This window comes from Malaya genurostris, chromosome 2 (assembly GCF_030247185.1).
Source record: "Malaya genurostris strain Urasoe2022 chromosome 2, Malgen_1.1, whole genome shotgun sequence".
Lineage (NCBI taxonomy): Eukaryota > Metazoa > Arthropoda > Insecta > Diptera > Culicidae > Malaya > Malaya genurostris.
This window is the reverse complement of record NC_080571.1, coordinates 193425166-193549190: the sequence shown is the minus strand read 5'-3', so window position 1 is coordinate 193549190 and position 124025 is coordinate 193425166. Positions and strand designations below refer to the sequence as shown.

Genomic DNA, 124025 nt, shown 5'->3' with positions numbered 1-124025 from the left:
TTCTCAGAGCTCACACCGATTTTCAATCGCTCCAATAATTCACACTTATACTTATATTACCGAAATCGGTAATATCCTGTTCTCTGGCGTATAATAATGGAGTAAGTCAACAGTAACCAAGCGACACCATCATCATCAGCATAGGCGAACATGCTTCTGAAGTGTGCTCGTGTTCATCTTTTTTATCCTGAGTATGCAAGTGCAACATCCAGCGGCAGGACATCTTTTTCATTCGCAGAATCTTGCTAAAACTATGCTATGTTTGCTCAGTACTAATCATTATGGCACTTTCTGATCATCCAGTACAATTTCCTTTAAGTTTGACATTGATTGTAATCACTGAGCGACTTTTGAGCCTCGAAAATAAATTGGATTGCAAAAAGAAGCGGGCTATTTAAAACTGGTTGATAAAATCTTCTAATTAGCACATCTTGTTAGTTGATAATCAAAAAATTCATTTCTGTTCCTGATTCCGCAAATAAAAGTTAAAAATCCCAAAATGGAAATTACTTTACTTCGATTTCGGGAGGGGCCCGGGCCCCTTCGGCCTCCCCTCTGGGTACGTGCCTGGATGCGGATCAATTTTTCGGTTTTTTTTAAAAGAATTTTCTTTTATTTGCTGTTAAAAAATTTCCGAGAAAATTCATAAATTTGCACATATTTTATTTGTTACTCCGGAACCGAAAGTCGGATCAAATTGAAATTCAGGAACTTCGTATGGGTGCATAAGGCTTTTCATTTGAATCTAATGAAAATCGGTTTAGCCATCTCTGAGAAACCTGTGTAATTATTTATTTCATTTTTTATCCTTGTAATTCCGGAACTGGAAGTCGGATCGGGATAAAATTTAATGGCAGTCTATGGGACCATAAGAACTTTCATTTGAATCTGTGTTGATGAAAACCGTTTCAGCCATCTCTGAGAAAATTGAGTGACATTATTTGTCACATAAACACATACATACACACAGACATTTTGTGATCTCGACGAACTGAGTCGAACGGTATATGATACTCGGCCCTCCGGGCCTCGGTTGTAAAGTAAATCGGTTTTCACAGCGATTGCATAGCCTTCCTATATGAGAAAGGCAAAAACAATTCTAAAAAAATTGTAGAACATCTTGAAATTTCAACAAGTTACATTTGCTATTTGGGTAATTTAGGGAAGGACTTATTTCTCTTGAGAAGTGACAAACGATGTACCTTCACTATTTTCATCAGAGTCAGATTAATTTAAATCTAGATTTGAATAACGGTTTTCTGTTTTGAGAGAGGAGACATCAATGACAGTTTTAATCATTTCTACATCTGTGCGCTAAGACCGTGCTTCTATAGAAATTTTCATTTTGTCTTTGCGCACATATGCAGCGCATGCTGTGAGATCATAAGAATACATAAACACTATAAACACACTTTTCAATGTCTTTATCGCAAAGACTATCCTCATGGGGCCCTTCACATCTGATACATACAATCTTGTTACTGTGTTACTGTTTGCCCGAATTTTTTGCAGTGTGTGCAATTCATAACAAGTGGAACAAAATGACGAACAGGAAGACGAACTTTATAGATGTAGACATGGTTAGGTAACGCGGACCTGCGGATGAATGTCACTCGAAACTAATCTGATGAATGATAGGTCTTGTTCCCCTCTTTAAAAGATATTGAGTACAATAAAGGTTGTAATATTACTCGAAAAAATGCATAATTTCCTATCAGAATCGTATACAGTGTTCAGTCAAACCAGACCCTGTCAGCTTGGAGCGAAATCAATCTTCAGTTCAGCAACGCCATCGCACGACATCATATTCAACATATCATGTCAATTGTATGGGTGCGCAGTGCTGCTATTTTAGCGCGTACGAATTTAACATATCTCTCCCCTATTTCGATGTACGAGATTCGATGCGGACATGTTCGCAAAAAAGGATGAAAGGATGTTGCCAATGATTTGTTCGGAAAATGTGAAAGTTGGATATGTTGTTAATATCATGTCTTTGGTCAAATGTAATTTACTCAATACATTGTTTCGATGTAATAACGTGTGATGTATTTGCAATATTGCTCGAAAACAGAATATTATTGCATTTGATGTTCAGTTCGTCTAAAATATTTTCACATCAATTTATAATCACATCGAGATTGTTACAATTCTGTTTTTACTGTGTACCTAATTTGGGTGATGGATTCCAACAAAGGTCAATGTTTCGGACTTAGTGACAAAACGAAGTAGAAGTCCAGAACTTTTCATGAGTAGCAGCTGGACGAGGACAATGAAAGCTTAAGACTACAATGAGCGATTCTAGTAAATTTTATAATTTGTATTCATTTTCGGATAAACACAAATCCGACCTTCTCTACTATGCATGTATAAAAAAATCTATACGCAGCTAAAATAAATTTACAAATATAGAAAAAATGAATAAAAATTAAAATATCAGAAAAATACTTATTTTTATGCAAAACTAGATGCAGATTTGGACCATAATTACTCTTGAATCGAATTAATAAAGCTAAAGCGTTTTAGTGAGGTTATAAAATTTCCAGCTTCTGAACTTTATCTAACATGTGTATTGTGAACATAACCAAACGGCATTTTTCTGCTAGCTCAATATATATATATATATATATATATATATATATATATATATATATATATATATATATATATATATATATATATATATATATATATATTTATATATATATGTATATATATATATATATATATATATATATATATATATATATATATATATATATATATATATATATATATATATATATATATATATATATATATATATATATATATATATATATATATATATATATATATATATATATATATATATATATATATATATATATATATATATATATATATATATATATATATATATATATATATATACAACAGAATAGTCGTCGGGGGATTGGTATAGCGTGATGCTTTTCACGCAGCGATTCCCAACCCCGCACATAGGGTCTGAAGATTTTTTCTGGCCCGAAGAGGCGAATGGCCTTGTTGTTAAAACCGCTATAATCAAAACAAAAAAAATAATCGAATCGCATGCAGTCGATGTGCAAAGCTACTCAAAATTAGTATGATTCTACTCATTTTCAGAAAATTAGAACAAACCTAAACATATTTAAAGAACAAATTGGCTGGTTTTTTGGAGATTTGTGCCTAATTATTCAAATTTTGCTTCTTGAACTAAAAAAAATACTGAAATTAAGAGTAGAAGTTGATGAAGATCATTCATGGTAACTAGTGGTAATTACTCATTTTTTTACGTTTTCATATATCATTTGAAAATGAGAAATATAGTACTGAGATCTAGAGAAATTGTTATTTAGCGAGTACTTTGGGAAGTATATCAAGCCATTTGCAACACTTTGGAATGTTTAAACAGTAGACAGCCAACCAAACTGTGTACGGTCGGCTGAAGCTCAATTTATATTACTTTTCTTCGTTGTATAATTTATTTCTTTTCCCCTTTTTTAAACTACTTTAAGTTTAGACGATAGTTTCTCCAAAATTTGGAATCCAAGAATGTTAATACATTGAAATAATAAAGAACTCGGGCCATTGTGATATATGGTAAAGTACTATTAGGTTTTACAAAAACATGAGATAACCTCACAAGATTGAATGAACATCATTTGACAGCTAGCTGTGGTTTGTGTAAATGTTCATTCTAATTTGAATACGTGTTATTAGAAATGTAAACAAACCACCAATGAATGTCAAATATGAACTTGTAAAACCTAATAGAATGACTACGAATTATCGTTTTCGGTGTATGTATAATGTTGCGTTATTATTTCATAATGAATATAGATAGTTAAACCAACTTCTCCTGATATACATTGATATTACTAATAATACTGATGTTAAAACACATTTTCGTTACATAGTATTTACAAGTTATCTGATCAAGTTTAGTCGTTGGATTGTAAAACATTTAGAAAATTGAGTTGCGCAGCATTTTTGAAATAGTTTGCGTGATGGTTCAGCTATCAAAAATTCTTCAAAACAAATATGTTTGAGAAAACATTGTTTTTTTTTATAGCGATTTTTTCTCGTTTGATTGATCTATATCGTTCTTTTGTTATTTCATGCATAAATTTTACAAGCACAGCTAAAATTTTGATGTAACCATACATTTAATAATACGGATTTGTACAGGTAGGAAAAAGCAAGTTTATTATTTGTATATAATCCATTAACTGCAAATCTAAAAAAACTGATGTTGGTTTACTATACTTCCTCCTAGAATTCAAGGTGGTGTCTGTATCTAAAGTCTTCTCTAATCCTTGATCATTCTATAATAATAGTTTCATAGTTATTCTCCTAAAACACTCATACTAAGACAAGTTTTCGCACTGGCAAATAAATAATCTTTCGGCACATTCCTGCACTCATTTACACTAATTCGTTACGTTGCATTCGTCTATTCCAAAGCCTCGAATCGGAAAATCATCCAATGAAGAACAAGTAGGTATGCAAGAATTTTGAGTCGAATTGCAATTTTGGACTAAAACTACAATTATTTACACGTGTATTCTTCTATATGTCTCGTACATATATCGCACTTCACCTGGCAGCACCATTGAAATTTACAGTTACAGCGCTCTTTGACCACTATTTTTTTCGTATTGTACCCTCTACCGCAGCAGAGTATGGCGCATCCATCTAGGCCAGATGAGGTTTTATTACATACACGACCATGAGTACCTGTAGATAGATAAACAAAAATGTTGTGTTAGTAAAGCACAATAATCGAATCCATCGTTACAGAAATAGAAATTTAGTTCTTTGAAATGTTTTTAACCCTGTTGTGTTGGTCTAAAACTTCTCAAACTTCATCTTTATGCGATTCATGGAAAGTAATATCAATATAAGAAGAAATAATCGACGTTGCGCATTTAACCCTTAGATATTGATAAGTGTTTAAGATACTAGTTGAATCAATCACTTTAGAATGCGATTTTTTATGAGAACCGTGGTTCAAAACAAGACAAAACAGGGGCTCATAAGCCAATCTTAGTACCGATGACAGAATGACTGCATGCATGGATGCATGCGCCTTGGGTAAAGGATGATTTGCCGTCTTTATACATACTAACTCTGTAACCGAAATATCGCTCTGCCCCAAAATGTTGCACTCGGGTCATTGCCTTAAAGATACTGTGCAATTTCAGTCAGATCCGACCTCTGGTTAAGAAATTACAACTTGTTTATAAATTGAAAAGGGTATGGTAGTTCAGTCACGTACCCAAAGAGGGCCCACACGAAATAAAAAAAAAATGATATGAAGCGAACAGTGTCAAAACTAATATAATTTATTTTAAAACCGGGGCGAAATAAACGATAAAAATAATAAATTTGTACTGGATGACCGGAAAGAGAAAGTGCACGAGCTTGCCATAGTTGGGCAAGATTCTGCAGAAGAGAAATATATGCTGCTGCTGAACCCCGCACATATTATTTTATAACTAAAAAGACGAACACAAGCGCTTTTCGAGTACATGTTTGGCAGGATTTATTATTAAGCGCCAGAGAACAGAATGATTATCCGACAACGGACTGAAGTCGTACTTCGAAGCGGTACGAGTGCCTGGAAGGAAGGCTCAATGGGTCGGAAAGATCATGATGCCGATTTTCTGGGATAGTATACCTCAGTGCTAGTATTAGCAAGCATCAATAAAGCGATTAAAGACCGAAATTGTTATGAAAGGGCCTTACATGAAGACCATGAGCATCGTTACCATGATTAAAATCTTTGGCTTACTCGTACTATTATCTGTTCCCAAACCTGAAGTCATCTCTGAGAAATCGATGTGAGTTTCTTTTTGAAATTTTCGACCCCTACTTTCGGAACCTGAAACCGAAACAAGTATAGCCAAAGTAAGTTTGTATGGCCATCAACTAATATGACCTACAAATTTAGAAGATGTTTTCTGTTCTCCACGAATCAAAGGAAAGGGAGCTATCTCGGCCCACTTCCCAAAATCTATCACATCATCAAAAGTCTTGTGGATTGTAATGCCCTAGAAATGGACGTTTAGAAGGTCTTAGACATGTGCGACAGAAACGTTAAGAAATGTAATATAATAACCTCCTCTCGGTTACAGTTACAAATTTTATTTAAATACTCAATGATGATATCTTCAGTAGACAAGTTAAAAGTGTCTGTTGAAAACGCCGGTAGAAGGCGCACTGAAAATAATCAGTAACATTTTTTTTATCTGAAGGCCCTCCCGAAACGAAATCCTGGGTACGTACCTGTTGGTAGTTTCTACCCAAAGAAAGTTTATGATTTTATTCAAGATTGAAAGATTTTGGTCGGGACAGAAGGCATAGAAAATGGGTATCGAGCGGCTACCTTCTCTCAGAGTTGTGGCACATCCAGAGTGCTAGGTATGTGACATTTCATTTCATGTACTTTCGCATATCAAGCAAAGAGCTAGTGAATTCACCTTAAATTCAAATTCACTATTCATGCTTAATTCAACTAAACTTAAAAATACTTTTTGGATTCGATATGATATGTTTTGCTATTGAATACAACCGGTCTAAGGAGCGTTTTGTATATGGTTAATTTCGTGCGGTGGTTCGATCACAGTGCCCAAAGTACGCACGATTTCCTGTCAAAATACGCCTATGAATTTCTTTGCTCGTATCATTTTCGGCGGTCACCAGTGAGCTCAAAAACACGAGAAAGTCTTTTTCTATGAGAAAGGCAAATTTGAAATTTTTTTTCTAACATTCCTTTTTAAAAATAGTTTTATAATCCCCCTTCCTCATCGTAGGCAAATGTTGAGTTTTACGAAACATGTAAAATATGCTGCGAGAAAATTTGAAAGAGAAAAGTTCATATTTCAGTTGGGCAACGTCTCGAAGCATTACGCCAAAAAGACCAAGTCTTTAGTCTTACTATATCAAACCACAAGATCTGCAGAACAGAAATAACCTGGTGGTAACCGCACTAAAGCGCCTGTAACAGGTTTTGAAGGCCAATTAAAAACCAATTAGGTTGACGGTAGCCCCATTCATCTTTACACCAGTTGTCATCGCATATGCTCGAACTATAAGTTAGAGTAATATCTGCTGTTTCTGTGCGATTAGTTGATTCTAAGGACGAGATGAAAATAGCTGCATTCGCTTCGAGTTTTTGCGTGGATATAACAGTAGAGTCTTTTTTTTCTGTAGTTTTTTTGCTGCCGAATTATGATAAAATCGAACACGATATAACAAACTCATTTATATACTGTCTAGTTGAGTTCCTTTAAATTAATATATAGTTTGAATCAAAATATTCAGTGACAAATATAGGGGAAGGTGTTCGGTTGCCGGCACCCCACCGTAACTTTTGACAGAAAGCAGATAGCGCCAATCCGACAAATGTCATGTGTGTGTAATAGCTGTGCCGAATTGTTCTTCCTGTGCCGAATTGCGAAGGAAACAGTCACTTGTGCTTTTTGATGCGTTCAAAATAACTTTTAATTACGTGAATATCAACACAAAAGTTTTTTCTGATATTTTTTAGAGTATCATGAATTGAAGAGCATCAATCGGAAATGTGAGTGGATTGAATATTTATGAGGTGAAAAAGATCTATTTCGTGATTTAATGCAGGATGCCATCAAAATTTTCGCAGCTGAAGATTTTTTTTTATCATTTTTGAAATGTCTACCAATTTCGGTTACCGGCACCCCAAGCTGTTCGGTTACCGCTACCCCATTTTTTTTCGACAAATCATGACAAATTGTCAGTGATACTCAGGCTGCTGTCGAGACAAACATCTAGCTGCTCATACAGCAGATGCCACCATCCAAATATTCGACCAAGAGAGCCAAGGCGAAGTCACAATCAGGCAATGAAGGCTTTTGTGAAAAACGCTTCCAAAATGAATAAATTCTGTTTTTTCTTTGAATAGCTGCAGTCTTTACTTATATTTTTCCATTTTTAGCGAAATTTCTTGGGGTGCCGGTAACCGAACACCTTTTATAAAATGGCCAAAATTTATGGCTTGACTAAATTGATAACAATTTTTTTTCAATCAAATCAACTTAGTCTCTTAATCAGTTGTTAGCCAGGGACTTTACCTTTCCATTGATGTATAGATGTCCGCACAATGTGCACTAAGTTAGAAGTTATAAGCTAAAAGAAAAGGGTGCCGGTAATCGAACACTCTCCCTTTAAAATCTTGATACAGTTACAAGATGTACATGAGTAAACTCGTAATGGTAGGGGAAGATATTTGGTTGCCGGCACCCCACCGTAACTTTTGACAGAAAGCAGATAGCGTCATTTCGACAAATGTCATGTGTGTGTGTAATAGCAGCATGTTCTTTTTTGTCTAATACCAAAGCAAACAGACGTTTGTACTATTTGCTGCGCTCAAAACAAATTTTAATTGCGTGAAAATCAACACAAAAGTTTTTTATGACTTTTTATAGTTTCATAAATTGAAAAACATCAATCGAAAAGGTGAGTGGATTGAATATTTATGAGGTGAAATCGATTTATTTCGTAATTTATTACTACATGTTATAAAAATTTTCGCATCCAAAGTTTTTTTTGTCATTTTTAAAATGTCTACCAACTTCTGTTACCGGCACCCCAAGGTGTTCGGTTACCGGCACCCCATTTTATCGACAAATCGCGGAAAATGGTCAGTGATATACATAGATTCCAAGTCTGCAAATTTGTCTGTAAATTATCAAATTTCTTAATTAACATGTAAAGCGAAAGGGTCTAAAGACTATCTACAGACTTTTGAAACTTGAAAACTTTGGTTCTCTGGTTCTGTTAGCCATGGCGACTTCAAACAAATTGTCCAAGTCAAGGAAAATGAACTTTAATGCAATTAAACGTTGCTTAGTGGATAAGAAACCAATAAATTCGACTGCAGCAACGTATCTAATCCCGCGAAGCCGGTGGAAGACCGACCAAATCAACACAAAAGGCGCCACCATCCAAATCATCGCAAAGAGAGCCAATGCGCAATTATCATTAAACAATGAAGACTTTGGTCCAAAACGCCTCCGAAAGCAACAAATTTCGTTTATTCTTTGAATAGTTGCAGTCTTTACTTAAAAAGCTTGCTTCATTTAGAATTGGAACAAAGACAATTGCCTGTATTTCAATTATTTATTATTGTATTCAAGATCTTTTTTTATACAAATGTAGCGTTTTCTTCATACTTTTAAGAAAAAATACGGATAAAATTATTCGTCACGGTTTTGAAGGAATTCTCGAATTTTTCCTGTAACACGGCTCAGTAGGCGGCGCACACCTTCTTCGTCCATCGTTTTAGCTATCTTATTCCACCAGGTCGTCATCTGATTGATGTCTTTGACAACGTTTCCCTTTGCCTTGAGTCTCCTCTTCATGATTGCCCAGTATTTCTCAATAGGGCGGAGCTGGGGGCAGTTGAGTGAGTTAAGGTTTTTCGTAACAAACTGGACCACTTTCTCTGCATACCATTCTTAAACGGCTTTGCTGTAATGACAGCTTGCCAAATCTAGCCAAAACATTACAGGATGGTCGTGGGATCGGATGAACGGCAAAATTCGTTTTTGGAGACACTCTTTTTGGTATAGTTCCGATGTAATTGTCTTATTTGTAACGAAAACTTTCGTTTTTTTGCCGCAGCTGCAAATGCCCGGCCAAATCATAAATTTTCTTGCAAATTTGTCGGCAAAAACAAATTTAAATTTGGCTGGAACATCCCCCCGAGCCGTTGCCAAGTAAAATTTTTGACCTAGGATTTGACCGAAGTCAGCCTTGACACAGGTTTCATCGTCCATCAGAAGACACCCGTTGAACTTGGTCAGCACCTGGTCATATAGTTTCCGAGCACGAATTTTGACCACACTATTCTGTTTCATGGTCCGATTTGGCTGTTTGCTAGCTCGATACGACTTGATTCCTTCCCGGAGTCGAGTTCTCCTCACGGTACTATGGGCAGCACCGAATTTTCTGGCCAAATCACGGTCCGACAGATTAGGATTCCTCTTAATCGTCTTCAAAATCTTACCACGCAATTTCCGGTCGTCAGTTCGACTCCGACGATCGGCTTGAAGCTTCCGAATCGTCGTCAATGTTTTCTTATACCGTTTGATAACGCGCCATACGGTATTTCTGGGCAATTTCAGCTGTTTAGCTAGCCTAGATGCAGACCACAATGGATTTTCCAAATAACTGTGCACAATTTGTTTTCCTTCTTTCGGCTTCCATGTTGATTGTTTACAAAGTACAGTCGATTTTCGGAATGTCAAAAATCATACGTGAAGCTGACAAAATTCCCGACACGTGGGCGCCAAGAGCTTCCAAATCCGTCCACCAGGAGCGCCACAATATGAGCAAAAGTTTGTTCCAATTCTAAATGAAGCAAGCTTTATTTAACCATTTTTAGCGAAATTTCTTGGGGTGCCGGTAACTGAACACCGTTTTTGAAATGGCATAAAATTTATCACTTTACTAAATTGATAATAAAATTTTTTTCAATCGATTGAATCAACTTAAATTTTTATTCAGTTGTTAGCTAGGGACATTAGCTTTTCATTGATGTACATATGTCCGCACAATGTGCACTTAGTCAGAAGTTATCAGCTTAAAAGAAAAGGGTGCCGGTAACCGAACACTCTCCCCTACTCATTGTCAAACTTTGACTTATCAATTATTCTTTTTTTATCTGTTCTATATTCGTGCAAGTAAAATAGATAGATAATAGAACAAATCAATTGTCATCAAAGTTTGATTATGAAAATTTTTATGATATGATCTACTTACCGGGCCATTTCAGCTGTCTATTATTCCGACACCAATCGGGACTCTCGTCTAAATATACTAGATCCAGTGGTGTGGGAAGTTTGTATCTAGGATCTTTCACTTGCAATCTTCCACGTTTGTTGATTTTGACTTGAGTGGCCTCATCATACTTTTCTCTAAGAAAATCACCTGTTGAATGAAATTTTATAATTTGTACTACCGTTAGATAAGGTTGTTAAAAAAAAAACAAAAAGGTATTGTCTATCTTCGAGTTGTTATTTGGTTTCGGTTTGTTAAAGGATATCATCTGAGTAAGTATCAACTCAATCAGTGAAACTAATAATAATTAAAACTGACTTATGCAAAACGATGTGTTTTCCATTATTTTCCTAAATGAGTTATTAAAAGTTTAAGGCTTGCAGCCACTACGTAGTGTATTTCGGTTTTTACTCCGTATTGTTTCCCGCATGCTTCGAATAGCTTTGAAATCTGTTTGTCTAAATAAATTACGTTAATTAGAAATATTACGTTTTGGAGGGATCAAATTTTTATGGGTTTATTGATTCAATAAGTGATTTTTTCCAAAACCCAAGCTTGTTCAAATTGTTAGTTCGTTATGGTACAATTGTTTGAACGCTCGAATAAAAATGATTTACGTGATTGTTGTGGGTCCAATTTGAGACATAAAAAATACTTGAAGCTGAAATCAAAAATTTTTCTTCGATTTTGTATAGTATATTTACATAATACTTACCAATTTCTCTAACCGAAGTTAACTGCTGCCAACATGTAATTAAACTACATGAACCGGATACTCCATGGCATTTGCATATGATGCGTGATTTTTTTATTACTGCCTAAAATATAATTGGACACTTAGACACATGTAACGTAGAAAACAGAGAGGAGAAATGTCAACATAAAATATATAGGGTGATTTTTTAAGAGCTTGAGAACTTTTTTAAACAATAAAACGCATAAAATTTGCAAAATCTCATCGGTTCTTTATTTTAAACGTTAGATTGGTACATGACATTTACTTTTTGAAGATAATTTCATTTAAATGTTGACCGCGGCTGCGTCTTAGGTGGTCCATTCGGAAAGTCCAATTTTGGGCAACTTTTTCGAGCATTTCGGCCGGAATAGCCCGAATTTCTTCGGAAATGTTGTCTTCCAAAGCTGGAATAGTTACTGGCTTATTTCTGTAGACTTTAGACTTGACGTAGCCCCACAAAAATAGTCTAAAGGCGTCAAATCGCATGATCTTGGTGGCCAACTTACCGGTCCATTTCTTGAGATGAATTGTTCTCCGAAGTTTTCCCTCAAAATGGCCATAGAATCGCGAGCTGTGTGGCATGTAGCGCCATCTTGTTGAAACCACATGTCAACCAAGTTCAGTTCTTCCATTTTTGGCAACAAAAAGTTTGTTAGCATCGAACGATAGCGATCGCCATTCACTGTAACGTTGCGTCCAACAGCATCTTTGAAAAAATACGGTCCAATGATTCCACCAGCGTACAAACCACACCAAACAGTGCATTTTTCGGGATGCATGGGCAGTTCTTGAACGGCTTCTGGTTGCTCTTCACTCCAAATGCGGCAATTTTGCTTATTTACGTAGCCATTCAACCAGAAATGAGCCTCATCGCTGAACAGAATTTGTCGATAAAAAAGCGGATTTTCCGAATGGACCACCTAAGACGCAGCCGCGGTCAACATTTAAATGAAATTATCTTCAAAAAGTAAATGTCATGTACCAATCTAACGTTTAAAATAAAGAACCGATGAGATTTTGCAAATTTTATGCGTTTTATTGTTTAAAAAAGTTCTCAAGCTCTTAAAAAATCACCCTGTATATAATAGATGGTAAAAAATGATTGTTTACGAAGAAATTAGCAAATGATTAACTCACCCTTCGTCCAGCTTCATTGTTATGCAAATTCATTAATGCTCGTGCCTTGGCTGATGCACTAAATTTCACTCCATTGAGGGTTTTTTCCGGTTTTTTGAACATTTTTTTCAGTTTGTCATAGATATTGAAATGCTTTAGGTTAAATACTTCCGAGTTACTTATCTCCTTATTGATTTTTTCCTGCAATTGCATATAAATGATTTTGTGAAAATATTTCTCAAATTTTTTTTTATTGAAGGTAACAATAAGACTAGCAATTGCTGGGGAACGGGTATAGCGTGATGGGTAAGTCGATGCCTTTCACGCTGCTCACCTTAGTTCTATTCCCAACCCCGCACATAGGGTCAGGCCCGAAGAGGTGAATGACAACAATGTTAAAACCTCTATAATCGAAAAAAATAAGACTTTCCAGATAAATATCAATTTTTTGAATATACCATTCGACTAAGTTCGTCGAGTACACAAAAAGTCGCACCTACTTTTTAAAAAGAATGGCTTAACCGATTTTCGCAAATTTATGCATTGTCTTCTGGTCTCAAACAAAGTTCTTGAATTTTATCCCGATCCGACTTTCGGTTCCGGAACTGTGCACAAAAAATAATTACACTTACAACTGATTACCATGAACTAAAATTCCAATAAAAGGTATTTGAGTCTCACCAAAAATTCCTGAATTTTATTGTAATCCAACTTCCGATTCCGGATTACATGGTAATACATGTAAAAATTTCTATTTCAAATTATTCACTCACTTTTCTGAGAGATGGCTGGAACGATTTTCAAAAACTTCTAATATAAATGAAAGATCCGTACAAAACTTCAGAATTTCATCCGGATCCGATTTTCAGGAGTTACAGGATGAAGAGTATTGAAAATTTTGAATAGTTATATAGAGCGGTGATGCAAAACATAGAATTTTATTTCAAATGGGGCTTAAATCAATTCCAATCGATTGGCTAAACAAACTGACTTGGTTTGGGTTCCCGGGTTCCGGTTTCGAAAGCAACGGAAACAGTGGTTACCAACTCTAAAGTGGAATTCACTCACTTTTTAATGCGATGCCTTGACCAATTTTCAAAAAACTTCTGAATCCAACATCTGGTTTCAGAATTACAAGGTGAGGAGTATTAAAGCTTTCGAACCGTCATATAAAGCGCAATGATACGCAATGGAAAACATGACACCGTTTTAAAGAACGATGTACACAGTGTGAACTCTCGGTTTTAAATACACAACCAAGTCAATCTGCACGAATCACACATGAGTACGAGTTTTCAACCGTGTTGAAGAAACCAAAAGCACGGCGAATATACGAATGTCTGTAACCGGAGTATGATTTTGGTTGAATACGTAGCAAGAGTTGAAACAAATCATAACCACTTTACAGGAAGTGTGACCGAAAGGATGAAAGAATTTCAATGGATTGAAGTTCCATTGAAAAGTCATGCATCGACATTTCATGTGACGCGATGTATGTGAAATTTTTCCAGCTGGTGGTGTAGTAATATTTTAAATGAAAACAGTAAATAGCTTTATTAAAATAATAATAAAAATCCAACCACAAAGCATAGTTAATGCTGCTGATTTAAGAAATGAAATTTAAGATCCTATTTAGCTTGAATTTCATATATAAAAGTAACAGGAATACAGAATTTCGCTTGGTTCGTTTGATTTAGTTTAATTGATTCAATCGAAATTGCTAAATGTAAGATATGAATCAACCAACTGAAATTGAAACAAAGTCTTTGTCTCTACAATCAATATTCAGAATGAAATATTTTTTCACTGAATTTTTTTTCTGTGGGTTTGGAAAAGGGAACAAATTTGTTAAAACTAGTCGATTCAAATAAATATCTTATTATCCCATTGAATGCTACTGACTTTTTTCCGATCCGAAATTACAGTACGGTGAAAGTTAAAATGTCAAAATGAGTCTAAATGATCTAATATTTTTCTGCTATATGTCTTGCTAATTGATGGCTCTAAAAACTCTAAACAATGATTATGACGGTCTCCGGGTTTCGGCCCAATGACAGAAAAACAAAATACTTAGTTCACAAAATTGTAGCCATACCTGTAGTTCATTCATTTCCTTTGGGTCCAGATTAGAGCTGGAAATTTCTTTGGCTATTTTATCTTGAAGTTTCTGCAGGTCCTCAGGTCGAAACAGCGTGTCAGTTCCATTTAAAACGTTTTCACTCGTATCGTTTAGTGTTTCCAGCAGACGTTCGACAATTTTTGGATACTTTGCTGGTATTGATACCAAACCTCTAGTGCCACGTTTCCTTTCCTTTTCTTTGATGTCGATGAATGTTTGCGAAAACCTGTGAGTTACGAGAAAATTGAAACATTGGTAGCATTAATTTTTTCACTATAGTCACAGAGAACAGACATCTAAGTTCATATCAACTTTTCAAAAGACCTGTCTAAAGTATACAGTACATATAAAGTAAATATAAATTTACTTAAATGCCTGCTCTCTCTGCTATAGCACAGAGAACAGACATCCAAGCTAGTACAAACTTAATTAAAAAATCTGTGTCAAGCATTCAAGTGAAAATTCGTTAAAAATCACCGTTGTGTACGATGCACGCATGAATTACCATTCTATACAAGCTCGAACGCAAGAGTCCATAAGCAATTGCTGGACTGTTTGAAGTGACTCTATAGGTGAATTGCTAGGTGAATATGTAGTTTCAATTTAAATATGATTTTAAGGGTTGCTTGGCAAAGTGATCATCAAATAGCAATTCGCCTATAGAGGCACTTTGAATAGCCTAGCATATGGGATCTTGTGTTCGAGCGTGCATACAATGATAGTTCATGCGTGCAACATCGCACACAACGAATTTTTACTTGTATGTTTACACAAGTTAAAAAAAGTTTTTATAAGATTGGGTGTCTGTTCTATGTGTTTAGATCTGAAAGTAGCACCACAACATTGAGAATTGATTATAGCATATTGATTCCAATAAAATTGTTGGTATATTGTTCTTAGATCTTAAAAAGACATTTGGTTCACTAGGCCATAAAATACTAGAACGATACGGGATTAAAGAGGTTGCTAACGACATTCTCAAAAGTTATTTGTTCAACTGGAAAGAGATCGTATCTCTCGGTTATGCTTGTAGTTTATATCGTTCAATCAGTGTGGGGCTAGTTCATTCGTATTAATTGATTGTGAGTATTTGGCAACTTTTACAGCTTTGTTGTAGTGTTTTTTTATGATTTACACATTCAGTAGAGCAAAACTTCGCATAACCCTTTGGAAATATGTCAAATGTATTGAAAATAATCAATTTGCAGAATTTATCCGATAATTAAAACTGCTCAGTTCCTTCTGCCATTATTTTTTTAAACTAAAATTCTGGACCAGAATACAGGAACTGGAACTAAATTCAAGAACAAAATTCGAGATCTGGGACAGGCTCAAAATAGAGTTTTTTTTTTTTTTTTATTTAAAAGACATCTTTATTCAGGCCTATTTGCGTACAAGCTTTACGTGGCCGATTGAGCCGATTTTTTAAATAAAAAATTCTTTGTATTCGATCTCGTTGTCACCCTTTTTCTAGGGGGAGAGGAGCTTCCATTTCCCTCCTGCGAGGATTGAGGGGCACTTTGTTCGTGGCTCGTCTCGTCGTCCATTGACGCATCGGTGGCATTGTTGATTTCCGTCTTCTTTTCGTTTTCCTTGTTATTCGCAGTCTTGATCTCGTTGCTAGTTACTGTAGAAGCGCCTTGTTGTACATTGGTTGCAGTTGCTGTTTGGTTAGATGGTGAAGGTGATTTTGAAACAGGAGCACTGCACTCACTAGTTTCCGTTGTTGAGCGGTTGTCCTTGTTTTTGTTTGTTTTGTTTGTTTTCGTAGTTTCAGTGCAAGGTTTGCCGTAGTGTGCAGGTTGTTCACAAAACTGACATGTAACCAGTTGATTTTCATACGTAATCAGCGATTTACACGGATGTTTCCCGTCTTGATTAAAAATGATGTAAGATGGAATTGCTTTACGTAGTTGCATACGTACCACTCGCACGCCATTCCGGATACCCGGAAAAAAATTCCGCCATACTTCCCTTTCGATGGAAAGAACTTCACCGTACTGCGACATACCTTCCCGAACATACTCTTCGGTGCACTGCGGGGGAAGGTCATGCACGCGTACTTGTATGGCATTGTCCACCATGTGCACAGGAATTTTGTATTTAATGTTGTCACACTCAACGCTGTGCACCTCGTTGTTAACCGAAGCGAATGCAATTGCATCGCTTTCACGTTTAAACATAATGTACACACAGTTAGACGCCTTGTTGAATTGAATCTCAGTTACATTATTAGCGTCTAGATGCATTCGTTCTTTAAGTAAGATTTCAATTTCATTTGCTGCTGGTCTAACTTTGCAACGCTTGAAATCTATGCAAATTGAATTTGGCCTTGTTGGCCAAGTTTCAGGCTTTGTTAAATCGTATTTGACCATTCCGTACACTCTATTGTTCACTGCACTGTATTGTCTTTGTTTCTTTTGCTTCGACCGCAAACGATTTTCGACTGCGTTGGCTGAGATGCGAGCACGAACTGATCAAAATAGAGTTGTAAAATACTGGTTCGGAACTAGTGAATTCAGTTCCTAGATCCAGTTTCAGAATCCAAGTTCCGAATTTAGTTCCAGCATGCTTCTGAACTCTGGAATAAATTTCTAAAACTGAATTTATAAAATTGAATCCTGAAACTGAATTCAAGCATTTACTTATGAAACTAAATTTGGGAATTAAGATCTGGTTTAGTTCCAAAATTGAGGTTCGGAGTTGAGATCTAACATTTAGTTCCAGAACACGGATTTAAAATTCGTATCCTGGATTTTGTTCCAGAATTCTGAAGATAAAATCCTAAATCAGAAATTGGTATTCGAATTCCGAACATAAATTAAGGAACTAATTTCAGTTCCAAAATGTAATCAAGAAACCAGTTTAAATTCTAGAATAAGGATTCAGTTCTAATTTTATATTCTGAATAAGTTATCTTAAACTGAATTCTGAAACTTAATTCTAAACTTGAAAATAAGTTCGGTGGACCAGAATCCAGATTCTGAATTCAGTTCCAGAAACCAAACCAAAACTCAGTTCCAGATCCAGTATACAGAAGCTAAATTTTGATTACTGTCGTTGATGCTGCTGGCTGAGGAAGCAACTGTTCGCCATGACCGCCGTCAGTCTAAAATACAAGATAAAATGATCGATTTTCGACCATTGTTCACCTTTTATATTCGTCCTGTTGAATATCTGAACTGATATGTGCCCGACTTTCTCAAAACCGAATTCTGAGTGAAAAAAAGGAAGCGTGATGAGTTTTCCTCCTTGATTCCAACAATATGAGAAAACTTAATATTTCAGTTATTTATGGTTAACTCACACTATTGGAAATCTTTATCATAAATTGTGATTATATGTTATATGAATTATGTTGTTTCGATTAGTACAACTCGAGATATTCACGATTAAGTTCTATTCATTCTTCAGGGTGGATTTTTAAATGGCACCCTATAGTAAAGTAAGAAGTATTCATTTTATTCCATATCTTCGTTCAATAGTAATATAAAAAGTGTTTAGTCATGTATTAAAATTGAACACTTGAATATTTTAACAAGGCGAAGAATGTGTATGGAATAACAATTATGGTCATGGAATAACAATTTTCAACCTTGATACAAAAAATTAATTCAAACCAACGTTTGAAGTCGAAGATAATTGAAAATATCATTTAGTGTATCAACCTTAGATATATTATGTTATATTACTATGTTATTTGCCGCGATTCATACTGTATTTTGTGTCGTATGCTTTTAATAAACACATATTTGTCAATTTAGTTATTCACTCAACAAATCAATTATCTTATTAATTCAATCTTTGATAAGTGCCACTATTACGCTCAATTACAACTCAAAAAGACTTTTGTCAGCTCCAATAAACAAAGCAAAGTCAATGTCTTGTTACCATGTGCCTTATTAACATTGAGAAATAAAAAAATGTCTCGGCATTACACTACTTTTGTGGAAATTTTCCATTCTGTTTCAGCAGACTTCGCAACCGTTTCTTAGCGTACAGAATCATTGCATGGCTAATACAACGATCCTATTGACACTAAGAATCCTTCCAGGTCGGGGCTCGATCATACAGCAACAGGCTTGTAAACCAGTGATCTATGAATTAAACCGCCAAACCTGGACCAAATAAAGAAAAGAACAAAAATTACGAATAGAAATAGTGTCACTTGTCGGCTACGTCACTTTCATGAGAATATATTTGGAACAACAAGTGTTTATCATGAGCATCGTGAACTTACCTAATATCTAAGACCCCACAGTAGCTATCCGATAAGCCAAAGTTGATCGAAGTTCGTTGAAACGTATTCAAGAAAGTCAAGCGGAGAGAAAATTTTTTGATAGGTAGACTTCGTCGGGCTGTGTTGAAAAGTGCATAACACTAAGAGTAGTCGGGGCTCCAATCGGTCGTAGAAATTCTATATCCTTTCTATAGAAAGATATAGATAGATTTTCTATCAACCTTGACCCACCCTATTGTTTACATTTACAAGCGATGATAGTAGTTATTGATTTCCAAATTTTATTTTTATAATTTCAGTGTATTTTAAGGAACTACTGAATTTTCTCAACTTCGATATTTAAAGCTATCAAAGTTTAACTATTCAATGAAACTACGAAATATTCCGCGGCGAATAATTACAAATGTTGGGTAATATAGATTTTCTAATTATTTTACAATCAATGAAAACAGAGCAGTGGGAAATCAAGAAACGCCAAAGATATCATGTTGTTTTGATATATACCATATTAACTCGTACACAGAAAGAAATTATGAATTTTACAGGTGACATAATTCTTCAAACGATACAATTCATAACTACTGAACTTCTCAAATGACACAATTTTCCATTCGTAAAGAAATTTACTGGCTCCGAATGTAATTTGCACTCGGCTAGCAAGTGAGACTGTATGAATTTATATGCACGATTTACCAGCCAAGCAGATATGTGCTTCTGTGACTCAGCCGACTAACTGGTGTGCTTTGTGATCTAATGTTTTTCGGTTCAAGTCGCGTTGTTGATGTCGATCTTTTGACTTTTTTCCTTTCGTTTTAAAGCCATGTAATTTTCAAATCACACAATTTTACATATTCTTGAATATAAATTTGTGTGAAATATGACGCTCCATTTATGTGCATCTGATAAGATGGAAAATCACAAGAATTTTTCGAACTGTGTATTTTTTTCTCTTTCATTGCTATTTATTCAACTTTCCAATTTTACTACATAATAATAACAACTGTAAAATGGTTTATCGATAGCGAAAAACTGTGCATAGATACACAAGACTTATGTTAGTTCGCTTATGATCAAGTCTGAAATATTTGAGATGTGATGCTGACTCAAGGCAATAGAACAAAATATTAATATATATTTCGTCAGTCATATTCCCCAGATATTAAAAACATCTTTAAACGTAATTTATGTACCCCCGTCTGGGAAAGTTTGCTCTTGGAATTACACTTGTGTAAACGAAACCGATCCGATGAACTCGACGAGGTGGGAGGGTATTTATTTTTGGCGAAGTTGCACTCGACAACGTCAAAGCTTTTTTTTTCGTTTTGTAACGTAGCCATATTGTCGCGAAGGATTTTCTTTTTCTAAAAGACAAAGAAAAGGCATTGGCGGTTAGATCAACACACTTCAACAAATATGACACCAATGATCCTAATTCCCGCATTTCGGAAAGAGCACTGTGCCATGTATAGTGCTTCTGTTCGTATGGTCGCTTTATGCGCCACCCAACATAGGATTATACGATGTAGGTAAGCATAGGGAACGTGGAATGAATCGAAATTTGTGCTGCATGTTTGATATTGCATGGCTGTTAGTGAAGGGATAGGGAAAAAACAAATACAGCGCATCCTTCAGGGGACGCATTATTCGCACACAAATTTGTGCCTTATGACAGCATTATATGAGCATATCATAAAAACCATAAGTGTTTTCGACGTGAAGTGTCATCTAGGATGGGAAATTATTGCGCCTCTTCAACATCACCAGTATTCGTAAACTAAGCAGTTGCTGGTGGCGTGAAATTTTGATTTGTTATGCATTACAAAATCGTTGCTGAAAATTCCGATAATATAAATTATAACAAACTAAAAAATGTGTTGTAGCGTTCAACTTCACTACTTACTTGTATCCAAACTCCATATCATCACCGCATCCTCCCCAGGTCCAATCTTCGTGTAACTGTGACGGGCGGGAGCTTCGAGAGCATCCACATGATGCCAATTGTCCATCTCGACAGGCACGAGCAATAAAGCTGGCAGCTGCAGCTGCTGCCAACGCATGAACAAATGCCATTTCTGGTGAACCTGCAATCAAGAAATTTTAAGATTTTAATAAAACATGCTTTGTGATATTTTCAGCCAGCATGACAGTTTGAATTCTTCAATTTTGTTAATTTTATATGTTTTAACTGTGTAACTCAAGCAGTCTCTGTTTTTGTACTATTCTTATTCTGATATAATCGTTGTAAATTTATTACATCTAAATTAAATATGTTCCTACAACAAAAAACATACGGATCTTACATGGGGATTGTCCAGATGACGTGAGTATTTATCGATGGTGGCTGTATTCGTTTGTTCCTGTGGGTCAGCAAACTTTAGTGCAGTTAACATCCCCATACCGCGCTTTCGTAATCTGCGACTATCCAGCGAACGAATGTATGTAACTTTTAGGTTTGTTATCCACTCGCTACTAATTTATATCGTTTATTTATACCCGGCTTTTTTCCTTTCTCATATATGTGAAAACCAATTTTTGAACCGAGGCCCGGAGGGTCGAGTGTCATATACCATTCGACTCAGTTCGTCGAGCACGCAAAATGTCTGTATATGTGTATGTATGTATCTAACATTTTATTTGACTCACTTTTCTCGGAGATGACTGAACCGATTTTCCGGTTCCGGAATAACAGGGTAATAAGCGCAAAAAAAAATGAAAATAAGTGAACTTTTCTCAGAGATGGCTGAACCGGTTCTCACAACCTAAGATTCAAATGAAAGGTACAATCGTCTCACACACAGTTCCTGAATTTTATTTTGATCCGACTTCCGGTTCCGGAATTACAAGGTGATCAGTGAAAATATTCTTACTTCAAATTACTTCTTCACTTTTCTCAGAGATGGCGTGACCGATTTCAACAATTTAGGTTCAAATGAAAAGGTCTCATGGTCTCATAAAAAAGATACAAATTTCATCCGGATTCGACTTACTTCCAGTTCCGGAATTACGGGAATACGAGTTTTTTTAAGCAACTTCTTGGCACTACTGTCTTCAGTTCGTTTTTTCGAATGCACGTTGAAAAGGCCTTTATTACCCATATCGGGTTTCGTAGATTCGTGAGACAACACGACAACAACGACAATGAATTAACGTTTATACAAATAAAACCGGAAAAAGCACGTCCGAACGTAAAAACCGGGAAAAGCACGTTCGAACGTAACGGTGTTGGTGGATATATTTATAGATTCCTAGATTTGTGCGAATGTTCATACTACCTAGAACGATGTGATATTTTTTTGAATAACGCGAACCCCACCTAAGCCGACTGAAGCAGAACTGCTACTGAACTAAATGTGAGGTGTTATACAACGATCAACACCGTCGGCCATGAACGAGGAATGAAGAGGATGACATTATTATGGCTTGCTGTGATTGGTTCGTGAAAACATAGATCTATTCTAATCAATTTTTCAATGGTATTCTAATGAAATACTGAAACGATGTTGCCATACATGCTTATGTTAAATGTTACCGAATCGATTGGTAGTTAAATTATATAAATCCATCAACAAATTACTGAGTTATAAGCGTTCAAACTTATTACAGGAAGAGGTTGAGCGGCTAAATTTGTATTTTGAATTGAAACATGGCTCCTTATAGTCAAGAGTAAGGCATTTTTAATGCAAAAGAAAAATTGAATCTGTATTTGAAACAGCGAATATATGTGTAGAAGATACGATTCAAAAATCAGCCCGTAAAACCATTTCCAAACCACTTAATTGCAATTATTTTGTATTTGTTTTTATGAAAGCACATCATTTTACTTTTGAATTAGAATGAAAAATTCAGTCCTTGAAAACGGAGTACTGGTTATGTTCCATTGAGGTTGTTAACATTTAACAGCTTATGATAGGTTGGCCATCATTTACATTTGATTTGGATATTTTACGGTTGATTGATTTTCGAAACCGAGATGATTATTTAGTTTATTACGTTTAATAAGTGCATACTATGAATTGTTTTCATGAATTACAATTACAATGGTTGGTTAAACAACATATGGACTGTACTCGCAAAAAATTTTTTAATCCATCTAGTGGTGTAATGATACCTTTCTCATATCTCTCATATTCTCATACATAAATGTGTGGTATTTTTCAAAAAATTTTCTTTGATTCTTGAAAAACAAAATAGTTTGTCCATAAACTAGTTTAACCTATAAAATGAAACAGTTCTCAAATCGGTTAGGTTATCTCTGAGAAAACGAAGTGACGCTATTGCAGATACTTCCGAAACCGAAATCAGGGAACCGGTATAATCGAAGTTGGTTCGAGAAAAGTGAGTAAGATCCATTTTATTGAGTATATTGCTACAATCTCTGGTCGTTAATCAAAAACCGGGAACCAGGATAACCGAAATCGGGTTGTTTTTGCTGTCTACACGGGTAGAGCTACGATTTCACAACTTATTTTTCTAAGTCATGATTTCGTGGAAAGAGTGTATTCTCATGTTATGATAATACACCATGATTAAATGTTTTCGCATCATGACAGATTTCGCTGAAATTTAAGCATTTTGCATTAAAGGGTATAACTTCAGGCGTATTTTTGTTTATTTGCAGCATAAAATCAAACGTCATTTTTTATGAAAAGATTTTGAAAGAAATAAAATTATTTGCATTAATATGTTTTACAATTCATCACATTATCACTAGATTCAGATGGTTCAAAGTGATATCCGAGAAGAAAATTGGAGTTACGCGTTTCTAATGAAATACGCTCTGCAAGTAGCGCGAGAGTCATGATTTCTTGGAAATATAATATTGTTTGTGTCATGTTTTTTTTATTAATGAGCACGTGTACTAATGATGATTACCGATTGGATTAGATTTGCCAGTTGTGAAATTTTCTTACGTTTTAGTTTCGCCGCTTCAAGTGACGGTACAACATTTCTCACATACTTTATCCTATAATCAGGCGCGTATACAGGGGGGTGTTTTAGGGGTTCAAACCCCCTCCGAAACTCAAAAAAGTATGATATTATGTAAACTCTTTTTTTCAAATAAGTAAAAAATAAAATGAATAATTTTCAACAAACGACTCCACAATAAAAAAATTTCAAATAATTATATAAAAAGTTCCATTTGTATGGAAATTGATCAACATGTTCTGAAACACCCCCCGAAATTTTTTTCTGGGTACGCGCCTGCCTATAATCCTTAAACCGGAAGTCGGATCCGGATGAAATTCAGAGATTCCTTATAGGAACACAAAACCTTTCATTTGACAAAATCGCGTTAGCCATTTCCGAGAAAACTTAGTGAGATTATTTAACACATACACAGACATTGCTCAACTCGACGAACTGAGTCCGATGGAATATGACACTAGGAAAAACAATGTCCTGGGAGTACATTCCTTTTGTGGATGTTAACCTACTGTTTCAACAGACTTCGTAGCCTATTCTTAGCATATAGAACCCATTGCATGGCTGGTACTATAAGTAGGATCATTAGGCGCGCTATGTAGTGAACCGCCAACCCGGACAAATTTTTATTACAGTTCAATCAATTGTCACACAATTTAATTTTTTATGAGCAAGTTAACTAGAGTCTTATAAAATCGATTTTTATTAGCTACAGCTTTTAATTCTCGTGTGCAAATTTGAAGAAAATCGAACACGTGGTTCAAGAAGCCGTAGAATCAGACTCAAGTGAGTTAATTCCAATTGATCAAAGCAGCCCTGCTATAGAACTTCATTTCGTAATGGGCGACATATATTATATATATATATATATATATATATATATATATATATATATATATATATATATATATATATATATATATATTTATTTATATATATGTATATATATATATATATATATATATATATATATATATATATATATATATATATATATATATATATATATATATATATATATATATATATATATATATATATATATATATATATATATATATATATATATATATATATATATATATATATATATATATATATATAACTGATTTACGATCTGTCAGAGTTTCGTAATATTTGCAAGAATCATTAGGGTGACCATTTCCTTTCTAGGGTGGATCAAAAAATCGATTATTTTCGTTTTTATTCGAAAAATACAATTTTTTGAATCATAACTTTTGAATCACTCGACTGATTCTGTTAATTTTTAGATATGCTGTCAATAAATGCCTATAGTTTTTATGAAAAATATGCGAATATTGTAAAGTTGATGTTTTGTGTGTGAAAAAGTCAATTGTATAACTTTTGAACGGTTTTTTTGGTTTGCGACCATTGAGCACTATGTCATTTTATACTTTTTCTGGAAGCTGAAACTTTTTTACATAACATATCTATAAATTGACGATATATGTTTTGTTTTGTTTTTGAGTTATAATTCTTGCAAATTTCACGTTTTCGGAGTTTCCGTGTTTTCTCGATTTTCTTTAAAAACGATGTTATTGATAGAAATATAACTTTTGGACCTCTCGATCATTTCCGCTCATATCTGGATATGGCAAAATGACAATGACAAAATAAAACAATACGGGTCTAATATTTTTCGATGGAGAACGATTCTTCCAAATATTATGAAATTCTGCGAGACCGTATATCAGTTTCTCATGGAATTGCTGTATATATATATGGGTATACTACTCATCGTACCCACCTCTTTCACCAACCCTACTGTAAGCTATGCCGCAATATGTATGAGCCAACAGAAAGTATGTAATATTAAAGAAGTCTAGGTAGTGTTTTGAAAAGGTTAGTCAAATTTATAAAATTTACTGATGGTTGTACACGAAACCAATCGAGAGCTTTGGCATTCATAATTTGTATTTTTCAACCATAACGCAAAGACATGAAGCAAAATGTGTACGAAAAACAGGAGAAAACAAACGGAAAAGAATTGAAAAAATTAGCTTCGGTTCGTTAAAAAGCAAAAATGTGAAAATTTAAAATCGAATACAAACGCATGAAAGGTTGAGCGGTGAGGACAAAGGATCTATGAAGAAGGAGGTTCCATCTATTTGAAAGACTCATTTTTCATGACGATCGGTCGTGTTAAATATGGTTTAATTTTCTAGAAACGATATGTTGCACGTATGGTTGGATAATGAGCTACCTTCTAGGTGGCATACCATCGCAAACAGTGTGGAGAGCAATAATAAAGCATAATTTATGGCACATTCAAACTAAAAGGGATTGCACCGCTACATCAAAGAAAAATATTTTGTTGGAATGCCGCCGTCGATTGTGGCGCGGTAGTATTTTTTCTGTAGCTTGTGGCATTTTCTCCTTGTTCACACATAATCATGTTTGACCACAGATCAGAGCCAGGTTGTGTGAACCAAGCCGGTGTGGACGGCGGCATTGAATTAATCGTTTTCAATTATGCAAATTAGTTGCAGAAGAAGTCTTCTTCGCGTTGATCATGTTATGCTAATTATGCTCGACTTTTACCGTACTCCTGTGGTAGCAGGATGTTGCATGGTAGAATTGTCATTCTCTTTGTCAATATATCAATTATATATGTTTCGATTCAGATTTCATCTGCTAGACGGTTAACAAAGTACTTTTCACGATTCAAGAGTCTGTCATCCAGTTCCGAAAGTCTCAGTAATAGTTGAAAAATGTTTTTTCTCAGAGATGGTTCGATCTATTTTCATAGACTCATGATAGTTCGTCTGCATTGTCTTGCCTTGTGCGTCTTGAACTAAATAACTTACGGTATATTCTTATAACTCATGTACAACTCTCTCATACAACGAATTGTTCACCATGGTGCAATTGTTGAAAGTCAATTGTTACGTAGGGACGTAGTTTCATTCACTGATTTAATTTGATGTCAGTAAAAATAGAAAAAAAGAGAATGTTTTAATCAGGGTAAAATTGAAAAAAATAAAATAAAAACTAATTTTTGAATAATTATTATCTAGGATATTTCACAATGACTGCCACAGAAGCATTTTATGAACTAATCATTACTTTTGTGTCTTTTGATGTGGAACACCCATCACGTATCTTTTAAAGGGGTTTACTAGTTTGGTCAATTATGATTAGTGATATTAGAACACCTATTGGTTAAAAATATGTCGAATCTATATTCGAATTGTTAAAAGATCATAATTTTCATTACAGAAGATTAAAATTTTAATAAATCAGTGACTTACTGCATCTGCTTTAATTTCAAAACGCTGTACTGACTTACAAGCTTTCCTTATCAGATTGACCGTATTGAGGGAAAAAGACACGTCTGTGGGAAAACAACGCTCTTCTTAGCCATTCAGAACAACGATACTGCAAGGGTATACGAATCTATAAATACAAGTGAGAGCTTCAGTTTCACGTGGGATACGTTAGTGTAAGGGTCATGTGTGTTGTTTATTTATCCCCGGTTTTAACCTAATTATGGTCCTTCGCGGGGTTTGTAAATACAAGTTCATTTAAGATTCAGCATTGGAAGGATTTAAAAAAGTCATCGTTTCTATCACTCGTCCGATACATGTCAAATGCAAAACAAGACGAACTGTGTCTTTTTTTTCGTATATTCAATGTTTCTCAAAGGTTCGAATTAAGCTTGAAGTAATCCCTCATCTTCCTTGAAGTAATCCCTCTCCGATTCTACTTCATGGTTCCACGACAGCGCTCATAATTTTTCGTAAAAGCAAGCTAGTAAACCATCTAGATAACCACTTGACATATTGGGATGAATCTTCCACATATGATTATTACACTCTGAACTAGTTTGACACAAAATTTTATCAATTGTAGCCCATGCCATAAAAAGTTATATCCAAAAAAAATGTCCCTTTTTCCAAGTGCAGTATTTATTTACACGAAAACTATGAGTTTTGTATTGAGAATAAGAATCTATCCTCCTCGGTGAACGACCGAAGAGATTGTAGCCGGAGTAAAATATACAATAATCTAATATCTAATAAGAATCTGTCGACGGTGCCAAGGTTGGATAATTTCACATCAATTTTCAAAATTTGATGAATGTCTTACTGCCAAAAACAGAGCCCAGACATTACATTCCTTTTGTGGAATTTGGCCTTTCTGTTTCAACAAACTTCGCAGCCGAATCATAGCATACACATTCATTGTATGCCTAGTACTACGATCCAATTGACACTAAGAATCTTTCCATGTCGGGACTCGAACATACGACAGCTGGTTTGTAAGATCTGCGCCCTATGCATTGAACCGCTAACCCGGGCTTATGTCTAGTTTCGTGAGGTTGATGAAAAAGCGACTTGAGAATGGTATTAAACATTTGGGGACCCCCAAGTGGCGCAGCCTAGGATTCGCTAGAATCCCAGACCCGGGTAGTTAAGCCACTGGTTCCAAGAACTTTCCGCAAATTTCAAGAACTCTCTGCTGACAAAGTGGTCTTTTAGGTGCATGGAAGTTTCATTGGATTGGTAAAGTAAAACTATCAATAAAGTCCCCCCACTCCTTCCATGCAAAGCATTTTAACAGTGAATGTAGCCAGAGCAGCTAATTGTATTTTTAAAACGGATAACATCGTTCATAAAAATCATAAACAGTAGCGGATCAAGATTGCGAACTTATATTGAAGCATGCAAAACACAAAAATAGGTGCGAAACATAATACTAAAAATGATCCTTGTTATTGACACTGTTGGCACATTACACAACACATGCAAATATACAAATGATATCAACTAATTTAATGAGCTATAACCTAAACAATATATAACATAGGTTGAAAGGTCAATTTACCCAGTGATTGTATAGCCTCTGTATACAGGAAACACAAAAGGAGGCAAAAGTATATGAGCAAATCAAGTCACACGAGAGTGTTGAGATTTAAACCAAGCATAACATTCAACATTCACAACGATTTCAGTAATTTTATATGATTCAGTAAGACCAGTTTTGATGGTGCTACGGACACGATGGTCGTACAGTTTCTGTTTGCTAGATACTATCGTAACTGATTTTAAAGGGTGAGCTATCAATTAATGGTATCCCAGCAGACACATTGTGTAATTTAAATGTCTTTCGGCATCATTAAACAATTATAGTCCACCATTGTACAAATATCATGTACTGTCATGCAACGGGATGTAAAAAATTGAGCTTTTAATTACATTTTTTAAGGTAAAAGTAAATAATGTCGTTTTAAACTTCCTCATGTCTCGTCTTCGATTAGTCCGTGCATTCGCAGTTCAAACTGCCGCTGCCGCATTGAAGTTCAATTTTAATGACAAAGCAGACGAAAAGTAAGATCTATCTAAGTAAACTTCTTTTTCTTCTTATTTTTTTTTGTTTGGTTGGAAAGGTTACAATGACCATATGTTACATCGGTTTCGTTTATAGTCACATGGACTTTACTGTTTTGGTTTGGTCTCACGGTGTCTTACCGCCGAACTTATTACATCACGAAAAAAATTCCTGTTGTCATATTGTTGTTTCAGTTTATAAAGTAGCCATAAGAATTACATTTTTATTTACTTTATCATGGATGTTGTTTATAGTTTTTCTTTTTTTTTTTTTTTCATAAATACGTTTATTTCTTAAGGCAGTTTACATAAGTTTTTCTTCGCCGTAGCATCACTTTTACATAATATTCTTATCCTAATTTAATTCTAACATAGTCACAACGTTTTAAATTTATTAAAACATATTCTCTTATAGCTTAAATATCATCTTAGGTAACTCGTCATTAATTATGAAATCTACTCGGAAATATTATTTGAACCAAACGATTACCTTCTATAAATTATAAAATAAGCTGTTTTTTTTTGACATTTTGTTGATAATTTCATAAACTGTTTCGAGTTTGTTTGTATCATTACATAATTTTTATTCTAATTTAGCTATTGGATGAACTCATGGACGCAGCTGGGATCAGAGCTAAGTCTTAAAAGGGGCCTTTATTAAATTGAAACTCCAATTTTCTTTATGAAATGATAAATAAGTTTCATGTATGAAAGGTCACGACAAGCAAGAATGTCTCGAACTGGGATATTGGATAGTCTACCTTGGGTACGCAAAGAATTTATTAGTTGAGATCTGACATCACGATACTCCACGCATGTCCAAACGACATGATCAATATCCCGATAACCTTCTCCGCAAGCACAATGATTAGTCTCGGAGAGCCCAATTCGAAGGAGATGTGCATCTAACGTGTAGTGATTGGACATGAGTCTGGACATCACACGAATGAAATCCCTACTCACATCCAGTCCCCTGAACCATGCCTTTGTCGATATATTCGGAATAATTGAGTGCATCCACCGACCCAGATCATCTCTATCCCAAGAAGCTTGCCAGCTGGCAAGTGTTCTTTGGCGAGACGAGCTATAGAATTCGTTGAAAGCAATCGGTCGCTCATAAATTTCACCCTCAATAGCACCACGTTTGGCTAAAATATCGGCTCTTTCATTGCCAGGAATGGAGCAATGAGCCGGGACCCAGACTATAGTGATTAGATAATTATTGTTCAATATGTCGTTCAGGCACTGTTTTATTTTGCCCAGGAAAAACGGTTCAGTCTTGCCAGTCATGTTTGAGCGAATGGCTTCAATTGCACTCAGACTATCTGTGAAGAGGAAATAATGGTTTGGAGATAATGTGACGATTACACTCAAACTATAATGAACTGCTGCTAGCTCTGCTATATAAACAGATGCAGGTTCTTGAAGCCTAAATGAGGCCGAAACATTATTGTTGAACATACCAAACCCTGTCGCTTCTTCAATTCGCGATCCGTCCGTGTAAAACATTTTCTCAGAGTCAATATGCCTGAACTTACTTGAAAATATTTTTGGGATTTCCGTCGAGCGTAGGTGATCCGGGATTCCACGCACTTCGCGCTGCATGGATGTGTCGAAAAATAAAGTTGAGTCAGGGACATTTAGGAGGCTGACATGGATAGGAATATATCTTGAAGGGTTGATTTCCTGTGACATATGGTTAAAATATACTGTCATGAATTTTGTTTGAGATCGAAGCTCGACTAGTCGTTCGAAATTATTAATTACCATGGGATTCAGCACCTCACATCTTATTAGCAGGCGTGATGAAAGCTCCCAAAATCGATCTTTTAATGGAAGAACTCCCGCCAGAACTTCAAGACTCATTGAATGTGTTGAATGCATGCAGCCTAAGGCAATTCGCAAACAACGGTACTGAATTCGCTCAAGTTTGATAATATGAGAGTTTGCAGCGGAACGAAAACAAACGCATCCATATTCCATCACTGAAAGTATCGTTGTTTGATACAATTTTATTAGATCTTGCGGATGAGCACCCCACCAAGATCCTGTTATTGTTCGAAGAAAATTTACTCTTTGTTGGCATTTCGTTATCAGATACCTAATGTGTCCTCCCCACGTGCATTTGGAATCGAACCACACCCCGAGGTATTTAAAAGTTAAAACCTGTTGGGTCATTCTTCCCATCATATGGAGCTGAAGCTGCGCGGGATCATGCTTTCTTGAAAAGACGACTAACTCTGTTTTCTCCGCAGAGAATTCGATACCAAGATGAACAGCCCAAACGGACAAGTTATCTAAGGTATCTTGCAATGGTTTATGCAGATCAATAGCTTTGGGTCCAGTAACTGAAACCACGCCATCATCTGCCAATTGTCTTAGTGTACATGGGGTTACAAGACAGCTGTCAATGTCATTCACGTAAAAATTATAAAGGAGCGGACTGAGGCATGAGCCTTGCGGTAGACCCATGTAGCTAATTCTGAATGTTGTCAAATCGCCATATGAAAAATACATGCGTTTCTCTGACAAAAGGTTGTGCAAATAATTATTTATAACCGCTGGGAGTCCATGTTGGTGGAGCTTGTCTGAAAGAACATCAATGGAAAGTGAATCAAATGCTCCTTTAATGTCTAAAAATACAGATGCCATTTGTTGCTTTTGAGCGAAGGCAATTTGGATGTCAGACGAAAGTAATGCAAGGCAATCATTCGTCCCTTTATTTCTACGGAAGCCAAACTGAGTATCTGACAACAAACCGTTCGTCTCGACCCAAGTGTCGAGACGTCGTAGAATAATTTTTTCGAACAATTTTCTGATGCAGGACAACATCGCAATGGGTCTATATGAGTTGTGATTGGAAGCTGGTTTCCCCGGCTTTTGAATGGCGATAACTTTCACTTGTCTCCAGTCAGGTGGAACAATATTTTGCTCAAGAAACTTGTTGAACAATTCCAACAAACGTCTTTTTGCGAGGTCGGGCAGATTCTTCACCAAGTTGAATTTAATTCTGTCCAACCCAGGAGCGTTATTGTTACAAGACAAGAGTGCTATAGAAAATTCCATCATTGAAAATGGGTTATTAATAAAACCATTATTTGGAGGAGATTCCCTTATAATGCTCTGCGTAGGAACAGAATCTGGGCAAACTTTCCTAGCAAAGTCAAATATCCATCGGTTCGAGTATTCATCACTCTCATTGCCCACGTTACGATTCCTCATTCGTCTGGCCGTATTCCAAAGAGTGCTCGTTGAGGTTTCTCTTGACAAACCTTCGACAAAATGTCTCCAATAGCTACATTTTTTGGCTCGAAGTATGCTCTTGTACTTGGTTTCTAAAGCCATAAGTTTTTCAAAATTCTGAGGAGTTCCTCCTCCCCGTTTAAGAAACGTCTTGCAAGCATTTTGTTTTGCGAGTTTAGCCTCTGAGCACTCTTTGTCCCACCAGGGGTTGGGAGGCCTTCTGTTAGTCGTTGGCCCAGGAAAGCGTTTAGTTTGGGATTGTTCTGCTGCCTCCAGAATCGAACAAATGAGGAAGTCATATTCTTCAAGTGGAGGGAGCTCTTCCATTGAATTCAAAATACTAGAGATACTACTTTGGTATTTAACCCAGTCGATATTTTTTGTCAAATCATATGGAATACTAGCTGAAGTAGCAATGCAATTGCTATTGCTAATTGAGATGATGATTGGTAAATGATCGCTACCGTGTAAATCAGGCAATATTTTCCAGGTGCAATCTAGTCGAATTGATGTTGAGCAAAGAGATAGATCTAATGCACTTGGGCGTGCAGGAGGTCTTGGGATCCGTGTCATGCTACCCATATTTAATACCGTCATGCTAAAATTGTCACAAATGTTTTGTATTAAAGATGATCTGCTATCATTGTAAACGGAACCCCATATCATTCCGTGCGAATTTAAATCCCCCAGAATCAATCGTGGAGCAGGAAGGGCTTCAACCATTTCATTAAGCTGTCGCTGTCCAACTTGTGCTTTTGGAGGAATATAAACCGAAGCTATGCAAATATCTTTGCCTTTAATGTTTATTTGGCAAGCAATAACTTCTATACTAGAAGTTGAAGGGATGTTTAATCTATAAAAGGAATAGCATTTCTTAATTCCCAAAAGCACTCCACCATACGGAGAGTCTCTATCGAGACGTATAATGTTAAAATCATTAAAATTTAAAGCTATGTTTGAAGTAAGCCATGTTTCGCATAAAGCAAATACATCACATTTTTGGCTATGCAATAAAATTTTAAATGAATCAAGTTTTGGCATGATACTTCGACAATTCCACTGCAGGACAGTGATTGTATCATTTGCGGCGGGTGATAAATTATCCATCAAAAGATACAAAACCTGAGACAATTGGCCATTGAGCTGATAACTGCTTCAAAAAATTTCTAGCTATTGGAAGGAATGCCATTATGAGGGTCTTTAAGGGTTCAGATATATTGAATGCTGAGAAAATCCATTCAACAATTTCCGAAAACTTCAGTAATCCTGTTGGTGGCTGTGAAATAGAGCCCACAGGATTATTACCTTTTTCTGTGCTAGATCCTGGATTGGCTTGTGAATTTGACAAACCAGGAGGCACAGTCTTTGGTTTTGACTTTTTTTGTTTAACACGGGGATCTTTTTTTGAAGATGAAATTTTAGGTGTCTTTTTTGGTAATTTGGAAGAAGACTTCTTTCTCTTAACTGACCCTTGGGTAGTGATAAACGAATTACCTTCACTATTTTCGTCAGAGTCAGAGTCCTCTGGTTCCTCTAGATTTGAAAACCCGTTTTCGGTTTCCAAAGGGGGGACATCAATGACCGTTTTAAGCATTTCTGCATATGTGCGCTTAGACCGTGCTTTTAAAGAAAGCTTAATTTTGTCTTTGTGTACTTTAAATGCAGTGCATACTGAAATATCCTCATGAGGACTTTCTCCACAATAAATACATTTTTCAATATCCTTGTTGCAATCATTATCTTTATGAGGCCCTTCACACTTAATACATTTTGGTTTATTACTACAGTAAGTAGCTGTGTGGCCGAATTTTTTGCAGTTCGTACAATTCATTACATTTGGAACAAAAAGCCGAACAGGGAGGCGAATTTTATCGACATAGACATGGGACGGCAACGCAGACCCGGCAAATGTCACTCGAAACGAGTCTGATGGGCGATAAACTTTCTTTCCCTCTTCATGAACTACTGAGTACAGTTGTTTGCACTCCAGTATTTTCACACCCTCAAGCATAGAGTTCTTGAAACGACCAACACCATGCTTGAGTAAATCATCTACCGAAAGACTCGCTTCGGTAACAACACCGTCAATTTCGACATCTTTGGAGGGTATGTAAACTTTATACTCTTTATTGAAATGTTCCGAAGAGACAATATCATTCGCGTGTTTCAAATTATTTACCACAACACGAATTTTATCGTTATTTACTTTTATGATCTCTTTGATTGAAGAGTATCGTGATGTCAAACCTTTATTAATTTGTAAAATGTTTAATGGCTTTGATATACGTCTAAAAAAGACTATCCAAGGCCCAGAAGAGCTCTCCTCATATTTTTTCGTTCGTGGGGGTATCGGATTCATGCTAGGATTTACGTCCATGGATTCATCCATCACATTAAAATTTTTAATCAAACTTTAAATAAAAAATGAAACCAACACTACACAGTACTCAATCAAAAGGAAAAGAAAAAACTTCTACCTTGAAATTGTTGTCTATCTCCGTTGCACTGCCGTGTAGGTTCTCGTTGCTCTAGATGTTCTTGTTGGCTGCTGATTGTTGGATGTGATGCTACTGCTACCTGACATCCAGCACCACTCGATTTCCGATTTACTTTTGTTTTCGCCAGCTGTAACCAGCGCAGGTCACCGGTGTATACCTGCGTGTTGTATGGCAGTGGAAAGACCGAGTTGTCTTGTCTCCTTCTTCCTTGTGCTCCGCACCGATATGCTTCTGCACCGAAGTGCCTTCGCACCGGTGTGCCTTTGCACTCTCCTGCTTCTATGTGCCTTTGCACTCTCCTTCTACGATGTGCCTTTGCACTCTCCTGCTCAGCACTTGTGGCTGTATATTGAGGCCTGGGTAGAGCTTGGGAAACGCCTTTTGTTGTTTCCTTCACCAGCTTGGCCCAGCACTAGGGCTCTCTTATGCAGCACGACTATACGTTTTAACGGCTGCTGCCAACAGGTCTCTACCTGTAGTTCAACCGTTGTCGTATTTAACGCGTGTAAACTAACCAGCGTTGTTAAACTGTACGCTTCTATACACAACCTTCTCGGTTGAACGGCTATTACTGAATGATAGTTTTTCTTTGGTCGCTTAAAGAATACAAATATGTGAAACGTACCGTACTGCTCACAAATTATTATCATGTCCGTCTTTATGACTTCAAATATTCGAAACATAGCATCTAAATAAGTTTTTGGTAATAGTTTCAGGGGATAGGATAGTTTTCTCTTAAAAAAAAATGTCCGTCGGGAAATGAACACTCGAGGTTTTCTCTATTCAACCTTCGATCAAATATGGTCGGGGATCTAGAGATAGCTTCTATCTGTGTGTGTTTGTGTGTGTGTGTGTGTGTGTGTGTGTGTGTGTGTGTGTGTGTGTGTGTGTGTGTGTGTGTGTGTGTGTGTGTGTGTGTGTGTGTGTGTGTGTGTGTGTGTGGTTGTGTGTGTGGGTGTGGGTGTGTGTGTATGTTATACGTGTGCGTGTGTATGTCAAATAATCGCAAAAAAATTTCTAAACTGGTCTCAAAACTACACAAATCGATAGCGATATTATCAGTAGGCAACTAAACAAACCGATTTCGGCTATCCTGGTTCCCGGTCTCTGGTTCCGGAAACACCTAAAATAGTGGTCATATATTCCAAAATGGATCTCACTCACTTTTCTCAGCGATGGTTTGACCGATTTCCACAATTGAAAAGTCTCATGGTCCTATACGGAATTCCTGAATTTCATCCGGATCCGACTTCCGGTTCCGGAGTTATAGGGCACAGTGTGTTCAATATTGTACACTGTCACTTAAACCGGCGAAACAAAACCGTTAAAAGTTTTCTAAACTGGACTCAAAACCGTTATTCCCAATCTTAGGATCAAATGAATTGTCTTATGGTCCTACCAAAAATTACGTCATATTTTCAGATACAACAGAAATTTTAATCGTCGTTTAGAGTACCATGGCAGAAATCATATAAAATCTTCAAAATTTAAATAAAAACTAGTAAACTTTTTACGTCATGTTAGTTGGTGGCCGAACGAACCGACGACGATTATACCGGTTCTCGGGTTCCGGTGCTGGAAGTACATATAATATTGAACCCACTTCGTTTTCTAATGGATGGCCTAACCGATCAGAGAACTGTTTCATTCTCTCTTTTATACTAGTTAATACACAAACAATCCATTGGTTTCTTTCGAAAATCGAAGAGAAACATTTTGAATAGAACATAACATAATTATATATGAGAATCAAAGGATTCTACAAAAACCTTTCTTTGATTAGTGAATAAGGAAAAAAAATTTGTTTCGATATACACACGCATAGCCTTTTAAAATTTCAACAGTTTTTCTATAAATCCTTCGTTTTTGAATTTTCGCTATAAAATAACGGTTTAAAATGTTAAACACATCTCACCCTCTTGTTCCGGAGCCGGAAGTGAGATCCGAACCAAAGTCGAAAATAGTCTATTTTTTTATTGACCCTTTTATTCGAGCCTAAGTTTGAGAAAATCGACCCAGCTTTTTCTGAGAAAATGAAGAGAGTTCCGTTTTTGAGTTTTCGACCACTACCTCATGTAATGCCGGAACCGGAAGCTGGGAACCGGTATAGCTGGAATCGGTTCTTTTGGCCAGCAACTAACATAACCTATAAATTGAATAATAATAAGTTTTGGAGTAAACTTAGAAGGTCGGTCTGAAGAAATTAGGGTAATTTCCGGTTTGGAGCATACAAGAACTTTCTCGCTACTTCCGGAACCAGAAACGATGATCCGGTATACCAACGTATCAACGTATTCGGTCATCAACTTACCATACCTGCGTAATTATATGCTATTTGAATGTATTTGGATTGATTTTTCCGTGTCATGTACACGCAATTTTTATACTTATCAGCCTGTAATTCCGGAACAGGCACCTGTATCCTGATGAAATTCGGTAGGGTTATATAGGATTGTTAGACCTTTCATTAGGATTGTGAAAATTAGATGAGCGGTCTCTGAGAGAATCGAGTGCAACCGGAAGTCGGATCCAGATTTAATTCAATAGCAAGCTATGAAACTATAGAGCCTTTAAGTTGAAGAAAATCGGTTCAGCGGTCTCTGAGAAAATTGAATGCATTTTTTCTTCATTTTTTTGTACATTTGTTCCGGTAAAATTCAACAGCAACCGATGGGCCCAAGAGACCTTTCATTTAAATCTAACTTTGTGAAAATAGGTTCAGCCATCTCCGAATAATCGAATGCACATTTTTGTTACATACACACACAGACACACACTTAGATATTTTGCGTACTCGACGAACTGAGTGGAATGGTATTTGACACTCGGACCTCCGGTTTAAATGTCGGTTTTCACAGTGATTGCATAACCTTTCTATATAAGAAAGGAAAAAATTCTTTTACTTAACCTCAGGTGAAATTTCTACAATTGTAAATAATAAATTATTTGTTCTTCGAAAAGTTATCATCCTAGGCCAACCCTATAGAAGAAATCGATTAGATTTCTTAGAATTTCGTTTTATCATATTCCAATGAAATATTGATGCGCTGTGACGAAGAAAATCCTTATCCAATTAACTAGCAGGTACACAGTCTGATGCACAAAGCAGTTTTAATAATTTAACGAGAATTGTTGCGCTTGACTTTGTAATCAGCCGCAGCATCATCATTTCATCATTTCTTCGGTTTCTCCCACATCCCTCTCAATACGATCCCTGTTTAGTTGGGTTTGTCTTGGGAGACTTACTGTTCTGTACACAATGCTATTGGAAAAAATGAACCCTCAAAAGAGCTTTCATGAGCTTCATTTTTGATACCCATTCTTTTCATAAAATTTTAAATATCACTGGGAGCAGCAGAGAGACAGAAAACTTGTACTTCTCTTTCTTCTTTTCATCGGCCTAATTCATTAAAGTTATATAATTTAATTCCGAGCGTACCGTACATGCGATCAATATCGTCATTATTATAGTTACAATCCAAAGATATCATAAAATATTAGTTATAATGTAATCATTTTATAATTTCATAATTGGACCTTCATGTTGTTATTTTATAATTTATCGTAATCTGTAAATACTTTTTTAATTGACCAAAGTGTAAGCACTTACGGTTGATATGCATCAATATGGTACACGGAGTTGAATATTTCTCTGGTGTTTATAGCATAAGAGAGTACACTGAATTGAGTTTGTTAGCGTTTGGCTGGTTTATAATGTTAATCGCTGGATAACATCAATAATGTTATTACCAACGATATTAAACATTGGACATTAGTCATTTGGATAATTTGTATGTGAAGAAAGTGACAGCAATATTTTGATAACCACCTTAAAATAAAAAACTTCTCACGTAAAAACTATTTTCAAACAAAAAAAAAATCGTACTCAATATACTGCACCAGTACCCATTTGTGGAAGCATGACAAAAGCGGTTGTAAATCCCTAATTTGTTCCGGACGTATGGTAGACATTATGAAAATATATAACAACGATGACGACGTCATGCGGATCTGAGGGATTTATATTTTCTTTTACAATCGGTTAGAGCCCTCATGCCAACAAATTTATTCAAATTTTTTTCACCTTACCCTTGTATATTCTAGGAATACGATTGTTACAATTCCCGATGGTTATTACTATGACGTTTTCAGTTGTTTTTCGTTTAGGTTGTAAAAAATTTCCTCATAATCAATACGAAAAGAATTTAGTTTTGTGGTAGAAAAAATGATTATGCGATTCGATGTAAAATAAAAATGAAAATCTATTTTTTGTCCATATATTTGATATTTACGAGAAAGCTACTGTCGGAGCCTATAAAATTATGTATGATGTAAAATCATTATGAATGAAATTTTTCGTCCTTTGGTAAGTAAGGTTTTCATAAATTGCATCGTATGCAGGAATAGATAATCTATAAAAGGTAAATTTATTCTGCTTCCGTGTCCCAGTCGAGTAACTTACAACCAGGGGCTGCATTATGAAACCCAAAACAAAGGATTTTTTTTACTATCTCATGTACGAAAAATTCGATTCGAGTGGGTTCATTAAATTACAAGCCTTGTAATTTTTAAACCGTGTGGAGAATTTTGTCATATTTGAAGAATGCCTTTTGTGACTGCTGATTCAATAAAATTTTATAGGTATCTTTCAAACTATGTAGTACTGGTAAGTTAAGTTTTGTAACGATCTCGTTTTTGATGAAATAGTACTACATATTTTTGAATATAAATGGTCTCCAATGCTTCATGCTTGAAAGAAATCTGTGAAATTCTCTTAAATCAGCTGTATACCATCATATATCATTTAACGTGCGATTTTGAAATTATTTGGCTTGAAATTCAATGCAATAAAAGAAGTGTTTTGAATATGTTGTTTATTGCAATATGAATTAAATTTAAATTGTGAAGATTTAAGCGACGGTGACTTTTCAGCTTTGTTAAATACATAAAATGGTAATTTGGTAACATGTAATTGAGGCAATAAAAAGTTTTCATTCCGTTAATCGACTGAACCACCAAGGCTCATATCTGCTTGATAGACAAGGGGTAAAATTACTATATGGCAAATTTACTGGAAACAAAAATAACAACCAAAAATTAATATGTAATTAAATATTCGGAGTTTTTAATTACATTGAGTGGAAAATTGTCTTTAATACATATATCCGTCTCCATTATTTAATTGAGTATAGAAGTTTTGTTATTATTATTTTTCAATATTTTTACTGTGCAATATTTTTTCTATGCATTTTGTTACATATGAAGTCACGAGATTTTTCCGATCTATGTAATACTAATATTCAGCTTTCGTCATCCTGTTTTCCAAAATATGATCAACTATCGACAAAAACGAACAGTTAATGTTCTTGATAAATAATTCCTGAATGCGTCCTGTTTTATGCAAGGTTACATCTACATTTTTATCTTATAGTTACTTTTATGACGCAATTAGTATGATTTGATCATATGCATACGATTTTTAATCTTTTTAGCAAAAATTTAGATGCTCATGAGGTCATCCGTCCATCACATACCCTTTCCGAATCTATACCTCTTTGTTGTCACTCATTGCTTTTGTAAATTATACAAACTAATTTAACCGGTCGCAATTCGTTTTTTCGGCGCAAATAAACTGAATTGATTTTCTGAGTCAGCATCCGTTCATGCTATGCCGACGTTTCCAGCTGTGTAATATGATTGAATGGCTAATATTCAGCATACATAGCAGTAGTTGAGTAGACAAATAGGCCCTAGCGGGGAATCAGAATTTGTGTTTTATTCCCTGATCTCGTTTTTTGTATGAAATAGTCACGCTTATGAACTTGAACAGATTTCATATATGGGGGAAATTGAGAAGCGATGAGAACAACGAGCGGCAAAGCATAAAAGAGAAACTTGCTACAACCTAACACATTTTAGTGACGTGTCGAATCAGATGCAAGTGAATATATTACCTTCGAAGAGAAGGGTAACTAGTGAGCTGCAGATAGACTATAGAGAACAACATATAGCCGGTTCTGTATGCATATATAGGTTAAGCAAAATTGCGCCAATAACGAAGAAAAAACCAAACTCAATTATAAACAGGAGAAATATACTCACAATCATCGTAAAGTGGAATCTATAACATGTACACAAAGCACGCCAAGTCGGACATCACGAAAGTACTATTTACATTACTGTATACACCTGTAAAGTACATCGGCGTAGAATGAAATGCAATCATGTTGATAATACATTACATAATTGCACAGTGATTAACGATTTGGGATGAAGATTGCACATGACGCTCTCAAGTCGCCATACAGAAGCAAAGCAAAGTAAAGTATTGGAATTACATTCCTTTTGTGGAATTTGGCATTTCTGTTTCAACAGAGTTCGCGCAGCCGATACGTTAAGGTGTACAGAATCATTGAATGACTAGTACTACAATCCTACTGATACTAAGAACCCTTCCGGGTCAGGACTCGAACATACGACGACAACTGGCTTGTAAGACCAGCGCCCTATGAATTGATTCGCCAATCCAAGTCACCCCACAGATTTATTCAATTTAGGATTACCTTCTCAATTTCGAATTAACTTGCACGACAAGAAGCCAGCTAAGTCAAAGTACCACATTTTGAGGCGGAATTTTTAAAATAATCCGCAGAGGAACCATGCATGTACACTAGAGATGGTCGGGTATAGAAATTCTTATACCCGAACCCGACCCGTACCCGAGTGATCAGCAAAAAAAATTACCCGTACCCGATTAAAAATTTAAAACATTACCCGTACCCGACCCGTATCCGATCAATAATAAAAAAAAATTACCCGTACCCGACCCGTACCCGATAAAAAATAAAAAATTTTACCCGTACCCGACCCGTACCCGATTAAAAATTACCTGTACCCGTACCCGACCCGAATGAGTAGTAAAAAGTTTACCAAAATTCAGGATGGAAAAAATAAAGTGTTTTAGATAGTGAGCTAGATAGAGCGTATCAGGCTCTAGTTTGTAAGTAAAATACATTAAAATGCTTGTTTACATTTGTACATATAAAAACACTGTGAAGCATGAATAGATTTCCAATGTCTTTGGTACTTTATACTCATTTACAAATGTCAACAAAAGGGAGTAATATCTACTCAAATTTTTCGAGAAGCTTATTGATCCAAAATGTCGTAATACCCGTTGTATTCAATTTTGGGTAAGTACGAATACTTTGTAGGTACACGTGAAAATATGGGAGATATTCACAAAAGAGAAAGTAAACAAAGAGAAACTCTCATTGGTTTATGTGCCCTTATGAAATGTTGACATCGAACTGACAATATAGCTCAACTTCCCACATTATCGAAATGACGGAATGAGCAATGAAATCTTACTCGACTGCATGATTTTTTAGTGCTCGATCGGTTCAGTGCTAGAATTTTCGCCTGAGTTGACTGCTCGATCAACCTGATTGACAGTGACATTTTAAATGTCATTGAATATTCGCTCATTTTATGAATGTGTTAGTGTGAAATTTATGCGACTTAAGCCATTTCACTACACTCCAGCTAGAGGAATGGATGATGCTGACTAAGGTAGGCCGTTTTGTTAATTTCCAGCGAATTTCAATAGTTTATGTTGGGATTCTGAGAAGAACTGGTTATTTACTAGTTCTGTATATCCGAAAAACATGAAGATTTAAACTTGTATATTCAGTTATATGTTTTCGTTTAAAAATAAACTGAAAATCAGCACGAAAACGTGCAAAATCAGAAAAGAAGCAGAAGAAGACGAATTGACAATTCAGTCCGCATCTTCTCACTCAATTCCGAATGATTTCCGAATCAACCGGTTGTAGGCGAACCGGTTCATTCGGAATCGGTTGTTGCACTGGAGTTGGAATTGATTCGGAATCCATTATGATTTCCACATGAAATTCCGAATGAAAATTTCTCGCCGATTCGGAATTGATTCGGAATCCATTCGGATCTGATAATGTGGGTTGCTGTGCCATCAATCGGTGTCATTTCAAGTGAGGTGACACCACCCAAAAGTGAAGAATAAGAAGAACTTCTATGCAGATTTTCTGAAATAAATGTTCATGTTTTTATGGGTAGAATCCTAATGATTTATATGTAAATTTTGAAAATCTCCAACCAATATTTAAAATAACAGTTTTCTGGTATCTGAATGTGATATGAGTACTACACTACATTTTATATATTAATCAAATAATTTTTACTGGATTGTGCATTAAACAGCTTTAAAATGGCAGTCCATTAAAACCTACGTGAAAAGTAGGGTCTGACCGCAACATCTTAGAGCTAAGGCAGTGTGTCTTATTAAATATGTTATAAAAAAGTAGGGTGGAAAATATTCACATAACTTTTCACGTAACTATGATTGATCGTTTTTTTAAATGAAAAACAAAATGCTTTTTTCTGGAAAAAGATGCCAGTTTTCAGGTCTGGTTCTAGGCGCGAATGTCAAAACCCCTTGAATCAAATTGTTTATTTTTCGGAACAACTGTTTTGCAATAAAAAATTCTCGTCAACGTGTAAACATATTTATGTGAAGTACAAATGGTCGGGTAATCGATCAGAAAAATAAATTTACCCGTACCCGAGTGAGTAGTAAATTTTTTTGCCCGACCCGACCCGTACCCGAGTAAGCAGAAATTTTTTTTACCCGTACCCGACCCGTACCCGATTGAAAATAAAAATTTTTACCCGTACCCGACTAAAAACCCGTCGGGTACGGGTACGGGTCGGGTTTCGGGTAAAATACCCGATACCCGACCATCTCTAATGTACACGACAATTGCAAGACTATTGCTACGATCATATTGGTAACATTTGCTTTCTAGAACAGCGTCTAGAAACAAAAGCGATCAATAATAAAAATTTTCTTGAACTGCAAACAACTACCGAGCAGTTCTGTAAACCAGATGAAATCATCTAACGAGTGGTTCGGCAATTTTTTTGTTGTTGTTTTCTGTTTTTTTTTGGTAAATTTATGGATTTAAATAAATTTTCGGAGTAACTAAGTTTTCAAATTACGAGTGCGTTTTTCGGGTTTGGATATTTTTCACAGTTCGTTCTTTTTCAGAAAATTGGAATTCTTAGTTTTGTTGATTTTTTCCCTCGGTCCTTAAGAAAACACCTTTAAGCACTGCTCACAAATTTTCATAGTATTTTCGCTGCATTGCAAATCAACTCATTATAAATTAGCTTATTGATAACGCCATAATATGACAATATTTATAACTTTTTAAAACATTTCTACGTACATCTGTCCGAGCTTTAACAATTTTGCTGCTATATTCTATATTTCTAACGGAGCCTTGAAGACCCATAGTGTCATATACCATTCGTCTAAGCTCGGTGAGATCTGAAAATATCTATTTGTGTATGCATGTGTGCGTGTGTGTATGTACGTGCCCTTTTCACTTTAACTGATCATCAAGCTAGGACCATTGATGAAGTGCAAAGATCAAATGGCTGTCACTTCTGGTTCTGGAAATGTAACGGCATAAGTAACATAACCGACAAACCACGTTGTTTTTTACCGCCTAATTATCTCAGAGAGGATTGAACCGATTTGAACACGTTTAGGCTCGTTTGGAAGCTACTATTAAGCCATTAATAATGTTCGAAAAACAAATGGTTGTCACTCCCGGTTCCGGAGATATAATGGTATAATTGACGTAACCGAAAAAAGCAGGCGCGTAGCCAGAGAAAATTTTCGGGGGGGGTTTTAGAACATGGTGATGAATCAACACATGTACAATTTATATCACAATGTTTCCCATGGGTAATAATTTTTTGGTTTGGGGGGGGGGGGGGTTTGAACCCCTAAAACCCCCCCTGTATACGCGCCTGGAAAAAAGCATTCTTTCACACCGTTCAATTTTCTCAGAGATGGCAGAACCGAGTTCAGATTCGTTTGAAATATACAAGCAGAACAAGTTCAGATTCGTTTGAAATATACTATTGAATTGTGGATCAAGTTCGAAATTTAAATGGTTGTCACTTTCGGTTCCGTAGATATAATAGTATTAGTGACGTAACCCACAAACCGCACATTTGGCATGGGCTGAATTTTCTCGAAGATAACTAAACGAATTTCGATAAGCTTAGGCTTATTTGAAAGCAAACAATTTTGATCTAATTCCGAATGGTTAAGGCGAACATGTCCCTTTAGAGAGTATATGTGACGTAACCGTCAAATCCCGGTAGATCTTAAAGCACCAAAATTTCTGGGAAATGAAGGAATCGATTTCGAATGAATTAGACTCTATTGAAAGCTACTATTAGGTTTTTTGATATGCTCACAAAACTAATGGCAAATGATAGAATCTTGTAAATATTTCGATGAGACCTTTTCAATGGTAGGAAAAAGGTATCATCCCATCTCTAGGTGGATTAAGAAGGGATCTTAAATTATCTAAATGAATTTAACCTAGAATAATTCTCATTAAACGAAATCCTCTACTTAATTAATGTCACCTAACGCATTAACTTGCTACTTATGGAATGTAATATAAAAATATAAAACATTAAAATCTTGAAAACGAAAACGTCGAATTGTATAATACAATGAAAACTATGTATAACAGGTCCGTGCGCAGGGGGAGGGGGAGGAGGTTTGGAGGTTTTAACCCCTCCATGAAAGATTGTTCAACAGTAAGTTCCATAAACAATAGAGTACTTTTTAAGTAGAAGTGCAAATAACTTGACCTTTCATTTAAAAGTTTTGCATCTTTCTCCTTCCCTTGAATCCCCATCCCTCTTGAACCCTCCCTGGAACCTCCTCCCCCCTTGAATGATTCCTGCGCACAGGAATTATTGGAATAGATTGACTATATCTGTCTGAAACTAAGCCCGTCCAAACCATATTGTGAATAAAATATTTTTCAACTTGATTAATTAACCATCTAACATGAAAAATTGTTATGCAAATAATACATACATGATATAATGAAAAAGAGAAATGCACTTTGTTGGTTACATCGCTCATATGATTATTTCTCCGTGACGAAGAGTGACTGCATGAACCGTTGGAACTTTCGAATGAGCTCAAGTTTGTCGAAATCGGTTGAGATATTTATGAGAAAATTGAGTAGATAGTTGAATGTGAGGCTTGCTAGTTATTTCTCTTACATGATTTTATCTTTGGAACCGAAAGTAATGGACTGATAACGGTTATCGAGCTTAAGGTTGTCGAAATCGGTGCAGTTCGTCGGTTTCGTTCCTTATACCATTATATTTTAAGAGCCGGAAGTGTTCGTCATTTGTAATTCGATTCGGAAATTGTGGTTTATCGGTTACGTCACTTCTATGATTATATCTCAGGAAACAAGAGTGTCTATCATTTGCCCTTCGTACTCAATGATTCATTAGAACCTTGGATTGTCGAAATCGGTGCATTCTCGCACATAGAAAGGTGCATTCTTGCTCCTACATACACAGATATTTTCCGATCTCGTCCAACTGAGTGTAGTGGAACATAACACTAGTTGTCTCTGATGATCTTATCAAACATCGATTACTCCTGCAATTACATATTCTTTCTATAGAGTAAGCCAGAAAATATAATAATTAAAGTATTCTCGTCCAATATGATCACAGTTAGTTTATTGCATTCAACTATTTACATTTTTTAAACTTGCCTTCTTGGACTTACAAGCCAACTTAGTTATAAGAGCATCAATTTGTTACTTTGTAATATAAGCGTAGATTATAACGCTTATGAATAGCTTTAGAATACACGGAAGAGTTATTCAAGCACAAAAGCATTCTACTACTAATATTATATTCGTATAAGTACTCCAGCAATGATTTTGTATAATCCCAGCATAAACGCTTATTCCAGTTTCAACATAATTCTCGTAACGATGACTTTCCAATTTGGGGAGTCGATACTACTTCCGTTTGATCATTTTACTCTGATGCGCACTTCAGTGAACAACCAAGCAATCGGCATTTAATTGAAACGATAATATTTTTGGCTGTTTGCATCTGAATCTGTTTCTCGGGATTAATTTATAATCGGTTTACGTTATGACAGATCCCTCTTATATCATGCTTATACATATAACAATAAACGTAGAGCATGAAACTGCATTTATCCTTACTTTCTACCGTTCGGTGTGACCCGTTTTGACTGTTTGTGTTCAGAGACTGAGTTGTTCATGGCTGTTGCGTTTCATCCATGCAATATACGGTTAGATACGAAGATTTCATCGCTGTGACCGATTACAAAGCAGGCGAATAAAGTTCGAAGGCAACCAGTCACCCCACTATACATTTTGACGAAGGGTTCGAGATTTGTTCCAAAGACACATTTGCTTTAGGAAGAGAAATGCAACCCGGTTAAGTCCTACCCTATGTATTGAAGAATGATAATGACAATCCGTCATAACTGAGGAAATCATTCATGCATTTAAAAATGTTCATTTGACGGTTGAATGACTGTGAAAGTATGAGAGTTTTTTTTGTTACATTATATTTTTGTAATAAGAAAGAATGATCAGATAATAGGATGAGCGATATCGAATTTCTTCCACAGCACTAAATTTTATCTAGGCTGAAGGTAGACGTTGTTAATATAGGCATTCATAATTCAAAAAGTAATCGATAGAATTCTACACACTTAAAACCATTTCTTGAGCACGGCATAATAAAATGCCGAAACTGATCAGCAACACGTAAATTTTCTGATTGGTCAGTAATCAATACGCATGTTTCTGAACTTCGTTAAATGCATTCACTGATATTTCGGTAAAATGCTTCACTTTGCCGAAATTTGGCATAAATGCTTGCTGAATGTATCAGTAAACAACAGATATGCCGACATCAGCTGAGATGTTTGCCGAGATTTCGGAATATGCTCTAGCTGTTGCCGAGATTCAGCACAACAGCTGTCATTTATTGCCGCGTAACATTTTCGCTTCGCATTGCGCGATTATTTTCTGATGAAATTCTCTATCAAAGTAAGTTTATTTGAACAATACCGTATATGCATCATTAAATATTGAAAATTTTTGTAAACCAGAAATCAATATATTTATTTTCATATTTCCAGCTCAACTCAAGGCATCCGGAAACGCCGCTGATGGTAGTGATCCCTGAGGAATTTTGCGAAAGAGACCGCTCATTAGTTTGGAGAGATGTAATAATTCCCATAGGACCGGAAATACTGTCTGCATTTAAAACTCTTTGTATGGTTTTTACAGTATTCAGTATCAAATGTGAGTCTTCCGACAATTTTTTTTTAAATTTTTTTGTATGCTACATGCTGGCAACAAATTTGTAAGCCTCCTTTAAATGTTAATTAAATGAATTTTTGATCCTAAATGGCGTGTTTATAATGTTGAGAAATCACAAACAAAATTAATCGACTTGATTTTTAATTACGGATGATTCGGTAATTTATTTTTTCATTTTTTTCGTTTTATTTTATTGCCGAATATTCAGTGAACGTTTCACTGAGCAAACAGTAAACCTCATCGGCAATACTTGACGTTTGTCAAATTTAAGGGTGCCGAGACGCTCAGTAATTTTATTTTTGCCGAGATGATTGCTGATTACTCGGATTTGCGAAACAATGGAAGTAAAAAAAAAAATAACAGTAGCATTTTATTCAAGGTTGAAAATTTAGACAATATTTACTTTGAGTTAGCTTTTGCGATGAGATGTTATTTTATCTTCACGGCAAAAATTTAAACACCTTTAAAGCCCAAACATAATATAAAAAACCTGTTTTAATCCACCTGATGGTGTAATGATGCCTTTCTCATATTACTTATAACATCTAAATATTATTGCGGAATTCGTAAAAAACTTTTCATTGAAGTTCGGGCTTAATCTAATAAACTCTACAAATCCTGTTTACCCTGTAGTTCCGGAACCGGAAGTAGTATCCACAACAAATTTAGGAATGCCGTATGAAACTGTAAGACTTTTCCTGTGAAATTCGATTTGGCCATCTTAAAGAAAACTGAGTGAGATCATTTTTGCAGTTTTCAATCACCATTTTCAATTCTTCCGAAACCAGATGTACGACATAGAACAAAGCACACATAGTTCGTTTTGTGTCTTCTTCTTCCACCGTACCACCACGTACCGATGTTGTATATAATGACAATTATACTTGGCGATTTGAAAACTTTGACATTCATCGCCCTGTAACTGCGGAACCGGAGGTCGGATGCAGATGGAATTTCACTGTAGCTTTAAAGATAATATGAGCTTTAATTGAAATTAAGATTTGTGAAAATCGGTTAAAGCATCGCAGAGAAATCGAAAAAACATTATTATTCTAGTTTTCCTTCACTACTTTCCGTGGTTCCGGAACCGGAAAAGGGCGGACCAGTAGTGCCGAATTAAGTTTTTATGCCCACAAACTAACAAACTCTGCAAACTAGAAGAATTTATTAGATAGTTTTATGGTATTAGAACCTGTTTTTGACCATCGTTCGGGAAAAAATACGAATGAAATTGGTAATTTTCCACTTCTCACGCTGTAGTTCCGGAGCCGAAAGTCGGATACAGATAAAATGTTTTACGAATTTTTAGGAAACTATAAAACCTTTTATTTGAAACTTAGTTTGGGAAAATCGGTTGAGTTGTTTTAGAGATTATTGAGTGTAAACTTTTTCTCAAAATTTCACATATTACCATGTAACTCCGAATCGGAATTGAAATTCAATAGCAGACTATGGGACTATAAGACCTTCTATTTGAATCTTATGGCGTTTTTCATTGAGAAACACTGGTGGCGTGGATTGCTCTGGTTTTGCACTTTCGAGCAGAAATCGCAATGAAACACCGTCAGAATGTTGCATTTCTGCTCGAAAGTCATTATATAAACATTTCTATTCGTGAGGTAATTGATCAATATGTCCTGAAACACCCTACAAAAAAATCTGGATACGCGCCTCCCAAGTAGCAAATTAAACTTATTGAAATTTCAAGAGGTTCTACAATTGTTTTAGTATTGTTTTTTTATGTTAGATAAGGTTAGAAAGATTTTCAAATATATTAAAATCGGTTGTGCAACTTATCATTGTTAAGTTTTACAATACTACCCAAAAAATCACTATAGAACAATTTAAGGTACATCTGACACAATTGTGCAGCACATCACCAACTTACCCACGTTGAACTAGCAGTTATAGACCCTCAGCAAAAATTTTCACATCGTCATGTAAAAACGAAGTAACTAAAACAATTATTCAACTTATCAAAAAAATATAAAATGACTGTCATAATTGTATCCGACTTAATATAAAAAAAATACTGAAATTATGCTGTCCGCATGGTAAATTATGGTAAGCCGAATTGAAAACCTTGCAGTAAAAACAATTTTGCAACCGAGTCCGCATAGTCTTGGTTGCCTCATGAAATATTAGGTCAGTGTATGCAGATTTCTTCATTTTTTGAAACACAATTCGAAACTTGAAAATAAGTTGTACCAGATTTATCTGCTTGAAATGAACGCAAAACTTGCCGACATGAGAATATTATCATAAAAGTTCCAGAAATACAGCATTACATATGCAATCAAAACAAAAAACAATGAGATAATTTGTATCCGGTTTTTATCTCGCGAAAAAAATGAACAGACCTGACATCACTTTTTAAAGATATTGAAAGAAAAGTTTAGTTCATCATAGTTACTCTCCTAGTTATATATTATCGCTTGAGCAACTTGTTTTTGCAACTAAAGCACACCTACAGTGCGTATCACAAGAGTCGGGTTCACTAAGATGAATGTCTAAATTATATTGTTGTTTAAGTCAACTAGTTTTATAAAAATAAAAACAAAAATTTCTCTTTTTAATATTTACACGTTTATATTTTCTTTTATTTAGGTGAAATAAATCATTACGTTGGGTGAACCATTTTCTTTTCAACACACTGTTATCCTCGATGCCACATTGAAAAATATTGAAGAAAAATTCATTCCAAGATTTTTCAGATTAATTGAAACATCAATATGATTAAAATCGTCTGAAAAGTTGTATGAATGTTTAATAACTTTCTTATACTTATACATATTTGATAGTTTTCTTATACATACACTATTCCGATCATATTCATTGAAAAGAATAGATTGTTATTCTCATAGAAATTGATGTGCAATCATCAAAACACGTACATTCAAAGGCGCTTGAAAATTTCAGGCGTACGAAGACATGTTTCACCATAAAAATGCAGTTCGTTGTCGATTTTCTATTTACTAGAACATGAAAGATCAATTCTAAAATATGTAGTATTACCATTTATTTATGTGCAGAATATTTTTAAAGTTCTATGTTTGTGTTACGAGCAGTTGTTTTGAAAATCAAATCTGAAACTTATTCATTATAGATTATGTTTGCTATTTTTTTGTAAACATCAATTCAATTCTTGTTTACATTACATAGTAGTTTCACGAGTTTCACAATCGTTTTTTAGCTGATTTAATTGTAGCATTTGTAATGGGATCGATGCATGAGTTTTTGTATCAGTTGCACAATAATTGTGAATAAATGTTCCCAACAACGGAAGAACTTAAAGATATGTTGCACAACAAAGAAAAATTGCGCTTTTTCCATACCACAACAGTTACTAGAATAGTAATATAAACTAATTTGATAAATTGCACTATCAGTAGAAAAATACAGGACAGCAACTTAACGTGCTACTTGGGCTGTGTGAGAGTACACAACATACCGGACTTCGCAGCAATTCTTGATCTTGATCTAGAAAGTATACTCTATTCAAATCAAAATAACGATCAATTTATATTCTATGAACGTTCAAGGTTACCTTCTTGTTCATTAATATACAACATCCTTGTTTTTCAAGCTATTAACAGTGTTTCTTTTAACAGAGACGTTTTTTTCGTATCCATACTTTCACAATTTTTCTAAGAACTTCATTTTTCAATGTGTTTAATTTGCATATAAGAACACACAAAAATAAATCAGTATCGAACCCTGTGTGGTTCACTTATGCCATAGAGAAGGTGACTATGCCATCTGCAAGTGGACCCTCTTCGGATTTATTTTATGAGCCGTTCGTCTCGCACGAGAGATATTTTTGTTTCTTAGCATTCGAGAAAAAAGCAGGATTACCTCGATGATGCAGTGATGGATGAACTTTATCAGCCCATTTTCTCACCAACAAACTTCGGTAATTTCAAAATTCGCAAAGAATTATATTCAAAAAATATTTCGCGTATACACAAATAAGTTAATACAAGGGAAAGCTTTGGTTTTACAATCCTTTTGTGAAATTTGATCTTCTGTTTCAACAGACTTTGCAGTCGATTCATAGCGTACAGATCCATTGCATGGCTAGTGCTATGATTCTACTGACACTATGAATCATTTCAGATCGGGACTGAAACATACGACAACTGGCTTGTAAGACCAGCGCCCTATGCACCTACCTAACCGTGTGTAAATAAGTTTATATGAAACACAAAAAATCTGCTGCCTGAATGTTCGAAACAAGACACTCTCGTTTGAAATTTAGTTTTTCCAATAAACAACTCTGCCAGAATCGCAAAACATTTCACGTGTGTGTTCTAAATAGGAGCAATTTGCCAAAAAATGTGAACTTGTAGATTACAGAGCGAATTTGAAAAAGTTATACTGAACTAACACCAACTATTTTCCAAATATTTATCACAATCTTGTAATAACTAAAAAGTCTCGGTATTATATTCCTTTTGTGGAATTTGACCTTCAATTTTAACAGGCTTCGCAGCCGATTTATACTGTACAGAATCATTGCATGGCTGGTACAACAATGATCCCTACAATGAATGGAGAATATATTCATCAAATATCAAGAAGATCTAGCATCGAGAGCGGGGTTAACAGCTCATCGTTATTTGGAAATTATATAAATGTAAGGACTGGAATATTTCAGGACAAAAGTTATTTGTCCAAAGAAAACTACACACCAAAAAAATTTGAATAATACAGGTGACTTAATTCTTCATACGATGTAATTCATAAAGACCTAATCTGTCAAATGACGGAAAATCTTATTTGTAATGACTTAATGTTAGATGAGCTCTAATTTTACTGGTTTCGACTGTAACTTGCGTTCTGCTAGCAGGTGCGACTGTATGAATTTAAATGTTGCTTTTACCAGCCATGCAGATGTGTGCTTCTGTGGCTCAGTCGATTAACAGACGTACTTGCGATCCAAAGATTCTCGGTTCAAGTCGCGGCGGTTGCTCTTCAGTCTTCTTTTTTTATTTCAACGAATTTCATGTCATGGAGTTTTAGACACAATATTAAATGTTCTTCCACGTGAATGTGCGTGAACTGCGACGCTCCATTTATGTGCATCTAATAAGATGTAAAATCACAGGGATTTTTTTAAGTGTGTACTAGGATCATCTCCATGGGGTGGATGGAGACTTTGCATACGTTTTCAGTATGACAAAACATTTATTTTGCACGGATGCAGAAACACAGAATTTCGAAAAGGGCGTATGTAGTTTGGCATGCATTTTCTTCAAATCGTGGTAGCTCAAAAAGCAAAGTCTTGACATTACATTCCTTTTGTGGAGTTTGGCTTTTCTGTTTCAACCGCTCCTTAGCGTACAGAATCCTTGCATGGCTAGTACTACGATCCTACTGACACTAATGCCGTTTTTCATTGAGAAACACTGGTGGCGTGGATTGCTCTGATTTTGCACTTTCGAGCAGAAATGCAACATTCTGACGGTGTTTCATTGCGATTTCTGCTCGAAAGTGCAAAATCAGAGCAATCCACGCCACCAGTGTTTTTCAATGAAAAACGCCATAAGAATCCTTCAAGGTGGGGGCTCGAACACACGACAACTGGCTTGTGAAGATCAGCGTCCTATGCATAGAGCCGCCAACCCAAGTGTCGTGGTAGCTCGGAAATTGTAAATTGAAGAAAAATTATGTCCAAGAAATAGTTGTAGGTCACCGATTGAGCACTTTTAATTTAAAATATACATTGAAAAAAATAGTTAAATACTTATTCAAAAATCAGACTAATACTTTTTCAAAAAGCTAGACTAAGCTCCGTCGATAATTTGAGGAACGTTTTATCTATTTTTCTTCGGATTAAACACTAAGTTTAAGACGCGCGCGGGAAGTTTATAGCCGTGCAGATATTTTTTTGTGACCGTGCTTACCTAGTGTGTATGTAAATATAGTTTAGACTGTAAGGAGGATCCATTTAGTATTTTAGTATTTTATTATTCTGGTTAGGAAGTAGATATCGCCATTACTTCGTATCGCGTAAGGCGTTGTTGTTCGATTGTCGCTAATCGAGTGATATCTTGCCAGTATTACGGGTCATGGGGTGAAATAAATGATAAAAAACGGCAGTCTAATAAAAAAAAAAACCAAAACACAGTGAATCGAATGTATGAATTGATATCGAACCTTCCGAAAGCCGGCTGTTCGAAGTTTTATGAGTTTCGCAAGAAATTTCGTATTTTAGTAAGAAGCACATATGAATACAAAACGTAATAAAACTGCAACGTATTCTCGGTAGCCGGCTACCCAGATCAAAATACACATGATAATATTATTCGGAAATTTACTAACAGACAACCCTACCCTGTGATGTATGTGGAAATGCAGAGGATTCCTCGGTTTCTAGTAACGGTATGCATTGAACTAACAATCCTTCCTTCCCAAGTAGATCTGCATTCGGACGTAGCCGGCGTCGGTATTGATCAGCATGCAGGGATCAATGCAGTTTACACAATGTGAAGCTACGTGCTATTCCCACGGAAATTATTTTAGAAAAACATTTCGCAAGCTTAATTGGTTCTGATCAATAACGGAGTAGTAACACGCGGGTGGTTTCTAATGCTAATAATTTTTTTATAACCATTTTTATTCAGGCCAATTTGCGTATAGCTTTAGGTGGCCGATTTACCCATGTTTTTGTTACATAATATAATTTTTTTATTGTCGGATCTCGTTGTCACCTTTCTTCTAGGGGGAGAGGAGCTTCCATTTTCTTCGAGTGAAGATTGGAGGTCATTTTGTCCGTTGCTCATATCATCCATTGCTACATCGTTGGAGTTGTGAGTGGTTTCCGTTTCCTTGTTTTCATTGTTGATCGCAGTCTTGGGTTCATTTGCAGTTGCTGTAGATACGCTTTGTACATTGATTGCAGTTGATAGTTGGTTAGATGGTGAAGGTGTTTTTGAAACAGGAGCGTTGCATTCACTAGTTTCCGTTGTTGGGCGGTTGTCCTTGTTTTTGTTTGTTTTCGCAGTTTCAGTGCAAGGTTTGCCGTAGTGTGCATGTTGCTCACAAAACTTACATGTAACCAATTGATTTTCATACGTAATCAACGTTTTACACGGATGTATCCCGTCTTGGCCACAAATGATGTAAGATGGAATTGCTTTACGTAGTTGCATACGTACCACTCGCACGCCATTCCGGATACCCGGGAAAAAATTTCGCCATACTTCCCTTTCGATGGAAAGAACTTCACCGTACTGCGACATACTTTCCCTAACATACTCATCGCTGGTCTGCGGGGGAAGGTCATGCACGCGTATTTCTATGGCATTGTCCACCATGTACACAGGGATTTTATATTTAACATTGTCATGATCAATACTGTGCACCCCGTTATTAACCGAAGCAAATGCAATTGCATCTTTTTCACGTTTAAACAAAATGTACACACAGTTAGACGCCTTGTTGAATTGAATCTCACTTACATCATTAACGTTTAGATGCATTCGTTCCTTAAGCAAGATTTCAATTTCGATTGCTGCTGGTCTAACTTGACAGCGCTTGAAATCAACACAAATTGAATTTGGCCTTGTAGGCCAAGTTTCAGGCTTTGTTAAATCGTATTTGCCTATTTCGTACACTCTATTGTTCACTGCACTGTATTGTCTTTATTTCTGTCGTCGCGACCGTAAGAAACTTTCGACTGTGTTGGGTGCGATGCGAGTCCGAACTGAATGCTAATAATTTTGTTTTGAATCTTTGAAACCCCATTTTGATGCAAAATTGGTTAGTGTCAATTAAAAAATGACAAATTGACGACAGCTAAAACAATTGACCAATATTTGCAAACCTTTCAGTTTTTGACAAAAAATAGTTATTTAGACACTAGAATGTAAATCTACAGATTAAAGGAAATAAATTTGCTCGACCTTTCTTCTAAAAGCAGGACTCACCTGTCAGAGTTAGGGCTGTATTCAAATCTGCCTTAAGCTTCAAAGCTTTCAGTTCTCCGATTACGTGTTCTGTTAAATTGAACAATACTTAATGATTATTTCTTCTAATCGCTATGGATAATTTATTTTACATATTTTAATATGTAAAATTATATTCTATTCTTCAAATGATAATTATTCATTAAAAGCTTAAAGTTTTGCAAATGTTGGTAAATTGTTTTGGCTTTAACTTCGTAATTTTTCATTCCACAATTTAATAAAAAATTAAAATAAAGTTATTTACACAAAAATTGAAGAGACGTTTTTATAAATTGCAGTTTTTCGGTTGGTTTTCTATTTCCTGAAAAAGTATTCAAAGTTTTTATAGAGTATATATGTTATTGGGAGTGCCCAATCGATTTCCAACAACTTTTTCTTGGACATCATTTTTGTACCATTCACAGTTCCCGAGTTATCATGATTTGAAGAAAGTGTAAGCAAAAATACATACGCCATTTTAAAAAATCAGTCTTGAATTGAATCTCTCTCTTCATCCGTGCAAAACAAATGGTAAATTTCATTTTTTAGACGAAAGGTGCAATCAATGACTATTCATTTAAGTACAAAAAATTTGGATCGTAATCACACTGATATTGCTAATTTGACAACATTCGCTTCGCAATAGCAATAGGTAATGTAAAATAAGTACAAAAAATATTTTACACCACATAGTGATCAGAGCGACAAAAGACTTTGTTTTACTTCCAGCTGGTTGATGCTACTGATGATGGTGTTCATGCACTGTTTTGATTAAACAAAATAAAACAATCTGTGAACAATATTCAAACTAAATACGATAAATTAACCAGCCTCTTAGAATGCTTTGTAATTGAACATGTTTTTCTTATTATTAAAATTTTTATTAATCACTGCATATATGTTAATGTTATTTGCTGGTTTTATTGATATTACTCCGCCAACACGGTATTGCTGAATAAATTTCAAATACATCAAGAAGCATGAAATTCCGATGCGACCGACCGAACAAACTTATAGAAATCCTTTCATTCATTCTATCATACTTCCAGTAAAGTGGCTATGATTTTTCTCAATCGATTCACAAGTGCAATCAAAACCAAACACTGATAACAGACATACGTACCGGCCACGTGATACGAAATAGCGGTGCTTTCTTAACCCTTACCAACGCATGCACGTACCGGAGTGGTTTATAATCCTCCTCTGCTTTAAACCACCTATCATTCCCAAAAGTTAGAAAATCCATAATCCCCAGAACCCAAGCTCATATAAATTGACAAAAATTGTCAGTGCATAACTTAAGTTTAATCGTTTGAAGGCATCATCTTTTAATGCTCATATTAGGCAAACATTATATATTACTATATTATTATTTTGTTGCCTATGAAATAAACGTATTTATAGGGAAAAACTTGTGATGAAAATAGTAGTGATTTTTTATACACGAGATCATTGATTTTAGATCACCAATGATTTTTGATTTCCGATGATTATCCCAGCCATGTTTGAGGCCATTGAAATTTTCCGATGTACCTGGAATACTCAAAAAAAAAAACACATAAGATTTTCGTAAAAATATGTTTTTTTTTTACAAATAATTTGGAGTATTATGAAGAGTTCTTCCCGCTACACAGAAAAAAAACAAAATGAAATTTAAGCGACATGTAAGTCAGTAGTAATATGAAATTTAATTGAAACTCATCATCGAGTTTTGAAGCAATTTTATATTCAATTTTCCCTGCTTTAATTATGGATATGAAAAATTATTTGAATGCACAACATATTTTTATCTGTGCAGTCATCAAAATTTTGACAAAAAAATTTAAATGACCGAAGAGCTAAACTTTAGTTCTCAAAATCTACCAATAGAGTTTTTTTTTCATTTGATACTAGTTTGATATCAATCGATTCAACCATCTGTACGATCTCGACCTCTATGTTTAGATGTTTAGGACACACACAAAAACATGAGTAATATCTCATCAAATCAATGCACAAACTGTTGATGCCAAAATGAAAAAGTGTCTTGAACTGTAGAACCTGTTTCGTTAGTACACAAACATGAATCTGTACATTCTACCTGAGAAAGTGGGAATTGTTGATTTAGGTTCTTTCTTGCACACTTAAAGGCGACCGATTTGTATAGATGCGGCCAAGATGCAAAGACCTTAAAAATGTTTTTATTATTCATCAGTCTCCTTTGTGGGCACATAATACATACACATCATGCCACCGTTCAAGGACACTTTCTTCGACTAGGTAAGCAGAGAGAAGGAAATAGTCTAAGGGGTATACCTCGAGGTGAAAAAGCTATGATTCGAGTGACGTTTTAAGGCAAGCCCATTAGCTATAAGAGAAGGGTTATTTTCTAACGTTGGCCTAGTCGGGTAAAGGCGATATGAAAGCAACATGAAATGGCTCAAATAATAAAAAAAAACATGATGGAACGATGATGGTGGAAAATATACATAGTCTACAAACCTATATTCGAAACTGGTCCAAAAACAGTGTCGTCTTCTATGGCGGTGCAGTTCCAACGTCGGTGTCTGAACTGGTGTTTGCATTCCTAGAAAAAATGGACTGTTAATATATATAGGACATTATATAAACAAATAGAATATGTAATTAAGCATAGTTGAAATTAGGTAAACTAATAATTTTATGAACTCTTAATAGTGATTGAACTACTAACTTGTATTGCAGCGCGGGCCCCTCGACTAATAGCTGGCATTACACTGGTGTGCTGGGCGCACAATTTTTGCTGGCCTCCGCTGAGACCTGTGACTTTGAAACAGAGATCGGGATTTAAATTGATTATGTCTTTCTCGCTGTGGTTACCATCGCTGTTGTTGCTATCGATATTTGAAGCGGTACCATTTTTCAAGCCAACACTATTACTCACACCACTGATGACACTAACACTGGAACTGTTAAGCGATCCGTAAATCGAAACCATTGTGCTATCCTTGGATGTCGAATGCTCCAGCTGGGACCGATGATTTTTGATTGTTGACCATTCTGCACGGCGGTAACGCGAGAGTTTTCGACTAGAACTGGACGTGGGAGGTACCGTAAGGGGTGCAACAGTCGATGAGCTGGATGTTAATTGCTGCAACATAAATGCTTTCTGTTGGAGCCTTTGAAGCCGTTTAGCACCTTTCCTGCCGGCTTTGGTCTTGTTTGCGCTTGAACTTTGATTCGTTACACCGTCAAAGTCTTGAACCGGATTGGAGTTAATTGGTTTCTCTGACGGCTTTTTATTTTTTCGATTCCGCTTTTTGCCATTTCCCCCCCGTGCGCTTACATTACCGCCAGCAATGGAACCACGTGTAGAGGCGTTATCAATATCATCAGCGGCTATGGCCGTTTGTACCGCGCTAGACGCCAATACCGCCAACGTTGTTCTGTTGCGTCCGAGTTTTCGAGACGGTAGTATTGTGGCCGACAGTGGAGATTTATAACCTGTCTCTTCTCCCGTACCTCCTTTTCCTTGATAGACTGGCGGCGATGGTTTTTTATTCTTGATACTCTCTCCGTCATTTCCTTTGATCTCTTTTCTTCTTTCGTTGTTGTCGTAATTATTGTTATTATTATCTTCTTCTGCCATGGAATCCGGAGTTTGGTCGTTTTGTAAGAAAACCTGTGGGACTATTGTAATTTTTTCCATTTTGAACATGTCGTCTTTATTATCGGTCAGTATATCTTGTGAATTGGGCAGAATTTGCCTGGGCATATTAATCGTTGGTCGCAGTCGAGTAAACTTTTCAGGGAAAACCCTTGCTGAACTTCGGTCTTCTTTAATTTGTAACACAGGCATATTATGGAATGGAGGTCGAAATGTAGTCGTCGGTGAAACAGTTGTTGCTTTGATTGTACTAACAGCTTCCGATCCATTTTTTTGCAAAGCAGGAAAAACCACAAATTTACTTTGAAAGCTCTTATCGGACTGTGTCAGGTTTTGTAGCATCAAAATATGACGCTTCAAGTCGTCAATATTGGTCGACGATCCATGAAATATGGACGCCGTCTTTTCCTTTTCATTCAAAGATGTTTTCAGAGCTAACGGTATTATATATTTTCTTTCCTTTTTGCTGCTATCGTCAGCTATCATATGCTCGCTAACAGTTTTCTTTTCCATGTCCACATCGTTTGAAATACTAGTCTCTGTCGTTATTTCGAAATGATTCACAAACGATGGTGGAGTTGTGGTTAGAAATGTAATCGTCATATTGCTAGGAAGCGTATTGACCACACCCGTTGATGTGGACAATGCGGCAAGAAGTTGTTTTTTGCTATCGTCCTTCCGCCCGTTATCGACGGGACGTATGAAGTGATCCAAATTTTGTACACTTTTCAGCTTGTGTCGGATTTCTGTTAGGTTCAATGATATGCTATTGTTGGACAGCACCTCAAACTCTGACCGGAACTGGATGAATGGAGACTTTAGACCGAGGCATCTGTGGATGAAACGAAGATAAAACGGAATACATTAGGTTCATTAACAGTAGCCGTTTCCACGTTAACTTTGGCTGTCACACATATGAACACAAATGTTGATACATTATCATAGAATTATGCAGTGATTTGTCTTGATTATACTGATCCGAATTTAGCTTGATCTGAGCAACCCACGTAGCATGAATCAGCACAAACACAATCAGAGGATTCAAACGACGTACGAACAAATTCGGATTCAAAACGTTAATTGGGAGTTAAATTACATTTTATGACATGAATATTCTGGAATGACCCACGGTCCAACAGTCGTGATTCTATATAATATTTTTCTTCATAGCATTCGAGTTCAGATGTAAATTGCACATAGATATAGGTCAGTTGGGGGATATATATACAATGTTAGTTTCATAGCTTTAGAACACCAAAAAGAGAATAACATGTTATAAACACAAATAAATAATTTCATATAAAAACGATTCATCCGACTTTGTCAAATTTTGAATATATGAATAGTTTAGTAAGTGATTAGTTTGTTCAGGGGTAAACATGAGTAACCCACAAATCGAAACAATTTTGAGTCAAATAAAGATTTTTTTTTCGTTCTTTGCACCGTCGCACAGAATGACGGGGGTTTTGCCTGTTATTTTCGGTAAGCCATAACCAATATATCCGGAATGAATTTTTTTTTATCATCTTAATAAACAGACGTACGCAACATAACAATTATATGGCTAGTTCAAAGAGTTTTATTAGTTTTTGTTTCGATATGTATAGAAACACGCTCTTTAAATTAAAATTTTCTACTTAATGTAATTCCGGGAAAATAATTAAGTGTATATTTTATTTGCAACGTTTAGCACATGTCATGCTGTAATTTTAGAACCGGATGTCGGAATTCAATAGCATTCTAAGGAAAAGTAGGACCTTTCTTAAGAGTCTAAGTTTATGAAAATCAATTCACAGCCGACTCAAAGTTGTATATTTTTGCCACATACACAAAGGCGTTTTGAGATCTCGACGAACTGAGTGGAATGGTGTATGATACAAGGCCCTCCGGGCATCGGTTCAAAAGAAGGTTTTAGCAAAAAACGAACCAAATTAAACATTGGGAAATTAGGAACGAATAAATATATTATTCCAGTAATCTTTCAAGTAGCTTACTCTTGAATCAACCCGTTTTGTATATAATTTACTACAAATGACAAAATGATGAATTCTGATCAGGAAAGCGAACGACCAGTTACGAATTATCTTCAAAACATAGCACAAAAAATCGATGAGTTTAAGAAGATATATAAATAATCATACCGTGAAATCGACAAAAATGTGAAATATTTATTCTTCCTATTAATTAATTTCACAAATCACCAACTCGTAAGACTTAAAAAATATTTGTCAATTGGAAGATTCGGTTCTATTCATTGAAAATTCAATGCAATCCGATTCAATTTTACATCGATGATGGTTTTCAATCAAACTCTCGATTTAATCTATGTCTATTCCATATATATTTCTGTGTAGGATTCGATGCAATATGGACAGATAAAAATATTTACATCAATTTTCATGCACATATTTGGAGCAGGAATTTGAATATAAACTCACTTCTCAGATCTTTACTTTTCAATATGCTAAGCGTATATTAAAATATGTTGTCGTAAAACTAATCGTAAATTAAAATATGTTGTAAAATTCATTGAAAATCAAGGCATTCTAATTTACTATTACATTGATGATGGTTTTCAATCACATTTTTGATTCAATTGATGTCTATTTCAAAGTATTATGGAATTACATGTCGTGTAAATTTCATTATTTTTTGCCGTGTATTAGATCGATTGAAAGGAAAAAATCGAACGCGTAAGCCTTACAAAATTGGTATGTACAGTGCTAAAATCATTCACCGACTTATAACTTATGAACGAATTGTATTCGTTAAATTCATACACACTGAAACAGCAAACAAATGAATAAATGAAAATAGCGGTGTAGTAAATAAGTATAATTGGTATAACGATACGTTTTACCGCTGTACTGCTTACACTAGCTAGAAATACGAGACGAAAGTATTTCTTTACAGAAGCAGAATCTTATATTTAAAATTGTTAATGAAACAAATTTTAAAAACGAATCGTGACCTAGATAAAAATGCATTTACTAAAATATCTTCTTTTGCGTATTATACTTCAGCCATTACAAATACCTGTATCATCAATTAAAATTTTCACACTTTCTCGGAATAGATACTTTATACTCGCATTCTGTTTCATATCTGTTATTCAGACTAAAGTAAATGTAATAATTTTCTTTGGAAAGTCGGACTCGGAGGGACTGCAATATTACGAAGCCTTAAATAGGAAAATTAAAAAAAAAAACTTTCTGAGTATAAGAATATAATTGTATCAAGAGATTTTTAAATACATTATTTTAACAAAATAATTCGTAAGCTTAATTTTTTTCGATTTTTGATATTTGGTTTTGTTATGAAGAATGTAAAATTTTTTTTGAATTTCCGGGCCCCCTGAAAATGTTCGGGCCCGGGGGGACTCCTTCCTTCCTCCTCCCCACTCGGCAGCTCTGTACGTAGTGATTATTACGGAATAAATATGTTGGATGTGAATGTAGTTAAAGATGTTTACAGAAAGTTTTTACATTTCTAATTTAGAATATAGAAAGGCTATGCAATAACTGTGAAACCCGAGGATGGTATGGAAAATAAAAAAAATCTGCTAATGTAAATGAGTGATATACAGGGTGATTTTTTAAGAGCTTGAGAACTTTTTTAAACAATAAAACGCATAAAATTTGCAAAATCTCATCGGTTCTTTATTTTAAACGTTAGATTGGTACATGACATTTACTTTTTGAAGATAATTTCATTTAAATGTTGACCGCGGCTGCGTCTTAGGTGGTCCATTCGGAATGTCCGCTTTTTTATCGACAAATTTTGTTCAGCGATGAGGCTCATTTCTGGTTGAATGGCTACGTAAATAAGCAAAATTGCCGCATTTGGAGTGAAGAGCAACCAGAAGCCGTTCAAGAACTGCCCATGCATCCCGAAAAATGCACTGTTTGGTGTGGTTTGTACGCTGGTGGAATCATTGGACCGTATTTTTTCAAAGATGCTGTTGGACGCAACGTTACAGTGAATGGCGATCGCTATCGTTCGATGCTAACAAACTTTTTGTTGCCAAAAATGGAAGAACTGAACTTGGTTGACATGTGGTTTCAACAAGATGGCGCTACATGCCACACAGCTCGCGATTCTATGGCCATTTTGAGGGAAAACTTCGGAGAACAATTCATCTCAAGAAATGGACCGGTAAGTTGGCCACCAAGATCATGCGATTTGACGCCTTTAGACTATTTTTTGTGGGGCTACGTCAAGTCTAAAGTCTACAGAAATAAGCCAGTAACTATTCCAGCTTTGGAAGACAACATTTCCGAAGAAATTCGGGCTATTCCGGCCGAAATGCTCGAAAAAGTTGCCCAAAATTGGACTTTCCGAATGGACCACCTAAAACGCAGCCGCGGTCAACATTTAAATGAAATTATCTTCAAAAAGTAAATGTCATGTACCAATCTAACGTTTAAAATAAAGAACCGATGAGATTTTGCAAATTTTATGCGTTTTATTGTTTAAAAAAGTTCTCAAGCTCTTAAAAAATCACCCTGTATATTGGAGAATAAAAAGCCACTCTTTTCATAAAGTGCATTTTCAAATATATTTGAGTGCGTTTGAGTTGTGGCAGCTAGTTATTGAAAAAGTGATTTGATTCTACTTCCAAACGTCGCACAGTGATGCCAAGGTGGCAGAAATCCAAAAACTAAATTAATTTTTTTCCTGCACTATATTTATTTTTTTGTATTCTCAGATAAGCGAAGGATTACAGTTTAAAGTATAAAGGTTTTTGAATAAGAAATAATCTCTCCATATCCTCTCGAAGATAGGGTAGTGCAAACTTTTTTTCCATCCTTCCATACAAAATATATGGCGCAATGATGATGTTTTGTGATTAGAGTTCTATATAGGTAGGAAAGGGCTGCCACTGTTCAATAGTATTTGATTTTATAGCATTTTTTCTCTACTTTTCAAAAACCACTATGCGATCCTGCACATCTCTGCACTTTAAAGGTTATTTTCGATTGTTGGCGGGGTCGACAATAAAAATCACAAAGACAAGCGCTATACTTTTGTAAATGAAGTCGGTGCGAGTAAAATTTAAATAAACGGCTATATGATAAATAAAATCATCATACATAACATAAAACACCTATATAAATGTCGTTATCAAAATCTATTTATATTATCAGACGTTGGAATAAATTAGTAGCGTTTTTTCTGCTAAGCTTCATGATTTTTAGTTAGAGTATCATTGCAGTACCGTTTTTCAAAGTATAGTCCATCGTTATGTACCATTTTCTGTCATCTTTCTGGTAAGACTCGGATACCACGTTTGAAAAATTCCTTTTTCTCAGATGCGACAATTGAATCGATCCAATTTTAGGTGGTGTCGTAGTTTTTGAAACTGACCTGAATTTTGTGAAAAACAAAAAAAAACTTTTTTGATTGTGACTCTCCCATCTTTAATCATAGTGCAATAAACTACATCAGTTGTATGTTACAACATATCAGAAAATACAAATATTAAGATAAGCCCTTCTGGAGAAAATTAATGTTTTCAAGAAATAAGGAAAAAGTGTTCTCAGTGTATAAATTTTCCACACAGGTTTAATCATTATTTGAAGAATAGGTGAAAACTTCTAATCAATCACGAGATAAATAAAAATACACAAGTTAATTTATTAAAAAAGTCGTTATTTTCCGGTCCATAGCGAACGGTGCATCATGTCACTTTTAGGTGTATCGAATATTTTTCATATATTGTCAAGATGGAAATATATTTAGAGACCTCGAATTATTAGAAAAAAATCATCCAGCTGACGTTTATCGACGTATGTTTTACATGTTTTACTATCACACAATGTACGCAATGTAATTTTTCTGCCTCACTTTCTAGGAGGATTAATGACAAGTTTTATTTAATAACAAAGCGGCTGATCCCAAACAGAAATTCTTCTGCAAAAATTACAGCTTCTATGTTAACATCTGAAGCACAAACAAAAAATAAACCTTCTAAATCCACCTTATATCTTTCTCCTGTCATTTAAATAGTCTCCTTAAAACATTAGTAAGATTCTATCTTCGGCCACTAATGTTGAGACCTTATCAAATATTATAATAGTAGCTTTCAAACGAGTCTGAGTCTTTCGAAATCGATTACGTCTCATAAAACATTGCATCTCTCGAACCGGAAATGTTCACCAAAACTGTTCCGAACGATGCGTCACTTATACTATTATATCTCCGAAACCGGAATTGACAACCATTTAGACTTGTAGAATTTGGCTCTGACATGTTTGAGAAAATTGAGCAATGAAAAAACAACGTTATGTCGCTTACGTCACTTATACCATTACAGCCGTTTGATCCTCGAACTTTATCCATAATTCAATAGTGGTAGCTTATTTTTTGATACAAATTGATTTGGGTAGTTCACAAAAACATGTTTCAGCACTTACGTCACATATTTGGTAACATTCCTCATACCAAATGTATCAGCAATAATACATTTGAACTTGATCTTTGATCACTTTCTGGAATAAATGTAAAAACAAAGACTTTGTATATCATTTCTTTTGTGGAATTTGATCTTTTATTTCAACAGATTTCGCAGCGTGGTCGAAATTTAGCCTTCGAACTTGATCAATAATCTCATAGAAACCTTCAAACAGGCCTAAACTTGACAAATCGGCTAGCCATTTCCAAAAAAGTGAGCGTTAAGAAAAAAGTGCGTTTCTTATGCCATTATATCTCCAGATTGTCATCGATTTAAACTTTGAGCTTGATCAATGGTTTTCAAACGAGCGGTAAAAAACAACGCATTTTGTAGGTTACGTCGGTAAAAATTATTGAAAGGTGCACACACAGACATTTTTAGATCTCGTTGAGCTGAGTCGAACGGTATATAACAGTAGAAGTCTGCGGGGTTTCAAAAGTCGGGTTTTCCAGTAATTCTGTTACCTTTCTATAGAGAAAGGCAAAACGTATATTTTGATGTATGCTAGTTAGGAGGACTGTGTAATCCGTTGATTCAAAGACGAGTAATCCACAAAAAACCGTGGTGACTCTATTTTTTTTTTTTTTTTTAATAACTATTTATTGGAATATGAGTTGAAAATTAAATTATTAAGATTTAAATTGGGTGTTCAGCCACAAGTGGTGACTTTTCAGCCCTGTTATATATATGATTTGGTTATTACCATGAAGACATCATTTCCTTCCGCAATTCTGAGATTTTTGTGTAGGGAAAATTCTAAACCTACTTGTATTGTGTAATGGGGAAAAGGAACTTATATACTAACTTACTAACTAATACAGAGAGCGAATCGATTCAATTGAAGATTGCATCGATTTTTGTCGGAATTTGCTTATAATATTATGTGACATTACATCTAATGGTTCTATATTTGTGAGTCTGTGTAACTCATTTGTACTAAACCAGGGAGGACGCTTCAGAATCATTTTCAGAATTTTATTCTGAATCCTTCGAAGCGTTTTCTTCCTGGTGGAACAACAGCTTGACCAAATTGGTACCGCATAAAGCATGGCTGGTCTGAAAATTTGTTTATAAATTAACAATTTGTTTTTTAGACAGAGCTTAGAATTTCTGTTTATAAGAGGATATAAACATTTAATATATTTATTACACTTTGCCTGGATTCCTTCCTTGAAAGTGAGTTTTTTGTCATACGTTAAACCTAAGTATTTAGCTTGATCAGACCATGTCAATTCCAAGCCATTCAATTTGAGAATGTGATTATTGTTTGGTTTAAGAAAAGAAGCTCTTGGCTTGTGAGGAAAGATAATTAATTGCGTTTTTGCTGCATTTGGTTTAATTTTCCATTTTGACAGATAATCACTGAAAATATTTAAACTTCTTTGTAGGCGACTGCTGATCACTCTTAGATTTCTACCTGTGGCTAACAGACTTGTGTCGTCACAGAATAACGATTTCTGACAACCAACGGGTAGATTTGGAAGATCAGAAGTGAAAATATTATACAAGATTGGAGCTACACTCGAACCCTGTGGAACACCGGCTCGTACGGGTAGCAATTCAGATTTACAATTCTGATAGCTAACCTGAAGAGTACGATCAGTTAAATAATTTTGAATCATTTTGATCAAATAAATAGGAAACTGGAAATCAGACATTTTTGCTATTAAACCTTTGTGCCAAACACTGTCGAATGCAACCGTGGTGACTCTACTAATGGGATGACTATTGGTACATTACCCCAGATATTCTTAAAGAAAATTGTAATTGACATTATTTCAACCCCACTCCTCGGTCACCAAAGGGAATCGTTCTGGTAACCTACAAAGCGTATGAAGTTAAGAACACTCTAGAAGTTATAGAATTACAATGAAAATTTTAAATTTGTCGAATGTCTTGACAAACCGCAACGATTATAAATACACTGTTTCTTTTTTCCTTCTTCTTAGTATATGCATCACATTCTTTCATCCGTTTGACCCCTTATTGTGTGGTTTTCGTAGTTTCTTGCAGCACGATAATATACACAAAGCTTTAACTGTAAACAAGTTAACCCTAGCGAAGCGGATTTCACGTGAATGATATACTCTAACCGTGTGCAGGCAGCTAATAAAGTTGGCCGCAAGAATAGGCTTTATACCGTTTGACAGCACTTAATGTGTGGGCAGCGATTGAAGTAATGGAATTACTTAATCTTACTTCGGACTACTCCACTAGGCATTTGAAGGCCGAAATTAGAAGGTGTGGAATAAAGCTAACAAACAATTTATTGTTCTGATGCACATGAATCGATAGCAAAAAAAAATCTTCAATTAGCGACAATTCATTTCCAATCACAGAAGACGAACATAGTAGTATGGAATATTTATATAGTACCCAATCAATGAAGAGTTAAATTTATTACAAGTATTCTACGTTTTTGATTTGAAACAGATATTTTCCATATCGTTTTATACCACAATGAACATATTTTTATATAAGATATCACTTATATTATTACATTGGATTGTGGTGCATATCAACTGTTGAAAACTGGATTCAATTTGTAAAATACCAGCAGTTTCAGCTCAAAGATGTTTCTTTGAATTTTTAATCGTACGAAAATAGTCGAACATCTATTTTCTACGCTCACAGTCGAATTCAGTTCAACCTAATGACATACCGGCATTTATCTTTACAAAGGAAAGCTCGCGATTAGAGGCCAGTATCTTTTTATCATTCACCCACTTTGGACTGTTTTACAACATAAGCCGGTAAGGGAGACAAAAAAATTATGATACCACTTGTGTTCACGACATATGCTGATGTCCTACGCGACAGAATCCAGTTTGATAGCCGCAGTAATATTCGAATTTGGAAATGAGCTTATATTTTAAAAGTTTGGCACCTACCCGGGACTATTTCGACGGTTGAAAAATATAACGAACCGAGCAGCAAAGATTTTTCATTCGTGTTTTAATCTATATTAATATATTCGGCCATAATTCATCCGACGGATTAAAGTCCGAAGTAAAAATTGTGTCGCACACGCTATGATCGGTGTTATTCGTTCACGCTTGTTTATACAAATACCTCTGTTGGCTCATCAGATATACGTAAGCCTACAGGTAAATATTATAAAGTCTGGTTTTAACGTATTATGGGTATATATGAACATTCAAATATATAGTGACGAAATTAGTTTTTTTGGAAGTTCTTGCATACCGATCAGACTATGACATAGAGCTTAAATCGAAAAAAATAAATTTTATGAGCCAACAGAAGCTAACAATGTAAACATGACTTCTTTTAAGGGATGTAATGAACTGTAGTTCATATTATGCATTGTAAATTGGCATTATGGTATTTTTTTAATTGTGTCATGCTAATAAGTTTTTAAAAAACTCCTTAATGGCTTCTTATAAATAGTTTCGTTTTACTAGAAGCCCATTTCGAGCTGACACCAAATCTCAATTAATCGGAAAAACATCTTAGTATCAGTTTAACGTCTCTGAATTTGTTAAACACAGAAAATGAGTGATAATCAATTGGGTTTATCATGAGAGACAAGATTATTTCGCACGTTTAAAATGATGTTTCTTCCAGCTTTCAAATCGAGTCAAAGCGATTAACAGAATGGAATAAGCATCACGTGAACACTTTCTGAAAACGAACAAAACCGAAGGAGATAGTCGTGGATCAAATGGCAGAAAAAATAGTGGAACGCAAATGAACGACACTGTATGCAACCCACACATGATTTTCGTTCGCCGTTCCCGTCAAAGGTGTGGTCAATTAGCTCGTAGTACCATAAATTAATATAATCTATCTACTTAGCTGGGGCATAGTAAGTTGTGTGTTGAATACAAAAGATTTGTTGGTGAGGATGCAATTTATTAAATTAATCCCTAGAAGAATCCTTTTTGTTGTAAGGCTGATACGAAAATGATAAGGGAGGGTTAAGATATATATATATATATATATATATATATATATATATATATATATATATATATATATATATATATATATATATATATATATATATATATATATATATATATATATATATATATATATATATATATATATATATATATATATATATATATATATATATATATGGCCCTTATTACGGGTATCACTACACGGTGAAAACCAAGTGAAGTGATTGTGACCCTTATTATCGGTATCACTTCACGGTGAAAATCGAGTGAAGTGAATTTAGGTCCTTAGCACGGAAGTCGCTTCAAAGACAAAAGTAATTATTTGGATGAACTTGATGTCACTATGAACATCACGCCACCAACATTTCGTTTAAAAAATGAGTTTTTTCCACTACAGTGATCACTTCACTATGCGTGATACTGGTAATAGGGTAATTCAAGTGAAGTGACATGTAAGTGAAGTGAATGTGAAAGTGGAAGTGAGAACGGTAATAAGGGCCTATATATGTACATATATATATATATATATATATATATATATATATATATATATATATATATATATATATATATATATATATATATATATATATATATATATATATATATATATATATATATATATATATTATATATATATATATATATTGCAATATATCATTGCAAGACTTCTCCATCTCCGGATTGAACGAGCAAAAAAGGTACCAAGGAATGATTTGATAATGAAGAATAAGAAACACTGTTAAATCTAGGATTCTACGGGTTCCCTGAAAAAGTCCGTGGGGGACGGGGGGGCTGAACCTTACTCTCCAGTTCCAGAAATCTCCTCGCAAGCACAAACGTCCTTATACCCAAACTGTATATATTATCAGCATAGAGTATAAATGTTAATGTAGCACTACACATCAGATTTCCACAAGCTTAGGTTCGTTTGAAAGCTACTAGGTCATTTATCAGGTTCGGATAGGTTATGACGAACGTTTGGGTTCATAATATGTGATCTTATATGTGACAATGTACACAATATTTGTGGCGAAAACTTCTTGATCCGAAAATATAATCGTATCAATATTTTAACGAGACTATTGAAATGGTCAGAGAGAGGTATTAACTTATTTTATTGCATATTTTAAGATTAACCCTTTAGTTAGTTCATAATTTAAAACTTTGTTCTTATCTTGAAATCGCATAGCTAAACGTAAATTAGTCTAATTACTTGAATGTAATTTCTCGATTGCAATAATGTCCAAAACTGAAAATTCTTTGAAAAGTTTCACCTTTGTTCATAAATTTTCTTGAACGAGTTGTTGTAAATTATGCATTCTATCGTTGAGTCATTTAGTTAATCTATGATTCCGTTATTTTTTTCACTCAACAAAATATGATGTGATATCAAATAACTCTATTTTTGATCTATTGTGAATTCTTTGAAATAATCGTGAATTATAAGTAATGAAATTTCATATATTCACCTATTCACCTATTAAAAGTTTAAGCATTGTAATCAAGCTTTTGACGTGAATACGTCTTATTTTACTACGGGGTGCCTTTTCAAAATTGACCCCTTGCGAGAGAGATTAGTTCTTAACCATCAATTTTTGATGACATTTTTAGTTTTAGTTGTATGACATAATCACAAATAATTCAAAATTAAAGTTTTCAGAACTGTTTGGTATCAACGAGCATCAAAGAGCAAATGTGTGATGAGTGTTTGCCTTTCTCATACCAGAGGCAATTTTTTTGATGTAGTAAGGGATATTTTATTTCTGCGTTACAGGTTGTAGGGGTCTATAAATGTTTCCAAAAGATAAACTCTGGCTCTATGTTCGGGGTTGGCATACGAACCCCGATATATCAGGCATCCATCATGATCCTTGCTTTCATGTATCTTCACTTTTTTATTCTAGCCAAACACAAAGTAAGTAAAAACTTTCGTGTACGATACGTCCGATATTAGAATTTACTGGGTGTTGAAATATGCACATCACAAGTAAAAATATTCAGTCTAGTAAACCATTCGCAGTACGAACTTCGTACTAAACGATCGAAAATAGAAGTTTATGTCATCACTAACGCATTCAAAAATAAGCAAGTGATGTGATGTGGAACAGATCTTCATACGAGTATGGGTGTCATTTCGGAATTTGCTTGCAAAAAGGAATGAATTTACTAATGAATATAATCGGTTCATGAACTCAGAATCTTCACTGATAGTTTGACAGGAAACATTGTGTTGTTCAAGAAATTCATAAACAACTGAGATTACTGAAAATTACGTAATCAATAAATCTTTGAAAATGCATTAAATGGGGCCGGATGCCAAGTACTAAAAATAAAAATATGTCGATGAATGAAACCTGAAGAACTATTTATAATATTTCCTATACTTTCGTTGTGTGTTATCATATTTGACATTTAACGAAATATTATTATTATATATCTTTTATTCAGCCTCAATTTCAAACTGTATTTATCACTCGCCGGAGTTGATATCGTACTTTTTAAAGGCACAGTTCGAGTTTCAGCAAGCCAATGTTATTCGTATTCACGTCAATCTCGCGGCTATGTCTCTGACACTATCCACCCACCTTTTTAAATTCAAAAGTGACCAAAGATACAATAAATGTTCTAATATTATCTGACGAATCACGAAAACAATTTGTTAACGAAGTATGTGATTCAATACACTCTAGTTCTATAAGAACTGCAATTGACACAATTTCAACACCTAATCTCGGCCATCAGATGACATCATTCTGGGGATTCATATAAATTTAGTAAAACTCTGGAAAGTTATGCATTTTAGTTTATGTAAACAATTTGTAATAACGTAATTCACTATAGTTAAACGAAAATCTTGAGCATCGGACTCGCCATAAGCCTCATCAAAAGACATCAGGGAATAACCCAGTCATAAATTTAGAAAAACGTATTCTTCTGTCGTCGATCGGTTGACCATAACAATAAAAATTTATCTGCTGATTTGAATCTCATCACTTCTACCCATTTGGTGTCTCGTGCGGTTGTCTCGATTGTGTGAATGCCGAAAGCAAAGAAAGCCACTTGATTAAACAAACTGACATCCATTTGTGAGTCCGAGCCGCATCGTGCCGACAGTCAATAGTAGCTTTATGACCCGCGGCGACGGGTGCTGTTTAGGAATCCCTTCGACCTCCTTCACCATGGGTGTAAATTTGAATAATGAAATTGATTTAGTAATTAGGAATCAATACAATATACGAACTGTAATGGCGAAATTGTTGAGTTAGTGATTCAAATTAACTATTAATACGATAACATTATTTTATAAAAAAAAGTGTTTGTGTAACAGTGTAACAGTGAGTTTGCATTATAATGTATATGACATATGACATTTACATTACTTTCATATTCATTCTCGTTATACTCTGCTATGAATATTCTTGGCATATTACAAATTTTGATAAATTGACATAGTTCTTCAGTATAATGAAGGATAAACATGTAATGCAGAGCACACCCCAGTCGGTATTCAGATTGTAAGGTGCTGGTCTCGCAAGCTAGTTGTCGTAGCTCAAAAGTAGAAGTGTTCTTGGTATCAGTAGGATTGTAGAAATAGCCATGGTTCTATACTCTTACGAATTGATTGTGAAACGAAGGTTCAGATTTTACACCGAAATGTAGCGTTAGGATTTAAATGAGCATATGTTATTCAACGTTTGTTGCATTTGTCTTAAAATGGGTCAAATAATTTCATAATAAAAATCTTAAATATATAACAAACTGTAGAAGACAATAAACAATGAAGTGGGTACTTCACCAAAATAATCTATAAAATTATTTACAAAAAACAAAACCAGATGGCAAAGTAATAATAATTTATGGTTAAATCAGTAATATCTGATATTCAACTGCTTACAATGTTTCTTCGGATTATATCGTAATAGTAAGTAATAATAAAATCGAATTCACAACTCATAGTCATTTTAAAAATTCAGAAGAAATATTGTTGTTAGTGGTAACAATACATGAACTCAAAGGAATTGTAATTTAAATCTACCAACCAAACGTATGTATAGATGGAATATTTTCTTATCGTTGGAAGGCTAAAATACATTTGTACATTTGTACATGCGGCTCGTTTGGATCGAAATAACTTGGTCGTCAAACAGGTTTTACTTCGTATTTGAACAATTCCAACGCAGAGAAACGGACGAACCGGGAGCATAATTTTATGTTCAAGGTTTAAAATGTATAAAAACTTATCGTTACGTTTCGTTAGCTAAAAGGAAATAAATTCGTTCGAAGATAAGTCCAAATGATTTCCTCGAAGTTACATGAAGTGTCACTCTTCCCAATACTATTCTGGCGTCCATGGGAATAAATCTCGTCGCAGTATCGCTGCCGTATCTTCTCAGTTAGACGAAGTGAAACGTACGATGGCCATATCATCAATTGTGAAGTGTGGCTAAGCCAAGACAAATGCTACGGCTATCAATGTGAAATTAAAATAAAGCGATCCAATTTATTATAGAGCGAAAATAATTTATCATTACGCTGATAAGGTGTTGTATAAATATACACATTTACGGCTGGGCGGGCTTCTCACAATCTGAGTTGTAGTATTAAGTGAACTGTGTTCAATTAAGTAAAATGGTTGTACATCGTATGCGTTGAAATGTTTTAGTATTAATCAATAGCGATCCATTTATCCTGGTCACCAGTAAATTAGAAAGTAAATTCACCGGAAAGCGGCGTCTCCTTCTGCTAAAAGGGTTGATGAGCGGTATTCGACCCATTGAACACCGTTTCTATACTGTATTTACTTCGGACGAGCATCATCTTATCAAAGGACTGTGTATGGATTTGAATAATAGCTTGCAGTAAATGATTTAAGATATATGTTTTGAATTTATCATGATTAAACTAATGAGTATCATTTCCACTACCTAGTTTGATATTATTCATTAGATCTCTGAGTGATTGAAATCTTTTTGAAGTGATTTATCGTGGTCTTCAAACTAGAATTGCATAGCGTATGTAAACCAATCGTGATAATTGTAAATTCTAATTGTATTCTAAAGCAAAGATGATCTCTGAGTTTGATTTCTGTATTTTTGTTTATTAATCATCATCATCAATAACCCATTCAAATCCCAAAGAGCTAAATAATGAAAATTCTCGTAGAACCAACCAATCACAAAATTACGATTTTGAAATTGTTGTTTCTTGCAACTCAGACAGTTGTTACCTAATGCTGTACGTCGCACAGTGGTTCGAATCAATAAAAACGTTGCTTTTTAAGAAATTATTTACAAATATATACCGCCTTCATGGCCTACTTTGACAAAAAAATATAACCATATTTTTTTTCTGAAGAGATAGAATTTTTTTTCTTCTACATAGTTTTAGAACTAATGAAAATAATTTGCTTTATCAAATATACCAAAAGTCCAGGTCGCACCGTTTCGGATATACAAAGCGTTTTTATGTCAACCTCCTTAAAATCAGATTTTTATTCATAGCTTGTTTGGAGTTATTTTTTATGCATAATTTGTTTGGAATAATTGAAGATAATAAAAAATCTTATATATTTGTTGAAGGTAGTGCATAAGTTTGTTGTTTCCTGGCTAAGTTATACAACATTTTTCCTTTTTTTACCGAAGATAAAACCTTACACCGAAGCGAAAAGTGCAACTTTATGCAGCTGATTTTAAAAAAATTTTTTGGAAAAGATATGTTCAATACTGTAAACAAAAGTTAGTTTTAGTTATTGAATTATGACAACCCCCTTAAAACTAGTTTTCTAATCATAACTTGTTACAAATTATTTTTTATACATACTTTGTTTGAAATAATTGTAGAAAATATAAAACCCCATAATTTTGTAGAATGTAATGCATAGGTTTATTCTTTTCTGGAAAAGTTATACATCATGTTACCTAATTTTACCTAGTAAACCTTGTACTGAAGCTAAATATGAAACTTAATTCAGCAAACTTTTACAATACTTATAAGAAAATATATTCATAATCCAATTTATTTTCCAATGAGAATATCCTGAGCACTATTCGTGTGACTCATTTTCACTATGGCCATGCTGAAACCATGAATGGTTAAGAAACGGAGGGCGTCACGCGTCTGCTATTTCTGTAACTCACTTTTGCAGTGAGCGTAGAGATGGGCAATTCACTCTTGAGCTATTCCAGTGAATCGAATTTTTAAAGTGAGCAGATAGCTTTTTAAAAAAACCGCAGCTTCACAGATTAATCTGTGTTTCACAAATTTTCAACCTTTTGCACAGAAATAAAAAATGGCACAGATTTTCAAAGATTTCTGAAAATGGTCACAGATTCTGAAATTGATCACACATTTTTGAAATTGATCACAGTTTAGCACCAAAAATTCCAGAACAGTAGGAAATAGTGAGGCTTTTTTTATTGCTTACCAAAATGATTCCGATCAGCTGTTATGGAAACGAAGAAACGTGCACAGATTTTGCACAGACAGGTTTTTGGCTTGATCACAGATTTTTGAAAAAAAAATGACCTGCCATCCCTACTAGTAAGGTGGAAAAAAGCTACGAGCTGAACGGATCTTCGACTTTTGAAGAGCGAGTTATAAATGAGAAGAAATGTGTTCATGAGCTATTGTTCGTTCTTCCAAATGTGTATCTATCCTTCTTTAACAAATTAAATGAGCCATTGTCAATAAGAAATCTTACCTCTCACTCAGTAGGCTAAGGTACATTCAGATATGCCACTTTTGCAGATATTCTCAAATATGACATAATAATAATTCGCAGGCAAGTTAGTTCGCATAGCATTGTTCTTTGAGCATCAAACCTTCAGTTCAATCTAAATGAGCTGATGAGCAGATACATTGAATCTATTCCCTTTAGTGAGCTGATCGTTTCGGAGCTGCTCACCGGTATGAGCTGCTTCGCACATCTCTAAGTGAGCGTCGCACGATCAACATATCGTCTTAAAAAACGTGTTGCTTCGCGATAACTCAATTTATTTACACGTTCTAAAATATACATCTCTTCGTAAAGGTTTGCACTTTTACAACACTTTTTCATATTTTGTTTGGAGAACATTTTTCCATTTTTTTATTATGTGTTGAACTTTTGATAATTTTTCGGATTTTCAATATTGCACCGAGTTCCACTTAGATTTTTTCTAATATTGTTAATTGTCAAAAAGTCAACAAAATAAAAATCACAGCAATTTACTTAAGTATATATATATATATATATATATATATATATATATATATATATATATATATATATATATATATATATATATATATATATATATATATATATATATATATATATATATATATATATATATATATCGTTTGCATTTACTTAAGTTGCGCGTGCAACTTACTTACAGATACTTAGGTAATAGAGGTAGATAAAACCAAAAAAAATAGAGGTAAGAGGTAGATAAACCAAAAATGAAGTGAATATATCTCAAAAAATAATATTTTTACATTGTTTATATCTCCAGCAAAAATACTTCAAATGTTTTCTTCTTCAAAATAAGATAGAAAAAAAATTTTTGTCAAAAAAAAAATTAATTCGAAATTAGTACAACCCCCTTAACAAAAATTAAGGTGCCACTTTCAAAAGAAGTGTAATATAATCTAGTAAAACTTCTTCGAAGACACGTTAGCTCTTAAAAATCAGTGAAAGTCAGTACAGACTTTTGACCGTCTTCTTCCAGTTTTTGACCACTGTGCGTCGTTTCAAAATGTGAACAGTGAGACGGAAAAACAAAAATCTCTTTGGCAACGTTTCAAGCCTTATTTTCCAAAGTGCAACGTCACGTAACGTCGTTTAAAGTTACTTTTCTCTGCAGGTAAATTAAATGACAATTTCAATTGTCCTGACTCAATATTTCCATTAAATTTAAATGCAAGTATTATGTTCTGAAACACTGGTCTAACCAAAGTCATCCGACGATCGATTGCGGTCGAGTGAATATTAATTACATTACAATTATAATTATATCGGATTTTCAAAGTTCATTTTAGAGCGGTCAGGAAAATAAACGGAATCCTTAGAGAAACAATTCCCTTTAATTCCACTAATTAGAATATATTTACTATTTCGTTACTAATGTAATGAACAGCAACAAACACAATTACAAGTATTTCGGTCTACGGTCTAGCAATTATAATTGTATCAGTCTTGACTTGAAAGGTGAGTGCGGTATGATTTAGGCTGTTACTGTCGAAGGAAGATTCCCAACTCCCGAGAGATCGGATTTTTGTAAAATAAAAATAAATCTGTTTGAAATATTCGAAAAAATCGCATATGCAACCATCAACTAGTATAACCTACAGAGTGTAACAGTTCTTAGATTGGTAAGGCCATCTCTGAGAAAACGAAGTAAGTTCCACTACTTCCGAAAACGGTATAACTTCCGAAACCGGTATAATCGAAATCGGTCCGAGAAAAGTGATTGGGATCCATTTTTGAGTTTATAGTAACAATCTCCGGTCGTTAATCGAAAACCGGAAATCAGAAAAGCCGATATTAATTGGTTTGCCCGTCTACTGACAATGACTATCGATGGCAATAGTTTTGAGATCTTCACCCTGTAATTTTGCAACCGGATGTCGGATGCGGATAAAATTCATGAATTCAATATGGAACCTTTTAGACCTTTCATTTGAAGATAACATTGTGAAAATCGGTCAATCCATCGCTGGGAAAAGTAAGTGAGATCCATTTTGAAATATATGACCACTATTTCCAGAATCGGAAACCGGGAACCAGAATAGCCGGAATCTGTTTGTTGTATTTGTCTACTGATAATTGCATCCGATTTTAATAGTCTCGAGGCCAGCACAGAAATTTTTTTTCCGTTTCGCTAATTTAAGTGACGGTATCAAATTTTTATCACACTTCACACTATAATTCCGAAACCGGAAGTCGCATCCGAATTTAGAGTTTTGTATAGGACTATGAGACCTTTCATTTGAATCTAATTTTGATCACATCGATCACGTCATCTCTGAGAAAAGTGAGGAAATAATTTGCAATTGTATTTTTTACACTAATCACACTGTAATTCCGGAATTAGGAGTCGGATCAAAATGAAATTCAGGAGTTTTATATAAAACAATTATACCTTTCATTTGAGTCTAAGTATGTGAGAATCGGTTCAGCCCTTTCTGAGAAAAATTACTGCACTTATTTTCACAATTTTTTGCACATTCGGAAGTCGGATTCGAATTAAATTCAGAAACTATGTATGGCTACAAGATCTATCATTTGAACCTAAGTTCATAAAAATAGGTTTATCTCCGAGAAAAGTGAGGGCAAAAAACAGTTGCATACATACATACACTTTCATACACACACATACAAGCATTTTGCGTACTTGAACCGAGTTGAATAGTATATAACACTGGGCCTTCCGTTCAAAAGTCGGGTTTCACAGTAATTGTATAACCTTTCTATATGAGGAAGGTCAAATGAAATTGCTGCATTGATTCACTAGATCAAAATTTACAAGAATTGGGAATGCCTTAACAATATCATTCGAGGAGGCGGGCACCAGTCCGGTCGTAGTCTACCTTTGAGCAAAGCAAAGTCTTGGCATTACATTCCTTTTGTGGAATTTGGCCTTTTTGTTTCAACAGACTTCGCAGCCGATTCTTAGTGTGCATGGCTAGTACTATGGATCCTACTGACACTAAGAAGCCTTCCAGGTCGGGGCTCGAACTTACGACCTCTGAGTCAATTCCCGATTCCACACATAGGATTAGATTGTTTTTCTGTCCCGAAAGGGAAAAGAACACGAGTTAAAAGACATAAAAATTATTTAATGAAAAAAAAAAGAATTGAAAGCATGGCATGTTGGATTTTGTTGAAGAATAGTTAATTGGTTTGATGGTTATCGAAATTTTCTTGCTAACCGAGATTAATGAGTGCCTTTTCCTCATGGCATTTTTGCTTAAATTGCATTTCGCCGGTACAGTGCTACACCAAGGGATTAATAAACGAACAAAAAGGATGTAAACATAAACAGTAATCAGGCCCTGTCTCCTGAACTGGAAAAGGTCTGGGTATGGAATTCCACATCTGGGAATGCGGTTTCTCATCACTTTGCTTAAAAATCTAACCTTAACACTATTCTACCGCCCCTCACAGTAACCCTTGACTACGATAAACGATTCCGAAGCCGGTGAACATAAGAGTGCAACACCAGATGTATCAGTGTAGAAAAAAGTGTGGCAAAAGTGTAGAGCAATTGGTGAAAACGAGCGGTTTCATTGTAATTTTCGCTACACAGGTGTAATGTAATGTAAAAACGAAACGCTAATAGCTGGAGTGCGAGCGTCACGCGAAGCGTCAAGACGCGTTTGCAATCTAGTAATATTTGACCAACGCAAACCTGTCAGAGTGAATGTGATTCTTTATCAGTACAAGGTATTGAATTGCTTTACTTCGCTTTGTGTTTTATGCCCACTCTTTTTGCGCTCATTGCGTGTAAATATCGGTTTTTGTATCCTGTCGACAGATGACAGTAATAGCATCTCTCCTTCAAGAAAATGAGAATAATATTCTTTTTGAACCAAGAAACCGCTACAAGTTTCATATTGGAGTTTTTGACAATAGGTTTTCGGAATTCGAAACCGGAGACCGTCATAGTCGTACTAAATTTTAACGATCATCAGATTTCAAATAATTTTAAATCTGCTTTGAAAATTTATTTTTGGAAGAAGAAGAAGAAAATAAAACAGATGTAATGAAAATAAAACAGAAAAGGGTCGCATGATAGATAAAACGAAACAGGTCGTATTACGTGTGTGACAATGAAGTCCAAGTAATGTTACGAATACCTAGCTTATCATACTAATAAATGTTAAATAATGATTTCATATCGGTTACAGTATTCGTTGTGATTTAACGAAGAAAAACAAATACAGTGGCGATTGAAAGTTTCTGTACATTTTCCCGCACATATTACACCGATAAGTAGAGAAAAATTTCTCAATGCCTATCATTATGATAAAAACGTGCTTAATCCTAGCAGTGAGATGATACCTTTTTTTTATCAATCCGCCTCTGTTTTTTGCATGAATATTCTTTGGTGTTTCAGTTTTCATGACATTATTTTAATGACCGTCGTTTTAAGCTGCAATTTGACATTTTATTCACTCATTACTCTATCTATAAGTGGGACAATCGATTAAACATTCCATGATATGTCGAAGTAAGTTCCACTTTAGAGTTTTCGGTAATTTAAGGTACTTCTAGAGCCGGTATTCAGGAACCAGCATAACCCAAACCGATTCGTATGGCCATATGACGAATAAATTGCAATAGTTTTGAGTCCAACTTTCAAGCTTTTCGGGATTATCATCTTCTATATCGGTTTGAATTTTAAAAATTCATCCACCTGTAATTCCAGAATCGGAAGACAGCATTGGATAAAATTAATTAATTTTGTGTGGGACTATAAGTTTATTTTAATTTGAATTTTTGATTCTGAAATTCGATTTGGCTTTATTTGAGAAATTTTGTTTAGGAGCATACTAATTTTCAAATGAATCTGAGTTTGTAGAAAACGGTTGAATCATCTTCGAAAAAAAGGTAAAAAATTGAGTGAAATTATTTGTCACATTTGCTGATCTCGACGAACTGATTCGAATGGTATATGGGTGTTATGTTCTTCCAGCATTCATTGCTATAAGCAGTTTAAATCCATATAATTAAGAAAATGTTCTGAATTCGGAAGTACTGCCATATTTTCAATATGTCATATTCGAACGATTATGTTGCCAAAAACGAACCGTGCTAAAATCGGTCCGAGGCAAAATGTCATGAAAAAGGATGCTGTAGACAGTCTTTTTGGTACTTAGAAACAATTGTATGTAACAGTATAAAAATCGTGTTTTACGTTGCTCTCAAGCATTTCTTTGCCATACAGCGCTCAGAACTTCTACTGCTGGAATATGGGGGAAAAGTCGCTTACACAAAAATTTCGATATCTCCGTTAAAAATGGACAGATTTTAACAATCTATGGCTTGTTGGATAGCTATTACCGCGCGGAATCTAAGTGCGAAAACATATTCTGTTTTCAAGGTCAATTGTGACAGATACTGTCAAAAAACTGAAAATTTTTACATAAAGCTTCGTATAACTCAAAAAGTGAACATCCGATCTCAAAACCATTCAATAGCGTTTTGGGTGACGGGGAGACCTTTCATTTGCAACTAGTTTGATCAAAATCGGTCCAGCCATCTCTGAGATCTCGACCTCTTTGTTGCCAACACACATACACACACACACACACACACACACACACACACACACACACACACACACACACACACACACACACACTCGGACATTTGCTCAGTTCGTCGAGCTTAATCGATTGGTATATGCCATTCGGCCCTCCGGGCCTCGGCAATTTTTTCTAAAGTTTGAGCGATTTCTATACCTATTTTATATATATATATATATATATATTATATATATATATATATATATATATATATATATATATATATATATATATATATATATATATATATATATATATATATATATATATATAAGGTAAAAAAGGCTACCATTATGATCAGCGAATGGAATATTCACCAGATTAAAAAAAATCTATACACGCACATACATACATACACTGACATTAGCTCATTTCTCGGCGAACCCCCCACAAATCGTTGCTTTTGATGGACAAGAGTCCTGATAACATTTTTCAATCCATTGTTTCGCTTGCACGGTGTTTTTACCTATTAAAAAAAAACAATGTTTTATCGAAACACGAAACTTGTTTTTTTTCCATTTTTAAACAAACTACAAAACGACTTTACTCCAACCTCGATAACTTAGCTGTTTCTGGTCGGATCGACTTAAAATTTTGACCCGTTTCAAGCAAAGGATAGTACTCTAGAAAGACGTGGTTACTGGTTTACTACGAGCGCCATCTCTGCTTTAGTCTCGGGACTTATTGATCCATGTGTTACTTTTTCAGGTAAATTATTTACTTTTTTATTACTCATTTGCTAAGTTAACTTACTTGAATAAATGGGTAGGGACTGATGCTGTTCATCCATTAGGATGAAATAAAAATTTTAGTACTTAAGGGGTGGGTAGGGTCTAACGTTTGAAAAATCATTTAATATTTTCTTTGTATTTTCACATAGTAAAACATTTCAAGAATATTCTTTATCTTTGCTTATCTCATACTGCGAATCGACTTAAAAACTATTTCGACTTAGAAACTTGACAAAACATCCTTGAAATGTTGCATTATAACAAATAATAAAAGAAAAAAAAAATTTTTTTGAAAATGTTAGACCCTAACCCTTGAGCCCTTGAGTAATAAATTGTTTCCATTGATTCTATAGGCAAAAAACTTTAAATGCGTTTTTCTCGAAAGCAGGTTTTGAATGTCCGTGTCCATCTTCATTCAAAAACTACTGAACCAATTTTATTTCAAACTTTACACACACATCCTACATGTAAAAAAACCAGAACCCAACGTTTTCCTTTCCGACAAAATAACATCATTAGTCAAGTTAGCTATATTATTTTGCTTGGTTATTGGCCTATAATCAACGGATTGCGCTGTAATCGGTCGGTACATCAGTTCTAAGAAGCAATATTCAGCAATAACATATTTCGCCTACTTCGCCTATGTCTCTATCCAGCCCTGACAATATTACAGCATAGAAGAATGTGCAATATTTCTGTTACGTTGTGGTGGTAAATATTAAATGTAGTTGCAAATATTTATTGTACTGTTGATTGGCAATCAAAATGCAATAAAGTGTATTGCACTATTCTACTCACCAGCAAATCATGTGTAACATTTTAGTATACAAATATGTGTTCAAACATGCGCAGGGCCAAATTTTTTTATCAATTCAACTAAGCACGACAAACTTGCTAAAATACAATAATGATAATTTGAAATTGTCCCAATGAAAAACTAGGATACGCAAAGTAAAATGTGTGGTTTAATCGAAATGCTAATGAAAAAAGAACATTTTTTGGACCACCTATTAAACATTCTTTCAACAGGCAACTCAGCAGTTTTGCATGCAGATAGGTAGCATGATATGAACCTTTTTTGGTACCCTTTTATGAACGCATTACCGGGTTGATCTGTGTTTATAAAACATGGGTAGTTTCTTCATAGGTGACTATAATGTGGAAAAGCATAAACCGAAAAGAGTAGCAGGATAAAATTAATATAAACGAGTGCACGGCTGTTTGTGCTTACCTTTATCTGTGCGCCCAGATATTTAAACAGCTGTATATGCAAAAGTTTAATGAGCATATAGAGACTAAGACGAGAAGGCTGAATAAGCTAATTGAATTAACTAAAATGCTGTGTGATTGGTGTGTCTGTGACCATTGGCGTATATAGGATAAATTGCGTTCGGGGTAAAATATTACTTTCGCCCTCCTTCGTAAAGCGTGATCGGTTAATGAGCAATAAAAGACGGCTACTATAGGATCCGAGCACGACAAAAAGTAGTGCCATTAGTGTCGAATAGGCGAAATAATCCTGCCATAGCATTGCACTGTTAGCATTCGTTTACGCTAAATAAAATAATCGGAAACAGTTCAGTTTGTTGTATTTTCAATATACGTGGAGAAAGTTAGCACGATCATGAAATGTTTTGTTTTAACATAAGTTGCTGTTTACATACCATCAACATATGGTTTCGTGTTTTGCCTACGTTTAATAATCACTCTGCACTCTCCGTTCCCTTTAAAAATATTATGTTGTACCCTATCACTAACAATTTTGGAACTTTGCGCCTCTAGTGCCATATTTAGGATTTCGTGATAATAACAAAATGATATGTGAATTTTTCACCTGGTGTCAGTAATGTATCACAATACTGAAAAAAAAATATAAAAGGTAATAATATAATATAAAAACAGAAAATGATGCGGTATTATTTATTTTTTATAAAACGAATAATCCGCATCCGAATAGTTCTTGTCTCGGGAATAAAAAATCTGACTACATAGAGTTGCATTGATTCAAGGCTTTAGTCTTTTTCGAAGCTACATAAATCACTAACAGTATTTTCTAAGGATAATAATTAGTCAGCCTGTTCAAAGACTATTTATCCAAAGAGTGATATTCCAAATTAGTCGTTTCAAGGTCAATGAATAAATCAACCTTTTTAAGGTTATTTATCCAAAGAATCATTCTCCGAAGTCATTTACCTTTTTCAATACTAACACTAAGTCAATCTTTATTAAGGCTACCACAAAATCAATTTTTCTCAAGCGATAATCAAAGTTAAAAATACACCCGGGGCTAAATAAACGATATATAACAACAACAAAATTACAAGGATGAGGCCCACAGGGTTGTTCGAGTTATTGATGTGAAACAAGGTAACCAAAATTGTGAATGATCGATATTTTTCAATCAAACAGTTCAATCAATCGTCATACTACTTCATTTTGAATGCGCAATTACACAAGAGTCTTTTTAGATCGATCCTTATTTGGAACCAACATCGAATACGCGAACCAAGAACATAGACTCTGTTTGCCTTGATATGTATTTGCCTTATATCCGATGAAATTATATCAATAGCCCAATATGCAATGGTGTGCTCACTAGTGTTATGGATTTCGATAGTTAAGCTTTTCGTCGTCAAGTTTGTGGTCAAGTTCTGCATGCATGCCGTATTTTATAGCGTTAAATTTCTCTTTTGAATGTGTAACATAGTGATTTGTGATAGGGATAATTCTGCGATTTCGGTTGAAGCGATAAACCTTTTCTCAATGTAAACCGAGTTGTAACAAAAATTGCTGCACATCACTACTCACAACTAATGGGCAGCGTTCACGATTTAATATCACACCAATTTTGGTGTCGTTCTTAAGGGTGTAATATTACACGAAAAGATGCATAATTTCATTTCATAATCATATACAGTATTCAGTTAAGGTGATGTATTATACTCAATACGTTGTTTTGATGTAATAGCGTGTGATTTATCTGCAATATTTATTGAAAACAAAAACTTATTGCATTTGATGTTCAGTACGTCTAAATTATTTTCCCATGATAATAAAATTCTTTTTTTTGCTGTGTACCGGGGAAGTCCCGTTAATGTTGACGCAAGCTGGCAGTTTCCCTTGTTTATTGTAAGAAAGTAAGAGATTTTGGAATACATTTTCTCATAATCTTGTCGGTTTATCTACAATACAGGAGATAGTGTTTTGGGTCAAAGTGGAAGTAATTTTCACAATTTGAGAGTCGCGATGAGTATCAAAAAATCGTAATGTTCGGGACTCAACGCAATCGGGGTGCTTTCAAATGGCATGACATATTAGTGGTCATATGGCTGATATAATTAATTGAAAGAAGAGGAAGTTGTTACGTTTTCGAATGATGAGTGCGATCTCATGTGAATTGCGTGAAGTTTAAAAAAAAGAAAAAAAAATATACAGAAAACCTGAGAAAAGGAAAAATGTGTCTTATTTTTATCAAGATATTCGTTCATTAACACACACTTCAAAGTAGAGAAATTATCGAAATTATTGCTGTCGGAAGCTTAATATAGGAAACGAAATCAAGTGAAATTCACAGCTGACTTAAAACCAATTCAATAATATATTAAATTAGCACATTTGTACCAAAACAAAATGAAGATAAAAAGACAATTTTTCCTTTAATTAGGGGACTTTTTTCATAAAGTAATCAATATGCAGTAGTTTTTTTCGCCATAGCATCCACCATATGCAGTACTTTAAACCTAAAAAATTTCGAATACAGGCACAACGGTTTGTTTGTATCGGTACATCATTCCTATTCAAAGTAAGATAGCTGGCTATTGGTTGAACTCATGGAAGAGGAAGAAGGCAAAGATCAAATAAAGTTTAATTTGAAACTCCAATAATCTTAATGAAATGATAAAGAAGTTTCATGTATGGAAAGTCACAACAAGCAAGAATGTCGCGAACTGGGACGTTGGATAGTCTACCTTGGGTACGCAAAGAATTTATTAGTAGAGACGTGACATCACGATACTCCTCGCATGTCCAAACGACATGATCAAAATCGCGATAACCTTCACCACAAGCACAATGATTAGTCTCGGATACGCAGGTGTGCGTCTAACATGTAGTTATTGGACATGAGTCTGGACATCACACAGATGAAATCCCTACTCACGTTCAGCCCCCTGAATCATGCAATTGTCGATATTTTAGTAATAATTGACTTGGCAAGTGTCCTTGGCGAGACGCGCTATAGTGTTCAAGAGAACCACATTTGGCTAAATTATCGGTTTTTTCATTGCCTGGAATGGAGTAATGAGCTGAGACCCAGACTATAGTCATATGATTATTATTATTATTCAATATGTTGTTCAGATACTGTCTTATTTTACCCAAGAAAAACAATTCATTCTGGTCAGTCATGTTTGAGGGAATGGCTTCAATTGCGCTCAGACTATCTATGAAGAGGAAAAAATGATTTGGAGATTATGTGTCGATTACTCTCAAGCTATATGAGCTGCTGCTAACTCTGCTCTGGCTCTTGAAGCCTAAATCAGACCAAAACATTATTTTTGAACATACCAATCCCAGTAGCTTCATCAATTCGTGATCCGTCCGTGTAAAATATTTTCTCAGGATCAATATACCTAAACTTACTTGAAAATAATTTTGATTTTTCTATGGAGCGTAGGTAATCCGGGATTTCACGCACTTTGCACTGCATGGATGTGTCGAAGAATAAAGTTGAGTCCGCGACATTTAGGATGCTGTCACTAATGGGAATATTTTTTAAGGGTTGATCTCCTGTGACATCTATCTGTGGCATATATTTTATTTGAGATTGCAGCTCGATAAGCCTTCAGAAGTTTTTAATAACCAGGGGATTCAGTACCTCACATCTTATTAGCAGATGAGAGAGAATTTTTTGTCCACGCTTGCCGGGAGATACCATTAATTTATAATTTATAATAATAATTATATATATATATATATATATATATATATATATATATATATATATATATATATATATATATATATATATATATATATATATATATATATATATATATATATATATATATATATATCAGGTGTACAACTTCCGCCGTTTTCCCATAGGTGGCTGTACCTGCTGAGGCTGGTTAAAATACATAGATGATAATGCCTTTAAAGTGAGTGTGTACTGTGCCTAACGAATTGTCATCGCAGTTTCGGTGACAGTTGTTCTTGTTTTCGTATTATTCACGCTCGCTATTTGCGGGAAGTTTTACTTTTCTGTTACAATTAGAAAAAATGCAACTGAAGCGCATCGAATGCTTTCAGAAACTTACGGTGATGCTGCTCTGTGTAAAAGAACGTGTCGGGATTGGTTTCAACGTTTTAAAAATGGTGATTTCGATGTCGAAGACAAACATGATGGTGCTTGATGAAGAGCTCTTAAAATCGAGTGAAACCATCACAGGAGATCGCTACCGAACGCAACTGATGCGCCTTAGTCGCGCGCTAAAAGAAAAGCGGCCACAGTATCAAGAATCGAAAACTAAATATCGCTGAAACTGAAATAAGTTTATTTCGTTATCGACAATCCAAATTTGCAAACCTGATTAATTTATGTGAAATGGACACTTTCATATTCGAACGATTAGTATTCGATTTTTGGTAGTTAGGAACAATTGTATGTAACGGTATAAAAAACCGTGTTTCACGTAACTCTTAAGCATTTCTTTGTCATACAGCGTCCAAAACTCCTACTACTGAAATTAGGCTAAAAGTCGCTCACACAAAAATATCGACATCTCCGTTAAAAATTGACGAATTTCAACAATTTATGGCTTGTTGGATAGCTATTTTTGTGAGTAATTTAAGTTTAAAAACATATTTTTTTTTCAAGGTCAATTGTGACAGATATTGTCAAAAACTGAAAATTTTGACACACAATTTCGCATAACTCAAAAAGTATACATCCGATCTCAAAATCTTGCAATAGCCTTCAAAGTGACAGGGAGACCTTCCATTTGCGACTAGTTTGATCAAAATCGGTCCAGTCATTTCTGAGATCTCGACCTCTTGTTAACAACACACATACAGACACACACACGGACATTTTCTCAGTTCGTCGAGCCGTATAGATTGGTATATGACACTCGGCCCTCCGGGCCTCGGAAATATTTTCTAAAATTTGAGCAAATTCTATATCTATTTTTTATATTAATAAAAAAAGGTAAAACATCGAATCTAAGATGTTTGAGTTGGTTTTTAAACTCCCCCTTCAATTCTACTTAACCAGGAATAAGACACCAGTACCCTGGGCCCGTAACGTATAGGCGTTAGCGTCTCAAACCAGGTGACGTTGAAAATCCCCAAGATCCTCGACCTGGAAAAATTCTTAGTGTTTTGTACGCTAAAAATGGTCAAATTCCACAAAAGCCATTAAAGCCTTAGACTTTGCTCTTAACAATAGCTCTTCAAAACGCACTAACCTCATATCTTTGATTATTTACGTTTAGAGGTTACTTTTATATGAAATTTGAAGTCAAAGTCACTCCTTCCGTGATTTTCGGAATCGGATACTGAGGACCGACATAACTCAAGTGAGTTTTTTCGGCCATCAACTGGCTAGATCTATAGATTTAAAAAGTTTTAAATCTGATTTAAATCTATTTTCTGTAGGTTACCTTTATGACATCTTCGATTTTTGAACCAGACGTCAGATCCAAATAAAAAAATCCTATACAAATGAATACAATCATAAGATGTTTTATTGGAATCTAATTACAAATATGACTAATGTTTGTTTGGTCATAATACATCTTCTTCAGACAAAGTCTAGAAATTGATTTCATTTGAACCCAATTTTGTGAAACTCGGCTCAGCAATGTTCGGAAAAAATGTGTGACATTTTTTAAATTTTGGAAACACATATTGACCTGTAATTCAGAAACCGAAAGTCGAGTCCGGATTTAAGTCTGCAGCTTACGGGACTTTGAAATCGTTGATTCGAACTTGTGTAGGTGAAAATAGGTTCAATAATCTCCGAGTGAATTGAGTGACATACACGCGCATACACACACATACAGACATTCTGCGATCACACCGATCGTCGAAAAACAATCCGACGTTAATTTTGACACCGAATAGAAAAACAATCCGACGTTAATTTTGCCAAAAATAAATCAGTGTTTGAAGTTTTTTCGGTATTCTAGAAGTGATACTTTGAAAAATTATAAGAAACAAGACAAAAAACTACAGTGTGTATGCTTCAATTTGAGCTGAATAAATGGAATTAATTTAAAAATTATGCCAAATGTTACGAAAATGATTGTAACTGAATCGGTTGGCCCTCAGAGCTTGTGCTGAATTCGGGTAGAATGAAATGTAGAATGAACTGATAGTTGAACGGTGAATGGAATGGTTTCAGCAGGTGGTTTGTATTTTGGAACAGCCCATTCGGCATTAGAAATCCGCACAAGTACTTACATCCAAGTCGGCACTCCTTGTCCGTAATTATGTCCGTAGCCGCAATGTATGGAAACGATTACAAAGAGAGCAAGAATAATCCCAAGATTCATCTGCATGCTTGTAGAGGCCATTTTCGTTTCACTTTGATTGCCGGTTTTCACTTTTCTTATTCCTTTTTAGCTCTTGAAACTGTACGAAAATTTACCACCTTTAAGGTGTTTTTTTCTGCCGAACATTAAGCCAACATTATAATTACATTCCAACTTCACTCGGCCTTACTTGTTTCTTTTGCTCCGAAGGCATGTTGTTGTTAAAAATGCACATGAACTTGATTGAAATATGGATAATTTCTTTTAATTCATTATTTCTTGATCTTTATATTTTTCTTCCCTTTTGATACATTTTATTCCGGCAAATCCAACACTGATCATTAAAAGCACTTTACCACAAGTAAATTAATAAGACCAGAAACAGCACAAACAAAACGCTAAACACCGCCTGACTGTATGTGGATGATGCGGTTGGCAGTGTTTGTATTTATGCAGACAACCACGAACGCACTCTATCTTCGCGATCTTTCGTTTATGTGGTGTAAAGTTGAGCCATGACCAGACACAGCGGCGAAGGAAATAAGCTTCGCATAAGAAGGCTGCAGGCTGCAATACGACGACGAACACGATGGCTTAGGGAGCTTAACTACACTCGTTCTCCTCGCTGGCAGCTGCACGGATTCATGGGCTCAACGGTATTTCTTCATACAATTACCAGCGACGCTTTAGGCCGTCGTAATTAATTGTATGCATTTACTTAATTCGATTTATTCATTTTGCACACGTTCTTAAGTGACTTTTCACATTATGCGCTTCTTTCTGGTGGCAGATTTTGCCTTTTTGTTAAATACAATGAAATTGTTTCCTTGCTTCCACCTCACTTATAGATTTGTTATAAGATTGCTTTCGGAACTGGTTTCGCTTCAATGAATTTTCCAATATCGACAACACTCATCTAAATCTATGAAATTGAAATTTCCATAAGAACGATGGTTATTTTAACAGCACGGCGGAACGATTGATTTCGGCAAAGTTTCTATTCATCAAAAAGCGCGCGCGAAATGATGCGATGGTTGATGTTCCACTTCCATGCACGCCATTCACAGTGAATTTTATTCATTTAGATGCCCCTTCTTTATACACCTGCACATATTCTTCCACAATTCTCCTTCTGCTAAACTTTTATAGCGCTTCAAATCAACATGTTATTATTTTGATTTGACTCCTTCATTTTTCATTCGCCTTGCCATCGCACTCTCTTTGATTTTTGAACATGAATAAACCGCCGACGTAGGAAACGAGATGAAAGTTAATGTTTTATTTTTATCTCACATTATGCGCTCACTATGATCGGAATACATTCACTGACCCTTGTCCTGTATAGAAACCGACCCAAAAGGGCACCGCAAATACACAAATTACTGATCACTGTGACACACGCCAGTCCAGGACCACCTAACATAAGAAACGTGATGCGGAACAAACTCACTAATCCGCTCTGTTCTCGACGATGCTCTGCTACAAACTGAACGAGAGAGCTGTATAAAATGCATGGATTTGTTATGAAGCGTACATATTGGAAGCATAATTCATCCCCACCATCTGCAGGCAGCATGAGAGCACGCTCAAAGAGAAATATCATAAGTTAGAGGTCTTCACCGATATACGTTTCGAGTTCGACATTCATATTTCCTTCACTAGTGTCATCGCACAACCTGAGTGATGTTGTGTACAGCCGGAATACGTTCGTTGGAACATCGTTGGTTGCAGTGTCGATAGTTAGATATTCGACAGTTGGAGCATAATCCAATGTAAAAATCTAATGAAATAAAGTATATTACCGTTTGGACGATATTATAATAAAGGAGTTCATTCAAATGCAGTGCAGGCACACTCCCACTAACAAATTCTGATCTGTACTCATCATGTGGATAACTCAGATTTAGGATGATTGTTTTTACATTAATTCTATGCCTTCTATGAACAAAATAATGATAAGAACATGAATGAAAACGAAAATAATAAAACAATTCAAGAATATCAAAAGTGTATTTATATTAAAATGTCTACAAGAAGAACAACAAAAACAAAAAATTCAGATGCACTTCATTCTATGCTCATCAGTATCCAGTTTTTCAACTGGACAAATTTAAAACAATTTTTACAGAAAATATGAACATTTAAGCGGTATTATTACACTTCAGCAATACACCGCCAAGCCGTCTACTATTAGACCAATATTAAAGACTTTTACAATTTCAATTAAAATTAATTCCATAATTTCTGATGGGCTACAACATACAAACCAATTCAGATCCGCTCATTTTGTAACTAACGCGGAAGACGATAGCATCCAGTCGACACTATTCTATTGATAAAATGTCATCATAAAGTCATGAAGTGGCACGAGATAGGAATATATGTGCACTTAGTTATCTCATCACAACCGTAAATGGTTCCACAGGACTAGTACTTCTAGAAAAACGAGTGAACTAGGCTCTGTTCCAAAACCAAAACTTGTTTTAATCCACCTTGTGGTGTTATGATGCCTTTCTCGTGAACATTTCATTGGAAGTCGATGTAAATTCCGATTGAGTTATTGACAATCTATTTCCAGAGCCGGAACTCGGAAATCGTCACAGTCGTAAAAAGTTTTGTGACTATCCAATAGTCAGGCCTACAAAATTCTAATAGATGTAAAATCTGCTTTGAAAATTTCGTAATTATCTGTGAAAAAGCTGTTTCATTCAAATGTGAATTATAAAGACAAAAGCGAAAAAACAGCTCAGTTCAGTCGATGAATTCGGTTGTGTTTTGAAAATGTAAGTTCTCGTTCTCTCGTTTACGCTTTACGAAATTTAACAAAGCATGTTCGCAAAAGCGGTGGCGTTTTCTTCTTCGTCGGATCCGAATCGTCTTTTCGGGTACTTTTTAAAACATTTCAAGACCCTTAGTTGCATTTTAGTTTGTTATAATCGGTTAAGAAATTTCCCAAAGAATTCAATAGCAGATATAAGACCATAAGACCTTTTTTTTTAAATCTCAGTTTGTAAGAATCGGCTCAGCCATCTCTGAGAAAAGTTAGTGACTATTTTTTTACATTTTGCCTTTCTCATATAGAAAGGTTTTGCAATCACTTGAAAAACCGACTAGTGAAAATTGGCTCGGAGAGCCAAGTGTCATGTACCATTCGACTCAGTTCATCGAGCTGAGCAATGTCTGTGTGTGTGTATGTGTCAATTAATCTCACTAGGTTTTTTCGGAGATGGCTGAACCGATTTTGACAAACTTAGATTCAAATGAAAGGTCTTCCGGTCCCATGCGGAATTCCTGAATTTCATCCGGATCCGACTCCTGGTTCCGGAGTTATAGGGTAAGGTGTGTTCAATATTGTACACCGCCACTTAAACTGGCGGAACAAAAACCGTAAAAAATGTTATAAACTTGGAGTAAACCGTTATTCCCAATCTTAGGGTCAATTGAAAGGTCTTATGGTCCTACCAAAAATTACTGCATATTTTCGGATGCAACAAACATTTAAATCGTAATTTAGAGTGCGTACTAGTAGAGTTTGTATGTCATGTTAGTTGGTGGCCGTACGATCCGACTTTGATTATACCGGTTCTCGGGTTCCGGTGCCGGAAGTGCATATAATAGGATGCCTACGCAATCAAAGCACTGTTTTATTCTGTATGTTATACTAGATAATGCACAAACAATCTCTTGGTTTCTTTCAAAAATCGAAAAGAAAAATTTTGAATAGAATACCACAATATTATATGTACATGAGAAAGGCATCATTACACCACTAGGTGGATTAAAACAGGTTTTTATGGTGCATATCACCCTGTAATTTAGGAACCGGAAGTCGAATCGGTATAAAATTCAATAGCAACTATGGGACTATATGACCTTTCAATTGAATCTGAGTTTGTGAAATCGGTTCAACCATCTCTGAGAAAATTGAGGGACGTTATTTGTCACATACACACCATTCATACATACAGACATTTTGTGATCTCGACGAACTAAGTCGAATGGTATATGAAACTCGGCTCTCCGGGCCTAGGTTTTTTTCACAGTGATTGCATTGACTTTCTATATCAGAAAGGTAAAAAAACGATAATTCTATATCCTATTTTTAAAGAATATTACAAATACTAATAAACGAATTTAATAATAGAATGGAAAAATGGAATGCATATTTCGAACCGTTTGTAGTTCTTGGAAATACGTTTTAGAAGATAGAAGAAATGATCCATTTTCTTAATTTTATTGTACAAAAACAGTAGAGAGGATAATTCTGTTTTAGCATCTGTGAATGTACGCTTCAATCTATTTTGTTTTCGGAATTGGCTTGTATTGTTCAATACCACCACTAAATCAGACTTAATGGAAAAACTCAAAAATAGATGTAGATCAAAGAAATCGAATTTGACCCAGGTTAACTATTAAGTGTAGGTTAATTAGAAATAAAGTGTATTAAAGTCGGTTCATAAATATTTGAGAAATTGATTCTTCTCTTCGGATTTTTCTTAGCTGCTACTCCCAGAACTGAATAATAAAAACCATGTAATTAAAGGACTTTTTATTAATCATTAATAGAGTTTTTATTTAAAACCAGTTTGTGACAAACGGACTAGCCATCTTGGACTGGAAGAGAATCACATTTCACAGTTTTTTCCGCTACTAACGGTAGTCCCGGTACCAGGAATAAATTTATGTGGTAATCAACTTACTAGAGCAGTGAGAAGAATTAACAGACTTGTTTTAAGAAATTAGCTTTATTTTTTGATACACACTCTTGAAATAGAAGTATTTTTCACTTATCGTCATGTGATTCTGAAACCGCTAGTCGAATACAAATGAAATTTAATATTTTTAATGTGAATTGAACATTGAGAAAAACGTAACCATCTCTGAGAAAATGAAGTGCATTTTTTCTTCATATTTTTGTACATTCCATCCGGCTGCTGAAGAACCGGTATCTGGATCTGGATGAAATTTGAAATATATATATATTTGAATCTAAGTTTGTGAAAATTGATTTAGATATCTTGGATAAAAGTGAACGCATATTGTTGTTAAAAATATCATTAACAATCTAAAATATCGATGCTATACTGTACAATCGCTTTTACGCTTTTTAAAATTTCAAAACCAATGGAAACAAAACGACTTTTTTTTTAAATAAAAAAATTGGTTCTGCCATCTCAGAATCGATAGTAGTAGTAGTTTGGTGTTTTTTACTAGAGTACTATTTTGATGTTTGCGCACTAGAGATGACCATCTCTGAGAAATAGAGTGAACTTTGTTCAATCGTTCTGCTCGTATCACTGTTCCTCGAGAACTGGGAGTTGGGTTCGTATCAAATAGGCTATGAAACCATAAGACTTATGGGTAGACTACGGTCGTTTTCGCTTGATGGTAAACCTATCTCTGTTTTCACCCTAATTACTGTAAAATTTACGTTTGTTTGAAACCAGTTTCGAATCTGGTATAACGCCATTGAACCGGAGTTCGAGTCAGTTTCATACTTTGTTGTTGCTTTGGCTTTTGCTTTTCCTCGTAATGTATGAAAACTATACGACCCATACCAGAGGTCGGCAACGTGCAGCTCGTGAGCCACATCCGGTTGTTTGGTTGTGAGGCTACGACAATTTAATTTATTTTTTTATGTGAAGTAAAACGTTTAATTCTACAAGAAATGATTAATGTTACTTAAACAACATTGATATCTTGTAAATGGTAGATTTTAACTCTTTTGAATCAAAAGGTCTCAAACACACCTATAGGGTAACAGAGGTATTTTGGCCACTTCATATATACAAATTTTATGGATTTAACCGATGTTAAGTAACCGGTTTTGCATCAATTTGAAACTAATCACATTAAATTTCATATTGCGGAAGGTTTTTCAAAGATATTACAACATTTAGTGGATACTTTAACACAGTGGGACAAAATAAAATAAATTTTGAAGTGGGCCAAAACACCTTTGTTACTCTACTAATAGCATATTCAACAAATTGTAATTACATGAAAATGATCTTAGCTTGAAATAAATATAAAATGATGACGTTAGTATTTTTGATCTAATGCAATATGCTATTAAAAATAAAAAAAATACAAGAACTTACGTCGCTGTTCAATAACATATTCACCCTTGTTTTCGTTTGAATAGCTTGCCCTGTCAAACGAAATGATGCAACGGCTTCTGCCTCTTGTCTGGATCAAACGTATACTCTCATTGATCTCTTCGTACTCACCACCCTACTCTGAAAAGTTTCCCACTGTTCTCTAAGTAGGTGGAGCTTCGGAACGATTTCTCCTCCCGTGCATGTGTATAATTGCAGATAGGGTTATCGCTTTTTGTTTTGATCGTTTGTTTAGATTTTTGTGCTCCTCACGAATAGTTCAATATGGTGACTGAGTATCTTTGTGCGTATTTTAGTTTTATGAATGGCTTTACAATCGGTGGTAGTAAACACGAAGATGGTTGCCCAAACTTACGAGTGTGTATGTACTGTGTCGACTTAAAGGCAACGTAATAATTCATGAAAATATTGATATTAATTATTGTTATTATAATACTATACGTATTTCCGTTTTTATATTAACATTTTCATTACACATGAAGTTATGTGGATTATTATTGAGAGAAATCGAAAAATGTATTTTATTCGAAGTAGTGTCAGAGTCCTATTTTGTGCTGCTTAGTAAAGTCATGAATCATCTAGAGAAACTAGTTGCACTTGAGAAATTTTGATGGAGAATACGATGGGTGGAGAAGAAAATCTCATTGAAGCGCATCGATAAACAATGTTTTCTTGTCGCTCAAATAAACTTTGCGAAATAGAACAAACTGAATCACTGGGTGAAAAGATTAAACTTTTCAAAAATATAGTTTCAAAAAATTCAATCGAGCAAATCAGTACTAGTAACGGCAATGAAAAAAAAATCAATTGTTGTGTACTTTTCTTAAATTACTTGCAAATCTAGTAATGAATGACTTATACCTAAGTGTGGAAGATTTATAATGTACTAAGTGTTTCCTAGCTACCTCCATTTCGTAATAAGCCAGAATATATTGTAATATTTTAGTTGAAAGTATGGTTTATTTATTCGCATGAATAAAAACTATCACTATATTGAAGTAAGAGTATTACAACACATTATTATATGAACAATTCCATAAATTAACACCAGAAATAGTGATAAATTCAGGATCGACTAGCTCCTATTTGGATGAAACTTTGCACACATCTCCAAATGTATGACAATCGATTTGTTTATCACCCGACGAAAGACCGCTATATGGTTAAAACCGGGTATAAATAAACGATAAATTAATAATAATAATATTTGTTTTGCATGGATGGTGAGAACAATTTGACTCGAAACTGCTTTTCTAAAATGGTGAAAGCATTTTCGCATGATTTTTTTTTCAAATCGTTGTAATTCGGCCACTGTTTTTGGTATAAAAATGATTTCGAGAAGAAAGTATTAAGGGCACTCTAAAACTTCTATTCACTGAAAAAAAGGTCAAACGCTTTTTCAAGAACTCATAAATTGACCGAAAAACTACAAAAAACAGTCTCTTCGGATTGTGCAATGGTAACAGCACAGTATTTAATCAGCAATGCCATCGACCGGTTCTCATACCTAATACAAAACTTTTAGTTTTCTTATAAATATTAGATGAACATTTAAAACGTGAGTCAAGAAGATTGACTGTTCGCTTTAAATTGCTTTGGCACGCAAATATAATTGAGATGTTAGGTGTCGCGTGTAACGTAACGGTACGATCGATCAAAGTTTTCTCATTGTGTTGAAAGTTTCTATAATTCGAATTTATCTTATTAATGGCGTTTTCGTTTGAAGCTAAGCTTAACCCAGTTTCGTCACTAACTGCAATCAAATGTATAACGGTGGGATTCTTCAAAGAACTATTCATATAATAGAAATAGGTAAGTTTTTTTGATTCGTTGTCCCAGTAACTTAAATAACTTACAAATCGAAACAGTTTCTAACCAAATTTTGAAGTATTTTTCCGTTTTTTTTCCGCCGTTCTAAATGACGGTTTGAAATTTAAACCTCACTGCATCCTGTAGTTCTGGAAATTAAAGCCGGATTCAGATAAAAAATGACAGCAGGCTGTGGGATAATAAGACCATTTATTTAAACTTGAATTTGTGAAAATCAGTTGAGTGATTTTCAAGAAAATTGAGTGAGTTTCCTTTTGGAGCTAGAGGTAGTCATCATCTTACAAGACCTGTTAACTAGAGAATCTTTTTTTTTAGTTTTGAGAAATGATTTCGTCAAAAGCAGACTATTGAATTTATTGTTTTTACACTCTTCATTCCTTAATTCCGGAACCGGGTGTCATATCCCAATGAAATTCAAAAAAACTAAGGGGCAATAGTTCCTTTTATTTAAGCCTAAGTTTGTGAAAACCGGTTCCGCCATCTCGGAGAAAAGTGAGTGCATATTTTAATCATAAGTGTATATGACACACGGCTCAAAAGTTGGTTTCCACAGTGATTGCGTAGCCTTGCTTCATGAAAAAGTCAAAACATCAAATTTAAAGTCGATTTAGAAGAAGAACCAGTTTTGATTTAGACGCAGTTTTTTCTCAATTTAGGTAATTGCGTTACCTGCTAACAGTGGATGTACACTGATTGTTGTAACTTAGCAACCATTGTAGATAAAATTTGATAGGGGAAATTCTTATAAAGCGCCCCTGCTATCTAAAATGCCCCCTTTCCTTTCTTAAGCATTGAAGACTATTCTGAACCAAAGTTTTATCACTAACACTATCTTTTCGTAGGATCTTTCTGCTATGCAAGTTTGGTGGTTGTCGTTTGCAGGAAAGTATGAAAAAACTAAAATTTTCATTTGGCAGCTTTTCGATGTAAGGTTTTGCTTCGACTAAATAGATGTTTTATCCGCCATTTCTTTGACATACTGATTATCTCAAAACAGTAACTTTATGGACATTTCAAGAAGCAAAATGCATCATTGTTGTGGGATAAAATGTCTTTTGTTGTGTGTCATGCCACTGGTTTGTTGTGAGACATATTTTACGGCCGCTGGGGCATTATGTCTGAGGCGAGCCAAAAAAACTAAGAATGAGGCCGCTTTGGAAAATGTGTTTATATCAATCAATTTTAATCTTTGCTATTGGAGTCATTGAAAATTATGTTCCTCATCCGTATTGCAATGAAATACTCACATTCTCGAGGAAAATATATCAATACACTTGGAAATATCTCAATGTTTTCTTAAGGGGGGCATATTATAACACTTTACCCTAGCAGCTTATTGGACCGTTTGACCTTTTATTTGAGCCTATCTCGATGAACATTAGAAAAGGTCCCAAGTGCAAATGACAGTTCCTCTTGGTTTACATCCTCTTTCAATTATTACGGCAAATTTCAGTAATTTCCAACAAATTCTACAGTGCATATCGATAGTCGATGGTTTTTGCTATTATCCTATGTGAAGTGTTTGTCTTCCTATGTCTACGAAAATCGGCTTGGGCGTCTCTGAGAAAATCAAATGGGTACCTTTCCTTAGTTTTTTTTCTTGTACTTCCGGAACCGGGAACTGGGATATAGTCGACATATCCGAGATCAGTTCTTTTGGACTGCAACTAAATCGAAAATCGCGAAACTGAGCCGACTTTTCTCGTATTTTGTATTTCGATGTTTAATGATGGTTTGGAATTTTGAACATACTTTACCCTGTAATTCCGGAACCGAAAATCGGATTCTGATAAAATTCGATAGCAGCTTATTGAACAGTTAGACCTTTCATTTGAGCAAGTGTATGACAATCGGTTCAGATATCTCTGAGAAAATTAAGTGAGTTCCGGTTCAAAGTTTTTGACCACTATTTTCGGTATTTTCAGAACTGAGAACTGGAAATCGGAATTTAAATTTTTGGGCCAAGAACTAACAAAAACACGCGCAGTATGAGAATTATATGGCTAGTTCAAATGAATTTATTTGTTTTTACGTTGCTTAGAATATAAAAATATTCATGAAATTGTAATTTATTACTTATCACTCTGTAATGTCGGACCCGTACCAAGATAAAATTCAAAAGTGTATTATGAGATGATACGACCAGAGATGTCTATCTCCTCTGTGTGACGAAGAGCAAGCAAAATTTCTCCCCTCGCACTGACAACTTCAACGAGAGCTCTTCTCTTTCACATTTATACACCGCTGTTGTGTAAGTGTGCACGCATCATGAGTGCGTTTGTTTATTTCCTTTTACCTCTTCTACTGAATCGCACCAAAGTGCTAGAGCATTAGCTAATAAATTCTCTGAGGAGGATGCAGATACTTTCACAGAGGTGTACACGCCGATGAGCACTCTGCTGTATGGTTTTCGTAGATGAAGCGTGGACACGCAAAATCAGCAAAAGAAAACAATTTATCGTAAAATTTTCGGTTTTCCTTGCAAATTTTTCATAGCAAGGCCAGATCTACTCTCTATTAATTGAAGTTCACAGAAGTGTTCGCTCACAATCACGCGCCAGTGGTCACTTGGGTGTATTTAGACGAGAGCGCGTGTGAGCGATTCATGCGAAGAGAATGTGTTTCACTCGCGCCAGATGCTTTAACCACAAGCACACACTCAAATGCTGTCTATTCGACACTGAGAAGAAGTGCGCTTTCCTCTTTGTGCGGTGCTTCGTTTTTTTCATCCTCGGTGTGGCAAAAATCTGACTCTAGCGTGTATCTCTCTGGTGAAATGCCATCTCTGGATACGACCTTTCATTTGAAAAACCGGTTCAGCCATCTCTGAGAAATTGAATTGAGAATTTGAAAAAAAAATCCACAATTCTTCCTTTGATTGCCCGGGTTTACGGTTCAATGCATTAGACGCTGGTCTTACAAAAAAGTCGGATTTCAAAGTGCTTTCATATTTTTTTTATATGAGATAGGCATATACGAAATCAGACGAAATTCTTGTGATGTGTGGTTTATCGTAAAAGTATTCTTTTATTACTCCAAACTCTGTTTAAGGATATCATCGGTATAATTCTCAAATAATAATACATTCATTCAAAGTTTTTTACACATAAGAACTGAATGTAAATGTTAGTTTTATTGTCATATAAGTAGTCACGTTTGGTAAAATCAATCAATTAAAAATTTCATCAAACAATCGATAAATTGTTCCTTAAATTAGTGTCCGTCTGATAGAGCAGTAGTATAATACAAAAATAAGAAAAACTTTGCTTGTTTGTGTTCCATGGAAAAAGTCCCTGTGGTGCCATTGGTGGCATTCTCAAGTGAGTGACAATAAGAGCAAGTCTGGAAAAGTTATGGAAAAACAAGAATGGACAAGAAAGGGATTTTTCTAGAAAAACTTTTTTCCCCGTAAAAGTGTCTATCTTCCAATGTTTGTAGAGAATATGATTTCTTATATTGAGACAAATTTTCGTAAATCGGTTTTAAATGTTTGAAATTTTTATTTTCCAGTGTAGAACTCCTATTGTTTTCCAATATTTTTAATTGAAAGTTTGACTAACTCGGCGTCGCCCAAATGTTGCGTTTTTGTGGGATTTTTCGAATTAGAACAAAGTATTGTTTTCATCATAAATAATTTTTGTAAAAAAACTACTGCGATAAAAATCACATAAGAAGAAGATATTGAATACCCTTTTCTGTAAAAGAATAGAGATACTAGAAAGGTGGAGCCTTTGCATTGAGTCTAATACAGGAGCCATGTTGAGTCTAATACAGGAGACATTCATTGGACGTTGAATAGAAACAATTTTACATGTTAATTCAATATCCTAAATATAGTACAATTAAAGGAATAAAATGCATCTACATTATTCTAAATTTAATCTGTCCAGATTTTGACGCAAACAAGTCTTACTATCTGGTCGTCAGAAGTCTGCATTCATATTGGAACGGCTCAAAACATTGATAAATTAGCGCACATGCTATATTTTGAGCGAGATACAAATGAACGAGCAAATGAGAGAAACTTTTTACCTTTTTGATTGGAACAGACAATAAAAATTATGGAGTAATATGGCTCAAATAGGTGGATGGGTCTAAACGATGAAAAAAATCATAATTTTTGCGATTTTTTTTCAGCAATTATCGTTCAACAAAATAAATTCAAATGTTTTGCATAATAAAAAGTATCATTCGAAAAACATTTTATATTTTTTTTGTGGAAAAATATTGAGAAATCAGTGAACAAATCAAAGTAGCATTGTTAGAGTAAAAGTTTTTCTAGACCCCAACGTTTCTGTTTGATTCTTTAATTTTTTTTAAATTTTTGGTTATTCAAAGTGAAAATTACGATTTTTCACGAAAAAACCGCCATTTTGTAGCTGTAAAATCTCCCCAAAGTAACAAACAACAAAAAGGAAAATGTTGGGGTCTGGTTTTTTTAATGTAGAAAGTGTGTGCAAAATTTAAAAAAATGGTGCGTTAGTTTTTGAATGACGATGGACACGGACTTTCAAAACCTGCTTTCGAGAAAAACGCGTTTAAAGTTTTTTATCTATAAAATCAATGGAAACAATTTATTACTACCTTCAAAACATCATATTTTTTCTTTTATAATTTATTATAATGATACATTTCAATAATGTTTCGTCAAGTTTTGAAGTCAATCGAAGTAGAAATTTTGGGCCTATGTACCGAGCTCTTACCTCTTCGCAGTATGAGATATGTAAAAATAAAGGCCCATAACTTGCTGAGTTTTGCCTCGATAGGCTTGAAAATTTCACAGAATATTCTTGAAATATTTTACTATGAGAAAACACAAAGAAAATAATAAATGATTTTTCAAAAGCGTTAGACCCCACCCGCCCCTTAAGATAGTTTGATAGCTACTATTAGACTGTTGATCAAGTTTGAAGATCAAATAGCTGTCACTTCCGGCTCCGGAGATATAATGGTATAAGTGACGTGACCGACAAAGTACGTTGTTTTTTAAACCGCCTAATTTTTTCAAAGATATCTGGACCGATTTTAACACGCTTAGGCTCGTTTGAATACTACTGAGCTGGGCTATTGATCAAGTTCGAAGATAAAATCGCTGTCACTTTTGGTTCCAGAGGTATAATGGCATAAGTGACTCAATCGGCTAACTGCACTTTTCTTATTGGATTAAACTTCTCGAATATAGTTAACGTATTTTGATAAACTTATGCTCATTCAAAAGCTGCAATGTGGTCTCGGATCAAGTCTGGAAAATTATGTCAAGCATTCCCGGTTCGAGAGATGTAATCATGTATGTATATGACTCAACCGTTTTTTAGTGTCAATTTCACTACGATGTCTAAATCGAACTCGACTTAGAGACGTTTGATGTGATCCATGTTCCAAAACTTACTGTTAAGACACAAAACAGTCATGTAAATTATTTTTCGTTAGCATTGTAATTTAAAATAATATCGTCCATATCATCTAAACTATATGAGGCAGAGAGTTTTTGCTTTTACCAAAGTTATTAGATTTGAGTTTTTCCAAAACATTGTCATATACACCAAAAGCTTTTTTTTAATTAAAAGATAGATTAAAAGATTTTGTGTCTTTACAATGAGTTTTAGAAATGGCTTGTCACTTATGTTAAAGAGAATCTTCACAATAAGCTGAGTAACTATCGTAAATACATCAAACAACTCAGATCAACCATTATAGCATAATAAAAGAAAGTCAAATCATATGACAACCACTAGCAGCAGTGGTACTAGATATATTTAAAAAATGAGCAATTGTCCGGATTTTGTGTCGATTTTTCTTTAATAACTTTTTCTACAAATGTCGGATTGTTTTGCAGTTTTCAAAGGTTTCTTTCTCGTTAAATTTCCTACGAAAATATCACTTGCACTGATTTTTAGAGTTTATAGGTTGATCTCCAGTCGTTGTTTTTTAATGAATGAGTCAATTTCCCCATGCAGAATTCCATAAAAACTTTAAACCTCGGGCTCTAAAATATAGGTTCACCGATCGAACTAAAATTTTGCATAGTCATTATGGGACCCAAAAGAATCACGAAAAGTTTGGTGAAACTAGAAAATAAACCATCGTTTCCCCATACAACCTTGTCCTATCCTAATGTGCATATCATAACAGTATTTTTAACCGATATATACGATATATTCAGAGTACGTGGCTTGCTAACGATGTTAACTAAACCTTTTGATGTCTTACTTCACAACTGGACGACTTTGTGAGAACCTTCTACCAACGGTAGGAAAAACAAAGTTCTAAATTATCAGTAATCGCATTCAGCTTCTGAATTCATCAACTAAATTTTGGAATTACTGGATTTTGGATTCAGTCCACTTAATTTCAGTTGAATTCAATTTCGGAATACAGCTTCAGAATTAAGTTTCAAAACTGAATCCTAATTCAGGAATCTGGAACTGGATTCTTGACTAGATTTTGGAACTGAACTTAGTTCCCTAATTTAAATTAACAATTCGAATCCAGAGTTTTAATTTAAGATTTCAACCTAAGAATTCTGGTATTACATTCAGAATATGAATTTTAGATCTCTGGAATTAAATTTTAGATCTGAACTCCGAACCTAAATTTTTCCTGAATCCCTCATTTCTGATTCAAGTTTCATAATTTAATTCATATATTAATTCCCAAAACCAGTTTTATACTTAATTTCCAGAATTCAGAACCTGCAGAACCGAACTAAATCCTGAACATAAATTCCGTTTCAATTCCTGAACCCTGGTCCAAAACTTTGGTTCTGGATTAGATAAATAGATGATGTCAAATTTTCAAAAGTGGTAAACATCGGATAAATTCCGCAAGTCGGGTTTTTAGAACCATGTAAATTCTTTCAAGGGTTAATTTTATGGTATAATATGTTTGTCGTTAATAAGTCGTTCTTTAGTATAGATGCACCGTGACAATTGTGGCATCGAAGCAGTAAAAGTTTCAAAATTTGTACAATCAACTAATACGAAATATTCGGAAGTGTGAAAGAAGCATGTTATTATCATTTGTATTCACGTCCTCCAGTTATGTGTGAGACATTAACCATTTAGATATCTAGAAAAGGCAAATCGGTTAATCTTTTGAGAATACTTGTATGGTTCTAAAACGAACCGATTTGCAGGATTTATCCAATGTTTATAATATGTCCAATAATGAGTCTTTTTTGCAATCATTTATCTACACCAGAACTAAAACTCTGGGCAAGGAATTCTAAACTAAGGAAGGAAACTAAACTCGAAATCTGAGACAGGTTCAGAATTCAGTTGCAAAATTTAGGTTCTGAAGGTCATAAACTTAGATCTAGAATCACGGAATGGAGCTCATTTGCAGAATCGAAATTAGTTCTAGAACTGAATTCTAAACTTGAATTTCGAACCTTGATGAAGAAACTGAATCCAGTTCCAAAATCTAGCTCCAGAATTAATGTTTTGAATTAAATTCCAGCATCCGAATTCTGCAAATGAATTCTAAAACTAAATTTAGAAATTAAATTCTGAAACTGAATTCAGAAATAAATTCTGGTTCAGAAGCCAGTTCCATTATTCGGATTCGGAGTTCAGATCTAACATTTAGTTCCAGAATCCAGATCTAAGATTTATATCCTGAATTTAGATCATAAATTTTGAAGTTGAAATCCTCACTCAGGATTCTGGTTTAGAATAAGACATAAATTAAGTAACTAAAGTTAAAAAATCTAATCGAGAAATCAATTCCATAATTAGGATTCAGTTCCAAAGTTATAGTTTTCAATTCTGAGACTGTAATCTGGAACTGAATTCTGAATTTTAAATTAAGTTCAGAATTGAGTTGGACCAGGATCCAGGTTCTGAATTCAGTTCTAGAATATAATCCAAAATTCAGTTCCGTGTTGCTGCTGGTCTCTGCGACGGTTGAGATGTGATTGGGAGCACGATCTGAGCGTTTGAAGGCTTCAGTGCGGTAAAATTTCGAATTTTTTATAACTTTTGCTGCCATTTTCAAGTGAAGCTTTCAGAACTCATCGTCAGATGAATAATCGTACCTAGTCCTTTGAAAATTTGCTTGCTCAGTTTCTAGTGCCAAATAGTCTAGCTGCTTGATTGTCGTCACTGTTGGTAGTGAGCAAGCTCGAATGAATAGAATTATAAATGGAGTAAAGTATTAAAAATGAAAACTGAAGGATGAAACTATTATTTTGTGTATTCTGTAATTGATATTTCAGCTCCTGTTTTGTCTTTTATCTATTATCTTGAACCAATTCGAATGTTTACATAAACCTCATTTGAAGGCCGCTCTCATACTATTGAAAAAGATATTTTGTTACTTCAAAAGATCAACTGACGGTGGTTAAACTGAGCTTTGATTTGAAGAGAATCGATTAAAGAACTGAATGCTATCGGTTCGGTACGTCAGCGAGTGTTGTTTGCGTCAGAGTGTAAAGTTTACTGCAGTAGAGTAGAGCAGTAGCAGTTTAACTTACTATAGCGTATTTTGGTGAGTGCCTTATGGAGACTACTTAGAGTCACTTTAACTAAACTAAGGTTAATGAACCCGAAGTTCTGCGGAAAGTATTCAAAAGTAGGTAAATTTGTAGGTCGGCTTAGTGTTGATAAACTAACAAAATTACTGGATTTTATTAGTCAAAAAAAATTAGAGGGTTGTATTCGAGACACGACCGAGCACAATAACATTAAAAATGAAATGTTTCTAGGGTTCCCATAATAAATATGAAAATAAAGATGATAATGATGATGATACACTAAACTAAAAACTTATTCAATTGACTAACTACAAACTTGCTCTAGTTTAAGCGTTTAGATTGTTAGCGAATGATAAAGTTGACAATTAGATTCTTTCTTGATAATTTATTCTATTCAATTTTGATCCCTTTCCACAAATTTTTACATTGTTTTTTAATGACGTCCTTTAACTAGAAGTCAATTATGATGAATTCAAAGTTAGTCGAAATCTCAATTTAAGATACAAACAACCTAAAGATTTGAACCTGAACAAATAAAACTATTTTATTTTATGATAATAATTTTCGAGAAACGTACAAACTTATTAATTTTATAAACAGTTAATCGACCCAAGAGAAGAGTTTATATATTTTAACGAAAAATGTTGTGTTGGAGTTTACACTCAGTAATAGTGTAATTTTATTAATCCTTCTTCAAAATCGTCGATAATCTTCGGAAAGTGTCGGTAAATAATATGGCAACAATACGAGGAAGAAAACATGTGAAACAATCCGCAAAAAAAGATTTAGTTACTTACATTGATTTTCGCTTTGGCATATTAGGAATATACGGAATGGATACGCAACAAAATCAAACGCTTATTGTTATGAATCAAATAGTAATTAAACTGAAACTGGCGGTTAACCAAATTCTACGAGGGTTCCTATTCATACGATACATGTAAAATCGCAGGTAAGCTTACCTTGAGTTTATCTTTGAAACTATACGATATTGCATCGAATTGTACTGTATATGTGAGAAAGTTTCAGAATTCAATTTTGAATCGTTTGAAGCGTTTAATTCCTGGTGGGACAACAACTTGTTCAGTCACATTGTCACGTTTTGTTCGTATGGGAATGGAGATTTAAGTATGCAAACCGATCCGTTGGCAAATTAAAACATTTTTAAGTTTACAATATTGAAGCTTTGGAATCATTTAAATTAGTAAAATCCATTAACAAATCATCGAGGAACAAGCGCTGCAAATTAGATCCGAAAAATCAATCGCCGATAATTCTAAATTGGCCTGATAGTTACCAGAGAACCAAAATAAAATACTCAATTTAAACCAATTTTTCAATGGTATGCAATTGAAATAGTCAAATGTCGTTATCTCATAATAGGCATTTTTAATGGTAAAATCGACCAAAAATTTGCTAAATACATGGAATATTTCGAAAGAATCGGTAAACACGCTGATTTGGTTCTTCAATATCTAGATGATATATAAAGATGCTCAAGCGAACTCGGTGTTGCGCAGACAACAGGAAATTTCACCAACGCATAATGCAAAAGCGACAATTCAGCAAGTGAACGCATATACAATTCAGTCATCAGCTCACTGGACGAGCTACTTGTTTCATTCACAGTCAAACATCAACTAGGCAAAGAAATATTGTACAGCCTATATTTATAGATTTCTCTTCATACTACGCATAACGATACGGTGTTTTTTATGCATGACGCAAAGCCTCCTATGCCGAAAAAGAAGTTGACGTCATTTTGTACAACAGGGATTGGTGGATGAAAACATAGGTCGATTCCAACCATTTTTTCAATAGTATGCTATTGAAATACTGAAACGACGTCGTCATACATGTTTAAGTTAAAAGTTTCCGAATCGATTGGTTGTTAAATTATAACAATCCATCAACAAATGACCGAGTTATTAACGTTCAAAATTATGACACAAAAAGGTTACGCGACTATTTTTGAAGCTTTTAATTGACACCCGGCCCCATATAGTGAAGAGTAAGGTATTTTTAATGCCAAAAGTTTTTTGCGAAATCCTACAACAGGTGTATTGAAAGACTTTTTATAAATACGTTCATAATAAAAATATTGGGTCACTCAAACGATGATTGTTAGAAGCAATAACTTCAAACTAGTACGAACCTACTATATTTTGTGTCGAAGAAACCTCATATTGATTGAAATCTGTTATTCTATGATTTGAAACAGCTGTTTTTTTTTAATTTAGTAAGCTTCATCTATAGCTACACGGAGTAATATTTTCAGTTTTTTATTACCGAGGATTTAGTTTGCAAGGTGAAATCAAATTGGAAATTGAAACCAGCGCTGCCAACTATACCGATTTCTCGGTATTTATACCGGTATTTTGATTCGATACAGGAATACAGATATGCTCTCTCAAAATACCGATATTTCAATTTTCATACAGATAAATACCGATTCTCAGTTTTTGTGTTGGATTCCATAGGGGTAAACCAGGTCGAGCGACCTTTTTTTTTGGTCGCAAAATCAGTTTCCGCACTAAATCGATGATTGATTTTTCGAGAAAGATATTGTACAGATAGATTTTTCCGCCAAATATAGATTTTTGGAAAAAACAGTTGACAGCACTGATTGAAACATGGTTTTAGTGAGAGTGCCTATAACCAGAGTGACGACATCTCATCCGAAATTTTGGCAACAATTCAAAACATTCCATTAGCTTTACATTGAATTGACAGGTCGTTTGCTCGTTTGGAACCAGGCTTCCCAGCAGTACTGCTTTTCAATGACATCCGCCACGAGATAGCATGAACTGTCGGAGCGCAAAGTCGAAAGCCCAGTCTACAATATGTGTGAAGCATACGCCGAACTGTAATGGCAACAGCGCTCGCATGCCTAAATGAATGCTGTCACTGAGACAGTTTGTACTCGCCAGATTGATGAGAGTATTCTATCCGGAGAGTAGTCAAACCGAACGGGCTGTTTGTATCCTGTTTCTTTCTGTTCGCTCATTCGCATAAAATGTTACGGAGACAGCCTTTGAAAATCGAAGACATCCTTTGATTTTAAGGGCATTACTGTTACGAAGGGCTGTCGCAAGCCGGCTGTCTCATCAATGTCTCTTGAAGCAATGAACCGGCTGTTTCTGGAGACGAGCCGTGGGTCATAGTGCGCTCGCACTATTTCGGCTGCCTCAATGAAATGGTACTAGTACATACGATTGCGTTGTTGGGATTACCTTTGCAGGAAACTTTAGTAACGTTTCATTACAATACCATTGTGAAATAAAGAAATTGTTTTAGATTTATATATACTGTCGGCGAAGGCAATGAATTTTAATAACTAACGAATATTAAAAGATAAACACTGAGTTTTGTGTAACGGCTCATATGTATATATGAATTTCTAAAGTATTGATCCTTACTGCTTCCTTCTTATTCCTAAAGAAACAGATACACTTCCATTCATTAACAATACTCCGAAAATGTCTTATGCACCCTTATTCTGAATAATGACGTTTGATTTTTGGATCGAATCGTAGCTACTTTTCACAACTAATTAATTATGTAGTGTATTTAACGTTACTCCACCAATAGTCGGCACACTTTGGTACCCGTGCCTCACCGATTTCGTTGAAACTATAGAATATGATACTCTGAACCCAAATAAGATGTTTGGTGCACTTTGAATAGTTTTCGACCATAAAATTGAATGGGCAACTTTTATGTTTATATGTGAACATGTGCTTTCAGATTTTCGCTAAAAGTGTTTTAAAAAGAAAAATATAATGAAACCATTATTTTTCCCAAAAGCATCAAATTTTTTGGTTTACCCCAAACTTTGTTACAAATTTAGTATTCTCAATTGTTCTTTTCCACATAGGAATCAATCAACTAATAGCTTAAATTTATTTAAAATAGCTTAAATTTAGTTGTTCATTTAACATTCACATAGGTTTTGCCAGCAGTTGAAGGAATGAGAATATAAAAAACGTTGAGTTCTTAATTTGTTACTACCTTTGAGAACAGATCTTCAATAAACCTCTTTTGTTTTCATAAATATCACAAAACTAGAAAAATAAGTTTATAAGTTTTTTTATGGAATTCAGTGCCTATTAATATAGCTTCATTGCGGCTTAAATTGACTTTCCCTTTGCTCTCATTGCAAGTTTCTAAGTACTCCCCGGACCTTGTAATTGAGCTCTTTTTCGTTGAGGTGGTAGATCTTTTAGTACCATCTACACAAATACAGGGTCCGCAACCATGAAGTTGATTGGGGGAGCTCTCAGATAAAAAGTAGTTCAACAGATGGTTGTTTATGTGAAGAAAAGTTAAGAAGAAATTTTCATCGCAAATCATTTAATCATCGCAAATCATTTAATTAAAAGCCTTCCATTTAGTTTCATCCATATTCGACTTCTTGTTTCGAAATTAAGGGATGATCAGTACCAACACTGGGAATTTAAAAATTTAATTTTTGAATTTTAAATAAATGAAAGACAAATTCGTGTCATATACAGCTCTTAAATTCTGTTTCTCCTAGGATAACTAAAACAATGAGTTTCTTAGGGTCGGAAATGACTGCTACAATATTATTATTATTATTATCATTATTATTATTATTATTATTATTATTATTATTATTATTATTATTATTATTATTATTATTATTATTATTATTATTATTATTATTATTATTATTATTATTTTCATTATATCTTTTATTTATTCCCGGTTTCAAACTTAATTGTTCACCGGGGATTTACACCTACATTTTTCAGAACATAATTTCTTTTTAGAAAGAAAACTGTTAAATATGTGCAAAGAACTCGGCTCTCAGAAAGTTTGACTATTTAGTTACAATATTTATAGTTCCAAACGTTTGATTTTTTTAAATGCAGACACAAGCTACTAAGGCAATTAGATTTTAGAAAATTTTCGACATTATTAGACTTTTAACTGCGGAAGTCGGATCCGAATTAAATTCAATAGTTCGCTTTGCTATTCACGAATAACTTTCCTTTTCCGTGAGGGCGTGAGAGTCGACTCAAACAGAAAACGAAAAATGTGTACGAGAATTGTAGCGAGCGCATATAAACTGGATGTGCTGTTTGAAATTTCAATGCACCGCATCTTCTTCTGCGTGCGGCTCGTGATTGCAACATCTACATTTCCAAAATTGGATTGAGCGTAAAAGCACATAAAGGAAATGATTGAGATACTTCTAGAAGTTTACATGAAATTGTCCTTTTAACTGTAGATATAAATTTGGGCCTCAGTTACTTTTATAGCAAGTTTTGTGGTAAACAACGACATTAAGTTAAAGAATTCAAAATATACTGACACAAGCTTCTACTTGATGAAAGATACGCTTTAACCGAGTTTTAAATTTTACAATGTAAAGTGACAGTTTCAACGTGTGTAAAAGTCGCGAACTTCTGGTAGCTATGACCAAAATAATGTAATAGTTAATATGCTGTTTCTGGAAATAAGATAATTCTATGCATAACAGGAAGAAAATGATTCAGCAGATTATCAGCACAACCCTATATCATATAAGTAACCGTACTATATCCGATTTTTTTTTGGAATATATTCCAGGGTAATAGAAACACCATACTATTCATATATAGAAGAGAACTTGATATGTATGGAAAGCTTGAGACCACATTACTCAAGAAAGACATTATTACATAACTTGGGGAATTAAAACTTTTTTTCTAAATAAAACAAAATAAACATTCGAATCTGTTACGGGCAACCATGCTGCATTCCACGCTTGGAAACATATTTTTTTGAAGAACCGGAATTTTTCATTCAGTTTTTGCATTCAAAGCTTTGTTGTACGGTACCTGAAAATAAGATGTTTCTGGATGATTTTTGCCTTGCAAATTCCGACTCCAAATTTTTCACTCAAGGTTTTTATTCGATTGGTGGTTCAACGTATAACGAACTTAACGAGCCAGGTTTTGTATGTTTCATTCCTGACTTGAAAGAATTCTTAGTGTCCGTAGTATTGCAGCACTGGCCATGCAAAAATCCCGTAGACTTACAAGTCGACTGCAAAGCTAACGCTAACGAGTATCGAATACGGAATCTTTGATTTGAACATATCTTTCGCTACGAACATTTATTTACCGTTAACATATAAATCTAAAATCTGATTCAATTGGCTTTTACACTCTTATATAAGGAACGATTGCGCCTTTACTATCCTGAAGGAAGAGATAAAGAGGATGAAAATAATGCTCCACGCACATCAGTACGCGCATACACTATGAATGTTACAGCCCACAAACCGACCGCAAACTGCCTGAAAGGAGCACGCCGAACTGACTCAGCTATTAAAAAACATTGCTCTTTAATTAATCGATCTATCAATTCATAGAAGATCGACCAAAATATAAAAATTAACTTTCATTAAAACCAAAGTCCGTTCTTCAATCCGTTTCGTATTAGGAGTTTCGTATATTATTAATTATCAATTATATTGTTATCAATGCCCTACCAACGGTGATTGCTATGCGCAATGATCAACCGCTGCGCAAAGCAATCACCAAAGGCAAAACTAAAACCCACATGCTTGCCTCGAATCTTCATAGCAAACCAAGAGCAACAAATTTGAACCGCACCGGTTACTGTCGCAGACCTGGTCAAGGGAGAGTAATATTTTGCTCTCGACAGAAACAACGCAGTGACTGATACCCGAAGCTTACTGTCGCAACAGCGAGAACTTCATGCTTCTTCGGCTGTCGTGGACCATGACAAAATGTCTTACGATGGAATGAACTGTCGAACGAAGTGAATGACGGCAACGTTGGCTGTACAGAACTATTTGTCTAAGGGCTGTCGTGATGAAACCTATCACAAGGCTGTCATGGAAAGAGTAGCATGACATCCTCAATAATAATGTCGCGCGGCGGTACATTTGGGAAGCCTGTTTGGAACTAGGAGCTGTCATTCCAAACGAACAGCTGTCGCCACTCTGATTATAGTCACTCTAGTTTTAGTCTATTGGATTGGAAAAGCTTTCATGTCTTTCAACATTACCTGATAGGTTTATATTGTATGAAATACTTGCACACAAGTTTAAGTTGTGACTTCGTTAATCAAATTAGTCAATAGATGGTGCGTTGTTATGCACTTTTATCGTTAGCCTGTAAAAAAATCGTCATACGGAAGTCTTTCATTGGTCCAATATGTTGGACCGTTGGTCCCTCCCACTGAGAAAGCGGTGAGATTTTGCTATGTGAGGAGCGATAGTTGAATGGCTTAATCGTTCAGTTTGTTGAAACGTTTTGTTTTTCCACTGAAAAAATCAGGTTTCTCCATACAAAATGTGTTTTCATTACCCGAAGTAGAAGTATTCAACAGGTATGTAGCGCAGCGCTGCCAACTATACCGATTTTTGGACCCGATGTTTGATTTTTCATGAAAGATATTGTACAGATATTGTACAGAATTTGTAGCGTTTCATTTCAAACAATCAAACAATAAGTAGAGAGTAACATTCAAATTCTCCAGTAATACTAGTTCAACGAAGCACCAACACTTCACATTAAGGTTACCACAATGTTAACTTCTCTCTCCCGGCAAGCAACAAAACTATTTGCACGTGAGCGGGGGGGTTGAAGAAAACTGAAACTTAACACCAATAAAACTTTTGACGATTAGAAACGTCTGAATGCTCAATACAGAAATTCGAATTGTGCTTTAATTACATATTTTTTAGATTGTCACTTGTTAAACTAATGTTCTGAAAATATACGTGCGGCCCGGCAGTAATTCGTTGGGCCCGACAGCACGGCCTATTGAGGCATTATCGGGCGAGGCCCGTTCAGGTGGTAACCCTACCTCACATTCAAAATAGCTCAACAATGGACCTCTGTCTGCCAAGTTCGTTGAACGAAAAAAGGTGAATGGGTAATGTCAGAGGGGTAATATCTGGATGACATGAATACGAATAAAACTGGCACGCACTTCACACTTCCGGATATCAGTTAGTTGATCGATTTTGCAAATTGTTCGAGATTTCCCCGAATTAGTTACATCAAACATTCTGCCACACAATTAAGTATTACGAAATAATTTGTACAGTCACGTACCCAGAGGGGGGGCCCGAGGGGCCCTGGCCCCTCCCGAAATCAAAAACATGTAATTGTTTAGAAGGTCTCAGACATGTGTTACAGAAATAACAAGACAGAAAACGTAAAGAAATGTAATACAATATTATTTAAAGTGGAAAAGTGTATGCTAAAAACACTCGTAAAAGACACACCGAGAATTAGGTACATAAGCAATCTTCACTAACATTGATTTTTAATCTTTGGGCCCCTCCCGAAATGAAATCCTGGGTACGGGCCTGAATTTGTATAGTTCTTTATAATAAAAAAAGATCTGAAAAGAACCTTTTATGGAGCCCCATTGGAGAATTCGAATTCTGATGGATGCCGGTGACTTCCGTCATCTATTCCCAGGCTGACCTATATAGGTATAGCGTGCGTTCACAACCGATTATAATCTTCCAGTTAAGAAAACATTAATTGGTTGGATTGATCAATGATACAATAGGCCTATCATATGAAAAGCATGAAATATATTTACTGCATGACACAAAGCCTTCTTACTCCAACAGAAGTTGTACTGCAACTAAATGAAATAAGATGTGGGAAGCAACGGTCTGACCTAGAGTGCCTATAACCAGAGTGACGACAGCTGTTCGTTTGGAATGACAGCTTCGTTCCAAACGAGCAAACGGTCTGTCAAATACAATGGAAATCTATCAAAACTGCCAACATTTCGGATAAAATGTTTTGATTTGTTGCCAACATCACGGATGAGTCGTCGTCACTCTGGTTATAGGCACTCTAGTCTGACCATCTTCAAAACACTCATTAAACTAATTATTATCTGGAACTCAAAAAAAAAAATGCCTGCCCAAAAATATGATTCTTTCCGTCTAAACATAATCTGGAACGGAATATTCGAAATTTTTGGTGCTTTCATTTCTCAATGAGTTATAGGAGTTTTATTTGGGACCAATAACAAATCGGAAAGTAAATTGTGTAACAATTCTGTTCCAATTAGAAATCACATTCATCAATTCGAAATCAACAAGTGGTTCGCTCATTAGTGGATTGTCATCGACTGAACAAATGGTTGAGAATAGAATCTGCTTATTTAGACAGAACAATGTGCGTCCCTCATACTTCGTTTATCTTCCAGTAATTCTAGTCAGTTACACAACTCCAAAAGCAAAGTCTTGGCATAGAAAAAGAAGATTAACGCGAATTTGATTAACAAGGAGAAATCATATTGGAATTTGATACATGCTTTCAATCGGTTCGTCAAATGAGTTTGGAAAGGTTTTGTTCGTTCAAACTTTGCCTACGTTGTATGAAAAATTTGCACACAAGTTCAAGTTGTGACATCGAAAACTGAATTAGTCAATAGATGGCGCGTTGCAGATACAGTAAAGAATATCGCAAGACTAGACTTATAGGTAAGATAAATAATTTGGAAACATTTCAATGTCACTGCAAATTAGTTAACATAGTTCATATTTTGACCGAATGTGATTTCATGAAAGAAATCACTGTAAAATGAAAACAAAATGACATCTTGAATTGAAATTTTGATCTTAAACTAAAGCTGGGGTACATGTATGGATTCAAGACAGGTGAATAACATATTTATAAAAATTAAAAAAAAAACTTCGTGTTCTTTTTGGGTTCCATAGGAACCAGTTTGTATGGGGTTTAGTATGGGTGTTACAAACTTTTTACAAATTTAACGGGGAAGAAAACCTTTTAAGACGTTTGATGCCGAAATGTCTTCACGATAGTTACTTAGCAGAGTATGAAAATTCTTGTAGTTGTCATGTAAATTATTTTGTCGTGAGTAAGACTTACTTTACTGTGGAGCTTCGTTTCAAAATTTACCCTGTAGAAGAATGGGTAGAACTCAATCGTGAAAATTTTTTGCTGTATTTAACATATTTTTTGCTACAAGCTATCGGAAATATGATCAGGAATTTGTGATGAAATTTTCAAAAGTGTGAAATAACCTTAAAAAATTCAAAAATAAAGTGTTCTCAAACTTTTGAAAATAATGAGGAAAACTTATCACGCTTGCTTGCCTTTTTCGCACCTGGACGACGGTTTTTTCTTCAGGATCATATCAGTCCAGTAACATCTGCTGATGTGACAGTGAGCACACGACGAAGAAGCTTTGAAAAAACGAAAATGACACAATGTCGATTTTGTCAGCCAATCGTTACAGTATATTGAGCGAACAAAACACAGCCATGAATGTGAGTGATCTCAATGGTTTCGGAGAAGAAAATCCACCGACTGCAACTACTGTCAAATTGCCACCGTCGATTGTAAAACTTTCCATCAATGCACATTTCAAACTTACTGGGTTTGGTAATAAAGTTATGCAACACACGATAGATGAATTCCAAACAGTTAAAACGTATCTGAAAAGTCAGAATGCTCAGTTTTACACGACGTACCGTCAGAGAAAACCTTCAAATCAGTCGTCAGGAGTTTACCAGTAACAAACCCAGCAGAAATCGAAGCCGATTGAAAGAGCGATACAAGCTTCAGCCATTGGTGGCGTATGTCATCGTGTACAAAGACAACCTGTATCTAGTGCACTTTTGTGGAGGGATGGTAACGTTAGGCACTCTACAAGCTATCCGTCTTATTGGAAGCGTCGTGGTATCGTGGCAGTGCATTCGATGTCTGCATTTTAGGCATGACACACGAAACTATCATCTTCCACCGAGATGCAAGAATATCGAATCGTTGGTTTGTGGAAGAAGTCGTCGAATAGAAGTGCATCCACTGCGGAGAAGGTCATCGGTCTACTGACAAGCAGTATTGTCAGCGGGAGGAATATAAACAAATCCACAGAAGAGCGTCGCAGAACCACCTTCCTGGAAGAAAACCGAACAAGAGACCGTTCTTCAAGAACAACGATCTCCCTTCGCTGCCGTCAAATCAGGGGTATGCAGGTACTTCCTCCACACACCCTATGTACCCCTGGTCATCAATGTGATCAGGATCCGGAATGCCACATCTCTCATTTGGATTTCTTTCGCATAAATGTAGCATTGCACAAGCTCTTGTCGATCATCGCAGAGATGTGTGAGAAATTTCAAAAGTGTAAAAAGAGATCCGACCAGATTTCGGTGTTAGATCAATTAATTATTCAATATGCCTGCTCACTCGTTGAATGTAAAACTATTGAATGCCAGTGGATTGACGCGGAAACCCTTTGGGGTCAATTTAAAACCCGGAATTAATTTCAGTCTTCCTGGGTTTAACATCGTTAGGCTAGATCGAACTCACTCAGTCGGAGGAGGTGTCGCTCGAGCTATCAGAAAACCGATTAAATGCACCATTCAACCACACTATCGTACATCTTAGTTATTGAGTTATTTTTATTACCTGACACAGTGATAAGACGGCAATGGAAGTTTGAAATTGATCTTGCAAAGTTAACTAAAACCAACAAGAGGTTCACCTTAGCTTGCGATTTGAACGCGAAATGTGACGTGACGAAATAGTCGCAGAAATAAAAGGCGGGTGGGTAATGTCAGAGACATAACTAGATGTCGTGAATACGAAGACAACTGACATGTTCCTTAACACTTCCGAATATCAATTAGTTGATCAATTGTATGAATTATACAAACATTCTCCTTTTCCACATTTTTCGCAAAAACAAAGAAGGCTTCACTTAATCTCGATTATTGTGAATTTCACACAGCGAAAAGTGCACAAATCTAACCAAACTGTTCTAGATTTGCACTAAACTAAGGATATTTACCTTCGATTTGCGAACAACAAATCCCAATAGTTTTTAGAAAACTTTTAGAACCATTAGAACGGCTGATTTTGTATAATGCTCTCCACCGTTGCTTTTTCACCAATGCAAATGACTGGCTGCTGTGACGTAATCGCTCTTGCCGAAAGCGAAACTAGCTTTGCAAACGACACAAAATACATCTGCTCCCAGTGGCGACAGAATCCAAACTGATCCAATTTTTGTTAAGAGGATTCTTTTTACGTGATTTCGTCTGTGGCTTTTTCACCAATGGGCGGTCCTAACGGTTATAAAAATAGCAGCATATAGAATTTTAATTTCGATTATTTCATTTCGGATTTGCATTTCATTGAAAGAAACTATCCGGATGCTGTACGGGATTAATTTCTGCCTTTCAGAAGGACAAAATTGTGGAACTCTCTATTTAAATATTAAACACTGTTCGGAACATTTTCTCGAACGATTTGTTGTACAGCAGCAGATATTTTGTTCTCTTCCTCAGAACGCGTTCTGATTGGCTGGTGTTGACATGGGTCAAATGAGACAGGTTTTTCAATAGTGTACTATTGAAATACTTCAATGCTTCTTCTATACATGCTTAAGTTGAAAAATTTCGATTCTATTGGTAGTTAGATTATATAAATCCTATCAGAGATCACTGAGATGTGAGCTTCCAAAATACGAGAAAGGGAAACGCGCCTTATGAATTATTTTCTTTGATACTCGTTTATACCAAACATTTCAGAAAAGTTTAATTATGAATTATTTGAGATTATGTCACACAACTGAATACTTTATCAGAAAATTGTGATCATATTTCCGATGGCATGTAGCAAAAATTATATTGATTCGTTAGATACAACAAGAGATATTCACGATCAAAAACCTATCACTCTCTCAGAGGGTAAATTTTGAAAAGGCACCCCATAGTAAAGTAAGTCGTATTCACGACAAAAATGGGTACCTTCTATTCAATGATCTACAGTTGGGTTATGGAACAGTTCGCGCTCCGTTTCAACCGATATACCTTTCGTCTACTGGCATCTCTTCTACTTTGGACATAGTTACATCAGTCAATCAAATACAATCAGTGATTTCAGCTCAGATCGGTGGTAATGTTCAGCGCAATGAATCGCAATCCAGATAAACCATAACATCAACTGGGTGGAATTTGCTCGGATTGTGGACCGAGAAATCGATGCAACCAAAGTTTTGAATTCCGTTGACGGAACCGATCAAGCTATTTCCGAACTGAAGGCCGTTATCGCTGAAGCTATAAACCGTTGTGTTATCCGTCAACGAAATATAGTTCGTCGCCAATTTCAACGGTTTGGGGACTTGTCGAAAAATTATGTAGTATCGATATTGTCGATGAATTCAAAAATGAAAACTTGTCGTTAATGTCGAAGGCTGGACCCGTTCTCGCGGTGTTTCTGGAAGGTGTCAAAGGTATTGAAGACTAAACCTTAACAAATTCCTCCGTTAGGTCAGAATAACGTTATTCTGGTTACTCCGTTCGAACAAATAACTGCAATCGCGAACACATTTTGCGATCTCACAACCTGGGTATTTCTGTTGTCAGTCCCATTGAAGATGCAGTGCGTGAAACAATGTCCACTCTGAGTAATACTCGTTGCTACGTTCCGGAAAATGTAAGGATTAAACCTGAACAAGTTACCGCAGCTCTTAAATTATCCAAAAACATGAAAACTTCAGGAGCTCGATTTTTATTCTAATGCTGAAGAAACTCAGCCATCAGATTTTTATTGCCAATTTGTTAAACAGATGTATCGGTTTCAATTATTTCCCTTCCAAGTGGAAGATCCAATGAATCTCTCTAGCTATCGTCCCATTGGCTTTCTGTCGTCGCTAAGCAAGCTCTACGAAAGATTTATCTTGGATCGTGTTCTGTTGTGCATCAAAAACAACATTTTCTTGCTGGAACAGTTCAAGAACCTTTGTTCCAAAGAGTAGTGAACATCATCGACCGTAACAAGTTCTTCACAAAAATCTACAGCCATGGCTCTGTTAGAAAGCATTCGATAACGTCTGGCACGAAGGTCTTTAAGCTGTATCGCTACAACTTTCTAGTGTACCTCATCAAGATAGTGCAGAACTATCACTGTGGAAGAAGTTCTAAAGTCAATCTGAACAGAACTCTGTCAAACGGCTTCGCCGTACCCGCTGGAGTCCCTCAGGTTAGTATTCTCAAACCAGTATTGTATAACGGGTACACCTCAGATTTTCCCCGTCTTCCTGATGGTAACCAATCCTGCTTCTTCACGAATGATACCGCTATCCTTTGCAAAGGAAGAGTCACAAAACATCTCCATAAAGAGCTGCAGAACTGTCTTGATTCTGTTGTCAGTTACATAAACACATGGAAGATAAAAATCAACGCTTGAAAAACTTAGGCGATCCTATTTCCGTTGAGTCTGCCTTCACGCCTTCACGCCTCTCTCTTTTAGCTGATTACAAGATCGTGGTTGATGGGCTTCCAAGCGACTGTAAGTTACTTTTTCACTCGCACGTTAAAAAAATGAAAAATAAGTGTACCTTGCTCATCAAATGTCTCGACCCGCTAATCAATCGAAGGTCAACTCTTATTCATTATTTACATTATTGCTGGATTATCGCTCCAGTATTCTAGTGTGCGTTGCCTGTGTGGGGAAGGAGTGCGGTTACACAACGGAACTAAATCCAAGTGCTGCAAAACAGAGCTTTAGAAACGATTCTGGATCTTCCGTGGTTCTCCAGGACTTCAACAGTTCACCAAATAGCAGACGTCGCTACCGTCAACGAGAAACTTCTATCAGTCAGTAGAAACTCTCAAGGAAAATGTGCTATTCCTGAATATCCTTTAATTGGATTTAATTTTTAATATGTATAGTATAATGTAGTATATGTATGTATACAAATCAAATTGTGTCCCAGTAGAACTGTTATAAAGAAATTTTATCGAAATTTGTATCTAAAAGAATAACCGTAGTTTCGAAGATGAAAAGTACCATAATACTACAACACTTAACTTCTAACATGATACAGCAAAGTAATAGAAGAGAAACAATAAATATGTAATATAAGTAAAAAAAAATGTAAATGTCGTGCTCTCATTTGAAGCAGTTGCCGGCAGTGAAAGCAGACCTTTTGCGTGGTACAAAACCTCAAAAGCTCATGTCGTGCTTTCATTTGAACGCAAATCACATCCAGCTGCTGAATACTGGATTTGGATTCGCGAACTGAATTTTGGATTGATTACTAGAGCTGAATTTCGATTCAATTCTGGTCCACATGAATACTGAATTTAATTTCAGAATTTAACTTTAAAATTCAATTTCAAACTTGAGTTTAAGAATTTAGATCCAGAATTTAGAGCCTGTATGCTGGAACTAGATTTCGGAGCTAAATTTTGTTTCGGAATTCTGTTCTAGCACTAGATTGCAACTGAATTTGAAGTCTGTTTAGTTCTTGTTATGCGAAATTACTGATGTCTGGACGGCCCTTTTTCAATCAATACATTTTGTCGTGGTTACTACTTACTTTATAGTACTATGGGGTGCCTTTTCAAAATGTATCCTGTTCAAGAATGGGTAGAACTTAATGGCAAATGTCTCTTGTTGTATTTAACGAAGTAACATGATTTTTGCCTTTCTCATATAGAAAGGTTATGCAATCACTGTGAAAACCGACTTTTGAACTGAGTCTCGGAGAGCCGAGTGTCATGTACTATTCGACTCAGTTCGTCGAGTAAGCAAAATGTCAGTATGTGTGTGTGTGTGTGCTTGTGTGTGTATGTATGTGTGTATGTAACATTTTTTGCACTTACTTTTCTCGGAGATGGCTGAACCGATTTTCATGAACTTAGATTCAAATGAAAGGTTTTGTAACCCCACATAAAGTTCCTGAATTTTATTTAAATCCAACTATGAAAATAAGTGCACTTACTTTTCTCAGAGACGGTTGAACCGATTCTTCAAAACTTAGATTCAAATGAAAGGTACAATTGTCATATACAAAGTTCATGAGTTTTATTTTGGTCCGACTTTCGAATTCGGAGTTATAGTGTGATTAGTGAAAAAAATCTTATTTCGAATCACTTCCTCACTTTTCTCAGAGATGTCGTGACCGATTTCAACAAATTCAAATGAAAAGTATAATGGTCTCATAAAAAACTTCCAAATTTCATCTAGATCCGACTTCCGGTTCCGGAAAAACACGTAAAAAAACTCATAACTTGCCTCGAAACTATTCCAATCGATAGCCATAGTCAATAGACAACCAAACAACCCGATTCCAGCTATGCTGGTTCTCGGTTTCTGATTCCGGAAGCACCGAAAATAAAAAGTAAAATAATTCCAATGACTCGCAAAGTTCGCATTATAGGCACTTTTTTCTATGCTTGAAGAGAGCGGATAACAATAATTTATATTTTAGAATACCTCGGTTTTCGGATATTCTTTCAAATCGCTTCAATTGATAATTCCTAGCCGGATTTGACCAGTGAGTTATTGAAATTGATTTCGTAATAATACCCAACTTATATTTAGAAAACAAAAAACAAATTGTTGTGGATTTTTCAAATAATGACTGAATTTGAACATTGAACATTGCATTTTTTATTTCTTCGGTCTTGTCCCCTACACAACCCCGTAGTTTCTTGCTCTCGTGTGTTCCGCCTTATAATTGCACCGTTAGAATCATGCAAGTGATCCATTGAAAGTTTGCGAAATTCACACAATCAATCAGCCAGTACGTGAGTTTTTCGATATTCGGATAAGTGGAAAATACATGTCAGTTTTATTCGAATACATGTCATCCAATTGTGTCTCTGGCATGTGCCTTCCGCCTTTTTGTTTGTTTGCATAAAATAGTATCATCCATATCTTCTAATTTATTGTTTATGCCTTCGACATAGTTATTGGATTTGAATTTATTGAACATTGTCGAAGACATCAAAATC

The 124025-nt window shown here is 35.1% G+C and overlaps 1 protein-coding gene across 1 annotated transcript; it reads right to left on the bottom strand.

Annotated features, from left to right (window-relative positions):
• Positions 1-3937: 3937 nt before the first annotated feature.
• Positions 3938-92288, bottom strand: LOC131432996 (protein Wnt-5). The gene is made up of 9 exons (XM_058599702.1): positions 90744-92288; positions 58939-60703; positions 58728-58812; positions 20936-21116; positions 14772-15021; positions 12698-12877; positions 11540-11642; positions 10807-10974; positions 3938-4740 (listed from the first exon to the last, which is right to left on the bottom strand). Exons 1-9 carry the CDS (start codon positions 90854-90856, stop codon positions 4553-4555), a joined length of 3033 nt encoding a protein of 1010 aa, XP_058455685.1. The 5' UTR covers positions 90857-92288; the 3' UTR covers positions 3938-4552.
• Between the last annotated feature and the right edge of the window lie 31737 nt (positions 92289-124025).

Bases quoted from the DNA above. Each gene is read 5' to 3' on its own strand.
- LOC131432996 (XM_058599702.1), bottom strand. From the start codon at position 90,856: ATGGCCTCTACAAGCATGCAGATGAATCTTGGGATTATTCTTGCTCTC. The intron at 12,878-14,771 runs GTATGGCTACAA...ATGCAATTGCAG, and splicing joins AGGAAATGAATGAACTACAG to GAAAAAATCAATAAGGAGAT. The intron at 10,975-11,539 runs GTAAGTATTATG...TTCATTCAACAG, and splicing joins AACTTCGGTTAGAGAAATTG to GTGATTTTCTTAGAGAAAAG.